The 118,547-nt window shown below is 46.1% G+C and overlaps 1 protein-coding gene across 1 annotated transcript; it reads left to right on the top strand.

Moving 5' to 3' along the window:
• Positions 1–21,272: 21,272 nt before the first annotated feature.
• SCML4 (Scm polycomb group protein like 4) lies at positions 21,273–110,930 on the top strand (the record flags this gene model as incomplete). Its single annotated transcript, XM_080938297.1, is given in 10 exon segments — positions 21,273–21,319; positions 21,321–21,421; positions 21,424–21,450; positions 70,529–70,743; positions 80,788–80,917; positions 84,305–84,505; positions 88,285–88,479; positions 100,429–100,719; positions 109,297–109,442; positions 110,805–110,930. Coding segments are annotated over 10 exon segments (1,479 nt in total).
• Between the last annotated feature and the right edge of the window lie 7,617 nt (positions 110,931–118,547).

The raw sequence follows: 118,547 nt of genomic DNA, 5'->3' as shown, positions 1-118,547 counted from the left end.
GTTAGGGGAGACTGTAGCATCAAGTTCCACTGGAATTGGTTTCAGGAATGCCGACAGAATCGCCCATCTCGTCTCTTCTCTGGCTCTCTGGTTCCACCGCGTCAGGAGCAGGGCTGTCATCAGGAGTCTCTGCCGTTTTTCGCGTGAGCCTCTCGGGAACCCAGAAAGGATTATTTTCATCCTGAGGAAAAACACAAACAGCTCCCCTGGATCTTATCAACACAAGATCCGGTCCTTTCCATTCATTAGTTATGACATCTTTCCATTTTACCATCTCTTTTGGTTTATCCATGGGTAGGCAATGCCTTTCAGCTGCCGTATGGCCATGGTCATCAAGATTTAAAAAGTTTAAGGTGAACAGTGCCATGGATACTGCTGTCCTAGGCACAGGGGGCAAAGCCTGCATAATCCCACCTTTCTGTTTTATTAGATATGATTTAAGAGTGCGGTGAGCACGTTCCACAATACCTTGTCCTTGTGGATTATACGGCAAACCTGTAAGATGAGTCACAGCCATCTGGCTACAAAATTGTTGAAATTTTTGTGAGGTAAAAGCCGGTCCGTTGTCTGTCTTTAAGAACTTTGGCTTACCCCAGGCACTCCAAGCCTCCAAGCAATGTTGGATGGCATGTGAGGCCTTTTCTCCAGATAAGGGAGTGGCTACAATTATTCCTGAACAGGTATCAATGGATACATGTACATATTGCAGCTTACCAAAGGCGGGGACATGGGTAACGTCCATTTGCCATATTTGAAGAGGCTGGATGCCCCGAGGATTAACCCCCGAGTGGGGCGCAGGCAGAAACTGACTGCAATTTTGGCAATTGACAACAATATCGCGAGCCTGTTTTCTGGAAATGGAAAAGCGGCGCCGCAAAGTTTCGGAAGTTACATGAAAGTTTTTGTGAAAACTTTTAGCAGCCTCTAGCGGCGAAGACATGGCTATAGCAATTATTTTTGTAGCCCTGTCTGCCAAATCATTGCCTTGAGCCATAGGTCCTGGCAATCCAGAATGAGCTCTAATGTGAGTAATATAAAAGGGCGATCTTCTGGCTAGAAGGCAATTTTGAATTTGCGCAAAAATTGAGGCAACTCTGCTAGACGGTTTAATAATGCCAGCCGCCTCAAGCAAATTGACAGCATTAACAACATAAGATGAATCAGACACTATATTTATAGGCTCTGAAAAACGTTGTAAAACCTCAAGAACCACTAAACATTCTACCACCTGTGGGGAGGTTTCTGCATATTGCCTCGAGTAGACCTGACCGTTAACTACAAAAGCCCCCAGCCCAGTTTTGGAACCGTCAGTATAAATAACTAACCCTTCTTTTAGGGGACTACAGGACGTTACTTTGGGAAAAACAACAGGTTGAGTTAAAGCAAACTGTAAAATTGGATGTTTTGGGTAATGATTATCTATTTTTCCTGAAAAGGAAGTGACTAAGATAGCCCAATCATTTGAAGTGGCAGCAAGAGTGGAAACCTGCATGGCATTATAGGGAACAATTAACAGCTGTGGCTCACTGCCAAAATGCGTGATGGCAGATTTTAGCCCCCTCAGCGCTAATTGTGCCACAGCATCTGGATACCAGTCAATTATTTTAGCTGGCGAGGCATTAGGATGTACCCACAGTAAGGGTCCTTGTTGCCAAAGCACTGCAGTAGGGAGCCGGTTTGTTTTAAAAACACATAATGAAAAAGGTTTATCATAATCTATGCGAACCAATTGTGCATCCTGTATAGCTTCTTCTACCAACTGTAACGCTCTTTCTGCTTGCGGGGTCAAACTTTTAGGTGAGGAGACATGCGGATCTCTTTTTAGAATATCAAATAAGGGTTTAAGTTCAGCAGAAGGAATCTTAAGAAAAGGTCTAAGCCAATTAATGTCTCCCAGTAATTTTTGAAAATCATTAAGAGTGTGGAGGTGATCCCTTCTTATCTCGAGCTTTTGAGGGACAATCTTATCAGTGAATAAATACCACAGACCCTAGGAATTGACCAGTATCAAAAATCTGGAGCTTTTCTGTGGCAATATATAGGCCCTTACTTTTTAGGGCCTGTAACAATATAGGAAATGCCTCTTTTAAAATCATCAAATTTTTGTGGCATAATGCAAGACGCACCTGTTTCTTTACTCTCTCTGGGAGGAATGAGAAGGCTTTTAAAGGTGCGCGTGTCTCATAAGGAGGGGCTGCTGGTAAAGGAGGCGCTGTTGGGACAACTGGGGACAAGCGCGTGGGCCTATACTGCTCGTCAGGATAATATCCTTTTTCCTCATAACTAGCTGCTCCTTCATCTACCCCTGCCTCCTCTTCTGGGTCTAAGCCTTCTCGCTCATAATCATCATCTGAAGTCTCGGGGCTATCAATGTCTAGAGCCTCAAAGTCTTCTACAGGGTACAAGCTGACTCCCCTTTTCTTAACATTAGAGGGCATAAAAGAATGAAAATCTGAAGGTTTGTGGGTAACAACTCTCCCGCTGTACAGCGTTCCTGGAGGTCCTTTTTCCTTAGGGGGATAATACCTTTTCCTGCGCGCGCCCATTCTCTCACTCTGTTCGGCTTCTGATAGCCTATCCTGCGCTTCACTCAATACCTCTTGCCCCGCAGCGACGGCGGGCCTACAACTCTCATCTCTTAAACAATTTTGTACCATCGTCCAAATGGCCATGGTTCCGGGCCCGAGGTTTCCAGCATTCTGTGCACAGTTTAATTCTCTACCCAATCTGTTCCATGAGGCTGGTGAGAGAGACCCAGAAACTGCAAACCAAGGGGCAGTACGCTCAACCTCTCTTACAAAACGCTGCAAGATGCGGGTGGGCAATTCTAAATCTCTCTGCTTAAGGATTGACTGCAGGGCTGTAATGGTAGAGTGTGAAGAGCCCATCACAGCGATGTAATGCCCGCGGCTTATTCGCGTGGCGGCCCAAGGCGAAACTGAAAGGCAAGTCTCAGCGTGTTCTCGCTTTTTTTTTTTTATCTACAAAGACTTATGGAACGCAGGGGTGCCTCTGCTTATCTACGTCCGACTTAAGCACAAAATTAACACCAGCCCCGTTGGACACAGAGGAAATTAAGAGGAAGAGAATAAAAACTGCACTGACGAAGACCGGAGCCTCTACAGACCCTTCACACGGCCGTGGAGGATTTAAACCAAATTAAAGAAAGATCCAGGATCAGACATACCTTGCCGAACTAATCTCCCCGCAGTTCTGAATTCTGTGGTGCAGACGATGGAGTGGTCGAATTTCCCGGGTTTGAGGCACCAGATGTCCCGCGCAACCGTCTCGCCTGCAAGAACGACGCGGCACACAAAATAGAATCCTTCTGCGGTAAACTTTATTAATCTGGAAAAACCGGTACTTGCTTCACGTAACGAAAAAGACGGAGAAAACCAAGAGATCCAAGGAGACGAACAGGACGAACAAGCTCCACGAGACGGCCGAAAACCAACGGGAGAAAGAGAGGAAGAAGAGAGGAAGAGAGAGAGGAAGAGAGAGGAAGAGAGAGAGGAGCTATCCAGCCCGTCCCCTATAAAGGGATCAGTCCTTGCCTTGGACGCGGAGCCCCCTGATTGGTTGAAACTCACCAGGCCCTATGACGCCACGGGAGAGGCGGAACTCATGAAGCGGAAGTTACCCAGCCTGTGTGCACATGGCTTGTTTACTGCTAACTCCAGCCAGATATCAGCGCCATCTTGTAATGACGGAAGCGTGGGAATGTGTGGGCGGCGCCCCACAGGACTGCAGTAATGGTGGGCCACTTTAAGGACTGGGTTGGTTCTATGTGACACCACAGCTCCCATCTTGGGAACATGCTCTCTCACTTGCGACACTTGTCTCTTGGTTCATTAGCACTGTGGAATTTTGTCATGACAATCCTGTGCTGAGGTTCTCTTAAGGAAGCAAAGTCTTCTCTGAGCAGCCATGGGAGCTAGTTCTGAAGTGGCTCCTTCAGCCCCAGGTAAATCCTTAGAGAGCATAGCCCAGGACATAGGTTGGTGGCCACAGAGGGACCGCAGCCATAGCCTGGCTAAGCCACTCTCAGATTCTTGACTGAAACAGATGTGGCGAAATAAATCCTAGTCTTGGCAGTTTCCATGGGTGATGTTACTTAGTAACGGATTAGTAGCCATGCAGTGGGGTCTATAAGATGGAGTTACAACTGTCAACAGGAGTAAATGTTACCAATACAACACTGATCTAGGCGGTACTGCGTCTAACACAGGATGCTTGGTGAGATAGCAAACCAAGATAAGACCTGGAAGTGATGGTTTCTGATTCCACTGGTGGAATTGTCAGAGTATTTTGGAGAAACCTCATTATACCATGTATTTCTTTTAACTCCCTTTCATATGGGAAAGGAAAAAGAGATGTCTGAATGACAGGACAGGGTCAGGGTCAAGAGAGGAGAGGGAAGGGGAGGGGGCTCAGTCTTTTATGGGGGTAGGAGCTGTCCTAATGCCAACAATATGTATGCTAAAACACACACACACACACACACATGAGACAAAACTTATTGGCTATAAACAGATGAGTTTCATTTAAAAAATTAACCAATTAATTCATTAAAAAGCCACAACGTTCGTGTAGTTCAGGAGAAGAGAAACAGGATCAAGGTGTGCTCTCTTCTCCCTTCCCTTTTCCTTTTTTAAGGGAAGCGGCAGTATGTTCTCCAAAGGAAGAAATCATTCAAGACCATAGACAGGTCAGATGGCTAGACGGCTCTGGAACTGTTTGAAGAGGTGACTCTGGGCTAAGCCAAACACCGCAGACCTTACGTTAGGGTTACTCAGCAGCAGAACCAATGGCGGGTACAACTAAGTGTGTTTACTCATATATACACACATAATAGAACGTGCATGCATATATGACACACATCCATACATATGTGTATATATACAAGGGTGTTTTACACACATATGAGTTCATGTGTCTGTTATATTACTTTCATGGTGACCTGAGCAGGATGCCTGTTTGTCCCTATGGGGCAACAACAGACCAAAAAAAAAAAAAAAAAAAAAAAAAAAATCCATGTAAGTCTGGCTTTGCGAACACTAAGTTGCTGGGGGCGACTCACAGGATGCAGGATGACCTACAGGGGTGAGGGGGATGTGGATGGTTGCATGTCCCCACAAGCCCACCAGGTACAGGCGAGAACCAGTGAAAGCTGTATTCTGGGAGTGTCCTACTCAACTTTTAAGCAGCTGTCCCCCCAAAAAATCCCCATTATCTACTGCTTATGTAGCCTCAGGGTACCCTGTGAGCCCCATGCATTTCTTGAGTATCCCGAGCCTCCCCCCTCTTCCTACAGGCAGGGGGATGTTTCAATCTGCACCACAACAATCCTCCCTCTCTTCCCCCTCGTATACATCTGTGCTCAGAGGCGGTCTAAGGCACTGGCTCACAGCACTCTGGACACCAGTTACTCTAGGCTGTCCTGGTAGCCTGGCAGTTTGGAGTCCCAGGAAAGTGACTTTTTAGTCTGGAGTCAAAAGGCATCTAATGGCAGATCCCTTCCTCAGGGAAGAACAAACCTCTTCTTAGGGTTTCACCTTTTTGGCTTTTTAATGAATGAATTGTTTTTTTTTTTAAAATGAAACTCATCTGTACAACTGTTTATAGCCAATAAGTTTTGTCTCGTGTGTGTGTGTGTGTGTGTGTGTGTGTGTGTGTGTGTGTGTTAGCATACATAGGGAAGGGGTTAAAAGAAATACATAGCATAGTGAGATTTCTCCAAAATACGCTGGCAAAATTGGATGAGGCTGGAAGAGAGGACCTCCTTTACTTAATCTGGTGGTTTAAATGTCCCCTTTAAAACAAACACACACACACACATACACACGCGCACACACACACACACACAACAACACAACCACACACCAACAACCACACAAACACACATGCAAACACACAAATACACACACACACAAACACACAAACAACCCCACCTCATAGCAACATCCCAGAAGCATTTGGATAAAATGTGGATATTTAATCATAGCAAAATTGAGGAAGAAAATGAGTCCCATGAATACAGTGCTGGCTGTCTCTGCCCTTTACTAGCCTTGGGCAGAGGTGGAAGAGGGCACAGGAGAAGCCAAGACAACCCTGGCTTTGCACTCAGAACCCTTCTACTGGATGCTTGGTGTAGAGAACATCCCCAGGACTTCTGGAAGGGCCCCGAGGCTGATGTCCACTGAGAGCAGAGGTTTGGGTCCTTTGTTTTGAGTCAGCAAGCTGGGCTGGAAAGCCGTGCTCAGAGGCAGAGGCATGAGGGACACTTTGTCATTATACAGTCTTCCCTTGCGCCCTAATTTTTTTCATTTTATGTGTATATTTTGCCTGTGAGTCATTGAACCACATGGTTTAGTGCCCATGTAGGCCAGAAGAGGGTGTTCTGGCCTGATCTGCCTGGATCTGCAGTTAGACAGTTGTGAGCTGCCTGTGGGTGCTGGGAACAGAACCCTGATTCTCCACAAGAGGCAGTAAGTGCTCTTAACTGCTGAACTGTCTCTCCCTGTAGATTGTCCTGAAGCTGTTTGTATTTTAATGTTAATTCCACTTCTCCTAGAAGGGCTGCCTAGTTATGTGATTCCAACAGAACCTTCCCATTTTAAATAGTAAAATAAAGGAAAGCCAGTGACTGGGCGGGGCGAGGGAGGCAGAGAGGGCTGAGAGGTTCGGAGGAGGTCAGAGGACGGAGGGGGAAGGTAGTAGCAACCTGAAGCTTCCCAAGGACCAGTTAGACCAAGGTGATATTGATTGGCATTAAATAGCTACGAACATTAAGGATTTTACAGGTCTAGTATCTCATCTAGAAGGGCAGTTTGTATCTTTGTCTATTCGATGTAATCTTGTTGTGTAGAGGGTTTGTGAATTGAGAGCTGAATATATAAACTGTATGAAAAGCTATCGGGCTGTAGACTTGTGCTTGTGGGATTTTGGGGTACAGAAACACCCTGGAACGGAGGCAGAGAACAGGCAGTAGAAAACAGCCAGAGAAGGGAGTTGTGCGGACAAGTTGGGCCGTGGTTTCGGCTCAGACCGGGTGCCAGAGGTGCGTGCGGCACCTCAGGGTTGGGCCTGAGGAGTGAGACCTCAGAGCAGTAAAGAGACAAACCGTTTTTTATCTCTTTGTATTTGAGATGTCAGTGACACCTCATGATGCTGAATATGCTTTACCGCTGGCTGCCTCCTCACCACGGGACCATCCTGTTCTGCCCAGGGAGTCGTGTGTTTTGAGCTCACTAGAGCGACTTCATTTGGCAAAGATGCCCTTAGACAAGGTCGTGATCTCTCCTGGGACATCCTAACCAGAGGCTCCATTTTGCAGATGGAACTGATGACATGGCAGATTCTGTGAGCAACGTGCCGTGGTAGTCATTGCAAAGGGACACTGAAGGTGATGCTTTCAGATAAGTAGCCACCAAGGAAGCACTGCTCCCTAGGGGACTCCCTCTCCCTTGGCTGGGTTTTGGGATCCAGTTAGCAGAGCCAGGAACGAGTACGTGCTTGACTGGCTGTGGCCACCAGGGGGCGCGAGGTAGCTGAGGAAGGTTGCTGGACGCTCAAGGGTACCTGGCCCATGTCCTGAGTCCCACTCCTGCCTCAGCACCTCCCAAGTTCAGGGTGGCCTGGCTCATCCTCTGTTCTTACAGGGCTGGTTCTGACTATCGCCCACCCTTGATCCCAGCTGCTTCTCTAGCTCTTTAGGTGCTGATCATAGTCGCTGTTCCTTCTCTTTTCGACTTAGGTGGATAGCGCCAGGGTTGGCCTCCTAAGGGCAAAGTGACAGCTACCTTCATGATTTTTGGAGAGCAGAGCCTCATGGCCCTGGAGAGGAGCTCAAAGGCCACCCGTCCAAGTCGCAAATTCCATCCTTACAGGCACTCCATCGCACTTTTCTACAGCTTTGTCTAGGACTTATTTTGGGACCAGATTTATAAAAGGATACTCAATTAAATGTGACTTTCAGATAGCAAGTTTTTGTTTGTTTGTTTGTTTTTGGTTTGTTTTGGTTTTTTTTTTTTGTCATCTAAGTATGTCCCATAAAGTATCTGAGTTATATAATAATACAGAAAGAAATTCCTTATTTTTCTGATAGGCAAATTCAACTTTGAATCCCCTGGTTTTTTATTTTGTTTGTTTGTTTGTTTTTCTGGAATTCTAGGCAGGAATAAGTTTAGGTGAAGGCAGGCAGGGAAGGGTTGGGGCTGAGGCAAAGAAGGCATAGAACCTTGTAAGTTTTCTTAAAAGCCATTTCTGTTACAGGAAGCTGCGCGACAGTCCCAACCACGACACTGGCTCCTCGCACAGCACCAATTCTTCCACAGAGTAAAAGGAGAAGAAACCATCTTAATCATTTCCTCCAGCCAAAAACCTGTGGTTCTTGATGCCCATGTCCTTCTGAGGACCTTAATAATGTTTATAATAGCGTTTTTACTGTACAAATCTGTATTTATTTTGCTATTTTACTGCATTAGCTTCTGCACTGGCCTCTAAGCCACACAGGAATTGTCCCACTGGGCAGAAACATGATGTCTTCATTCCGCCTCTACCCACCCTGAGCCAAGAGCCTTCTGGGAACTTCCCATCTGGACACTGAGCTCATACCCAGTGAGTGGCATACAAAAGTCTGTTTCCTTTACAGACTCAGCCCAGTGTAATGGGTCAGATCTCTTCAAATGTTCCCAGGTACACTGGTTGTCTCGTGTGGAACACACATGTCTCGTGCCCCACTGTAGGATCCCTTCTGAGATGAGACTCGCTCTGCTGTAGATGCTTCCGTGGTCATGACCTCTGGGCAGGCTAGTTTCATGCCAACTTCACATAGGATAAACTGGAATTTGGGGAGAGAAAACCTCGGTTGAAAAAGTACACCTACCAGATCCAGACTGGCCTGTGCGGAAGCCTGGCCCCCCACTTTTGATAAATGATTGAAGTGTGAGTGCCCGGCTCATTGTGGGTGGTACCACCCTTGGGCTGGCGGTCCTGGATTATACAGGAAAACAGGCTGACAAGCCATAGGGGAAAAGGCAGTCAGCAGGACCCTTCCATAACCTTTGCATCAGCTCCTGCCTCCAGGTTCCTGCCCTGACTTCCCTCAGTGATGAGCTGAGATCAACGCCCTCCTCCTCCAGGCGTTTGGAGTGATGGGGTTTCATCAGAGCAGCGGCAACCCTAACCAAAACACCCTGCCTGGGCCTTGGCAACCCAGAAACTAGGTTTGCTAGAATGTGAGGCTGCTGTAACAGTCTCTCAAACCGCAGTGCTTAAACGGTGATTTACAGTCTCTGGAAGCCGTGGGTCTTAAGGGGAAGCTCTGGGAAGACAGGCTCATTCCAGGCAAGATCCATGTCAGGTGGCCCTCCTTGGACAGTCACCTTTTGCCTCTTCATGTCATCTTCGGTGTGCGCCTGTCCCGGTGTCCAAATTTTTCCTTTCGTGGGGATACCTGTCCTATGGGATTAGAGACCACACCAACGACACCATTTTAACTCACCTAGGCCTTTATGGGGTACATCCTGAGATTTTAGGAACTAGGATCCTAGCACAGCTTGTTTGAGGCTGCACCCAAGTCCATCCATAGCACCAAGGGAAGCCTCATGTGTGACCAATTCAGTGGTGCTGAGATGCCTCTGGGGTCCCCTCTGTGCCACAGTACACAGAGTCTCTACTCGGGTGTCCGGACGTCTGGTCAGGAAATGCTCACAATTGTGGCAGCACTGGAATTATAGAGAAGTAGAAAGAATGTCTTGTGTGTTGTATGGATGCATCACTTGTCAATAAAAAAACCTGTGGCCAATAGGAAAGGGTGGAATAAGAGGTGGGACATCTGGGAGGCAGAAAGGATTCTGGGATAGAGTGAGGCTCGGGAGGGTTTGGCCCCGGGAATACTTAGGAGTAGATGGGTGGAACCTGAGTGGAGGTAACCTGCCATGTGGCAGAACTGAACTTATGAGCTAGTTAGAGAACGAGCCAAAATATGGCCTCAGTATTTATAAATATATTTGAGTCTCAGAGTCGTTACTCCAGGAGCAGGGGCTGGGAGGGAAAGCATGAGCACGCAGAAGCCACACATCCACCGAGTAGAATTACCGTCGGGTTCCTCTAATGGTTCGTCTTTGTTGTCCGCTTGACTACCTGCAAAATCAACCAAAGCCCAAGCTGACGGCATGTCTGGATGTAATGGTCCATTCTTCACTGAAGAATGGTACCCAGGACTCCGATAGTATGCAAAAGCAAAGAGTGTTTTATTCTACAGAGAAGAAGCATGCTGGGGTCTACCATCTACCAAGACAGAGGTGCCCAAGTGAGCTCCCAGGCTTGATTTAAAGCACATTAGGGGAATTTCGGGAAGGGGGTAGGTGACTGTTTTCTTAATCTGTTGGCTCTATCTCTAGGGACATTCCAGAACCAATGCTGGGGCCAAGGGGTTGGAAACTGGCTGGGAATCTGGAGATTGTGGCTGGGGAAGTCTGGCTGCTGACCCATTGCACTTGCCAGGCGGTGGGGCAGCTTCTAATGGCAAAGCAGGTTCTGACTGGCTGCCCGAGGCCTGGGTTGTTTTTTTTTTTTTTTTTTTTTCAAATAACTGACTTGCCTGGTTCAACTTATAGAGAAGGGAGGTTTTATTTTCTGTGTTTACAGTTCCTGAGGGTTAAAGTCCGTAATGGTGGATAAAGTGCGGATATGGTGGCAGACAGCCGTGGAGCAGGACGGAATAGGGGGCTGAGGGGCTGTGGGGGTGGGGTACTTGAATCTCTAACCACCAACAGGAAGCAGAGAGAGAACTGGGCATGGAGGTACCCATTTGAGACCTCAGACAGCTGATTTTAACACCTAGTCATCATGCCCCAATCTTCAGGCCCCCTTGCCTCCACTGCTTCAACAGCATGTGGGAGAGTTCAAGCCAATCAGCACGAGCTGGTGGCAAGCATTGGTTGAGGGGGGAGGCGTGGCCCAATTCCAGCCAATGAGATGATAGGGGTGTGGTTTAGGCTAGCAGCTACCTTGCTCCTCTACAGAAGCTACTCCTAGAGGGTTTTTTAGGAGTATTATCTACACATTCCTTGAGATGATTGGGACTGAGGAAGCATGAGACCTGGCAGCAGCTGGCAGCCATGTTGTGAACTCGAGTGAAGATAGGAACAGGATGATTCACACCAGATATTTGGTGAGCAGCCTCAGCCGAAACTCTGAAATCCCACTGCCAAGGAATGCTTTGACTTCCTTCCTTCCTTCCTTCCTTCCTTCCTTCCTTCCTTCCTTCCTTCCTTCCTTCCTTCCTTCCTTTCTTTCCTTTCCTTCCTTCCTTTCCTTCCTTCCTTCCTTCCTTTCCTTTCCTTCCTTCCTTTCCTTCCTTCCTTCCTTCCTTCCTTTCCTTCCTTCCTTCCTTTCCTTCCTTCCTTCCTTCCTTTCCTTCCTTCCTTCCTTTCCTTCCTTCCTTCCTCCATCCCTCCCCTTCTTCTTCCTCCTCTCCTTCCTTTATTTCCATTCTCCCTCCTTCCTTTTTTTCTTCCTCCCTTTTCATCCTCCCTCTCTTCCCACTCTCACTCCTTCTCTCCCCCCCCCCTTCTTCTCAAGACCCAGTCTCTAGGCTCAGCATTTACATACAGCATGTCCACTCACTGAAGACATACCACACTTGTTTGCCTATAAGAGGAATTCATCAACCAGTTTGCATTTATTCACCAAACAGCTGCTTTTTATTAAAGAATATAAAAATTGCCAGACTAAATTATTCAAGTTCAGATTTAAGATGTTTCAAAAGTAAGAGGGCTTGCTCGACTTTGGCATCTAAGGGGCCCGTACTTGAAGATCGTTCCTTGAATAAACGGAAATGGAATGTCAGCTTCCGTCGGTGACTTTATTGACTTTCTGGTTCTCTTGCCTCCATTTCTTGAGTGCTAGGTTGTAAGTGAGCACTCCGGTGTGTCCACTTTTATATGAGGCTGGAGACGAAGCCCAGGGCTTCATGCATGTTAGGTAAGCCCTCTCCCAACTGAGTAACACCCCAGCCTCTGAGCACTGTTCTCTTTAGAGACAGGGTCTCACGTGCTGCAGACAATCTTTGAACTCCTATTTGTTAGAAGATGACCTCGAACTCCTGCTCTGTCTCCCTCCACCTCCCAAGTGCTGGGATTATAGACATTCACTATTACACCAGGCACCAAAAGACCGTCTTCCATATTTCTAAATTAAATAAAAAAGATGTCTTTGATATCATAACAGACCCCAGACTTTAACACAACAGACTCCATGATGGAACAGCATTCAGGCTGTAAAACTCAGCTCACAGACAGCACCACCAACCAAAATGAAAACAAGGTCTGACCCATCGACGCCCACAGTTCTGGGAAGGTCTCCAAATGCGCTCACTTTGCTTTTTGTCCTCTATAGTTCCACTTCTGGCTACGTGTTCTTGTTAACTGAAGAATGTCAGCCCAGGAAATGAGTGTTGTGCTTAAAAGCTCACATGAGAAGGGCTCAGGGATTCACTGGGAATCTGAACACCCAGTATAGTCTCTGAGCGGCCAATAGAAAAGACTTCCTATTGCTTAGACCCATGTCTGAGCAGTGTTCTCTTGTGGATACCCACAATAGTATATCCTGCTCTTTTCTTTACTGATCTCTTCCCAACACCACACAAACACACATACACATAGTCATACATACACCACATACCCCCACACCTCATACCACACCACACACACACACACACACACACACAATTACACATAGCCCTGACACACACACACACACACACACACACAACATACTCACACATACTTACCTCACACTCATACACAAAGACACCACATACACACTCACATACACTGTCAGCCAGCATCTGCCCTATCCCAGGGCATGGCCATTGGGGAGGCAGAACAGGGGGAGTTTGACTGTGCCTACTCCACGCCAGCGCTGGACCTGGTGCTAGGCTGTGGGAAAGTGAATCTGGTGGGGGGAGGGAGTCCCCGGGCCTGCAACAAGGCCTGGGCTGTGGGGTTCTCAGACTCTTGGACATCCAGGTACCGCTGGGAGTCTCGGGAGAGCAAAGAATGGAGTTAGGGGCCTGAGGGCTGCTTTGGCTAGCAGGCTTGGTGGCAGCTGTGGCTGGGTGTGCAGAGAGGCCTTCTACAGATTAGGCTCTGGCTCTGTAGGCAAAGGCCTTCTTCATGGCTCCTCATGGTGGATCCTGATGAAAAGAGACAGTCCATGGTTCTAAATAGTTTATTGTTGTGGCAGAAAATGGATGTGTAAAATCATACCCCACTTCTCAGGGTGGGACTGAGGTTAAATACCTTTTGCAGGGAGGAGTGTCTGGGAAGGGAAGCTTATTGGCCTAAGCTCTTCAGGCCTCTAAGTACCTCATTAGCATGGAGAACTCTGTTTTGAGCTTACTGGACCACAGGACATGTTTCTTTTATGTGGAAGCATGTGACATGTTCCAAGTCAGAAGTCAGGCAGGGAGCTGGGAGTCACCAAAGCCTCAGGGTCTTGATCTGCTTTACCTTACCAAACTTCCTCATATGGTGTTACCTCCCACAATAACACACACACACACACACACACACCTGCAGCAACTGACTGCACACCTGCCTCCTTTATTTGAAATCTCTTTTGGCAACACAGACAGACGTTAGGCTGGCTCTCCACTTCCGCCATCTTCTCATCAACTCAAAGTGTTTCTTACACTGAACACGTGCAAAAGGGAAACCTAGGTAATTGTCAAAAATGCTTCGAGATCACCTGTAGAAATCATATGTATGTATGTATGTATGTATATGTGTGTGTATGTATGTATGGTATATGTGTATATATATATATACACACACACACACACAAAGTATAACTCAAAGCAGAAGGGCTCACAAGGTCATAGCATTTGTAGATAAGAAGGTTTTGATTTCTACAAAAATAGTTTTGTTTTTTTCTGAAGGCAGATGTAGTGACTAGTTATATGTCAATTTGATACAAGCTAGAGTCATCCGAGAGGAGGGAGCCTCAAATGAGAAACTGTCTTCTAGGCAAGCCTGTAGGATATTTTTTTAGATTAATGATAAATGTGAGAGGACCCAGCCTATCTTAGGTGCTACTATCCCTGGGCTGGTGGTCCTGGGTTCTATAAGAATGCAGGCTGAGGGACTGGAGAGATGGCTCAGTGGTCAAGAATACCAGCTGCTCTTCCAAAGGCCCCGAGTTTAATTCCCAGCAACTAAATGGTGGCTCACAACCATCAGTTAATGGGATCTGACGCCCTCTTCTGGTGTGTTTGAAGACAATGACAGTGTACTCATATTAAATAAATAAATAAATCTTAAACAAAACAAAACAGGTCGAGCAAGCCATGGGGAACAGGTCCGTAAGCAGCACCCCTCCGTGGCCGCTACATCAGCTTCTGCCTCCAGGTTCCTGCTCTGCACTGGTTACTGTCCTCACTGCTTTTGATGATGGAACTGTTTTTGAAATGAACACTTTCCTCCCCGAGTTGCTTTTGCTTATAGTGTTTCATCACGGCAGTAGTTCAACTGACTAAGCTAGCAGATCTCTAAAATTAATGGTTTCGAGATGAGGAAGACCCATGTCTGAAAGTCTGATGCTTGCTGAGATTTACTTAAACCTCTTGAAACCCTGGTGGTGTTACTCATTCCGAGATAATGACTTGTTGATTTCTATGTACGTACCAGGAGCTGCATTACATGCTGGGGAACAGCTGTGTCTTAGGTCCGGTCCATTATCGTTATAGTGGGAAGCATGGTAGCATGCAGGCAAGCATGGTGCTGGAGAGGTAGGTGAGAGTTCTGCATCTAGATCAGCAGGCAGCAGGAAGAGAGAGACACTGGGCCTGGCTTGAGTTTCTGGAATCTGCCCCAAGCGACACGCTTCCTCCAACAAAGCCACATCTCCTATACTACCGCTCTCATGAGTCTGTGGGGGCCACTTTCATTCAGATTACCGTAAGCTTAGAGTAGGACCTGTTCTTCAACACTTCAGAATGTATAGACTCCTGACCGAAGGACAGTCCTGAAGTCGGTGTCCCTTACTTTACAACCCTTCACAGGCCAGGTTCTGCCTCAAAAGGAGCGAGTCTGGTCTGTGAGTCCACCCAGATGTCAATCCTCAAGGTCAATGTTTCTGCTAAGATGTTCGCTAATATCAGCCAAGGTCTCAGGCTCAGAGCCACAGAGAAGAGGCCTGTCTGAAGGGACCATGTTTTGGGTCTAGCAGCATGTGATGAACAATCCTTTTCTTAGATGGAACTTGTTTTCTCTTCACCCAGTCATAACTTTCTTTAGTACTTAACATGAAGTTTTAGCATTCTAGAGTGACCCCCTCTGTATGTTTCCTGTGCTCAGTGCTCTGAGTCCTTCCAGGGATCCAGGGTATGCCTGAAGGGAATCTAAGAGCCCGGGACAACAGAGCAGTCCTCATGTTAGCTTAGGCTGGTGTCTGATGTGCTCCACCTTGCAGGGAAAAAAAAAAACCATATTTTTTATTTCAAGAGTAATTTATAAGAAGATCTGGGGGTGTGGTGGTGCAAATCTTTAATTCCAACACTTGGGAGGCAGAGGCAGACAGATCTCTGTGAGTTCCAAGCCAGCCTGGTCTAAATCAATAGTTCCAGGTCAGCCAGAGATACACAGTTAGACCCTGTTTCAAACAAAGCAAAACAAGGCTTATGAGAGGTGTAAGTGCATTCCCTAACATGACAAGGAGAGATCTCTTTCCTAAGAGTGGATGACTCCACTCAAATCCCTGTTAGCACAAAGCAAGTGGGGCTGCTTTGCAGAAAATATAAAAGAATAAAAGCATGAAAATTACTCACAATTTTACCACCAATAAATCACTACTAACATTTCTTTGATTTATAAATCATTCTTTTTTTTTTTCAGAATAAAATTCTACTCTACATTTTCCTTTCTCACCTGCAATTTTCTCAGCACATGTGAATTGTGAGTCTCTTTTCCTATTGTTCCATGCTCTGTGACATCCGTGTTTTAAAAATAGGATGATATATTTTATTTATTATCTGACAGTTTTCTACATGTAAGCAATGCATCTTGAGCATCAGGGACTCACCCTCCCAGATCTCCCAGAACCCCCCATGGCTCAGCATTCTCAGGGAATTCCCTGACGTGTCATGTCCTCTGTCCCTGTCACTAGCCCACAGGGCCCACTGCCTGTTTGGATGCTGGCTGATCTTGTGCAGGTTACCATAGTGGCAGTGCCTGTGACAGGTCCCTGTGTCACAGTGCTCTTTGCCCAGTATCTCCTAGCATTCTTTCAGCCCCTCTTCTGTAGCTGGCCTTTTCTATTTTGTGGGTTTTTCTTTTCCCCACCTCTGTTTCACCTCCTTACACTAGGTAGGAGAAAAACAGGGTAGAGGGGAGAGAGGAATTAGGAAAATCCTTGAATCTAATTTCTTTTGTTTCTTCTTTGACAAGGCTACTAACAAAACACAACCAACCTTCCTAATGAACATGTTTGCCCCCCACCCACCCACTCTTCCCCGCCCCACTGGGACCCTAGCATTTATAAACCCTCTGAAAAGTTTCCAGAATTCCAAACATAACACAGTCGAGGAAATCAATCTGCAAGTGACCAAAGCACAATTCTACTGGAGCATGAGGAAAATCACTGTCAGGTGCTGTGGAGTCCAAAGCAACCCCACATCCCCACACCACTCCTCACCCCCTCCTTCCTTGTGAGCTGTCATCTTTACATTTTCCTCCTTGGGCATAGAAGTGTATGCCTTTAATCCCAACACCTAGAAGGCAGAAGCAGGTGGCTTTCTGAGTTCAAGGTCAGCCTGGTCTATGAAGTGAGTTCCAGGACAGCCAGGGTTACATAGGACGATTCTGTCTCAAAAAGGCAAAACTAAATTTTCTCAAGCTGTGAGATGGGTATTTCTATTCATTAGGTTTTATGCTATTGGAATAAATGTTCCTTTCCTTTTGCAGTACTGGGAATCAATCTCTGGGCCTGGCACATGCTCAGTACATGCTACCACTGAGCCATACCTCCAGCCTGAAAGAGTGCCTTTTGTCTCTTGTTAACCACAACCACAGCCACAGTAAGCCACAAGTCCTTCAACTTAAAGTTTGGACCTATCAAGCCTGTGGAGAGAGCGATTAGGGTTGTAGACTGTTAGGCCCATATTAGCTCACAAAGACACCATAGTGCCCAGTCTCATCTCCAGTCGAAAACAAGGCAGTGATTTGACCAAGGTCATTGGTTTCCTGGAGGGCTGGAAGGAGAGGCAGTGCCAGGAAGTTGTGTGATACACCAATTAACTACTGTGTCTTGGAAGCAAATGCCTGGCCGAAGCTGTCCATCACGTTTGAGCCTTTGGGCAATTTGCCTAAACTCCTTGAGGCTCGTTTTCTTTTTCTGGTCTGTAGATGGGACAAGTACCTATTTTCCAAGATTGCTGGGTGTCTTAGGGTTTTACTGCTGCCAACAGACACCATGACCAAGACAAGTCTTACAAAGGACAACAGTTAATTGGGGCTGGCTTCCAGGTTCAGAGGTTCAGTCCAGTATCATCAATGTAACATGGCAGCATCCAGGCAGGCACAGGGCTGGAGGAGCTGAGAGTTCCATCTCTTGTTCCAAAGGCAGCTAGGAGAAGACTCTGGTTTGCAGGCAGCTAAGAGGACTGTCTTAAAGCCCATGCCCACAGTGATAAACTTCCTCCAACAAAGCCACTTCCCAGGCCAAGCACATGCAGACCACCACACTGTGGTCGGACGATATGGAGCAGAAGTCCTCAGTAAGTTTTACTCGTGACCTTAGAACGGCCGTGTGTAGACCATGAAGACAACGCCTTGCCTGCAGCAGAATCCTCTCAGCCTGTAGCTTGAGTTGGGAAACCCCACCTCTCCAGGCAAAGGTTGCTCTTGATATAGGTGATGTCTTCATCAGCAACTAACTGAATGACAGGGGTGACCTCAGAAAGGGAACCCTGTTCTCTTCATTGCCTCTTGCTACCTACCAACCAAGTGATGTTTGTGTGCAGTATACTGCCTACGCTGAGAGAGAAATGTGACCATAGCTCAGAAAAGGAGAAGGGGTGGGGTCTGGAGAGATGGCTCAGTGGTTAAGAGTACACGCACTGCTTTTCTGAAGGTCTAAAGTTCGATTCCCAGCACCCATGTGGCCTCTCACAACTGTTTGATGCTGTCTTCTTGTGTGCAGATTGATGTACATGCAAGCAAAGTACTTATATGCATAAAATTCATACATAAACAAATCTTTTTTTTTTAAAAAAAAGAGCAAGGTGGAATGCTCTAAGCAACATGTGTGTGTGTGTGTCTGTCTCTCAGCACATATGTGTGCACATACGTGTGAAGGCCAGAGCAGAGGTTGACGCCAGGCATCTTCTTTGATCCCTCTATTTTATTGACAAGGGCAGAGTCTCACAACGAGCCTGGAACTCCCGGACACACCTAATCCAGCGAGCCAGCTTGCACCAGGCTCCTGTCTCTGCTTCCTGGTCGTGATGCAGGCAGACCTCATCACACCTGCCTGGTATTTCTGTGAGGGTCTGGGAGCTGAACTCTGATATTTATGCAGCATGCATGCATTTTATCCACAGAGCCATCTCCCAGCCCAGCCCGAGTATTTTAATGGTCATCCAGAGATACACAAGGTCAAAGCTATGGTGGTGGAGGAGGACACTTTGCGTTTAAAAACTTTTTTGGCTGAAATTTGCCATCCACACTTTTTTTTTTCTCTTATATGCTTAATTGAATTTTTTCTTGGGATTAAAAAAATTCATTATTTTTGTAAAATATTGGTAATTTTAGGCCTGTGGTGATGGTTAAGAAGAAAGGTTTTTGAGTAACATGCTTGCGTGCACATATAGTTAATCTCGGAAATATATATTTAAATATTTCAGGTGAGCTTTAGTTAATTTCAAGTGTGACTGCCAAGTTGACCCATTGAGTAGTGAAGTAGCAGCCCAGGATCAAGGACAAGCCAGGCAGACAGGGTCTGCATGACACGCAGCATACAGAGCCGTAGATCAGAGTCAGCTTATCAGAGTCTTCCTGGGAAGAAAACACCAAAACAAAGGCCTTTACGGTAAGAATCTACCAAAGCCTTTTCTCTTATAGAGGCTTTGATTCTTTAAGAAATGTTGATTTTATCTGTCGAAAGAGCCATGTTAAATTGAACACCAGTTACCCAAGTTCTTCAGAGGTGTCCTTCAGCGGAACCCTGTGTGAGACTATATGACCCCGGCTGTGGCTAGAACTTGGTGCAGGCCACATTTAAGCCACCAGTCAGGCCCTAATATTCTCCCCCTCCCCCAGGGCCTTGCTCTATAGCTGAGGTTGCCCCAGACTCATCATGTAGCCCAGGCTAGCCTATTTCCTTCTGCCTCAGGCTCCCGAATGCTGATGTCTCTTCCTTGTCTTCTTCCTTAGGCCTCTTTCTTCTGTAAATGACGTCAGTTATATGAAATTACAAATACCCCCCCTCCAAAACGAAACTTCCAAGACTGTACTTTCCTGAATAAAGCAAAACATTAAAATTCAACAGGTAAATGAAGTAAGGATGTGAAAATATATTTATCTTCAAAGGACAAAACCCTTGTCAAGTCCAAAAGAGTTGTTGTAGGTCAGTGGTGAACCCACCATGCTTCTTCCCATGAGGAGAGGGCTCTGACCATTCCCACCCATCCTCCTAAACCACACAAACCTGCACTTGTCTACATGTCTACATCATGAATTTCAGCCCAAAGTTTGTCTCCTGTGACCCTACTAACTTCTACTTGGGCCAAACTGTCCATATCTTTCATAAAATGGAAATTTGTTGAGAGCTTTTCTGGGCCCATCTTGTTTTGCTAACTCAGACTTTGAATCCCATGGATGTCAAAGGGGACAATTGCTACATTGTTGGTACAAATGTGTGACTCTTTATGGCCCTTGGTAGGAGTGGAGGCTGCCATCCAAGCTGGGCCAGGGCCAGCCTGAGAACCGTCGTGGGGTAGAGGAGCAAGGGCGTGGCCGGCAGTTAGCATAGGCACAAAGGACACATGCCACCCAATGATTTCTTCTTCCTTAGCAAGGTTAGTGCTCTGACTTCAAAAGCATCAATTTCCTGTGTCTGTTTAATTTGATGGGACAAGTTTACTTCAGGCTGCACGTGAGTTCAGACAAACTTCAAATTGTAGCTCCTTTTAAATTTTTCATATTCTCAGTAGTTTGCTAAGCGATGTCCCAGACCTTCCAGATTAGCTTAGCTAATGCTCAGTCCTGGCTGTCCCCACAAGTAAGCCTGGTAGACAGCCTGTATTTGTAGACCAGGCATTTCATGTTGTAGGAGACGCCCCAGACACATCCCGTTCCCCCAGATGGATGAAGTCAGCACCAGACAACCTTGACTCGATTTAGAAGAGAGGAGAAAAGGAGCCTTCTCCGGCATACGCTGCTTTAGTGGACAGGCAGTGGTTATGGAAGAGAGACAGCAAACCTTCCCCAGGCAGGTCTCAAATGCGTTTGGGCATGGAGAAACACTTCCATATGTGTGTACACAGATGTGGAACCATGTGGCGCTAAATGTGGTACAACCACAGTGTCACCAGTATAGGCACACTCCTCTGTTGGAACAGCATTGTCCTTCCTTCCTTCCTTCCTTCCTTCCTTCCTTCCTTCCTTCCTTTCTTCCCTCCCTCCCCCCTCCCTCCCTTCCTCCCTCCCTCCCTTCATTCTTCCCTCCCTCCTTCCTGTCTGCTTGTGTTTCTTTCTTTTCCCCCAAAGCCAAACATTAGCCTTGTGCAGATCACAACGGTCTTACAAGCCTGGTGTGGCCCTCACTGCTGCAGGACTGGGACAAAGAGATGATGTTACAGTCTGGTTTCTATGGCAACGGAGGAGGGGTAATGAAAACTGAAATGCAGGAAACACCCATTCTGACTATTGTGACATAATTCAGTTTATTACAAGGAAGTAACTATCAGGAAGCAGAAGTGTCATCACGGGGCAGCTCCTGTCCACTAAAAGCTGCACTGTGTATTTCTCTTAGCTGGTCTGTACAGGGGAAAGAAACACATCTCACACACACACACACACACACACACACACACACACACACACACACAGTCCTCGCTTTCTGCATGTAAAATGTGTGTTTCTTTAGAAGCCAGTGGTTGGCTGGTTTTCCGGACATGATGTGGTTGAAGCTGTCATCGTAATGGAAATTCACTGCTGTAGCTATGGTAAATCGAGTGTTCTGCCTGTGCTGAATGCATTAGTCTAATGAGATGTTTGCAGCGGCGAGCAGGGCTGCTGGAGACTGGCTGTGAGCGGGAGCACACACGGGTGGAGGCTAGCTTGTGCCATACCCGCAGTACGTGTGCAGGAAGTCACCTGTCTCCTAAGCCAACACTCCCGACCTCATCAACACCCTGATCAGGGCTGTGTGACCAAACTGTAGGTAAGGGAGATGCATGCCGAGGGCGTGCCGCGACACACTGTACGGCTCTTTCTCTTTGGGCTGTCAGCACAACAGGTTACCTGCGTCAGTTTATCTTGGGAGGGTTTGCATGCCTGCCTTGTGGCAATGCATGAGCGTCTGGTGCTAAGACTACTGAGCCCAGCGGGTGAACTTCAGATCCTAACATGCAAAACACAATGTTTGATTTCTTAACTATATCTCAAAGGAAGACGGAAGACAGAAACATACAGTTTATAACCATTTTTGATATGTACACACTTACCGATCTTTAAGTCTGCATGTAAATATGGGCAAAGTTTTTATTTTTTTAAACAGGAACTCAGATAACTGCTTCTTTTTTTTTTCCTAATAATAATTTTGCCTCATTTTGTTTTGTTAATTTAAAGATTATAGTATGGTTTAGGTTACAAATATTTACTTAAAATTTATTATTAATATTGGCGTGATATAAGCACTCACCAAAGCATTTGTTTTTAAGTTGGATTTTATTTACTTATGTTAAATGTTGCCGATGAGATATTTCATGTGTTTCTGTTGGTTGCTAATTTACCAGTCATAGATAAAGATAGTATTAATTGCTTACAAGTTACTGTTAGTTTTTTAGAAGGAAAAAAAAAAAAAAAAAACTCAGGTTAGTATGGAATATTTGGAGTTTTCCCAAGTCCAAAGACAAAGTCGCCTTCTTCCCCCACACAGCACTATATGACCCAAACCAATTTCCAGTGGTTCTGCCTGTGGCCCTGGGTGTCTTGTCCTGGTTGCTCTGTGGATGAACAGGACCAGTGGGTTCGGTGCTGAACGGACTGCTGAGTAAGCAATCTTTACTCATCACCGATGCCTTTGACTCTAAGTTCTTGCTGTTACCTGTGACAAAAAACCAGAGGTGGCTTGCTGTGGTGTCATAGGGCTAAGACCATAAGCAGCTGAGAGCAACAGGACTTTGTAGCTGGGATACTTGAAAAGTGATCCAGATGTGGCTGTTGTGTGTTGTGTCTTTAATTCCTTTCTCAATTAGGAAACAATTTATTTTTCTCTTTTGAAGGGCAAGAGACAGTTCCTTTCCCTCCTCAAGACTTTCTCTCTTCTCATTAAAAACAAAACAAAACGGCTGTCTGGAGAACTTGTGGAAGGATGGAGGTGCACGACACAGACCGTGCTTTATGGGACATTTCGTGTGTTTGTTGCTTGGCAGAAATGGCTCTGTCTATCTGAGTAACAGCTACTGGGTAGAAGTTGCCTAGAAAACTCAGCAGTGAGTGGTCAGAATGCAGCTAAAATGTAAACATAGCTCCCCCCTTGCAGAGAGGCTGCTTGGTAGCTTTATGATCTGCCTTTAAAATATAGCCGTCAAATATTTTAAAAACTGCATGTTTTCTATCACTCTTAGCATTTCATGTGTGTGGGAACCTTCTCCAAGTATCCGCCTGTCTGACCTGTGTCCACGAAAATCCCAAATTTTAGTTGTTGTATCCCATTTAGATTTCTCACCCGTGGTGGGGTGGCGAGCAGGCGAGTGCGGCTTCCTTCTGCACTGTCTTTCTGCAATCCATCTACCAGCAGTGGTTTCACTTTCTGGTTCTGGTTGTGGGGCTGAGGGTTGGAGGTCACAGGTGATCAGCTTCTGGGAAACAAGCCAAACTCAAATGTTGTCACCTCAACTCATCCGCTTTGATCTTGCCAATCAAAACACCAAGGACTTTTAATGTATTCCGTACTGTTTGCGTGTGATAAAAATTCGAACAATACCCCCAAGGACAAAGACAGAAGTTTTAAATTTTTTTTTTTTTTTGGCTAAATGGTTGGAAAAAATCATGACCAGATTACCTTAAACCTTTCATAACATGGTGGTTTTTATTTGTTTCTTTTTAATCTTAATGTTGGATCTCAAATGCGTTAACTGTGTAAGTTTAAGGAAATATGACAAGGAATGTCCACTGAAGAACAGCGTTCATATTGGAAAGCTGGGGCGTTGAACACAAAATTTAGGGTGCTTCTTAGGTCTGTCTACAGTCTTGCCAGACCAAGGGCATCTCTCTCTCTCTCTCTCTCTCTCTCTCTCTCTCCTCGGCACACGCTTTAGAACAAGCAGCTACCTCTGAGAACTTGAACAAACCAAGACCGTGTACTCCTTGGGGATTAGAATTCTAACTTCCTCTTGCTGAATCTTAGATTTAGTTGGAGAACGGATTTGGGATGAAGATGAAGACAGACCCCTTTCCCATGAGGGACTGTAAAATTGTTTTCCTGTTCCAGGAGTGATGTTTATATTAACAGGCTCCTGTCAGGTGTGAGCATATATAGGCTTCTTTCTATTGATGGGCAAATTCAGTATTTTTGAGAAAGCTGTTTTAAAAAAAAGATTCTTTGGATATTTTATGTCTTAATCCAGAAGTCTCCCAAGAGACTTTGAAATGTACACGTTTCCCCTTCTTTTAAGATGTTTTTGTTGCTTTCAGAGACAGGTGAGGAGAGACGGGAAAGGGGGGATTCAAATCTTTCCTAGAAGGAAGAATCATCAGATGGTTTGGTACAAATATAAAGTTACAGAAGCCGCAAGGGTGTCTAGTAAATTACTCTAAATTTTAATTAATGAGACACAAAAGCCATACTACAAGCTTTAAAAATTACCCTTTTATCAATAAGGTGATAATTAACTTTCTCTAGAATTAGCGATTCTCTGAGCCCCGGGCAGTATGCCGCCTGCTAAGTTCTTTGGAATGCTGCCAATTTCTAACAATTGGTCTCTTGGCAAAGCCAGTGATTTTTAATTCAAATATCTATTGTGGCATTTTCAGTTGTGGCTCAAAGACCATTAAGATCACTCAAATCCCGGCGGAATTCGGAGACCCGGAGTAGCTCGGAATATTTGGGTTGCACTAGAATTAGTTATTTTCTGGTTCTTCATTTTCCCAGTTCTACATTTTCCTCGGCAAACCCAGTCTTCTGGCTGGAAGCCGAGGTGCTGTAATAAGGTTTGCGGGCACACGCACCCCACCCCCACCCCCCACCCCCCACCCGGCTTCATTCACGTTGGCTTTATCTCGGTTTCAGTTCTGGAGAGTAGGTGTGTTCCCTTACATTCCTGCAAGCTTTGCCCCGGGTGGGTCACCAGATGCAAAGACTTATGTGGAGACTAAAAGGAGACCTTTTTTGGTTGTGCCCAGGGGGTTACTATTTGGTCGATTTACCCATAGATGGCTGCTGGGTGTAGGAGCCAGCCCTCATATCTCAGAGGAGCCCCCGGCACGTGCGCGCGCACACACAAACACGCGCGCGCGCACGGGCACACACACCTTTTTGGTCAGGCTGGGATGCTAGGTCTAGGCAGTCAGTTCCCACTGAGACAAAGCGCCCCGCCTTCACTCAGTGTGCCCTTTGGAATAAAGCGGCTCCCTGCAACCAGGAGGAGCCTTTTAGCTACAGCTAAAGACAAGACACTCCTCACGTTGTGGGGTGGTTACAGTTTGGGTTATTCTTTCAGAGTAGAAAGGATTTATCACCCAGGGGCAGTCCTGAGTTTGTACTAAACTAAAAAAGTCATTCCACGGACTCCTGGTGTTGCCCTGAAGCCACGGGAGTGTGCCCTTGGCTCTCCGGCGGGCCTCTGTGGTGTAGCCTCTCTTCCCTCAGGCTGCTGCAGTATCCCGGCATCTGTGCTGCAAACCTCTGTCCACCTCTCTTCACCTCCACAGTCCCTCAGCCACCCTCTTTCAGAAAGGTTCACTTACGGAGGCCGCGCGCTAAGGCGATGGTTTGGCCGCCGCGTTTATTATAGATCAGGTAGCCGACCGGACTCAGTTGCGCTGTTGTGTGTGGTAATTGGCAATGGGTGCTGGAATAGATCCCCAGAGAAGAGCTTTAGAAAATGTTCAGCTGACAGTGCATATGTAGAAGGAAGGCTTTTCTTTCGTCTTCCTCTTTTACATACATGCCAGCCCAGGACATCATGTCTATAATGAGAAAGCCAGGATTAAACGCAAGATGTGTGTTTCCCTAATATCCAGAGCCGTGCCCTGGGTCTATTCCCCAGAGTGGCTGTATCTGAGGCTCTCCCATGGCACTAGCCCCTAAGCCAGCCTGGGGTGGCCTCAGGATTTGAATCCTGTTTTGACTGGCAGCCTATGCCTCTGTGGGCAAGAAAAGGAAGAAATGGAGAGAAAACACATGGTGGAAGTCAGCTGTGGGAATTCATGCTTTTGATTTCTGGAAGTGAGATTAGAAGTTTATGTAACCGAAACATCCCTTTAGACCTAACTATTTCTGGGCTACTACATATCTGATGCAAAACTTATTCTTTGTGTGTTTATGTATGTGCACGTGCATGTATGCATGTGTGTATTTGTGTTTATGGAAACCAGAGGTTAATATCAAGTATCTTTCTCAATAGCTCTCCTGCTGTGTGAGGCTCTCATGAACCTGGATCTTACTGATTGTCTAGACTGGCTGGGCCAGTGGCCCCAGAAGTCTCTTGTCTCTGCTTCCTAGTGCTGGGATTCCGTGCTGACATCATCATGGCTGGCTTGTTATGTAGGTGCAGGGAATCCAAACTTGGTCTTCACGCTTGCTCAGTCAGTTCGCCGGCCGGACTGAGACATCTCCAGCCCCGGCTCATCCTCCTCATTGGCTTTCCTGAGGAGAGGCTGCCTTCTTAACCTCACTGTTCCTTAGGCTCTGCTCTCTTCCTTGTCGAGAACTCATGTGTGCTGGTTTAATGAGAGCAAATGAGGATAATTTCTCTTCAGAAAGGAGAGTGAGGAATTGAGTGTCGTCTGGGATGTGTAGATGGGAGGTTGCTGGTGACAGTGGTGGCACACATGGAAGGTCCTTTCTTTTCCTGCCCCCTCCCCCCTTAGGTGGAAGTCGTTTGGCACAAGTCCAGGAAAGGGTAAAACAACTGGAGGAAAAGGCACATTCATAAAGGTCTGCTCTGAGTGTGTGTGTGTGCATGTGAGAGTGTTTGTGTGTGACTGTGCATGCACCTGTGTGTATGTGAGTATGTGTATGTTCATGTGTTCATGTGTGTATGTGCTTGTGAGAGTGTTTATGTGTGACTGTGCGTGCACCTGTGTGTATGTGAGTATATGTATGTTCATGTGTGTGTGTGCATGTGAGAGTGTTTGTGGGTGATTGTGTGTGTGTAGAGGGTATGTATTGTGCTGTATGTTCCACATGTTATTGTTAGTGTGAGTGTTGGACTGTGTGCATACAGGTACACATGTTCTTGAGTGTGTGTGTGTGTCCCCAGCAGGAGTCCAAATCTCTGTTCAGATCACATGTTAGGAACTTGAATTCTTACTAACTTGTTTGAGACCAGGATAGTGAGAAATAAATTAGAACTCTGATCATTTGAAATACATATAACTATTTCTGTTCATAGGTCAGATCATTTTTATAACTACATGTGCCATTTTCAAGGCTGTAAAGAAGTATTTCCATCAGATCAGAGCCTGGCTGTTCCTGGTTGATTTTAACAGAAGGCATTGCAAGTTAGTTATGTGGCTCCCTAAACCCAGTTAAGCAAACCCAGGACCGATGTAGGCTGAAGTTTCCTTCTTCTGATCCCTGCTTTATGCAGCCAACCCCAGGGTTCAGGGTTCCTTTCCTCTTCCCTGAACACTGATAATGTATACTGTAAGAAGCATTTGGATGGGGACCACGGGCCCAAGTAGGCCCCCGTTTTCCAGCCAGCTCACTCTGGTTTAGGAATCAGAAGGCTAAAAAATAGCAATCAAAACTAGACACTTGAGGGAAAAACACTGGATATCCGAAGAAAGAGTAAAAAGCAAGAATTTATAATCTGAGCCATTGTCCCCAGGCAAACCCCAGACACCCCCATGGTGTGTGACTGAAGGCCTGCCTCTGAGAGCAGCAGGCTTGGCCTCTGTGCAGCATCTCTGTGGGTCCAGACAGCTCGGCCTCTGTCTTCCCTCTCTAGTTGTAAACAAAGGCATCTTCCCTCCAGCACTTCCCCACCTTCCCTTTCCAGCAACGTCTCTATCTTCCTAGGGCTCACATCTGCCCTCAGAACAGCTCAGGGTAGATCTGTGGAGCTGCAGAGATTTTACTTTCAAAAGCCAGCTGACTGTCTCCCAGCGTGACCTGGGCCTGTACTGGGGTGTTCTTGAAACTTCTAGAACTTCTCTTCCTTCCTAGAGATGGTTTTCTTAGTCACCCCTCACTGCCCAGGCAGTTTGGATGAAGCAGAACACTAAAACAGGCTGAGCAACTGCTAAGTTATTAGGAACTAGTAAATCTCTACAGTAATTTGTTGAGACAGCCTAACACCACAAATACCTTGTCCAGTCCACTTAGGACGCCAACCCAATAAGGAGTTGTTCTTATCTATCGTTCAGAAGGGGACACTGAGTCTTCATTAAATAGCTTGCTGAAGACTGTGGCTGTGTATAATCTGCCTTCTCCACTTTGAACAGTGGACCTGGGCATTTCGCTCACAAAGGATGAGAAGAAAGCTCTCTCACGACCAGCACTAGCTGTTCCTGCTCAGCCAGGCTGGGTTGTTCCAGATCCTGCCTACCTCCAAGAGGAAACCACTTGCTATTGCTTCTCGGCCTTTTGGGCTAAGATCAAGTGTAGGAAACCACTTGCTGCCTTCCTACTTGGAAAGGCGGCATGCGGCACAGAAATCCTTGTTGTTCAAGCAGGGAGCCCTCCCTGCTGCCTTTGGATCAGAAATACTTTTAATACCCTGGATGCAAACCTGAAGTGAAGGTCCTGGGTGACATAACCAGCCACGCCCACAGTCTTCTGTAAGCGGCCTATCTCCAAAGATAGTCACATTGCCCGTTAGGGTGTCAGCACATGCAACACAAACCAGCCAGTGGCAGTGCTTACCTAAGTCTGGCTTGTTTTCATCCACATTCCTGTAAATACCATGGAAACTGTGCCTTCTAATGGCCTCTCCACTGAGCAGATGCCTACATTTCATGGCCTCTCTTGCTCCTGCTATACTCACTCCAGATATGCACGGATCCACAGAGGTTCCAGCTCTACCCCGCAGCAGAAAACGTGGCCTTCACATCCCCAAACCCCTTTAAACAAGAATCCCGTTTCCTCTTTCCCCTTTACTATTCCCACCTCCTCCATGGTACACAGTTCACAAAGTCCATAAGACAGATGAGACCTCCCAAAAGAGGGATACACTGGCTGTGCTAGGTTCACACTTGCTGCCACGGTGTCCGACCTGTTAGTGGAACACAAAGACCCTTTCCCAGAGGTCAGGATCCACCCTAAGACGCTTCAAATGCCAACTGATGCTGAGAGTTCCGGATACACGGAAATGATGAGTCAAACTTTCAGGCCAGGTTTTCTCTGCTCCAGTTCTGTTCTGCTCTGTTGGCTAGACTCCAGGTGAGACGTTCCACTGCCTAAGTCTGAGATCCTTTGAACTGAACATCTAGATGTGGTACCAGTGCCTGTGGCAGGGTCAGGACTGAAGTCCTGCTCTCCTGAATCCTCTGCCAAAGCCAACGGTGGCCAGTCATTCTGAGGACATCTTAATTTGATGGTGAACAAGGTGGTGTCAGGCATGAACAGCTTCCAAAAAGCATTACCGGTAACACCGACTCCAGCTCACATGGGGTGGGTGCTGTGGGTGGTTGGATGACGACTACTCAATTACATGGGGCTGCTAAGCCTGAGAGGAAGGCTCACTAGTGCAGTTTGCCTGGGCATTAGAGATAGTCCTGGAGATTTTGATTTTCTTTGTCCACATTTCATAGCATCCACCTCAACTGGAGATTTCTTAGGTATCCTGATCCCTTGCCTGGTGTGGCAGGCAGTGTGCAGACAGCCATGGGAAGAAATGGAGTGTGGGTAACCTTGATTTGGGGTTCTTACTGACAGGGGCCTTGTACTGGCTGGTTTTGTGTCAACTTGACACAAGCTGGAATTATCACAGAGAAAGGAGCCTCAGTTGAGGAAATGCCTCCATGAGATCCAGCTGTAAGGCATTTTCTCAACTAGTGATCAAGGGGGGAGGGCCCAGCCCATTGTGGGTGGTGCCATCCCTGGGCTGGTAGACCTGGGTTCTATAAGAAAGCAGGCTGAGCAAGGCAGGGGAGCAAGCCAGTAAGCAACATCCCTCCATGGCCTCTGCTTCAGCTCCTGCTTCCTGACCTGCTTGGGTTCCAGTCCTGACTTCCTCTGGTGATGAACAGCAATGTGGAAGTGTAAGCTGAATAAACCCTTTCCTCCCCAACTTGCTTCTTGGTCATGATGATTATGCAGGAATAGAAACCCTGACTAAGACAGGCCTCCAGGATAGAAGCAGATGCCAGGCAGATAGATGTCTGTCCCTGACCTGAAGAGAAACCCTGGCTAGCGACCCCTTTCATGCCAAGCCTGCAAGCATTAGAGGGGGACACTATATTTTCTGGATGCATCAGTAGATCTTTGAACATGGGAGGAAGGAGTCACTGGAAGCAGTTATGAGCCTGAGGCTCTCTGTGGCTGGCCCCATCGTTGAGCTGGAATATCAACTGTTCTAAAGGACATCCTTGGTTATTTGTGGTATAGAAAACCTAACCTTAGCATTCCAACCCCCTTCCCCACACCTCTTCCTCCTTTGTTCTGTCCTCATTAAAAGTATCATGGCCTCCCTCCTCAACTACCTGAGTAACAGTTGTGAAGACCCAACTTTCCGCACACCATGACTTCAAGTCTGAAATCAAGACTTTATGGATGCGACTTTTAAGAGAGCTTCCTGCTTCCTATGCCCCACCGACTCCCTGTTGCCACTCAGGCTTCATGGCACCGTCAGGAGACCACAGCACGGCACCTTCACATCTGGTTCCTTCTTCTTTTAGCCAGTTTTGCACATTGCAGTAATGATACCATCCCAAGACCCATGATTTGATTATCTCAGCCTGTTGTATGATAAAAAGCCTTGGATTGGATAACATAGATAACAGAAGTCTGTTTCTCATAGACCTGGAGTTAGACAGTCTAAGGTCAGAGTGGGAGTGATGTCAGCTTCCAAGATGGCGTCATGTTTCTGGGTCCTTCAGACAAGACACAGTATCATCTGTAAGAAGGGAGGGAAGAGGCAGGGAGTGGTTCATAAGACTTGAGTCCTTTTATGGGAGGAGAGCCTTCATGGCTTAATTACTCCCCAAAGGTGACACACTTCAATCCAGTGGCAATTGAGAGCTAACTTCAGCATGAATTTTGTAAATCACAGTGTCTTGGTCACTCAACATGTTTTCCCCTACACATTTGTGTGTGTGTGTGTGTGTGTGTGTGTGTGTGTGTGTGTGTGTGTCTGTGTTTGGGTATGTATATGGAATAGTGTGTGTGTATGTGTGTTTAGGTATGTATATAGCATGGTGTGTATGTGTGTGTTAGGTGTGTATATAGCATGGTGTGTATGTGTGTGTTAGGTGTGTATATAGCATGGTGTGTATGTGTGTGTTAGGTGTGTATATAGCATGGTGTGTATGTGTGTGTTAGGTGTGTATATAGCATGGTGTGTGTGTGTTGGGTATGTATATAGAATGGTGTGTGTGTGTTGGGTGTGTATATAGCATGGCGTGTGTAGGTCGGAGGACAACCTCTGGAGTCAGTTCGTTCTTTCCATCATGTGGGTCTCAGGAAGTGAATCAGGTCAGCAGGCTCAGGGAGAGCTTCTCCAGCTGCTAAGCCATGCCACCGCCAGCTCGACACTTACAACCCCAGATCCCGTTACTTACACTTGGTTGCCCAACACTTTATTTCCTGTGTCCTCAACCACATCATCGCAGTATATGTCTACTGCTTCTAATTACCTAGTCATGGGTGAGCCCTGGGAACACATGTCCAGTGCATGTGCGGTGGTGGACTGCGGTACTCCACGATGCTAATGCTGCGCAGTCACTCGGCGTGGGTATTATAAGGAAAGGGACATATGAAAATACTTGCTGAGCCTTTCCTGCCCCTCCCCCCCCAAGACCGCACCCGTCCTGTCTTTCTGTGCCCTGGCATTCTCTTCTGTCACTTCTTCATGTGATGACATTCTGTGTGAGGACGAAGGCAGACAGGAGGAGGAAGAGGATTGGGGAGTAATAAGACTCAATCCCGAATATCATGCAATTATTAGGTTAATGCAATTTGGAACATGATGGGTGAGTAAAGTTGTTTACTTCCCCTCGGGCTGTAATTACTTCTCAGAGGTGCGTAGGTTGTTGAATTTTAGTCAACAGAAAATAGCACGGCTCTCTGAGTTGGAGCAGTTGCAAGAGCCTAGTCATCTTACAGGAGCAGGATGGAAGATAATCTCAGCTGAGTGGAGCTAGTCCTATCCGGGGCAGCACTGCCAGGACCTGTGCCCAGGAGCTGTGCGCACAGGCTGCAAACCAAGTCTGGGAGCCACAAAGACATGGCCAAGCTTTTCTCCTTGCCCAGCCCGGGGGAGAGAGCAAGTGACACTCACTTTTTAAATATCCCCACCAGTGTGTGAACTGGGTCAGTAAATATGACAATAAGAACAAAATGGGACAAGAAAGACTGAGGCAGCATTTCGTTAACCTGCGTGGAGTATTAGCCAAGGCTTTCCGAGTCCTCAGCAATGGAGCTGCTGCTGCAGGCATTTTAATTAGAGGCCCTGGGAATATCGGGGGGGGGGGGGGGCTCTGGTAGTGGAGGAGGGCCTAGCCCTTCTAAGTGGACCCAAGGCAAGCCTTCATCTAGAGCCTGTGTGGCTATTAGGGAGTCTTGCTAGGGGTGGGGGTTAGGGAGGAGAGCCAAGAGTTTCTGAGAGGAGAGGGTGGGGCTCCGTGGGCTTGTGTCCAACAGCAATTAGCTTTTCAGCTGTCAGCGCCCTGGCCCTTGTCTGAACAAAATGGTAACAAAGATTGACAGGAAGGCTTCAGCCCATGATGGACACCAAAACATTTTTTTTAAAGGTTCTTTTTTTTCTTTTATCTTTCACCCTGTGACTTAAACATCACAGAAAGAATAAAGACATCACAAATGGAAAGCAGCTAGCACACTTGGTCCCTGACATTTGTGGGTATTAAGCAGAGAATGCTTAGGCACATTTCACCAAAGAACTCTCCAGCTCCTGAAGACTCATTTCAGATTCCTCCTCATCACCCCCAGTGCTGCTACAACAAAGGGGGATCTGAACCCAAGGTGAGGGGGACGGCACCTCTGTCCCACAGGCTCAAGGGGAGGGCCCTGTGCTCTGCCAGCTACAGACACCAATTGCACAAAGAGCCAAGAACCAAGAGGAACAGATGGCAGCTTCCTAGAGTCATGGGGTCTGTCACCAGCACTGGGTGTCCTTCTAGCTTGCAGCTGGGACACAGTGCATGACACAGGGGGGTTAAATGGGGATGAAAGGTTTGTGCCAAGCCAGGATGAGAGTTTGGTACTCAATGCCAGCACTTTGGTGACAGCTCAGGGACACAGGTGCTAGCATTGGACACCGAGTCCTGAAGACTCAATGACAGTGGGTCCACCCTCTGGGAACACGAGGGGGGGATGGGCCAGCATGTGGGGGTTGAGGGAGTGGGGAAGGGCATCTCAGGAGGTCAGTGGAGAGAGAGGTCAACCTGTAGAGTGGCTTTGATTTATTCATTAGCATGAAAGTCATTATCAGGTGCTTGTAATAGGTAAGACCCAGACTAGCTAGCTCTGGACACTTTAAGAACAGGTGTCTGCTAGAACAAGAGATGGGTCTTCTAACCCTTACAGACCCACAAAGTACTGCTTCCTGCCAATCGTGTGTGGTCCCATGGGCAGGTTCAGGCCCATCGCCAGTTCCCTGTTTCTGTAGATTGGGGTTTAACTATCATGTGTGAGATTTTCTCAATGAAAATACTCTGAGGGCAGCTACTTCCTTTTCTCCTATTGCCCATGAAGTCTAGGGTAAGCTGTTGGTGGTATTTTTAAAAGATCTATCATATCTGTCTATCTATCTATCATCTATTTATCATATCTGTCTGTCTGTCTGTCTGTATATATGTGCATGTGTGCACCTGTATAAGTTTCTGTGCTTCATGTGTGTTTAGTGCCTAGTGAGGCCAAAACAGTGTCGGATCTACTGGGGCTGGAGTTACAGATGGTCGTGGGTTGCTATGTGGGTTCTGGGAACTGAACCTGGGTGTGAGCACTCTTTACTACCGAACTATCTCTCTAGCCCCAGCTACTAGTGACAGCCCAGGATGGGAATTATAGCCCTGCCAATGTCCAGGTAGACAAGTCGCCCTCCTTGTCGCTGAATCTTGGCATGGTTGTGATTAGAGCGGGGATGACAATGCCAGATTAGCTGTCTATTGCGGCACCTGAAGTGGGAAGTTTGGGGTGCATTGGCAGGCTGAGCCCGTGCTCAGAGCCTGGGTTCCCTGGTTGACTGTCCTGAATTGAGAAGAGAATCTCTAACTTGTCTAAACATGTCTTACACACACACACACACACACACACACACACACAGGGAAGACTGTAGCTACAGGACACTCTTGAGTGTCACCTTCATGATACTTCCTGTTTTATTTCATGAGGAAAAAGGGGCATCTCCCTAGACAGTCCTCAGAGGCTTATGTTCAAACACAGTTGTAGAGCTCATAGCCAGTCTTCTCTCCGTGAGAACTGTGGACCCCGTTCTCTCTGATCATCCCTGTCCCAGTTTTGCCCTGCAGAGGATGATAAATGCTCTGGTCCCCGTGGTCACTGGAAAGACACTGCTTCAGTACCAAGCTGGTTTCTCATCAGCTCAGGTTGCCAGGGTTATAGCTGCCCTGTGCTCCTCAATCTGAGGGCCCGTAAAACAGTTCTGCACATGCGTGAGACTTGACATCACCCTCTGCTGAGCACAACTTACAACAGAGTCCAGCTGACAGTGCAGTTTTGGCTGGGCCTGAGCATAGCCAGTTTTCAGCTTTCCTTGATGCCTTTCATCTAACAGAAATATCAGGGCCCACGCCATCAGCCAGGATTAGAGTTCCAGGGTGCTGCATTAGCTGGTCCCAAAGTGTTTCCCCCTCTTCTATCAAAAAGTGAAGGAGCATGTTTTCTTCAGCTCCATCTTTCTCAGAGTTCATCACAGCAAGCATGGGGCCCTTACACCATGCACTCCATTTGTCACCCTCCACACTGCTCCCTCTGGCCCAGTTCCCCTCTGTTCCTGTCCTCAGAGACATGCTACAACACGGAAAAGGGCGACCTCATGGTGAGGAACACGTGCCCACGTTATCACGGGGTCGTGGGTCCTAGTGGACTCACACAGGGCCGAGGGAGTTACAAGCTCCAGCAAGGTGGCCAGTGCCCATGCCAGGGCCTGGCATGAGAGAAGCACCATTCAACAGTCTTCCGACTTTCTCTTCTGCAATCTGCTTAGTGCTGCGACTCTGTCTTTGGTGGATCGGGCTGTTGTTTATTGTTGTTGCTGGCTTTTTTTTTTTTATTTGTTTGTTACTCCCTTCCTCCTGTCTCTTCTTTGTTAAGGCCTGGTAACAATGGATGTGACACCCCGGGCCTGTAAAACTGGAACACTCACTCACCCACCCATTCAATATAAGCCCCTTCTGCTTTGGCTCCGTGCTTATCCTTACGGATACAAAGGTGGGAAGGGCATGACCTCACCCACGAGACACTCTTGGTCTAATTATGGTACAGAGCAGGAAGGCTGTCACGTCACAGGTGAGTCCCATGCATGGTGAGGCAGGCTATGCGGGGCACCATGCAAGAGGGACACAAGAGATCATGCCGAGGAAGTGCCCCCTGAACCTTTGGAGGGATCCCCTTGCATGTGCCTGGGCAGAGAAGAGATGGGAAAGGGATATGAGGGGAAGCAGCCTGTGCAGGGGAGTTCTGGAGGGAGGGGAGGTGCTGGAGCCGGCTTTGGGTGTGTCTCAGCTGCATCTTCTTCTATAGGCAGGAGTTGTCTCTACCAAAGGGGAAGTGAGTCTCTGCAAATCTACAAAACAGAGCTAGGCCAGAGGAGAGTAGTTTCTGGGAAGCAAGGGCCAGCAGAGGATCGGGAAGCTGGATCCAGCAATGGAGAAGGCCCTGCCTCCTAAGAGGAGCTCTTGAGGGTCTTTTACCACTACAGAAGGAAACCAGAAAGGAGAGGAGAGGGAAGGAGAAACTTAACTCTCCTGCCACCCCCAACCCCCACACTCAGATCACTCACCCCAACCCCACACTCAGACCACTCACCCCAACCCCCACACTCAGACCACTCACCCCAACCCCCACACTCAGATCACTCACCCCAACCCCCACACTCAGACCACTCACCCCAACCCCCACACTCAGACCACTCACCCCAACCCCCACACTCAGATCACTCACCCCAACCCCACACTCAGATCACTCACCCCAACCCCCACACTCAGACCACTCACCCCAACCCCACACTCAGATCACTCACCCAAACCCCACACTCAGATCACTCACCCCAACCCCACACTCAGATCACTCACCCCAACCCCCACACTCAGACCACTCACCCCAACCCCCACACTCAGACCACTCACCCCAACCCCCACACTCAGATCACTCACCCCAACCCCACACTCAGATCACTCACCCCAACCCCCACACTCAGACCACTCACCCCAACCCCACACTCAGATCACTCACCCAAACCCCACACTCAGATCACTCACTCCAACCCCACACTCAGATCACTCACCCCAACCTCCACACTCAGATTACTCACCCCAACCCCACACTCAGATCACTCACCCCAACCCCCACACTCAGATCACTCACCCCAACCTCCACACTCAGATCACTCACCCCAACCCCCACACTCAGACCACTCACCCCAACCCCCACACTCAGATCACTCACCCCAACCCCCACACTCAGACCACTCACCCCAACCCCCACACTCAGACCACTCACCCCAACCCCCACACTCAGATGGCCCCACCCCAACCCCCACACTCAGATCACTCTCACCTTAACCCCCACACTCAGATGGCCCCACCCCAACCCCCACACTCAGACCACTCACCCCAACCCCCACACTCAGATCACTCACCCCAACCCCCACACTCAGATGGCCCTACCCCAACCCCCACACTCAGATCACTCACCCAAACCCCACACTCAGATCACTCACTCCAACCCCACACTCAGATCACTCACCCCAACCCCCACACTCAGATCACTCACCCCAACCCCCACACTCAGATTACTCACCCCAACCCCACACTCAGATCACTCACCCAAACCCCACACTCAGATCACTCACTCCAACCCCCACACTCAGATCACTCACCCCAACCCCCACACTCAGATTACTCACCCCAACCCCACACTCAGATCACTCACCCAAACCCCACACTCAGATCACTCACCCCAACCCCCACACTCAGATCACTCACCCCAACCCCACACTCAGATCACCCCACTTGGCTGTGCTGCCCAGCTCCACGGTCATCTTTTGCTCTAAGCCTCACACCAGAGAGGTGCAGGTCTTCAACTCAGATAGAGACTGTATTCCATTGGCTCTAATCTGTCTTGGGGGCCCTAGTTTTGAAATACTTAAGAGACAAAAAAAAAAAAAAGAACCAAACAAACCCAAAAAACCAAAAAACAAGAAAAGGGGGGTATGGCCAGGTAATATCTTCTGTTAGAAGGAACTGCAAGAGTCAGTTTGGGAGATTAATAAAGGTGTGCATGGTGCTCATTTATGTGTATACTTAACTTTAGATAACTTAGAATAAGCACACAGTTTTACTGGGATTTTTACATACTGTGGTTTTAATCTGCACTTTTCCTCTATACTCCCCTTTGGACACTGCATTAGACAAGCCAGAATTCAAACTGAAGAGCAGAGCTCTGGAGCTTGTCTTGCCCTGGGATCTAGCCTCAGGCAATTGTGACCGTTAACACTAGGATTGTATCACCATGCCTCCTCTGAATTGGGTTACATTGTAGTTTTTAGTTATCCAAATTGAACACCATAGCTTTGTTTATCTTCAAATGAAATGAGTGTATCAGTACAGGCTGTAGTTAACCCCAAAGATGAGAGGAGAAAGCCCATCCACCCAAACCTTCATGGCTAAATTAATTGAAACAAACAATTAATTAAAGCAAGCTTTAAATTCATGTCATGAACTGTCTCCCCCTAAGGTGGGTTTAGAGAGGTCAGCACTGGATGTGAGGAAGATGAGGTTTTTATAAAGTTCAGAGGCAGGGGGTTTCCAAATGGGAGAAAAAGGGCGAGGCTACAGATACAGAAAATAATCATAACAACTTAGTTATAATGACCTCCTGGAACAAAGACATAGTTGCAAAGTGGGCATAACAAGGTAGTCATAACAACGGGTAGTCATAGTAACCTTTTCAAACAAAGGTAGTGTTGTAATGATTATAAACAGCTTCTTCTCAACAAAGGCAGTACAGAACCATTTGTACTTAAGATTACATGTGGAACACAGCCCAGTCCTTGAGAAACAGAGGTATAATTAAAAAACAAAAACAAAAACAAACTTTCTGTACAGTCAGGGTGAACCTTTTAAAATATGGTAAGGGCTGTAGTGGGGCTGTATGTTCTAACACTTAGAACACACACACACATACACACACACACACACACACACAGAGAGAGAGAGAGAGAGAGAGAGAGAGAGAGAGAGAGAGAGAGAGAGAGAGAGAGAGAGATTCCAGTTGTATCTCTACTCTGCTCAAAAATGCCCAGTGGCTCTATATCCAGCTTTTAAAAAATACGTTTTCAGGGCTGGAGAGATGGCTCAGTGGTTAAGAGCACTGTCTGCTCATCCAGAGGTCCTGAGTTCAATTCCCAATAACCACATGGTGGCTCACAACCATTATAACAAGAGTTGGTGTTCTCTTCTGGCCGGCAGGCGTAAGTGCAGGTGAAACTCTGCTGTATTATTATTATTATTATTATTATTATTATTATTATTATTATTATCATCATCATCATCATCATTATTAATAATATGTTCTCAGTGACCCAAGAATAGCAATACTGAGGTCCTCATTGTCTCTTCTACTTCATTCCCAACCTCGCTCCCTCATTTTGTCCCTGGCTTGTTTGTTTTGACACACCAAGTCCACACCTGCCTCAGGGATTTTACTTGTTTTGCTTCTCTCCTTCTTCATCACACGTCCTTAGGACTATAAGTGTCTTGGAGTTTGCTTGATTATCCTTTAATTAGAGACCCTCCCAGACCCTCCCTGCATTAGGTTTTAAGGCCATTTCTAAGTTTACCTTTGTGGCATTTCTCAGCATGTCTGGCTCCATGTCTGTCTTTAATGTTTGCTTCTTCCCACTGAAAGATAAGTTCCACAAGACCAGTAACAATGGTTGTCATTCAAACTGTATCCTTGGTGCCAGAATACTGCCAGGGAGTGGGTACTGGACAAACATTTGCTGAAGAAAGGATTGATGGCTGAGAGAATGGATGGACGCTGCAGAAAGACTCTGGACCTGCACTCCCATGCGCTTATCTCAACTAAGGGTTTACTGCTGTGCACAGACACCATGACCAAGCAACTCTTATAAGGATCAGAGTGTTACCCGTATCCTGGACCGCCCGCTGGCCAACCCTACTTGCCCTTGGGGAGAGGAGGTGAGGTGGCTCAGAATCATTAGAAAAGACTCTGGGAATAGGTGAGAAACACAGCAAGCTCCTCTGAACAGTCCTGTAAGCTCTTTTAATACCCTCCACCACACCCCATTGATCCCCAAAAAGCATTTCTTTTAAACTTTGGTTCCCAATTGGCTGGCATTGGCAGCATCAGCAATCCTTGGTTTCTCAGGCAGTCTTCAATTAGGTCTTCCTGCAGGAGATACCTCTGTGGCTGCGTCCCTCCTACCTCTGCCCCAGCATTTGTGCAGAGACGGCATGCAGTTTCTCCTACATCAGAGGTTCAGTCCATTATCATCAAGGCAGGAGTATGGCAGTGTCCAGGCAGGCATGGTGCAGGAGGAGCTGAGAGTTCTACACCTGGTTCTGAAGGCAAACAGAAGACTGGCTTCTGGGCAGCTAGAATGAGGGGCTTAAAACTCATGCCCCCAGTGATGCACTTCCTCCAACGAGGCCACACCTCCAAATAGTGCCACTCCCTGGGCCAAGCATATTCAAACCACCATAGCCATCCATCCCAATGTCACTCCCAGCTCTACAGACAGTAGGCTCTTTCAGAAATGTTCTCTTGTGAGCAAGTATACCAATAAGCCTCTGCCTCCAGGTAGATGTAGAAGCAGAGGGGTGATTGCTGGTCCTGGGAAGCCACAGGAAACATCTGGAACATTGTACACCATATTTGTCAATGGGGAAAGTGATGGAAACCTTAACAGACCATATTCCAGAAAGAAAGAAAGAAAAAAAAAAACCCCAGCTCTTTTACTATGTAATGGAGAGTTACATGAGAGTAGGTTTGCATCCTGGGACTCAGATAAGTATGGGGGGCAGGGATAGAGGAGGCTTCAGCTGGCCGGAGAGACACATGCTGAACCTCTGGAAGGACAGCCTGAGTGTGCTCAGATGGCAATCTGAGATGAGGAAGCCACCATGGGAGTTGGGGCTAGGGTGTCAGAGAGTGTCTGGAGACCAGGCAAGGAATGAGAGATGGTCCTTCCCTAGATTGAAGACTCCAAATGGAGATTGGTCTGGTTCTCATAGGAGGTTGCAGGGAGGGGCTGGAGTCTGGAAGACCCTGGGGTGCTGCCAGAAGACTAACCACAACAGCAATTTGGATAAGTTTAATATAAAACTCTCTAAGGCAGCGACTGCAGGGCAAGGTGGTTTTCCTGAGAGTAGAAATGGTAAGCAGCGATAAACTCAGAAACTCAGGCAAACCAGAAACACAGAGCCTGCAAACCAGCCTCTGCAAACCAGCCTCTGCAAACCAGCCTCTGCAAACCAGAAATCCAGAATTCTTTGTCTGGGGAGAGCGCTGTGAATGGGTACTAAGATCTGATGGTGAACCACCCCCTCTGCAGAACCCACTTGCCACCTTGTGGGAGAACAGTCCAGCGAGGAAGGTTCCTTCCTCCTCTCCCAGATGGGCAGTCCTCCCCAGGACCCTCTGACACTGGACAGACATCAAGGCAGGGCAAAGGGTGTGGAGTGGCAGATACCTTTAATTCCAGAGCTCGGGAGGGCGGGCTGGATGCCAGTCTGAGCTACAAGGTGAGACTAAATACCAGATGTTTCCACAGCAATCAGGAGGACCAAAGTTCAGACCCTGTTCCTGCGAGATAGAGGCAGAGCGGCCAGGTATCTAAGTTATTTGATGATGTTACAGACCAATGAGAGACCCCGTCTCAAACAAAAGATAGCTCCTGAGGAGCCACACCTGAGGTTCTCCTCTAACCTTTACACACATGTGTGCACATATGCATACAGGTACTGTTCCATCATGTAACACACACACACACACACACACACGCACTAATAAGAGTAAAACATTAAATAAAACTAATCAGAGAGAAAAAATAGTTTTTTTTTCCCCTTTGAGAAGCAATCAATATTAAGAATGTGCAAAACAATTGTATATTCAAAAAGCCTCAAGTTACAGGGTAAAGCTTGTAGCCCGGTTGTGAAGCACTGGTCTAACCCTCTCAGGAACCCCAGGTTTGGGCTGGAGAGATGGCTCAGTGGTTAAGAGCACTGACTGCCCTTCCAGAGGTCCTGAGTTCAAATCCCAGCAACCACATGGTGGCTCATAACCATCCGTAATGAAATCTGATACCCTCTTCTGGTGTGTCTGAAGACAGCTACAGTGTACCATACATTAAATAAATAAATCTTTAAAAAAAAGAAAAGCCCTGGGTTTGACTCTAGCATTGTAAAATAAATAAATAAAAACCCCAGCCTCCGACCGTTCTCCTTCCGTTTCTGAATTTTGTGATAAAGCATCACTGAAAAGGGACCAAATAGTTAAGACAAATTATACAGTACAGACAACGTCCCAATTTTTGGGCTGTGGAATTCTGAGTGAATTGAGCTCAAAGATAAATTTTTAAAAAAACAAAGCTGGTTGAGAGTTAATCAAATGACAGCACATGAAATCTAAATAAAGTTACAGCCCAGTCTGGCTCAGCTCAGTTTGTGTAGGGAGCCTCTGTGCTTCCACTGGAAGAAGGGGGTGGAGGCAGGAGAATTACCTGACACTTGCAGGCCAGCAAGGCTGCTGTAAGCAGCAGAAAAGTAACAGAACGTCTAAAGGATGAGAGAAAGGACTGTCACTCCAAGTTCTCCTCTGACATTTGTGTATGTCAGGGCATGTGGGTACACACACACACACACACACACACATACACACACACACCACATACACACACATCCCACATACACACCACATAAAAATACAAACACATCACATACACACATACACAAACACACAACACATACACACACAATACCACATACACATACACATACCACATACACAAACTCATCACATACATATGCACACATACCACATACATACATATACTACATACACACACACACATACACACATACACACATACACACACATACACACAAACACACATACCACATACACACCACATAAAAATACACACACACATCAAATACACACATACACAAACACACAACACACACAATATCACATATACACACACCACATACACACACACCACATACACATGCACACACACCACATACATACACATACTACATACACACATATACACACACATACACACAAACACACATACCACATACACACACATCCCACATACACACCACATAAAAACATACACAGACATCACATACACAAACACACAACACATACACACAATACACACACATACCACATACACACAATACACACACATACCACATACACACAATACACACACATACCACACACACACACACACACACACTACATACACACACCAATAATTAAAGATTTTAAGGCACCTGTGTAACCATTACTCAAGAGAGATGGGATGATTATTCAATGTTTCACAAAGTGGACTCAAGGTCACATAGACAAGATCTTACGCATCACTGAATTAGGTGCAAGATTCGTGCATCAAAAGGCAGCACAACCAAGGGACAAGAAGCAAACCTACAATTTTAATTGCAGGTTTTGACACTGTGCTGTGTGTAGTTGCTAGACCAGGCCTGAAAAAATATGCCAGGAGATTGATGGCTGAGCAGCCTGTGGACCTACGTAAACGAGCACTTGCTCTGTATCTGCAGAACAGACATCTGTTTATTTATTTATCTGACGCATCGACTCACTGTTATTTTAGACAAATCCTTGCCACGCAGCCTCGCCCGCCTCTTGCTCATGATTCCCCTGCCCAGGCTCCTGACACTTGGGCTTGTAGGCATGTCTCCCAACTCCAATGTGTTCCTTTTAAATACATGAAGTACTCATCCAGACCAGCCCCAAATGACTACAAAACAAATTTTAATACAGTTCAATAAACCCCAACACATCTCAAAGGCCTGAATTGTATGGAATATGGACGAGTCAATAAATAGCAGGTCAAGAATTAAAATGTAAATGAATAAAATATAAATAAAATAAAACATAATTATAAGTGACTTTAAAATTCACACATCTCAAATATATGTATCTTTGGGCTAAAGAAGAAATCACCAACAAAATTAGAAAATATTCGGCAATTAACGGATCATGAGAACAAACCCCCCAAAATCTAACATTTTATGTGTTCAGCATAGTGTGTATGGGTAAGCTTGTAAACAAGCTTGTAAACAAGCTTGTAAACACTTGTATCAGAAAATAAGTTATTGTGTGTAGTGGCACATACCTTAATCCCAGCGTTTCACAGGCGGAAGCAAGAGACCCAGGGTTTAACTTACTTAATAAGTTTGAGATCAGCCTCGGCTACATGAGACTGTCAAAAACAGACAAACAGAAATAAAGGACGCATGGAAGAAAAAAAAAAAGGAAAGGCAGAGCAGTGGATCCGAACCTGGAGGTCTGAGACAAAGGAATCGCACATAAATTCAAGGCCAGGCTGGTCTCCAGAGCCACACCCTCTTTAAAAACCCGGAAGAAAAAAAAAAAAAAAAGACCTAGAATGGCTATTTAGGCTTCCCCTGTTCAAAACTAGAAAAATTAGATCGAATGAAATTCATTCTAATTGGAAGAAAGCAATCCATCAAGTCAACAAAAATCTGTGGAGTAAAATCCCAGCAAGAGAGGCAAAACGCTGACGTTGTTTGGATGGATAAATAAAAGTACACTCTCCAAATTGATCAAGCAAAGCAACGAAAAGCATCTATCGAGCAAGGGGGAGGGGCCTGTGAACCAGAATGGAGGCCGTGTTATGAGGGGAGTCCTACAGAGAGCCCACACAGACACTTTTTTTTTTTAATTTAAAAATATTTTTGTATTCATTTTACATCCTGATCACAGCTTCCTCTCTCTCCTGGTTCCACTCTGACAAATCTCCATTGCTCCCTCCCCTTCTCCTCAGAGAGGAGGAGCCCATTTTGGGTACACCCCGCCCTGGGGCATCAGTCCCAGCAAGACAAGGCACATCCTGTCCCACTGAGGTCCAACCGGGCAGTCCAGATAGTGGAAGGGATCCAATGGCAGGGAACAGAGACCAAGCCGGTTCTCACCAAACCGGGAGCCACACGGAGACCAAGCCCCACATTTGCTACAAATGTGTAGGGGATCTAGGTCCAAATTCTGTAAGCTTGGTGTGACCCAGGCTTTGTGAGCGCCCATGGTTCCGTGTTAGTTGATAGGTCTTCTTGTGGTGTCCTTGACCGCTCTGGCTTGCTCAATTCTACCCTCCCCCCAACACCACTCTTCCACAAGTCTCCTGGGCTCTGCTGTTTGTGGGTCTCTGCATCTGCCTCTATCCATGGCTGGGTGAAGCCTCTCAGGAGACAGTTATGTAAGGCTCCTGCTTGTGAGCTTAGGAGAATCATTAGCAGAGGCAGGCTGGCTCTCATATGGGCTGGGTCTCACACCGGGGCAGCCTTTGGTTGGCCATTCGTTCCCTCAGCCTCTGCCCCATCTTTATCCCTGCACACCTTCTGGCAGAACAAATTTTGGGTTGAAAGTTTTGTGGGTGGATTCATGTCCCCCTCTGTCATCTGGAAAGCCTCCCTGGCTGCAGGTGGCCACTTTAGTCTCTAGATGCCCCTCTGGTAGGAATCTCAGCCAGGGTCACCCCAGAGACTCCTTTTGTCCTCTTTCCCAGGACTCCAGCTCGTTCCAGAGATATCTCCCACTGATTTCCATTCTCCCTTCTGCCCTCTCCTGCCTCCCCCCCCACCTGATCACCACCTCGTTCCCCTCTTCCCTTTCTCTCCTGCTCAGTTCCCTCTTTCTATCTACCTCTGACAACTAGTTAGTTTCCCCTTCTGAGTGAGATTTGTACTTGTGACTTCGTTGTTACCCAGTTTCTTCGGGTCTCACATAGATCTTCTTAAAACCAAAAAGGAAGTCTTTGTAGCTGGTTGGAGGAGGCTCAGCCCAAATCACTCAGCTCCGGTCTTCAGAGTTCTGTATCTTGTGCGCCCAAAAACCGTGTCCGGCCGGTGTCGGCACATTCTGATGACCAAAAAGTTAGCAAGAAACTACAGAAGCCAAAAAGCAAGGTCAGTTAATTTTGCCCTGCCCTCTGTCCTTGCAACCTCCCTCCACGAAATAAGTAAACAAACACAATTTAAAAAATCGTCTGTGGCCACGGTGAAATCCTAGACCACGTTGCCCCTGAGGACCATGTCTGGATCTGTAGCCATAAAGCATCAGGGATCTGGGTTGATGGCTGTAGCTCATATTATCACTAAAGACCATACAGATGCCCTTGGGAAGAGGAGGAGGAAGAAGAGAAAGAAAAGAGGGAGGGGGATGGAAAGAGGAGGAGGGAGAGGAGGTGAAAGACTGAAAGAGGAGGGAGAGGAGGAGGGAGAGGAGGAGGAAGACTGAGAGAAGGAGGAGGGAGTGGAGGAGGGAGAGGAGGAAGAAGAAGAGGAGGAGGAGGAGGGAGAGAAGGAGGTAGAGGAGGAGGAGTAGGAGGAGGAGCAAATGGTTGTCTTATAATGTGTGTTGCTAAGAACTCAAGTGCAGCTCAACATTAGCTTAGGTATAAAAAGTATACAGAGTTTTGCATAGCTGATGAGACTCTTTGTAGAGGAAAAAAATGGTTTAAATGCAGTTTGGAGTTGTTGGGCTACAGCATACAGTTAGATTTAAAGCTTTTGATGTTGAGTGTTCTTAAATATATGCTGACTAAATTTCAAGGGAATTCGTATCCTTTGAATTCTTATTCATAAAAATTATTTAAGGTTTATTAAGATACCAATAAAATAATGTATTTTGAAAAATAACAATTGCATGTCTGTGCAAAAAAAAAAAAAAAAAAAAACAGTTTTTGGGAGTAAAAGCACCACAGACAGTAGCATTGAAACCAGAACATACCTGCTGAGGCATGCTCACTGAAAACTGTAGACAAACTACAGAGCCCTAAGTAAGCAGAGACTAGCAGTACATGTAAGAATTGTAAACTACGTATTGTGAAATTTTCTATCTTAAATTACTCATAGATTCAAAGCACCCCCAATAAAAATTCAGTAGTTTATTTTCTTTAATTCAGATGAGAATTACAAAATAATTTTGTGGTGCCAGGCCGTGAGCATACTAATACTGTCACCAACTTAGTTGTGAAAAAAGGAAGACAAAGCTGAAAATGTAGCCTCTCTCATTTCAAGATTTACTATGGGTCGTAGTAACACACAACATAGTAAAACTAGTCGTCCGTTGTGTGTCAATACAAGGACAGAGAGATCTGTCAACAGTATAAAATCAAGAGTCTAACATCAGCCGGCATGGCGTCTCATACCTGTAACCAGCACTGCTCTGGGTTACCCAGTGAGTATCAGGACATCCGCAATTGTATAACAGGAACACATCTCAATAAAACCAAATACATAATAACCAAAGCAAATAAACAATCCAGAGTCCCGTAATAGATGCCAATTCACAGGGCTGACTTGGAGAGAGGGGCCTCAGAGCATCTACAGGAAGAGGTAGCCTTTTGAATCTGCTCTGGGTCATTCACGGCCACACAGTAACCAACTGAAGACCAGGTAAGCAGCAGCCTGCCAGGGGTGAGACTAAATGGTCGAAGAAGGCAGACTGCTCATGGTCTTTGGAGTATGACAGGTTTCTTAGAGGCAGAATAATCAGAAAACATAAGGCCGTTATAGTGGACTTCATACAACATTTAACACATGTGTTTGTTAAGAGACACTGTTTAGGGGCTGGCATGGTATGGAGCGCAGTGGGTAGAGAGCTTGCCCAGCACGCACAAGACCCCAGGTCCTCAGCACTGAGCAAAAAGCCACACGAATGAACATTAAGATGGACAAGATACTCTCTGGAAAGTGAATAGTGAGCCAAAGAAGGTAGTGATATATATATATATATATATATATACTGTATACATGTGTGTGTTTGAACAAAATACATGTTTAAACCATATAAAGAATTCTTATAGCTTAACAATAAAAAAAATAGCAAGCAGCAAGAATATGTGCAAAACTCTAGAACAGGCACTTTAAACAGAAGATATATGAGTGACCACCTATACACAAAAGCCATGCATAAAGGAAAGAGAACCACTTCCATCCAAGGGAATGGCTACCAGGAGAGCCCCGCAGCTCCCTCAGCGGAGGCTGCAGGCTGAGGAAAGGCTGCTCTGATACTTTGACTTTGCTGGGGAGGATCAAGGCTGTTCCCCCTGCTGTTCCCACACAAAGTTCAACAGGAACCTAAGCGTTGGTCCAGCAATTCACTCCTATCACCAGCCCAAAGGAGAGCAAACGGACATCTACAAAGACCCACACAGGCACGTTGCTGGCAGAATTTTAAAAGCAGCTTAAAATTGCAAACAGCCCCAATAAACAGCCAGGTGGCTGACTGGCAGGTTGGACTTCCATCCTGCCGTGGGGTACAGTACAAAGTCCATCAGCTAGTGAGCCGGATGCAAGAGTGTGAATCATTAAATCTATATATGTGTAGGTGTTGGATAACCTGAGTGATTGTTCCAATCATTTCCATGGAATCAATAGGGACCACTGAGGAAAGGGGCAATAACTCTTTCTAAGGAGACAATATAGTTATTTATTTAATGTTTTGAGGAACTGGAGATCAAACCCAAGGTCCTGGTGCATGCCAGGAAAATGCTCTACCACTGTGCTATATTCTCAGTCCAACAACAAATATTTTGAGTGGAGAATGGGTTACATTGGTATGTGCTTTCGCTGAAACTCAAATGTGTCTTTAAAACCCGTGAGCTTTAATGTATGAAAATCAACCCTTAATAATCCAAATATCTGGGTTTGAAAAAAAAAAAACCATGGAACAGCAGTGAGCCAGCGGTGAGCCAGCGATGAGCCGGTGTGCGGTCCTCCGGTTCCCCCTCCCCACCCCAGCTTGCTCCAGGGAACCAGTAACCCTGCATCGGTTATTCCCAGCCGGACAACATGGAGTGAGGAACGCGCACTCAGACCACCCACCACCAGGAACAGCAGTGAGCCAGCGGTGAGCCAGCAGTGAGCCAGTGGTAAGCCAGCAGTGAACTAGCAGTGAGCAAGAGGTGAGTCAGCGGTGATCCAACAGTGATCCAGGGACACAAGACTGACAACAAGATGGCAAGAGGAAAGGAAAAGAACGTAACCCAGGGAAACCAAGACAACCTGGCAACACCAGCTCTCCCATCACAGCAAACAGTGGAATGCCAAACACACCAGAAAAAGAAGACGCAGACCTAAAATCATACTTCAAGACGATGATAGAGATCCTTAAACAAGAACAGGAGGAAAAGCATAAAAAATTAGAAGCTTTTAAAGAGGAAACAAGAAAAACACCCAAAGAACTCAAAGAACTAGAGGAAAACAGAACCAAAGAGATGAAGGAATGAAAGAAAGAATTTAAAATGGAAATTGACACAATAAAGAAAACACTAAAAGAGATAACCCTAGAGGTAGAACACCTAAAAAAAGAAATCAGGAGTCACAGAGGCAAGCATTTCCAATAGACTACAAGAGATGGAAGAGAGAATCTCGGGGGCTGAAGACAACATTGAAAACATAGACAAAACAGTCAGAGAAGATGCAAAAATCAAAAAGCTCCTAACCCAAAATGTCCAGGAGATCCAGGACACAATGAGAAGACCAAACCTAAGGATAATAGGAATAGAAGAGGGCGAAGAATATCAACTTAGAGGGACAGTAAATATCTTCAACAAAATCATAGAAGAAAACTTCCCTACCCTTAAGAATGAGATGACCATGAGCATTAAACAAGCCTACCGAACTCCAAATAGATTGGATCAGAAAAGAAATTCCTCCTGACACATAATAGTCAAAATGCCAAGTGCCCAAAGTAAAGAAAAAATATTAAAAGCAGTAAGGGAAAACGGCCATGTAACATATAAAGGCAGACGAATCAGAATCACACCCGATTTCTCAACAGAGACTATGAAAGCTAGAAGAGCCTGGACAGACATCATGCAGACCCTAAGAGAGCACAGGTGCCAGCCAAAGCTGCTATACCCAGCAAAACTATCAATCACCATAGATGGAGAAATTAAGATCTTCCAAGATAAAACTAAATTTACCCAGTATCTGACAACAAACCCAAAACTACAAGGAATTATAGGTGGAAAACCAATTACAATGAGGGGAACTACATCCTAATAAAAACAAGAAAACTCCTAAGCAAGAAAACCAAAAGAAGAAAGACATACAGGCACAATTCAACCTCCAAAAGCAAAAATAGCAGGGAACAGCAACCACTATTCCTTGATATCTATTAACACAAATGGACTCAATTCTTCAATAAAAAGACATAGGCTATCAGACTGGATACATAAACAAAACCCAGCAATTGGTTGCATACAAGAAACTCATCTCAGAGACAAAGACAGAGTAAAAGGGTGGGACAAAACCTTCCAAGCAAATGGCCCCAAGAAGCAAGCTGGAGTGGCCATTCTAATATCGAATAAAGTAGATTTTCAACCAAAAGTTAACAAAATAGATAAGGAAGGACACTTTTTACTCATTACAGGGGAAATTTGTCAGGAGGAACTCTCAATCCTTAACATATATGCTTCAAATACAAAAGCAGCAATATTCATAAAAGAAACCCTACTAAAGCTCAAAAAATACACTGCGCCCCACACAATAATAGTGGGAGACCTCAATACCCCACTCTCACCAATGGACAGATCAGGGAAACAAAAACTGAACAAGGATACTGTAAAACTAGCAGAGGTTATAAACCAACTGGAATTAATAGATATCTACAGAACATATCATCCTAAAAAAAAATACACCTTCTTCTCAGCACCTCATGGCACCTTCTCAAAAATTGACCACATAATTGGTCACAAAACGAGCCTCAATAGATATAAGAAGATTGAAATACTCTCATGCATCCTCTCAGATCACCATGGTCTAAGGCTGGTCTTTAACAACAACAAAGACAACAAAAAGCCCACATTCACATGGAAACTAAACAACGCTTTATTAAACGATAGCAGGGTCAAAGAAGAAATAAAGAAAGAAATTAAGGATTTTCTAGAATTCAATGAAAATGAAAACACAACATACCCAAACCTATGGGATGCAATGAAAGCAGTACTGAGAGAAAAACTCATAACTCTGAGTGCTTCCAAAAAGAAACTAGAGAGAGCATACATCAGCAACTTGACAGCACAGCTGAAAGCTTTAGAACAAAAGGAAGCAGATACACCCAAGAGGAGTAGACGGCAAGAAATAATCAAACTTAGGGCAGAAATCGACCAAATAGAAACAAAAAGAACCATTGAAAGAATCAATAAAACCAAGAGCTGGTTCTTTGAGAAAAATCAACAAGATTGATAAACCCTTAGCCAGACTAACTAGAGGACAAAGAGAGAGTATCCAAATTAACAAAATCAGAAAGGAAAATGGAGAAATGACAACTGAAACAGAGAAAATTCAAGAAATCATCAGATAATACTACAAAAGCCTATACTCAACAAAGCTGGAAAATCTGGAGGAAATGGATGAATTCCTAGACAGATACAAGGTACTAAAGTTAAATCAGGACCAGGTAAACCATCTAAATAATCCCATAACACCTAAAGAAATAGAGGCAGTCATCAAAAGCCTCCCAACCAAAAAAAGCCCAGGTCCAGATGGGTTTAGTGCAGAATTTTATCAGACATTTATTGATGACATAATACCAATACTCTCCAAACTATTCCACAAGATAGAATCAGATGGAAAACTACCTAACTCATTTTTTGAGGTTACAATAACTCTCATTCCTAAACCACACAGAGACCCTACAAGGAAAGAGAACCTCAGACCAATCTAAACTTGGTTCTTAAGATGAAAATCTGCACAAGAATACTACTGTTGTGTCTAAAAAAAGTTATATTTTATCTGAGCCCTTTTTTTTTTATCTCTAATGCTATTTTCAGATAAGACTTCAATCAATTTAATTTCTCCAAACTAATGAAATGTTTTAAAGCAAGGGACTCATTCTATTTTTTTCCCCAGAGAGGAACACACTGTAACTTTATTTTCTATTTTATCTAGCCCTACATTAAGTGCTAAAACACACTTAATGTTTGGAGTTGTGTAGTGAATGAATTCAGTAAACAGATAAGCAGTAACATACCAAAGGCAGGCATTGTAAAGATGTTTTTAAAGTAAATGTCTTTTTAGAACAAAATGTTAACAAAAGCCAAAAGAAGAAGAAGAAGAAGAAGAAGAAGAAGAAGAAGAAGAAGAAGAAGAAGAAGAAGAAGAAGAAGAAGAAGAAGAAGAAGAAGAAGAAGAAGAAGAAGAAAATGTGCCTTACAGGGTTCTACAGAATGTTGTGTAGAAATAGCACCTAGCGTGGTGGCTACACCTTTGTAATCCCGAATGCTGGTGAAGAGCAGTCAGGAGGATCCGGGGTTCCAGGCCAGCCTTGGTTAAGCAAGGTCTGTCTGGAAAAGAAGATGAAATAAGACAGAACTGCACATTGAGTTAATTAGTGGCCTTGAGTGGGATGGTTGATACAGACTGTTTGTGTAAGGTTGTTCAGTGCCCCTATCAAAAATCATATCCACACAGACCTTCAGACTTGGAACTTACTAGAAATACAGTTTTTGCCAATGTAATTAGCTAGCTAAGATGAGATGACACCAAGATTGGTGGCCATAAATCCAATGGTCAGTGTCCTCTGTGACCCCGTGGAGAAGGAGGAAGAGGCCTTGGAGCAATGGAGGAGGAAACTGGACTGATGTGGCTACACATCAAACGATACCAAGGACTGGTGGCAACCATGAGAGGCCAGGAAGGGGCAGAGTGGATGTCAGACCCCTGCCAAGACTAAACCAGCACAGCTGCCGCCTTGACCTCACACTTTGTTCTCTGGTGTGAGGACCCACTTCGGCTATTGCAAGCTATCAAGTGTGGGGTAATTGATGAGGTCTGTTAGGACACTAGTTCACTGATCAATCTGGCTATCAGAGAATACTTAAGAATTCAAGCATCTGTCTGACACTTGCAGCCAGACTTGAATCAATACATTAATGGGTTACTCTAAAATTAGACATTATATTTAGATCTCTCTCTCTTCATGTATATTTATATCTATATCTATATCTATATCTATATCTATATCTATCTATCTATCTCTATCTCTATCTCTATCTCTATCTATCTATATCTATATCTATATCTATATCTATCTATATCTATATCTATATCTATAATCTATATCTATATCTATATCTATAATCTATATCTATATCTATATCTATATCTATAATCTATATCTATATCTATATCTATATCTATCTATCTATATATATATCCTTCTTTTACGTAGTTTGAGTAACATGCAAATGAGGTATCAGCACCCAACCGTTGGCTACCTGTATTGTTGTTTTCTAATGGATTTATAAATCCTAGAGACACTGCCCTGTTAGCTTCTGGGGAAGCCGGAATGAGTCCCTGTGGACTGCTTTGGGACAGGGAGATTATTGTCTCAGGAAATCACTGTGTCCCAGAATATTGATTTATGGTCATTTATCTTGCCAGTCTGGTTCAATTAGACTAAGGTTTATTAAATGCCTCATCCTGAGCATCCCCATTGAAATCTATTCTGTCCAGTCCTGTCAAACCGAGGCCATCGGCGTCTATGGGGTCTTCTTTAAAAGTCACTGCACAGTCCTCTCTTAGCTCCAGTCACAAGCACTGCCTCTGCTCCATGGGTCTCGGTACAAAGGTAGTTTTAGAAAATCTATTATGAGATGTAGCAAGTGACCAGTAATGAGACCTCAGTAAGAGAGATTGACGGCTGGGCTGGGCCAGTTGGGTTTGCTTGTTTGTTTGTTTGTTTGTTTGTTTTCCTACATGGCTCTTCTTATTTCACAGGCTTAAATAGCCTTGTGAAATTGAGCTTCTTGGAGTTAGAGACTTGCCGCCAGGTGTCCTTTCTCTCCTGCCAAGAAGTAACAGAACAGTACATTTACTTTTTGCTCGCCCTTGAAATACAAGTACATTAATTCCCTCTTACCCACTTTTGAATGGCTGGACCATAGATAATGAGAATCCAGAGTTATTGTCTGTTGAATTAATGCTTTTATTTTAAGTATGTTTTGAAAAATTTTACTCTGTAGCCCAGGTTAGCTTTAAACTCTGATCATTCTGCCTCAGCGTCTGGAGTGCTGAGGTTATCCGTAGGGGGCACAATGCCCAGCTTTGATTTAAACTTGTGTGCATGTTTTGAAATGTCATTGTATTTCTCAGGCCAGAGATGTGGTAGCGGTTGTCTCTCAGGTTGGACGTTACCAGCACCCCATAACAGGCGGTGCCTGCCTGTAATCCAGTTCTTGGGCTGTGGAGGCAGGGGGATCAGAAGTTCAAGGTCATATTCTTCCATATACCAAGTCTGAGACCAGCCTAGGTTGCATGAGACCTGCCTCCAATAGTTTTTCTTTGTTGTTTTGATTCAAGAGTGAACATTTATTTGCAAAAGAAATACCTAATTTTTGGACTGCATGCTTAAATAATTTTAAAAATTAAAACCATCAATATCAATATCCTTTCTTCTCTGTCTGTCTGCCTCTCCATCTCTGTCTTTGTGTCTCTGTCTCTGTGTCTCTGTATCTCTGTCTGTCTGTCTGCCTCTCTCTCCCCTTTCCCTTCAGCAGACTAGATTCGTTCTAATTTTGTTTCCTTCTCTTTCTCACGCAGTGTGATGAGGCTGGGCCACTGGACTGTTGTGATACTCTGTGGGCAGTATTGTGGATCCATCCCATATTACCACACAGAATCATTTCTTTCCTGGCTAGGTGTCCTTCCTTTTGACCGTTACACAAAGGAAAGTTTCATATGCCTTGCCCTTCCCTCCTGTTTGAGTCAATATTTATTTTAAATTCTGCCTGGGACACAGGTGGAGACTCCGGCTGTTTCAGCGGACAATGGCACTATTGTCCCTTTTAGCTGGACTCTGGTCTTAGTCCCAGAGGCTCCTTCATCAAAGGTCTGTGTCATAATCAGAACCAGCCTTTTTCAACTAAAATTCCTAAGCCCTTTCTTCAAGATTTATTTATTTACGCTTTATGTATCTGGGTACATTGGCTGCGTGTATGTCTGTGTATCACACGCATGCCTGTTATCCACAGAGGCCCGGAGAGGGTATCAGCTGTGCTGGGGCTGAAGCTATGATTGTGAACCACCATGGGGGTACTGGGGATTGACTGAACCTGTCTTGTCTCTGCCCTACGTCTTGGAACAATAAGGCACCTTTTAGTTCCCTTCAGTTGACATTTTGCCTCCCAGCTCTTAATCTGCAGCACTGGACACCTCTCCCAAGCTGGTTATTTGGCATGTCGGTCTTCCGAACCTTCATGCACGTTCCCAGAAGAGGATGACTAAACTGGGAACTGGAAACCCTACTGAATCTTTCTCAGGCTCAGATGCTACTTAATATCCGCCTCGGAAACTTCCGGGGCAGTTTGTCTCATGCTGGGCAGCTGTCAACCGTCTGGGGTTAGTTGATGCTTCTGACCTCCATGTAACTACCCTGTTCTTCCGCTCAAGTAAGCCTTAGCAGGTTAACCCTTAAATTGGAAGAAGATTAGTCCTTCTGCAACCAATGAGAATTTATAAACAAAGGTGCCACCTTCTAGAGGTATTGCTTATGGGTCTATTGGTGGTTCTGCACACGCAGGGTCCAGTTTGCTTTGAACTTGGGATAAAATGTGCCCCACCCCATTCTCCAGAATACTCCACAGACCTATTCACAGACTCTTGCTGCACCCCAGAGCTTATTGTATCCAAGGCTATTGAGATGAATCTGACTTCACAGGACCCTGAGCTGTGATGATGAATGGCTCCACCTGGACCTAGGACCCTTCACACTGTCCCACCTCGGCCCGTCTCTGTCTGCTCACCTCTTGTTCCCTCAGGTCTGGTCCCCACTTCTATCCCCTCTGTCCGGTCCCCATTCTTGGTTCCCATCTCATCCTGTGTCCTGCTGATTCTTGTTTGAGATTCCTTCCTGTTTCTTACTAGACAGAAACAAAACAGGTCCTGAGTAGCTCCAGTGAGCGCCGTCTGGTTTACTAATTTTCCAGGCTACTGAAGAAGCAGGCTAAAGTCTGTCTTTGTTTCTGGCTTCTGGCACCTTTTGCTCCTCCAGGCTCCTTACAATGAGCCTCTTCCTAAACCACCATGCCGGTGTATCTTTCTGTCTTCAGGAGTACTTGTCCCATTGTCCTCACGCAGATGCCTAGTCAATGCCTAAGCACCCACTGAATATTCATGTAGATAGATACAGGTTTTCAGAAGGTAAACTGAGCACTCGTTCAGAACTGACTTAGCCAAGGCTTCCTGGACGTGAGAGACCTCCAGGAAAGATCTGTACTTCTCCCAAGCCCTGCTTGCCGACTACACCATCCCGGGGAGCAAGCTAGACAAAGGGGTCATTGTATTGTCCTTTACGGACCTTCCACCCCTCGTCTGTGTTAGCTAAGGACCTGCTCACAGCCAGACCTGGAAGGTCACATCATTTTTATCCAGCCCGGACACAGCACGTTAGGTGGTGGCTTGTTTTAAGCTGAGTTCGAGGGTCCCCAGAACAGGAGCCTTCTCAGCTCTGTACGTTTGACAGGCTTGCTCTGTATATGGCTTCTCAGACTACTGGCCTCAGAGGCTCACCGAGAGACCTGAATGGAGAAAGACTAGCATGTGTATGTGTCGATCTTCCATTTGTTCATCCTCTCTCTGTTGCCTTGTTGGTGCTGTGGTCCTGTGTGTGACTGTACACCAGGACAGTCCCCACGCTGTGAAGTCACAGGCTGGGGAGTAGGTTGTCTTCCAACAGCACGGTGCTCTGAGAGAAGGAGCACTTCCAGAGTCTTTGTGGCAGATATCTTTGTGGCAGGCATGGTACGCACTCGAACACACACACACACACACACACACACACACACACACACACTGTCATTTTGGCTACTGGCCACTATCCAGTGTGCCCTGAGGGTGTGCAGGGTCTGCTTCTCTTCCAGTGACCTGTGGGTGTGATCCAGACTCAGCACATTGGGAAAAATTATGTGTTAGTGATGGGGTCAAGCAGTGAATTGTGCTGGGTTTGCACACCCCAACATGTCAGTAGGACTCACTGGACATGTAGGGGTGTCCGCCGTCCTCTGGGGACCCCTGAGGGTGTTCGGGTACATCTTCATCTCCTCAGTGTTCTGCACAGTGGGTGACACACAGATGCTTGGGAATATGAAAGGGTGGTTCAAAGGTTATGGAGGCAAAGAGGATATTGTGTCTGGCCGGCACTTCCCCTTTGAGGGCTAAGAGTTTGCCCTTGGCCTTGCCTGGTCTTGTAATACCTGTCAGGCTGGTGTTGAGAGACAGTAGTTTGTGTGAGGTTATGGGCACACTGAACAAGGAGGGAGTGACTTTCCCAGCCTGGGTCCCTGGTGGGGAGAAGGCAATTGCCCCCTGGTCAGGACAGCCCAGAGACCTTCGTGACCTTCGGTGATCAGAAGTGAATTCAGTGCATTTTGCTCTCTGTCCTATAAGATGGGAACTCTGTGGTATGAGTCACTCCAGTCCCCTCACTTCACATATTCCCTTCTCAGCCCCCACAATCCTGCTGTTTGAAGAGTCTGAGTTCCTGGTGAGGTACCAGGGGATGGTAAAACAGACAAGGCTTACGCCTGCCTGGCTCTCAGCACCTGCCTTTCTTCCCAGCTCACAGCTTTCTAGACTGCTGAGCCCCTTCCCATGCAAGGGTTTCAGCACCTCTTCACTGGCATCCGCAGGTGCCGTGCAGACAGGGGACCCGTGCCAGGCTGCGGGCAGAGCTGAGAATCACAACACTGTCTGTCTGGGTGTGTTCGTCTTCTTGGAAGATAAATGAAACACTCTTGTCTGCTAGCTGTCTTTGAGGGTGCTACAAAGTGATCAGAAAATAAACTTCCTTCTACTCCGTTCTTTACAAAAAGAGAAGAAAATAGTGTTGGGAGAAGAACAGCAATTAGTATCTCACAGGGCCTACTTATTATGCAGGGCTCCCACGGGATCCTAGTGGTATCCTGGCAGCTCGAACCTGGCAAATTCTGGTGCCGTTGATTGCCAGCTCAGGACAATGCCCACCAGCTTCTCTGCCACTCCACTTACCAGCCATCACAGGCAGCGTACGTGATTGTCGCATGTTCCCATCTGCCGGGAAAGATGGATCCAACTAGGAAACGTTGAGAGTCAACATCATCTTCAAAACCACTGCACACTTGCTGTTGCTTTTGCTGCTGATGCTGCTGTTGTTTTCGCTGCGAAGGTTGGCTTTCCTGGTTGCTGGAGGGGCAGCGGCTGTGATGCCACACTGTTCTCGCCACTTACTGCTGACCACGTGCTATTTGCTGCTTTTGCGAGCTCCGAGGTGGTGGGTCTTCCAGAGTAAACGCTGAGTTGCTACATCTCATCCTATAGTTCTAAAGAAGTGCCTGAGACATCTTGGTGTTTTCCGAAGAATATCTCATGAAGACGTCAGAGTTGCATATCTCTGGACTTCAGAGTGAACAATTGTGTGCCCCAAATTCTACAAAATGTGGGCATTGGGAAGGTGACTATTTCCTAGAGATTTGTCCATAACCTCGCTGGCTCTGCTGTTGCTGTGATAAACACCAGGACCGTCCATATCACAGTCCACCCCTGAGGGCAACCAGGGCAGGGACAGAAGGCAGGAATCTAGAGGCAGGAACTGAACCAGAGGTGATGGAGAGAATGCTGCTTACAGGTTTGCTTCTCCTGGCTTGCTCAGCCTGTTCTCTTATACAACCCAGGATCATCTGCCTAGGGATGGCACCACCCACAGTGGGCTAGGCCCTCCTTCCTCAATTAGTAATCAAGAAAATGGTCTAGAGAGATGGCCACAGGCCAGTGCCTCTATTGGAGGCAATTCCATAATGAATGAGGGTGTGAGGGTCCCTCTTCCTAGGTGTGTCAAGTTGACAACCAATATTAGCTATGACTGTTCTTGAGAAATGCACATACTCTGTTGAACAGGTCCCAGATCTGGGGAGTTAAGACTGGTACGATTTGAATTTTGTCATTTTATCAGGGAAATCTTTACTATTCTTCCCACCAAAGTATTTGAAAAGAACCTTGAGCTGTAGTCTCTGTCTCTCCCCCACCCCCCACACACACAGAGGGGAGAGGAGGGGAGGGGGAGGGAGAGAGGGGGAAGGGGAGAGAGAGAAAGAGAGAGAGAGAGAGAGAGAGAGAGAGAGAGAGAGAGAGAAGCATTAAAGTGCACAACCCAAAGCAACCAAACCACAAGCACTTTCTCTAAAGACAAACAGAACAAAACAGGAAGCCGTGGCTTGCTGAAAACAAGAAATACCGCAGCTGCCGGGGAAGTGCTGTTCACTGCCGTACAGAATACAGGTTCAGAGAGGTCCTGAGCAAACAGTCTCCTGGCAGCTGTGCCCTTAGAAGACAAGTGTCTTCTATTGGCACTGCAACAATAGCTTTGAGTCACCAACAATATCTGCATCAGTTCCAGCTACCATTGGGGCTGGTCACAGGAGTGTCCTTTGGAGGTAGAAGAATGCGGCCAGAGGGGTCAGGATTCCTTCTTGTGCCCCACCTATAATGTTACCAGTCTGAGTTCCATCCAGGGCTGCCCCAGAGGAGGGCTGACAGGACTTGTACAGAGCTCTAGGGTTAGATCTGAGCTCTGCCTACTGATGGTGGTGATGTCATGGTATCTCTCTGGGCATCAGATCCTCACCTCTAAGTCTGAGGCAGTAATGCTTGTCCTAGAACTGTGGGAACTAGCCAAGATGAAGCAGGTGAACTGGGGCAAGCCTCCTTTGGAAACAGATGACCGCCATGTCTTGCTGGGGTAGTGTGCTTGTTTGGAAATGGCTATTTTAAAAAATTAGTGTATATGCACATGGGTGTGTGTGCATGCCATTGCGAATGTGTGTGGAGGTCAGAGGACAGCTTTGTGAAGTTGGTTCTCTCCTTCCACCTTTGTATAGGTTCTGGGGGTAGAACTCAGGCTGTCAGGATTGTGTTGTGCTTTTACATATTAAGTCACATGTAGCTGGCCCAAGAACATGGTTAGAGTCGGCCAGTGGAGGAGTCCTGAGTGAGGGGGCAGCTCACCAGACCACGCATTCAATCATTTGGCAACATTTGTTAAATTCCTGAGATGTATAAATAATCAATTCTCTGGAGTTGGAGCCAGATGTGCACACCTGTAATCCCAGCACCGAGAAGGCAGAGGCAGAAGGATCATAGCAGATTCAAAACCAGCCTGGTCTAGACAGCAATTGGTAGGCTAGTCGGGGATACATAGCAAGACACTGTCTCAAAAGTCCAAATCAATCAAACAAGGACACAGAGCTGGAATCATGGGCTTTTCCACCTGCGCCCCAGTTCCTGTAAAATGACTCTGAAACTTAATTACAAGTAAATAAATGCCTAGGCCATAGCTTGGGTTTGTTTCCAGTACCTTGTAACCCAGTTATCCTGTTTAAATTAGTCTAAGACTGCCATAAAACTAGTTATCTCTCCTAAGTTTGACTGGTCTTCTTAGAGTTCAGGGCGAATCTCTTCCTGTGCCCGACTCTATCCCAGAATTCCACTCTCCCTACCAGAACTCCCACCTCCTATTTCTTGCCTCAGCTCATTGGCCAATCAGCTTTTTACTGACAGGTGATGCTTCCATACAGTGCACAGAGATTGTCTCTACACAGGGCTCAGGTGTATCAAGAGAGATGGATGCACACTGGTGTTATGAGAAAAAGAATTCAGTTACAGCATAAAGAAGGCCTTGGGAACAGAATATTTCTGTTGGACTAGCAACTTCCAGTCAGAGGTTTGGGACAAGATGTAAACCCCGTACCACCACGACCCGGCCTCCTGAACGCTCCGAGGTGGCTTCTTTTCATTCAGCCAAGCGTAAAGACTCCTGTGTCAGGGGAACACTTGTGGTAGTAATTAATTAGGGATTCTACTGGACCTTTGATTGTTTAGTTTTTAGATAAAAGACACGAAACCTTCATTTTTCCATACAGCATCAGCGCCGGGCAGATATCAACCATCTGTGCTATTTTGCCTACTTCCCTGTCAGTAACCCCGAGATATGACTCGCCGTGTTCTGCCTGGGCCACTCTTACTCCAACAGGCAGGCCCTCACGGCCAGTTCTCAAGATCCCTTACCTCACATCATTTTCCTCTCTCTTCACTCTCCCTCCCCTGTCTATTCTTCAGACCCCACCCCCAGCCCTGGAACTGAAGCCCCACCTACCTCTCTTCCATGCACCCACGGGCTATTGACATCTTTATTGACCAATCAGGGCTAACTTGTGGGTGGGACTTAGTATCACTTGATGTATGTATGGATCTCCTTGTCCCTGGGGGCAACCAGATCTTGGGGTTTTTAACATTACAATACATAGCAACAGATCAAACCTCTGAAGACATTGATTCCTGTTGGAGAGTGGGGGAAGACCCAAGTGACAGGCTCTGAGGCCTGCTGTGGCTCAGTTCTCACCTTGGGTCCTTATTCTGCCTTTGGTTCAGTGGTGAACAGGTCATGAAAGCCTCTGAATGAGGTAAGAGTAGGGCATGTGGGGAGTCCAGGGATTCAATTTCCACATGCTTCAGGGTTAGGGGTGTAAGGACCAGCCAGGAAGGACAAGGTGGAGAGGAGCAGGTGGGCCAAGAGTACTGAAGGCGGTGGCTGTCCTGGCCTCTTTGGTCTCATCTTTGAGGTCCACTAGTCTCAGAGATGTTCTGCTATGTGGCACATGAGTTTATCTTCTCGCTTTTGAGTGGCTACCGTCTGAAGGCAGAGGCAAAGGCTCCAAGATACTCCCGTGGCCTCGAATGTCTCCACTAGAGACCATGTAGATAAGGCTTAGCTGTGGCTAACCCATCATGAGAAAGCCTTATGATATTTCCCAACCTTCCTCCCCTCAGCGTAAGGCTGGAGGCTGTGAGGAACTGCTCCAATATCCTTTGTCACTCCCTTCCTAAGTTCCTCTGGGACTGTCCCTAGACATCTGCTAGATGCAGAGGCCTTCTGCCCTGGCCTGTTTTAGGCCACAGCTAAGGCTGCAGAGTAGTTCAGTTGCATCGTGCAAACCACTCCTACTAAGTCATTGTTGCCCCTTTGTTTCATTAACTCCGAGAGTTGCCAGAAAAGTCAACTCCACTATTCAAGGCCAAATTTGAAGCAAGCTCTACTAACTTTGGTCAGAATCATTCCCATAAATTTCCCAGCTGAGAATGGCCTTGAGCCACATGTAGGGACTTAATAAGGACAAACCCAGAGGCCACTGTACTTTCTTTCCCATGAGGCTTTGATATTTTCCAAGAACTACAACTCCCAGCATCCCAGGAAATTACCCAGTTCCTTGGTAGGTGGGGCTTACAGGTTAATTTTGGGCATTCTAGTTTCTGTGTTGTGACTGTGAGTCAAAGGACCTGGGGAGCTTGAGGAGTCTTGTTTTGAATGTGTGAATCTACATTGCTCACTTGACTATGCTTGAGCCCGGGCTTTGCTCAATGAGGAGTTCAGAAACCTGAAACTGTACCAACAGGGGACTAAACTCAGAAGGGCTGAGCAACATGTCTGTCTATCAACTAGTCAACAGCAGAGTCTACGTGGACCTAGTCTAGGCTCATTTCCACCAGTTCCTAGCACTAGGTCTGATGTGCCAGCAATGTCCATGGACATAGGCATGGCCTGGTCATCTGACTCACCAGGATCAGCAGGCGCCCTGGTTAGTGTGAGTGCACACACACTGTAAGTGTGGGGGCTCAGTAACACTTGAAGTTGTCCTGTGATTTGCAGTCTAACAGTTGAGCTCTCCTTACCTCACCCACGTCACCGGGCCAGTGGCCCTGGTGATCACTCTCTGCTTTGGATCACACTTGATGTTTACTCTTTGAATAAACAGCATTCGAGTTAGAAATCAACTTCCTCCAGCCCTTGGACCCCAGTTTCCCTCCTCATCCCAGCAAGAGACGGGAGCTACCATTGTAAGAACACTTGCAGAGACACTTCATGCATCTGTGAGTCTACACAGTAACCCCTCCCCTCTGCTCCATCCACAAGGGACACAATCCAAGACGCCCATCGAATGCCTGGAACTATAGTACTATTTGTACAATGTTTTTTTCTTATACACATGCCTATGATAAAGCTGAATTTAAATTCAGCTTGGTAAGATAGTAACAAACATAGCTAACCATAATACATGACATGGCATGTACTGTAATAAAGGTTATGTGACTATGATCTTTCAGTGGATCTTGGTCTCTCATTGTATTACAGTGATATTTTCAGACTAGGGTAACTGATTTCCCTCAAAGCAAAATCATAGCCAAGCGGGAAGGGAGTCTGCAGGGATGCCTAGCCGTGTGCACATTTATAATACACCTTTCCTGCCCACCATCTGGGAACACAATACCATGTAACTATGCAAATTTCAACATTTACCCCTCCTTTTTCTTACCTATAAGTATGGGAAGCATGGATTACCTCCCTGTCAGGTCCCCTATCATGACCCATAGGCTTGCTCAAGGGCACATCTCCAGCTGAGGCAGGAGAGAGGCGCAGCAAGCCTTTGAAATAGCAGAGACAGAGCTTCCCAAAGGAGCCTTTCTTCTAAGGTTCCACTGGCCTCATTGTTAAGGACCTGCCTAAGGCGGGCACATGCTGTCATTTCACAGATATCTTCAGGGAAGTCCCTTTTGTATTTAAGACAATGATCATCTAATGCAGGGGGATGCCCATAGGTGATGGAGAAGTCAAAACAGAAGGCTGGTTGGGTCTTCAGCTACAGTTCATGCAGCAAACACTTCTTGGTGCAAGAGACAGAGGATCTGTCACTCAGCAAAAGTTAAGACCCTGAAGCCAGACAAGAGGAAGTTTCTGGTAGTTAGAAAGGGGGCTTCATTTCCTGGCTTCCTCATCCCACACCCGCCTTCTGGGTCAGGCCATTACCTCCCAGATAGTAAAGTCACACAGCATCCTGGTGTCACAGGAACCAGGGGATGTGGCTTAGACAGGCAGCTCCCTTTTGTAAGGAAATGCAGCTGAGAGCATCAGGCCCAGGCTGGTACCCAAGATCTCCAGCGTGTTGTCTTTTGTGGGGATGTCACTTGAAAGTGTGACACACTGTGGTATTAACATTAAGAGAAGTGAGCACCAGATACTAGGAGGATGCAAGGTTAGCCACTCACGGCCTCACACCAGCTTCTCTTACCTGGACTCGGCTTCTGAGAAGCAGGTCTAGACCAGTGGACCCTGAGGGCAAAGCTAGTTATAAGAAAGTCCCTGAACTGGCCAAGGGGACTGAAGAGTTAGGATACAGCTGGGCACTCACTGCCCATTCAGTAAATTCCTACTACCTGTATAGCAATCTGTCTCCCATGTTTCCAGCTATTCTGATGTTCAAAATCCTGCAGGGTGTAAGGCCCTACTGCAAACATTTTCCCTTCTTGCATTATGAAGTCTTCCCTCTTTTGATGGGAATCACCTTTGGCTCTCTATCCCTCTGGTGGCTCTACCACTCATTGCTGAGGTTTGGGAATTCGTCAGAAAGGGAGTAGGTGCAGTCAAAGAAACAGGATTACTGTAATGTTTTGAAATGCTAGTGAGAAAGACCATTACACTGGGGTCAGGAACCCATTCCCTGTAGTTAACAGAAGAGTCCAGGAAAGACTTGAGATCCTGTACCTGCTGTCTTTGGTACTTTTAGAAAAAACAGAAAGCCATGGACCTTCCTCCTTGTCTAATTTATCCACCTTTCCTTCATACAACTCTCAAATATCCCTGCCAACCCACCAGCCTGGGTACTTCTCCTAGATCTGAGGTCACGTTCTGATTCTCCTTGTTTCCGCCCCTCCCAGTTCTGCTAGCAGAACTGATTTCTTCCATCTCTGATCTAGGGTTTCATTTTATTATTTTGTTACACACACACACACACACACACACACACACACACATATTTACTGATAAATATTATATATAATCTTATATTGTTTTATTACTATTATACTGTTTTTACTGTCTGCTTTTCTATAGGTGGCAATTATTATAGAATCTTTCTGTCACTCTTCTAGAATGTTCTCCCAGGTCTTGAAGGGACTGAATACTCAATAGTCTCTAATTCTCAGAGTCTCATTTATGAGACTCTGTATCATCCATTACCCACTGCAAAAAAATAAAATAAAATAAATAAATAAATAAATAAACAAAAAAGCTTCTTTGACCAAAGCTAAGGGTGAAAAGCCATTAACAATCTGTGGAGTTCCAGCTCTGGATCCTGTTAACAACAATTTAGCCTTCTAGTTAAGATATGCCTGATGCAATCGTGGTGTGACTGTTGAATAGCAACCAATTGTTTTCTGATTGACTCCGAGGCCTGTTCTGCAGGGGGACTATGTGTCTGATACTATAAAACTGGCTGAAGCGTATGGCTTAGTTGATCACAGGCCCTATGTGGAAACCCACTATTAGTGTCTTGCTGAGTGGACATATATAGTCAAATTGTCTCCTGAGTAATGTTTACATCGAATGGACTAGTGATTCTCTCAGCCTTGTTCAAAGCAACTCCCTGTTACTGCCTTTGTCTGAAATATTAGAGCAATGATCAGTGGTGTTCAGTAACATTGTCAGAAAACAAAGAAAATGAAAGGCTATTTTAAAAGAGTAAAGATATACAAAAGAGCTCCCAGAGAATGAGACTCATTCATAAATTGTTTTTCTCTTTGTATAGTTGTCTCTGATTTAAAATTTCAAACCATGCAAAATGGCACACAAACAAAGTAAAAACCACATCTCAGTTTCTTTGCTCAGGGATACGAGTTTATAAAGCTCTGAAGGTTCTTACATGAAGCCATGAAAACACTGTAAGAAGTACCATACATGTTGTTAGGAGAAGGATGGAGAGAGTAGAGGGGATATGGCCCATGGAGGTGAGGCAAGACCTGGGGCAAGGGAGATGCCTCTGGGGGGCCCATGTTGGGAATCCCTTCCCCCTGAGGGACCAGCCACACCACAGTATAGTATAGAATAGAGTTTGTTCAGGTCATGGGAGAGTTAAGAGGGTGGTAGAGGCAGAGAGAGAGGAGAGGAGTAGAGGAGTAGAGGCTGGCCATGAGCACGTGGAGAAAGAGGGTGGAAGGGAAGGGGATGAGGAGGGGTAGGGGTGGGAGAGCAAGAGAGGCAAGAGAGCCAAGAGGCAAGAGACAAGGGAGAGAGAGGAGGGGACAAGCAGCCCCTTTTATAGTGTCAGGTCACAGGGGCGGAGCATACCTGACTACTGCCAGGTAATTGAGGGGTGGGGTTTACAGAATCCCAACACATGTACCCTCTTGTACACACACACACACACACACACACACACACACACACACACACTCGTGCATGCTTAAAATTAATAAGTATTCCATCTTATGAGTTTGGAATAATACATTAAATCAAGGTTGTTTTGAGGGATGTTTAGTAGTAAACCATTATAAATAATTTTGCATAGAATGACCTTGGCCATTTATTTTTGGGTTTTCTCTAGATTTTTTTCTTAATAAAATTTAAGTAAATTATTTTCATTAAAATTTGTTCATTCGAATTATTTTATGTTTTTGGTTTGTTTGCTTGAGATAGGACCTCACTGTGTTGCTCTGGCTATCCTGGAACTCACTGTGTAGACCAGGCCAGTCCTGAATTTATAGAGATTTGCCTGCCTTTGTTTCCCAAATGCTGGGACTAGAGGTGTCTATCACTACATCTGACTATCATTTTTTGGTAAGAAACTCTTTCTTCTGGTTTACAGTCTTTTATTGTGTATTTCAATATTTGCCTTTTCTATTACCATTGAACCATATTTAAGTACGATAAAATTTCATGGTATTTTACATAATTCTACTTTCCCTAACAAAATCTCTTATGTTTTGTTCTCAGGTCTCCAAAGCCAAGACACTTCCTTATCTTTATTATTATTATTTTTTAATTCTTCTTCTCTTTTCTATCCATACCATAGTTTTGGGAAAGGAGATTTTGGGGACCTGCATCACCCCCCCCACACACACACACACATACACACATTCTGAATTGTCTGGACCTGTTATTAAATGTGAGTTACTTTACTGGTGATTCTCCAAACTCTAAAATTATCCTGCGGAGACATTTTGAGGATCCCTTATGGTTCTGGTAAATTCATTTATTATCCAACTAAGTGTCCTTGTTACTTGGTGTTAGGTTTGTCTGTGATGAGTGCTGGTGAACCCATCAAAGTGGAACTTTCTGGTTTCTTTGGAGACTTAGTTGTGTCTTGTGGTGTTTCCCTGGGAACTGTCCTGTGAGAGGATGTTTTGGCTGAAGCAGACATGGGAGGATGTTAAGAACAGACACATGGTGTTTTTCTAGAAACAGCCAGGGAAAAGGGCGTGTGATGTTTTGCTAGGGTAGGTGTTTGGAAAGGGTATAAACATAACCATTAGACAGCGGATGAAGCTGTGTGGTATTGCTTTGCCTTGCCACTCTTCGCTGGTCATATTTTGTCATGGTTTCAGAGAGAGATGCCACCACAGAACTTCTGGCGGTGTTCTGGCAAGTTTTTGCCACTTCCTCAGACTTGGGCCAATTGGCAGAGCCTCACAGTTTCTTCGGGATTGATCTGTTCTTGCTGATTCATGAATGGTGCTTTTGAGTGGATCGAGCTGCCACTGTTGTTTTGGTGTGAGCTGAGCTGCTGATATCCTGACAATGCAGATTGGATTCACTCCAAAGAACTATTTCTAAACAGGTCCACATCCTCCTTTTCCCTATTAACACTTTCTTTCCACTACCTCTGGTGGGTGGTGAGCTAGAAGGGCAGGTAAAGCATTTAAGAACCCTTATTAAAAGTGGGTTCTGAAAAATATAAGCCTACAACCAGTCTTGATTAGAAGGTTAAAAACAAAACAAAACAAAAACAAAAACAAATAGCAGTCACTAGGGTATGGTAGGATGAGAATCTTGGCTACTTTCTGCCTCTGGCTCTGGCTCCCATTGACAATGGCGCCTTGCTGGTCAATTAGCATAAAATTTTGTATCAGACTGGCTGCCCAGCAGGGCTCTCACACTGCCTAAGGCTGGTGCTTCTGTGGAAGGCAGGAAGTGGGAGGCAGCATGAGGCATGGTCTTTTCTCAATGAGAAGGAAGTGAAATGCCTTCTTCTTTTTCTCCTTCTTTCTTCTTCTTCTTCTTCTTCTTCTTCTTCTTCTTCTTCTTCTTCTTCTTCTTCTTCTTCTTCTTCTTTTTCTTCTTCTTCTTCTTCTTCTTCTTCTTCTTCTTCTTCTTCTTCTTCTTCTTCTTCTTCTTCTTCTTCTTCTTCTTCTTCTTCTTCTTCTTCCTCCTCCACCTCCTCCTCCTCCTCCTTCTTCTTCTTCCCCTTCCTCCTCCCCTTCCCTTCTCCTTCTCCTCCTCCTCCTCCTTCTTCTCCTCCTCCTCCTCCTCGTCCTCCTCGTCCTCCTCCTCCTGCTCCTCCACCTCCTCCTCCATTTTTCAGAAAAGGATTTTGTTAAATGGAACAATCTAAGAAAACTTTAGTTGTTGGATGTCAAAGACTCTTTTTAGGTTACTTCTATTTGAAACTTTGTTGCTAATTCATATTTTCTAAACTTGATTTTTCTTAAAAATTATTGCATTTTATTTATTTATTATGTGTATGTGTGTGCACACAGGGACAGATATGCATGTGCATAGTTGAATGTAAAGGGTAGCAATTACTTCCCACGTTGGTTCTTGGATGCTGTCCACCTTAGTTTTGAGACACCGACTGTCCATTGGACCTGGGGCTCACTAGTTAGCTTAGGCTGGCAGGCCAGTACGCCAACCCAATAAACGTACCTGTTTCTACCTCCCCAGCCCTAGGATCACAAGTGCAGTTGCTGTGCCTGCCTTTTTATTTTGTGCTGAGGATGGAACCAGATCCTCACCTTGCAATAGGAGCAGTGCATCAGCTGGACTTTCTGCTCAGCCCCTAACCCTAAGCTTTCTCTTGCTCTCCTTTTAACACTAACATACATTGTTAATCTCCAGGCCCAGACAGGCATGTCTAAACACCTGTTCCCAGCACTTTAGAGACTGAAGCAGAAGGAACCTAACTTAGAGAATAGCTTGGACTGCATAGCAAGACCCCCTGAAACCAAAAAATAAACAAAGCAAAATAACGGGTGCAGAAACACACCCTACAGTAAGAAATCCTCCTGTTTCTAAAACCTTAAACTCATAATGAAGAAGCAGAAATTCCATCATGATAGGTCAAAATGAGACTGACTGTCACCCAACAAGATCTTATTTTTTGTTGGTCCCTTTGTGCTTTTGACTTCTTTTGCACCAGTGAATGTTTGAGAGGCTTGTTGCTGTCGAGGTCCAGAAATAGATTTTTATGTTATGAATTCCTTTACAGTGATCATAACTTATCGACTCTAAGATGTATTCAATTATAAAATCTGTCATTATCTTCTGCTTTACTAAGAATTCTGATCTGCTTGAAGTGATATAGGGACACCTGTATTTCAATAAGGTTAATATGATTTTTTTTAAAGTATCATAGAATTAGTGAGATGAGAAGTTTTTTTTTTTAACACACAGAAAAATAGAAAATTGGTACTTTTGGCAGGCTGAGTTTTAAAAGTAGATTGTCTTATTTTTATTTTATTTGTAACTATGTGTACATGTATGTGCCTGTATGACAATTTATGTTTGTGAGTACAGTGCCTGTGGAAACCAGATGAGGCCTAGGGAGCTACAGGCATCTGTGAACCGCCTGAGGTGGGTTTGGGGTCCCCTGGAGGAGCACTGGCTCCCCTAGACTACTGAGCCAACCCTCCAAACCAGCTTTTTTCTTTATCTGAAATATTCAACAGTGCATAAAATACAAACACTTCTACCTTGAAATTCTATTTATAGAGTTGTGAAATAAAAATATTCCTCCTTTATAAAATAAAAATATTCCTTCTTTAAAATTGCGTTTATGGAGTTGGAAATGTGGCTCCCTAGTGAAGCCACACAAGGCTTCGCACACTTAGCACTGCTTAGCACACACAAGGCCATAAGCTCAATCCCCCACCCATTTATTAAAAAAAAAGAAAAGAAAGAAAGAAAGATAGAAAGAAAAAGAAACCTATTCACCAAATATGGTATTTCCAAAACTCAATCTTCCCCTATTGTGTTTTAAAAGGATTTCTAGTGTTTTATTTTGTCTTCCCCGAGTCAATGAGTATAGTCTCTGCTTCCCTGCCCTCACCAAGGTACCCCAGACTCCCTGCTAACACCTGCTGCTGCCCCTGCCAAGGTACCCCGAGATTCCCTACTGCAGGCCTCTCAGAAGAAGCCTCTCATTTCTACCGGAAGGTTCTGGAAGATTCCTCTACTCTGTGGAAGTGGTTTGCATCACCTAACGCTGTCCCTAAGTTAAAGCTCTACCCCACTCAACACATTCCCAATAGATATTCGACCTCTGAGCACTGACCTCCCTGTCTCTGAATCATGGCTTTGTTAGTGGCCTCTTGCTTCCAGATTTATGAAATTCTACCCGGGCAGCTTATGATTAACATTGTTGGAGGTTTGCTAAGGGGGGGCTGTGTACAAAGGACTGTGTGCTGTGAACATTGCCCACAGCCTGGCCATCTTTAGCGACCTTTTAGCAAGCCTCCTTCCATTTATTATACCATATAAAAATTTGCAGAATTGGAATCATTTCTATGCATCATCTGTGTGTGAGATGCTTCCTTTGCCCAACATCATGTTATGCGAAATGCGTTGCTAAAGGATTTAACTTCTGTGCCGGTTTTAATTTGTCGGTGTATTAGCTGTTTCCTTATGCAGTATTTGGGCTGTGTTGATTTTCTTTCTGCAATTCTAAATAATGGTGAAGTGAACAATTTCTGTATGCAAACTCCTGTCCACATTTTGATTGAAGGAAGTCATGGCTGTAATGAAATTGACTCGGATTGTTAAAAAGGGTGATGACAATTTGTAATTCAACCAAAGAAACAAGAGTAAATATGGAAGAATGGATAAGTTTGTATAATGCAATGGTATTAAATATAATGTAATTATATTACATTATTAATATATTCATGTTAATTAACAATATAATTATAATTGTATTATATAATTACATGTTAGTCATTAATATATTATATTATTTAATATGATTAAAATGATATTATATTTCTATATTATTAACATCATGTAGTTTATTTATCATTAAACATTATAAATATAGAGGATCATGCATAGTATTTAGATACTATTGTGATACTTTTTTATTAGTTCAGAATTGAACTGAGACATGAAAGTATCCAGTCAGTGGTGACAATCTCAGGTATGTCTAGATCCAGGAATTGACTGTCTTCCCCACTTAGTAGAACTGCAGCCTAGTGAGCCTGGCTCGCTCACACGTACATGTCCTTCTCCTGTAAGCGGTAGGTGTGTGCAAATCCCTATCAGATCGATGTGCTTTGAAAACCAAGCAGACATTTTCAATTTTGTCTTTCTTTCTATCTGGACTACTTCCCAGGACCTCTCTCGCCCGAGTGCGGTTTGCCTCCTCAATCACTAAGACTGGCACCAGCCGAGATGCAGACTCAGAGGGTCCCAGGGAGGAAGCGTGGCCGGCCTCCACTTCACTCCACACGGGTGCAGATGGCAGTCCACAACCTTTACCCTGCTTCTCCTGCCTCTGTGCCACCAGTGACAATCCCAAAGAAGAGAGGCCGGAAGCCCAGGTACAAGGTATGCCTCCACCATCTCCTCATCCCATCATGTTGTGCTGGGGCGCCCGGCACTCCGCTGCCATGGAAACCGGGGCCTGGGTAAACACAGGCTGAGAAATAAGTCTGTCAAAAGAGCTTGTGATGGGCTCATTGGGACAGCGTGGAATATACAGCACACGATTGTGTGTGTGTGTGTGTGTGTGTGTGTGTGTGTGTGTGTGTGATTAACAAGGGGAGAAAGCGAATTACAGCAGATGGGGAAGCTTTAAGTTGAGCAGATTTTAGGGCCATTGCTAAACACATATTATTAAGCCTGTAGCTAAATGAGTGTCAGGAGATGAGCTGTCTCCTGACGTATTCTCAGCAAGGTGGCTCTTGAAGTCACTTCTAGAACTTATTCCTCATCTGTGGTGGTCTTTTTTTTTTTTTTTTTTTTTTTTTTTTTTTTTTTTTGTGGAAGCCGTTGATATTCCTGAGACATTAGTTATATAGTCCTCATGAAATAGAACTGCTATTTTCATCTGGAGACCTGAATTCTGCAACCAAAATGCAAATTGGCAATTAACTCTCAAGTATTAGGAAAATGTATGGAAATTATTTCGAGTCAGCAGAAAGAGCTTGTGGAAGACCAGGTAATGAATTCAACCTTTATCTTCTCCTGCTTCGAAACCCTTTCAAATGCAAAAAACCAGTCATGAGGAAAAAGTTGTTGGTTATTCAAAATTACTTTCGTTTTCTTAACTTTTTTTTGAGCTGTCATTTATTTTTATTTTATCGTATGAGTGTTTGCTAGAATGTGTACAGGATATATGTGCAGTGCCTGAAAAGACCAGAAGAGGGCGTTGGATCCCCTAGGAGAGAAGTTACAGATGGTTGTGAGAATTGATTTTGGGTCCTCTGCAAGAGCAGCCAGTGCTCTTAATGGCTCAACCATCTTCCCAGTTTGTGTGTGTGTGTGTGTGTGTGTGTGTGTGTGTGTGTGTCTACCCACACTCGCGCGCATGCAGTCTCACAAGTGCCCACAGAGATCAGAGGCATTGGCGTCTCCTGAATTTGAGTTACAGCTGGTTGTGAGTCACCTTATGTAAGAGCTAGAAACAGAATTTGGGTCCTATGGGAAAGCAGTATGAGCTATGAACTGCTGAGCCGTGTCTCCAGCACAGGATATTTTTTAAAAAGCTCTTCTTCACCAATTCTTCTATCGGGTTATTTTTCTGATGTAAATCTCTGTCAGCAAAGCTCATGGCAGTTTGGCTTTAGGATTGTGTATCTAGTCTCAGAAGCCAGCCTGGTACTTGTGCCTGCTCAGGCACCTACTACCGGCACCATCACTGGACTCTGGGAATTGAGTTGGGGTGGGGTGTTAGGAGTGGAAAGGGTGGAGCAGGACAGGCTTTCTGTTTCTTAGAACCAGGGAGCAAGTCCAAGTTCTGAGAAAACACAGTAAAACTTCTCTGGCCTTCTTCCTGGTTCTCTGGGGGCTATGACCCAAGAATAAAAATTACCAAGACAGACACAGTATTTCTTGGGCCAAGAAAAATGGCAGTTCACCCACACGAAACAAACCTGATTTACTTTGCAAGGTTTCTCCCTCCTAAAAGGGATTTTTTCAGTGTCCCTGGCACCCAGGGACACCTCTTAATGTCCCTGATAAACAGGGACCTTAGAGCAGTACAGAGCTTAAGTTCACTGTCTGACACACACACCCTGCACGAAGCAAACAGGCCTGTTTCCACTTCATGGTGAATTTCTTTTGTGGGAACAAGAGGCCACCAATGTTTTGTGAGCCTACTTCCCGAAAAATTAGGAAGATGCATGGGACATTATCTCTGACCATGCCCTCCCCCCACCCACCCCTAGACAACTCCTTAGGCCTTAAGCTTAATGTTCTATAAGAATAGTTCCAAACCAGGTGCCCATCTGCATGACTCTGTCACCCATCAAGGATGACACGGGAAAAATAAGAAGCACATGAAAGTCTTCATAAAGCTAAAATGACTTCCTCCAAAGGTTACCTTTTGTTCTAAAACACATGTTGGTGAGAGTGTTTTCGAAGCTCCAGTAATGTAAAATGTTCTCAGTTGGCAAAACCAAGTTGCTAACCTAGCCTCCTCAGGCTTACTTTGGCGACACATTTTACCATTAATGACGGGACTCTCATTGTAGGAGAGCCAGAAAGTCAATTGTACAGTCTCATTCTGTTTACCAAATGGCCACTAATTTGGTAATTTTAACTGTCTGGGAAATGGTCGGGGAGCCAGAAGTTGGTTTTGTTTTTGTTTTTTAACTGACTAATTACATCTTACTTGGTCTGGCCTTAATGATCTTGTATTTTATTACTAAGAAAATACTTCTTGGGCTTGGATACAGTGGTGCAGGTTTGTATTTCTAGCTGTCTGGAGGTGGAAAAAAGATTCTTGTAATCTGTGCGTTTGAGACCAGTTTGGGTCAACAGTAGATAGATCTGTCTCCGATAGATAGGATGGATGGATGAACGGATGGATGGACTGATAGACAGACAGATAAAGTTGAGCGGGCGTGTTGGAAAGGGCAAAGGGCGTCATGGGGAGGATAAGAGAAGAGAAGGTAATGGGGTGACTAGGATCCAAATGCATTAGACATGTATAAATTGCTTATGAATAAATAAAAATTATTTTTAAAAGAAAGGAAGCTCTTCCATGCCTTTCATCAGAGCCCCTTTACATTTATGTAAACACTCCTTGCAAGTCCAGTTCTAGTAGATTCTACCCTTAGATACCAAGAGTGGTCAGGGGAAGACACTAAAAGGGTAGCAATAACTTGATACAATCTGATATATAGTAACACAACGAACACTGCTAACAATATCACACAACAGCAATGTTGCTAATGACATTGTAACAGTGATCAGCTGGTGATAGAGAACAGTAGGCTTTTGAGTCTTTGTTGAGCTTTTTTTCTTAGAGATTCTGAGGCTGTCTCTTCTGTGTCCTGGGCCTGTGGCAGCTGATGTCTCCCCCAGTGTGTCTGTCCGTCTGTCCATTCTCTCTCCCCAGAGGTAGCAGCTCTCTGAGAACCTCACGGGCATCTCTTCAGGACTCGAGCCTAGTTGACATTAGGACACCTGAGTTCTCCTGAGACTGTAGAAAAGGAAGGACCAAGCTGGAGAGCAATGTCAGTCCCTGCAGTTCACAGCCCCTGCCTCATCCTGGGCCATCGGGCTGAGTCCCTTGTGTATTGAGCCTGATGCTATATTACTGGGGTCTGCTCACCAAGCCTTGCTGTCCGCTGTAACCTCTGAACATCATAGTTTGTAGAAAGAGCCCATACTCTGTCATGCTGACAGAATTCTTTGTTTCAAAGGGAATATTTACTTAGCTTCTCAGTCAGGCCTTCATCTCAGAAACTCTACCAAGAGCAGCAGACAGATGTCCCTTATATACCATGACTAGAAAATACCTTGATCTTTGTAAAAATCCAGGAGGGGCTACATGAAGCAAACTCTTCTCTCCTGTAGGCGCGCTGATTTCACTATTTTCAAGTAGGGGGGCAGCCACCCTGTTTGTCAGGGCTGTGAACTCAAAGCCAATTTGAAAACAGACAAGAGGATCATATTCTTTTGTGTGTGTGTCATTCACCACACAGCAACCATATATGCCACACGCTTGGAAGCTGAATTGGCATTTTGAAGTCTTTTTTCTTCACGCCCTTAAGTCTGTAAACCGATACAAGAAACCTGGTCAGAACCTGTAGCATTTTCGAAGGTACAGGTGGCACTGTCCCTATACCTTCTGCTCTGAGCCACAAACAAATGAACCGGAGCGTGGGGCTGGCAAAGTAAACCTATCTGAGAGCGATGGGTTTTGAGGATCTGTTACTTTTTAAGCACCCCGTAAGTGTGTGTGTGTGTGTGTGTGTGTGTGTGTGTGTGTTGTGTGTGTGTTTTACAATCCCCTGTCTGTAGAAGTGGATAATTTTCCCTAATCTTTTTTTATGATGGGCAGTTTTGAGGTGTTTCGTAGTATGTTATACAACTGTAATCTGTCCAGTTCCTGCTCCACAGATTATATTGGGTGTGGGAGGGGATCACAGCGGTAAAGTGTCATCCCTGTTGAACTACGTCAGAAGTGCCTACTGTCGGTACCTCCGCTGATGCTGATTTTGATCCTGTGGCTGAGGTGGCTTTTGTCGGGTGTCCCACTATAAAAGTCACTGCCCCATTTCTACACTGCAGTATTTAGAAGGAATTAAGTATGCACACTCTTAAAGACCAGGTGTTGAGCTCACCTACTAGAGAAGAAGTGGGTGTTTTGTTCATGAAAGATTTATTTGTTCCCCTTACTTATGTCAGGCATTTACTTATAGCAGATGGACTTGTGGACATTTATTCCGTACGTACCTGATGCTCTAATATCACCTCACTACCTCTCAGTCGCTGTTGTTTTTGTTAATATCCTGTTATCTCTTGGAATACTGAGATGCTTCTGGGTTATTCCGCACTCCCCTATCTTAGTCTTGGCACCACCTACTTCTGGCAGAAGTCCCTGCTCCTCTTATTGAAGAATGACATTAGAAACCAATATACGAGCATTTTATTTTTTGTCCATGAAAACAACCATTTTAACACAACAGTTTTTAAAGGACGCAAATCAGGACTAGGGAAGACAAGTGTCCTGCAAGAGAACAGCATGTGTTGGCTGAAATGGAAGCCTAGATCTGTCTTATCACGGACCGTGTGCTGTAGATCTGGGTCCCGCTGTTTCCAGACTTTTCTAAACTCAGGGTGACTCTCTCCTGAATGTTAGATGTGCACGCAGTCGAGCTGTTGAACTCAGCCCTGATCCTGCAAAGCAAACGCTTTGCTCTCTGAGCTTTCTCCAGTAGGTTATTTTTAGTTCTTTATATTAGACAGTGAAACTTACATTTCTAGACACTAAGTAAATTTTGATTGTATTTCATTTTCCTAAAAAACCCCAAATCCCCAATTTAAAAGGGTGTAGACTCCCTATACTAGTCCAGTTTTGATTGCTGTAATAAAAAGCGGCAGCTGCATAATTCATAAAGGAATGGGCTTTGGGTCTGGGGATATAGCTCAGTTGTAGAATGTTTGTCTAGTGGACACGATGCCCTGATTTCCATTCCGACTGTGTATATGTGCATTCACACAAACACACACACACACATACACACACTCACAACCCACACTCACACATGCATACTCACACACCCACACTCACACATGCACATTCACACACGCACACTCACACACCCATACTCATGCTCATACACACACACACACACACACAGAGAGAGAGAGAGAGAGAGAGAGAGAGAGAGAGAGAGAGAGAGAGAGAGAGAGAGAGAGAAAGTCCTAGAAACACAAGAACATGGGTGGCTCTGGCTTCCTATGAGGCCTCCTGGCACAAGATAACCCAGTAGTCTGTGCAGAGGTGATAAGGAGCCGTGAGTCACCCAGAGAAAGAGAAATAGAAGGTGGCGTGGAGGCAGCCATACTTTCTTTGGTTTTGTTTGTCATTGTTTTGAAACAGGGTCTCTCTATGTAGCCCTACCTGGTTCTGGATTAAAAGCACATGCTTCCTTAACTGGTCAGCTATGCCAAACTACCTTTTAAAATAACCCGCCTCACAGAGATGGACTTACTTCATAAGCCAAAATCAATTCTTCCTCCAGGTAATGTCCCCAAAGGCTTAACACCCTCTTAAAGGTTCTTGTTTCTCTTCACATATTGAGGAGCCAGATCGTAGCCCCTGGGAACATACCCAGACCACAGCGCTGCTCAGTTTTTCTAAATGTCCTGGCAGCTGTAGAAGTCAGTGTCTCAGACAGTGTGGACCGTGCGCTATCACTGTAAAGAGACACCACAACCACAGCAACTCCTATGAAGAAAAGCACTTAGTTGCTCACAGTTTCCGAGGGTCAGTCTATTATCAACATAGTGGGAAGCGTGGCAGCACGCGGGCAGATGTGGTGACAAAGAAGTCACTGGAAGTTCTATATTCCAACCCACAGGCTGTAGGAAGAGAGAGACTCTGAACTTGGAATTGGCCTTTCAAAACCTCAAAGTCCACCCTCAATGACACATTTCCTCCAATAAGGCCACATCTCCTAATGCTTTCCAATAGCACCACTCTCTGGTGATTAAGTATTCAAATCTATGAGCCTATGGGAGACATTCTCATTCCAACCACCATACATTGTAAGAAAGGAAGCCTTCCCTCCTTCCTTCCTTTGGCTTTGGCTTTTTGAGACAGTGTCTCTCTGTCTAGCCCTCCATGGCCATCTTGAAACTCACTCTCTACTCCAGGCTGGCCTTGAACTCATAGATCTGCCTGCCTCTGCCTCCCAAGTGCTGGAATTCACGGTGTGCACCACCACTGCCTGGCATAGGAAGCTTTTTCTTGTAACCAATGGACTCATTTGATCTCTGTGGTTGCTTCACTTAGGCAGAAATGGAGTGTAAAAATGGCAGCTAATTATGATACTATGACATCTGTCGCTACCGTCTCCGACCAGCAGAAAAGGAGCGATGACACAGCATTCTTCTCAAAGCGTTTTATTCAGGAAACTTACAGCATGCAAGTGAAAATCTTTCTGTCTCCTTTCTGTCTCTCTTTTTCTCTTTCTTTCTTCCCCACCCCCATGTGCAGTCCCTTTTATCCTCTCTCAACTCCACCTCCTCAGTCCATGTTGCATGGCTGCAGTTCATAGGTTCGCGTCATCTGGCCTGATCTCAAGTCATGGGTGCGCCTGCGCAGCTCGCATGGTGGGAGTGGCTAATCTCGGGGGCAGGAGGAAGTCAGGTACTAGTCACAAGACTAGGCCGGAGTCCCAAGTGCCATCTTTGGACTGTCACCACACCCGCTCTACACATCTCCCCCTTCTTTATAATTTTTGCTGAGAGAACATCTGCCTTAGGGTGCCCCCTGTAGCAGTGCCCCTTACCTGTCATTGGGAGACGAACAGCATTGGTTCAAACCCTGTCTTAGGTTGGTGACATGCCCAGGGAGTCTTACCCATCACTGACTATTTCTCTAGCATGCCAAGCCACACCCCCGTCTCCACTGCTTCAAAAGCCTGTATCATTAAGGATTGAGTTCTGCACTGTTGAAATTGTATACAGCACATGCACCAGAACACCAGGACACTTATGAGGACCAAGCAAAGGGCTAATCCAGATAGTCCAGCCCATACTTTCACCCTTGAGGCGGCAGTGATGATCCAAAATCCCTTTTAGGCCTAAATAAGGTAATAGCTGAGGGGGCCTGTACAGGCCAGGGACCAAACTGAGAAACAGAGGTCTCAAATCCCACAGACCCATTTCAATGAAAGCTTGCATTACCCCAAGCCCCTCTCAAATAGCATACTTAAAGCAGATAAATCTGTGAAACTACCATTAACACCACACAGCAACCATACATTAAAGGGATTGCTGGCAATTGCCTGAGCAGGACTTTGGTATGTCTAATTATATCCTGAAAATGATAATCATCGGAAAACATAATAATCCTGGAAACACTGATAGGAGCCCCCATCGCAGATCTTCAGTCTTCACCACCAGGAGCATCAGCAGCATCAGGCTCATCCACAGGGTTGTTGCTCTGTTCATCCTGGACCACTCTGGTCAACCTCTCTGGAACCCACAGTGGTTGTTGATGTTCCTGAGGAAACACACAAACAGACCCTCTCGCCCAAACCAACACCAGACTGGTACCCTGCCATTTGCCAGTCAGGACATTTTTCCACATAACCAGGCCTTTGGGAGAAATATCAGGATTGGTGTGATACTCAGCAGTGACCCGCCCATGCTTGTCTTCATTTAAGAAATTTAAGGTAAAAAGAGCAATAACCAGTCTCTCCCTAGGGGAAGAACCTGCGGAGGCAATTCCCCCCTTTTGTTTAACTAGACACTCCTTGAGGGTGTGGTGAGCATGCTCAATGATTCCTTGTCCTTGAGGGTTATAGGGCAATCCGTGAGTTACTGGAATGCCCATCATTTTGCAGAAGGACACAACAGAAGCAGAAGTATAGGCAGGCCCATTATCTGTTTTCAATTCTTTGGGTTGCCCCCAGGCGCTCCATGCTTCAAAGCAATTACATGACGTGCCTTTTTCCCTGTAAGTAGAGATGCAAAAATGATCCCAGAGGCTGTATCAACAAAAACATGGAGATATTTAAAATTTCCAAATTCAGGGAAATGAGTGACATCCATTTGCCAGAGGTGTAGAGGGCACAACCCATGTGGGTTAACCCCAAACCCAATTTGGGGTAGCATAGGGGCACAGTTCTGACACCCTTTTATAATATCCCGTGCCTCATCACATGTGATCTTAAAGCGTGAGGACAGGGTCTTGGAATTAACATGGAACCGTGAATGAAATTCTTGAGCCAATGAAATAGGTGATGTATCAAAAAAAAAAAAAAAAAAAAAAAAAAAAAACCAAGCAAGCCCTGGTGGCTTTATCTGCAATATCATTTCCCTCTAATAGGGGACCAGGTAAGTTAGTATGGGCACAGATATGCTGTACAAAAAAGGGCGACGTTCTTTTCAAAATCAAGTCACGCAAGATGACAACAACAAGATGTCCAATGGTAGATTTTGAATTGATTTTACCCACTACTTCTAAGCATAACAACATGTTAACAACATACTGACCATCAGAAATCAAATTAAAAGGACCTGGAAACAACTCAAATACCTTAATCACAATTTGCAATTCAATAACTTGGGGTAATGCAGGGGGAAATTGTATGGTAACCGGAGAGGACCCTGCTTCCATGTGTGCTCCTTGTCCTGTCTTGGAACCATCTGTAAAGATAAGTGGGGTGTCTGGCAAAACATCCTTTGAAGTGATGTGAGGGAAAACTACAGGATGAGTGGTAATCAACTGTAGGACAGGATCCTTAGGGAAATGATTGTCAAAGTTACCTTGAAAACTGCAGAATAGCCAGTCATCTATAGTAGATGACAATACTTCTAGTTGTCTCACATTATAAGGGATTATAAAATCCTTAGGTGGGATGCCAAAATACTGTATACATTGCTGAATGCCTAGTAAAGCCAATTGTGCCACTGAAGTGGGATAATGCACAAGTGTCTTGGCAGGGGAAATCTTTGAATGCATCCATAGCAAGGGGGCTCCCTGCCATAAGACTCCCATGGGTTGGGCTTCTGTTGGTAAGATGCACAGCACAATAGGCTGCGACTCATCTCGGAGCCTTAAGGCCGCTACTTGAATTCTTTATTCCACCAGCTGTAAGGCTGCTCGGGCAGCATCAGTGAGTTGCCTGGGAGAATTTAAATCAGAATCGCCTGGCAGAATATGATACAGTGGCTGCAAATGCTTATTTGTTAAAGATAAATAGGGTGGAACTCACTGAATATCTTCCAGGAGTTTTTGAAAATCATTTAATGTAATCAATTTATCAGTACGAATATGAATTTTTTGTGGGATCTTAGTCGGATTTCCACTTACTTCCCCTCTATTTGGGAGGGATTTCCAAGCTCTAGTGCCTATGATATTGATCTGATTGTATACCTGAGGTAGGTAATTAGTCTGAGCTGCTGCAAACCTTCCTTGTCCCATCAGCATGTCCTGGTCCCAGGCAGGCTGACCATTGTGAGCATTAAAAATGGCCTGCTCCATGGCAAATTCAATATATATGCCTTCCAATCTAAATATTGACCAGAGGTCAGGCAAGCACGAGCCAAATTTTGCCAGTCACTGGGGGCCATGCAATACTGGTATAGATGTTCTAATTGCGCCACAACTTACGCAGCACTAACTCCATAGGTGCACACTCCCTCGGCTAGCCTCTGAACGATTTTCCAGTCTAGCAGCTCATGATAACGATTACCCTGCGCATCCTGAAATACAGGAAAGCACTGGGCTCATAGCTCTCTCCAAGTTTCAGGATGCAAACTACACCCTTCCGCTCTGCCTGGGGCATAAGCAGGAAGGTGCATGAGGGTGTAAGTCTAGAGAGGGTTATCAGACATCTAGATGGTCCGGGTGGTAAAGAGAGCATTCCTAGCCGTCCGCTGATCAAACACACTCTCTCACAGATCAAGTCTCCGGTGCTCATGCCTCCCTTGGCCCTGTCACCTCCACGGAGTACCCCGGAACCTGACCTCAGCTCCATCCCTCAGGATGCAGCCACCGTCCCCAGCTTGGTGGTCCCACAGGCTCTCACAGGTACGTGCATAGAACAGACCCCTAGGTGTCCTTTCATCTAATTGGTACTTTATAATCTTAGGGTTTCTCCAAGACATCATTTCACAGGGTGTGATGGCACACACCTTTAATCCTGAGAGGCAAAGGCAGGGTAATCTCTGAGTTTGGGGCCAGCCTGGTCTGCAGAATGAGTTTCAGGACAGCCAGGGCTACTCAGAGAAACCCTGTTTCTGAGAAGAAAAGAAACAAAAAAGAAGGAGGAGGAGGTGGTGGAGGAGGAGGAGGAGGAGAAGGAGGAGAAGGAGAAGGAGAAGGAGAAGAGAAAAGGAAAGATTCCCCGAGATGGCTCAAATAAAGATTTATGTGGTAACAGCAGATAGGATAGCCCCTGCTCTCTGAAAGCACACATTTCCTTGTCTTGCAGTTTGGTTATTAAAAACTTTGTTTTCGGGCTGGAGAGATGGCTCAGCAGGTAAGAACAAAGGCTGTTCTTCCAGAGGTTCTGAGTTCAATTTCCAGCACCCTCATGGTGCCTCATCACGATCTCTAAAGGGATCTGGTGTCCTCTTCTGGCACGCAGGAGTATATGCAGACAGCACACTCCTACATCAAAATCAAAGCAAAAAAAAAAAAAATGTTGTGAATGCTGGGCTCAGCAGGTTACTGTGGTGAGTGCACGAGAGAGCAATGGCTGGATCTGAGTGTGCTCACTTGAGTGTGCACACAGAATGTGTCCATTCTGCGTGTATAATTCCAGAGGCAACCATATGCTCCAACCTAGTCAGTGTAACACACATCCCAACCTCTCATGCTGATGGATCAGCCAACCAACAACTTCATCTTGCAACAGTAGTTAGATGGCGCACGCGCGCACACACACACACACACACACACACACACACACACACACACTGTCCCTCATCACTTCAGTCCCTCTGCTCCCACCCACTGTGGCCTTTAGCCTTTTGGCCCCTCCCACTGTAGTATAGCCCCTCCCACTGTAGTGTAGCCCCTCCCACTGTAGTATAGCCCCTCCCACTGTAGTATAAAGACTAAACCCATGAACATAACCGAGGAAGCACTTGCGGGTTCCCACCCCCACCCCGTGATTCCACTCATCAGGCATCTTAGCGTATTCTCTTCCTCTGTCTGGAACGAGCCTCCTGTCCAGTCACCCCGTTGCTGCCTCACGCTCAGCTCAGACATACCCTTCAGAAAGCCTGTCTCAGTCAGCCACCCCTGCAGGAGCAAACCTGCCTTTTCTCTTGGATCGTCACCACGGGGAGTCTGACCTAGGCATCTTAGAACTGAACATCGGAGGTGAGGGGAAGAGCCTTGGAGACTGAAATGAATTCTTGTGTTCAGAGACAATTGTCTTCAAGATCCACGAGGTAGCCCTGACAGGCAGCCCTGAGCCATTCTCCGAGCATGTCAGCCTCCGCTACTTCATGAGAGAAGCCATAGTAACTCCTAGCTCAGACTGGCTTGCTAGCATGGGACCCCTGCCTGCTGTCACTGTCCCAAAGCCCTGCTAGTCAACTCACCCCTAAAGTCCTTAGTACTCCCCTGAATCAGTGACCTCTGATCAAAAATGCTCACATCGAGGAGGAACAAACACTTTAAGGCCACTGATTCATGGAAGATAAGGAAGATAACATGGCCCCTGTTGTTAACATCCCGTTTTACTTTACTTTCGTAAAACTTTTATGTCTCAAAACTATTCTACACTATCAACAATACTCATGAGGCAGAGCCTTGCTATGCCACTGGAGGGGAGAAGATAACATTTCCACATTACTTTGCAGATAATTTTTCTCAGGAGGCAAGCTAGGAAAATCTACGTTTGCTGAGGAGCAAAGAAATCGGTCTTTCTAAGTAGGTCACGATAACATTGTTACTTTAAATCTTCAAGCAGTGGACAGTAGAGGACAGGACACATTATGTCAGAACAGTCTGAAGTCAGGCTGACCTGTTGGGCAATTATTGCCAAATTACAGGTGGAATAGTTGTGAGTGAGCACATATGCCGTGTCCTAAGAACAGAAGTAAGTCGAATCCGCTGACATCCTCTATCAGAGCCCTCAGCCAACTGACTGTTATATTAATATTATTCATTATATTCATATAAATATAATTATTATTTCTATAATAACAACAATCCATTGGACAATCTTGTCAGTAGAAATATAGTCTCTAGAAATGAATTTATATTGATCCCTGAGATGGCTTAGTAGGTAAAGGTGTTTGCTGACAAACTAACTTGGCGATCTAAGTTCAATACCTGGGACACAGAGTGGAAGGAGAAAACATATTCCCTCAAGTTGTCCTCTGATGTCCACATGTATGGACAGCATGCCTGATACAAACGCATACATGTGCATGTGTGAGTTTGTACACACACACACACACACCAATATAAAAATGACGTGTGAGGTTTTTATTTCCTCTTTTAATTGTAAATTTTATTAAATGCCCCCTGAAAATTTATTGAACATGGAAAATCAGTTAGAGACATTCTGATGTTTTTCTATAGATTTATGCTGTATAAATATGATACTCACCTATAAAATATACACAATACATTAACAGTTAAAATGTAAATGAACACAATTTGTGTTCAAAATTTCATAGTGAGATATATTATTTTATTAAATAGTTAAAAGTGTGAGGAATTTGAGGCTTGAGAAATGGCTCAGTGGCTGAAGCTTGATGTTTGCAGAGGAGCTGGGTTCGGATCCCGCAGAGGAGCTGGGCTCACTTCCCCGCACCCACACGGTGGCTCACAACAGTCTGTAATTTTATTTCCAGAGGATCTGACACCAGATTCCAGGACACTGCATGCACATGGTACAAAGACACACATATAGGCGAACACACGTATGCACATACAGTAAAAATAAATAAGTCTTTTAAGCGTAGAATTACTGATGGCTCTTTGACCATTATTTTCTGGAATTATAAATAGCAATCCCACTGGAACCTCATACCGCTTCTAGAATGATCAGTGTCACAACGAGCCTTTCATTGGCTTATGTTCACAGAGAAAGAGTCAACTTTTCTTGGAAGAGGAGACAGATTTTCGTCGCGTACCTACCTAGATGAAAATACCTTTTTATAACTGTCCACATGGGCCGGAGTCGTCGTCAGCTTCTGTTCCGTTTCACAGTTAGAGGAGAGCAGCTATCCCTCCGCCCGCTGCCAGGAGGTCGCCTCTAGAGCCAGCTCGGGCCATTAGAACGTGCAGCTTTTTAGCCTTTTTAGACCGTACACTGGGGAGGATGAGCACACGTCTGCCCTTTGCTGCTTTGCTAAGGCCGGGGCCTGAAGAGCCCCCAGCCTATGTAGCCCGCAGACCTGATGCGCTCTGCCGTGTTAGACATCTCACCTCTGGCATTCTCTGTGCCCACAGTGTGCCTCTACATTAACAAACAGGCCGACGCAGGGCCATACCTGGAGAGGAGGAAGCTGCAGCAGCTACCGGAGCGCCTGGGGCCCGAGCGGCCTGCGGCTGTCCTGCAGCAGGCGGTGCAAGCGTGCATTGACTGTGCGCACCAGCCGAGGCTAGTCTTCTCTCTTGTCAAGCAGGGATACCGCGGTGAGCTGGTGTCAGGTAAGGTCTGGGGGTGTGGGAGGGATGCTAGTGGTCTCTCTGCAGCCATCCCTGGTTGGGGACAGTGGGTGTGTCCAGGGTTTGTCTTTTACCTGTCGGGCTCCAGGTCTTCTTGTGAGCATCTCTTGGGACGACTTGGGAGACAGCTACCAGACCTAGACAGCAGGACTGACTTCCTGGGTCCTTACCCTTGTCTTGTTTTCCTATCCTGATTTCCAACACTGTTTCTCTGCCTTCAGACATATCCACGACACAGCCGAACCACAGAAAATTCTGGAATAAAATCATACTTGTTCTTTGCCCTAAATCCTCCACTCTTGTCGCTGCCTGGATCACCAGGCTTTGCACTATTGAAGGTCAAGTGGAGAGTTAGCCCCATGTTTTCCCTGGCTCAGCATTGTGGTTATGACTTCCCTTAGCAACAGGAAAGGGAGATTTCCTGGCAGTCGGCTGTAGGGCTAGCAAGGGGAAGCAGCTGTGGGGATGCAGGCCTGGAGTCCCAGAACTACAGAGGCACAGGCAGGGATATCCTGAGTTCAAGGCCAGTGTGTGCTACACAGAGAGTTCTAAGACACCTGTGCTACAGAGTGAGACATTGACTCAAAAACGAAAGGAAAGAGATAAAAAGAGGAGGGGAGGGGGAAGGGAAGCAAATGGAGTTGGGGGAAGAACCTTGGCCAGGTCTAAGAGCATGTGTCTGGCTCAGGGGATATCTAAGGGCTTCAGCAGATAGGACAGGACTTGTGAACAAGGGAGGGGAGGAGAAGCTAGTCCAGGAGTTCCTTCTGAAATTCCTCCTTGGGCTGGAGAGATGGCTCAGCAGTTAAGAGCAGTGACTGCTTTTCCAGAGTTCCTGAGTTCAATTCCCAGCAACCACATGGTGGCTCACAACCATCTGTAATGGGATCAGATGCCCTCTTCTGGTGTGTCTGAAGACAGTGACAGTGTACTCATATACGTGAAATAAGTCTTTAAAAAATGAAAAAAAGAAAAGAAATTCCTCCTGGAGTTCCTTCTCTGCTGCACCTCTGCCTTCCACTTGAACCACCTTCTTACCCTGTCCTCTTTCCTTGCTGCATAGCAGAGCTCAAGACAGATCAGGGGCTGAGGAAGGGTCTCTTGTCTCTGTGTTCACTCTCCATTCCCCAACCCTGAGCTGGAAGAACTGGTCCTGAGCCTAGCTTTCCTGCTCTTTCCTCTCTGTGGCCTCAGGGCCTTGGCACTGGAGAGATGTAAGACCAGAATGGGCATCTTTTGGAGTTCCAGGTGTCAGAGGTAGTTCCCAGAAAGCTGGAGTGGACCATTGTTCCTGATGTCTTAGAGAATGTTCTAGCATTGATCCAATGCTTCTTGCCTCTACCCTGAGGCCATGGAATGTGGGGTGGCTTCTCATGTTATAGTTGAAAATGGATGTTCAACAAAGCTACAGGACAGCATCAATCCCAGAGAGGGGAGGCGGGATTCAGGAGAAATAGGTGACCACTCTGCACTTAGAAGCTGATCTTCAGGGTACTGCTCCCGGAACACTCTACAACACAGCACCCAGAATCTGGCTGTATGGGTACTGGCAGAATCACTGAGGAATCTAAAGGCTAGAAGAGGGTGCATGCATCCTGATACTCTTAAGAATTGAAGGGAGCAACACCATAGAACCCCACCATCCTTCCCAAACACCCAGGATGCTCTGCCTTAGCTGCAACTTCCAAGAGGGAGAATTTATGAACTCAGTAGTTCTATAACCTCTTAGAAGAAATGGGATTTCCACCATGTGTGCAATCCCATGAATATTCATAGAACACGTGATCCAAGTCCCCCCAACCCCCCCTCCGAGTGAGACCCTTCTACCTTGCAGCAAGTTTCTATATCACTAAGCCTTTTAAAGACTGTCTATACTGAGAGGGGACCTGTGATGTTCTGGGAAAGCAGGATGACAGACAGGCTGTGTCATCTGTGGCTGGCCCCTGGATTAGAGCCATATGGGGTTTGAAATAAAAGGGGAGCACCACATGGAAGCCACATGAACTGAAAAACCCAGCCTAGGGCTCTCCCCAGCCTCTGTCCTGTCCTCACGGGCTGGTCAGGGGGCCTGTGAGAAAATGAATGCCAAAGGCCTTGCTAAAGTGAACTGTTCTCCATGTAAGAGTGGACTCTCCTGCCGTCTGGTTTTAATAAAAACTAGCCGTGGGAGCCCCTGCCATCTGCTAGCCTGTGGGGAATACGAGTCAGGAGGCTGCCTGCTTGCAGTTGCTGTGCGCGGGTCCTCTCTGAGGTGTCTTTGTCCCTCACACTGGAGCTGGAGTGCATCTCTGAGGGGACTGTGAGACGAGACAGGACGAGCTTTTCTCAGAGCTTCGGGAAAGAGTACCACTTTCTGTCAGCCTAGATGTGGAGAGGTGGGTTAAAGACTTGGTGCTAGCCTTTGCTACTGTGTGGGTTTTACTCCCTAACCCTAGAGAGGAGAGAGACAAGGAGAGAGGGAAGAGAGGAATTAAGAAAAATCTCTGAATCTAATTTCTTCCCTTTTGTTTCCTCTTTGACCATGGGTACTCACAGACTCCCTAAATGACCACCAACCACCAACCCTGCCTCTCATAGCCGTTGAATTTATGTACCCTCTGAAAAGTTCTCAGAATTCCAAACGTCACGCAATCACAGAAACTATCTGCAGTTTTATCCCCACATCCCTGCACCCTGGATTAAAATGTAAGCACGTTCTTATATTTCCACACTTTCAAAAGAACCCAAAACTCCAGAATTCTCACAAATGTCATTCTAGACCTTTTTAAAGACCTCTCTTCAGGACTCCTTGTGACACCCCCCCCCCCACCCTAGGTCCTCTGGTAACATATGCAGAGCTGGAGACTTCAAGTATCTGTTTCTGTCTCCTCCTTCAGACATGGATAAAGAAAGACCCAGCATTGCTAAATCCGCTCTCCACTCTTGGGTATGGGATTCCTAGGTAGAAATATCAACAGGTAAGTAATTCCAACAGTGGAGCACACATGCACACCTCTAACTCTCTGCCCACTTGCAAAGTTCATGCAGAAGCAGTGAAGCTCCTCCCACTCTGATGGAGTCTCTCTGCAGCACTTATTAATAAAAAGAGGCTGGACGGTTGGAGAATGGCTCATTCTAAGACTGAACAGGGATAAACCTGGAACAATCAGAAGGTGTTAAATGGAAGGGACACAGGAGACAACCCCAGCAGAGCTCTCGGAAAATAAAAGCTGGGACCATCTGAGGAACAAAAGAAGTCACATAGTGTTTGACAACCCAGGACAAAGAGTGTGTGTCCGGGGATCACAGTGAGCATGGGCAGACTTAGCGACTGGGCCCAGGGACCAGAATATGGAGGCCAGGCTGAAAGGATGCGGAGCTCATTGGCTCCACCAAGCATGGAAGCTTCACACCCCAGAAGAACCTGTGGGTACGCCATGGCTCCTGCCTGCTGTGCAGAGAAGTCTCCGTAGTCTTTCTCCCCTGTCCCCGGTCCTGTGACTCCTGCCATGAGGACAAATATCAGACAAAAGCAAATGGAGGAGCAACAGGCCTCGCGCCACCTGGGCAGAACTAGCCCAAGCTGCCATGGTCGTGAAAAGCAAGGGAAGGCTGACTCGTTGTCCCAGACCAAGGAGACAGGGGATATGACAACTAAGGCAGCCTGCAGTTAGCGAGACTTCCCGTATAACTCAGTGTGTCCTGCTTACAAATGCAAGAGAGCGGACTGGCCTTGCCGCCTGCTAGTGTCCAGCTCTAAGCTGCTCTTTCTGGTTTTCCAGTCTCGGCTTCCTTTGACGGTGAGCAGCACCTGAGGAGCCTGCCTGTGGTGAACACTCTGGGCTATGTCCTCCGCTTCCTGACCAAACTGTGCCGCAGCCTCCTGTGTGACAACCTCTTCAGCCACCTGCCTTTTCCTGGGAGCATCGGTGCCTCTGAGAACGCCCAGGAGAAAGAGGATGGGAGGGCTGAGTCAGGTAAGACAGAGGTGTTTTGTCCTGCTGCAGTTGCCGTCTCTCAAGGTGGGCAGGTGAGAGAGCTGCTGGGCAGTCCTAGAGAGGCCCAGGCCTGTCTCTCTGGGCTGCTGGGAGGACTCCCAACTGACTGGAACTTTGGAGTCTAGACTATTTCCATCCTATGCTGCAGAGCAATGCAGTATCTCCAGCTCTTGAAAAATGAGAGTCTATCTTTGTGGCATGTGTGCGTACTGTAAGACCACATCACATCTTCTCCACCCTGGGGTGGGAATGATTTTCTTCCCCCTACTGTAAGGAAACTCTGGGTAATTGTTCATCATTGCAAAGTTGTTGAAGGACTCTGAAATTGTTGAACTAAGCAAGCAATACCAAAGAATCTCAGCTGAGGGGCTGTGATCAGCTTACAAGAACGACTGAAGGGAGAAAGTGTTGGGTTTGGCTCATGGTTCCAGGGTGGAGTTCATCATGGTGGGGAAGTGAAGAGGTTACAGCAGAAGTCAGGGATCAGAGAGCAGCAGACCCTGTTAAGGCTCTGCTACCCTTCACGTTGTACTGACCTCGAACTTCCTCCCAGAGAATGCTGCCACCTACAGCTGAGACGGGCCTTCTCCCATCAACGAATGTAAGACTATTGGGGTCTGACCCCTCCCCACCCCCAGCATAGCTGTAGCGTTTTGTTCCAGGCTGGCCAACACATTTCATAGTGTTGCTGTAACATGCCTGCCAGTCACTGACAGAAAAACAACTTGACTCAGAACAAGGTCATGCTGACCGCCTATCGCGTTCTGTTCTGTTCTGTTCCGTTCTGTTCTGTATGTCCTGTGGTTTGTTACAGTTAAGGAATCCTACAAAGCTTTACATAGAGTTAAAGGTCAATATGAACTGTTAGGCTTGAGCCAGAGATGACCACTGGGCAGAACCTCCTGAGCCTGTGTATGAGCTCACTGTGGGTTTTGTTTGGTTTTTGGTTTTTTGTTTTGTTTTTCTTTCTTTCTTTCTTCCTTTCTTCCTTTCTTTCTTTCTTTTTTTTTTTTTTTTTTTTTTTTTTTTTTTTTGTGGCTGACACTGAAGAATGCTACTAATAAGCCAAAAGGTCATGACTATAATTCACCTGCTCTCAATGTTTTCAAATCCCCCTGTTCAGCACCCATCCACCACCCCGTTACTTTACTCAGGACCAATTAGCTTAAAGCTTCGCTGAGAATTACTTTTGTCTTGAGAATTTACCTCTCCTTGCCTTTTAAGCTTTTGAACCTGTTTGTGAACCTGAAAACAATCGGGTACCACAATTAGGCTCTTGACTCTTTTTGTGGTCCTGCTCTGGTAAGTATTAGGGTGTGCATTCAATAGACCATCCGTGTCTGACTGAGAGGGACGCTCATGTGGTTTGTGGAGTGACTCCTAGAACACAACAAAGAGCCACATACCTCTCTGCATTTCTTCATGTCTCTGTGTGAGCTACAGAAGATCTTCTCCATTCTCTGGACCTGTACTTCCTACATTAGACAAGAAATCGGAGATGCAGATAGAGTATCCTTTCTGTTGCCTCCTAACCAGAGTGTACCGAGAAATACATTGAGTTAACTTTCTACAAGGTCTTGGCATGAGACTAGCAGAGATATAAGGTTTCATTTTCCAAACCCTTGTTGCATTGATCAGAGAGACTCACGGGACTTGACCAGGAGCACACAATTCATGTTTCCCACTGGACGTCTGTCCTCTGGAACCAAAGGACAGTTTCTAAAGTCACTTGCCCACAGTGGTGAAGGTGGGCGTGACCAGGAGCACACAATTCATGTTTCCCACTGCTCTGGACGTCTGTCCTCTGGAACCAGCTCTTCCCCAACCATGGATGACATTTAGGACAAATCTTGGGATGTTTCCAGTTCCTTTCATGTCACAAAACATTCTTATTCAACAACTAAAGTGTTCAGATTGGTGTGATATCTAACTCAGTTTTCCTACTATGTTGCTAGTTTCCAAAGTCACTTGCCCACAATGGTGAAAGTGGGCGTGGCTGGCTTCTTTCATCGACCCTGGGCCCCTCCCACTCCTAGCAAATCCTGGTTGATTTCAGATCACTTCATAGCAGCTTAGGGGATGAGGAAGGAACAGAGGCCACTGGTTTTAACTTGAGAGATTCTGCTATGTACAGGGTGACATTGTGTTCTCTGTTTCTGGTAAGCATTTGAAGCAGATTGTCATCTGTCACTCATGAGCTCCTTGGCAGAGACAAACATTTGCTGCTTTTTTCTAGATAGTTGTGTACATTGCCTTTGGAGATCAACTCTAGTCTTTGTCTCTTTCTCTCTCTTTCTTTGGTTCCGGGGCATCATAGCCTTGACTTGAACATGCAGGTAAATATTAAGTTATCAAGTGCCCTCATCTTAGGATTTTTGAGGTAAGGTCTAGAACTGGTGGTCCTCCTGACTCCTGTGTGGTGAGATTTCAGGAGAGTGCCATGCTGGCCCCTATCCTGTGGCACAGACCTGTTCCTTGAGAAACACAGTCTTTGCCCCAACCATCTCATCACACTAGCAATCATTTCCTAGATTAAACCTGGGTTCACTCCCTGCCCCCTTCTGTGTGGGAGTAGGAAGCAATATTTATTCATGAACAAGATTAACCGAGGGGCTGATGAGAACCCTCCAGAGCACAGGGTCTGCCACTCATCTAAAGGATCCATGATTGGGGACATATTTGTCCCCCATAGCCACCACGAACAAGTTGCTGGCAGAGCCCAGGTCTTTGAGAGTTGGCTCCTGGGCATCCAGGGAACCTGAAGTTGGTCTTTCGCAGGACCACAGTGACATGTTCTTGTCCTGCCACTTGGTGCAGATGGACATAAGGATTCGGCCACTGTGAGCTGTGCCTAATGGCTCTGGGGCTTCCCAAAGGCTGTCAGAAGCCTGCCAGCTCCAACACCAGACAGCAAATGACACTAATGCTTTTTTACATGAAAGCTACCTAGGCAAGCCGGTAGAGCATCTTCTTAGTAGTAATTGATGGGAGAGGGACTACCCCTGGGCTGCTGGTCCTGGCTTCTATAAGAAAGCAAGTTGAGCAAGCCATGAGGAGTAAGCCAGTAAGCAGTATTCCTCCATGGCCTCTGCATCAGCTCCTGCCTTCAGGTTCCTGCCTTAATCTGGGTTTCTTCAATGATGGACCATAATGTGGAGGTGTAAAGCCAAATAAACACCTTATTCCCCAACTTGGTTTCTTTTCTTTTTTTTTTTTTTCCAAGACAGGATTTCTCTGAGTAGTTCTGGTTGTCCTGGAACTCACTCTGTAGACCACACTGGCCTTGAGCTCAAAGATCCACCTGCCTGCCTTCCAAACTCCTTTTGCTCAGGATATTTCATTGCAGCAATAGAAAGTCTAACTAAGCCAGGGGGTGTATGTGTGTGCATGGGGGTGCACATATGTGCACATTTATGAAGGTCAACCCTACACACAGAGAGTCTTTCTCAGCTCCTCGCCACCTTTTGTAAACTTTCTATTGATTCCCCGTGAACTACACCACATGTGCTCCAATGCTACCCGTCTCCCAGCCCCTCCACATCTGCTCAACCCCAGCTACCTCCCCCATCCTAAAAGATAACAAAAATTAAAAACAAAACAAAATCTGTCGTGAGAGCTAGAATGTGTCCCGTGGCACACCCTTTTGCCCACACTTCTTTACTTGCAAATGTTCATTGGCATGGTCTGGCTACTGCTACATTATCACTACTGGGGCCTCAAATAGCCTGACGTTGCCCTGTTGTCATGGAGACCCTGCAGCTTTGGATCTGCAGGACCAGCCCCTTCACACCCTCCAGCAGTTCATAGATGGGTGGATGTTGGCATAGGCCAGCTCAAAGCCCTGGATCTGGGCCTGTGTGGTAGCTGAGTTGGTCAGCCTGCCAGCTCTCCCATGCCCACACCACTAGGGTGAGCTCTCTAGCACTGTCCCAGGCAAGCTCACCCGGTGCCACAGCTGACAAGGGGCAGGGCCAGCTCTCCTGCCCTTGATGCCAGCTCATCCAAGTGCTACAGGTAAGGGGCAGGCGCTCTCCTGCCTGCCACAGGCAGCAAGGGTCAAATGGGAAAGGGCATTTCTCCCTCAACCACAACAAGGGCAGACAAGAGGCAGGGTCGGCTCTCACACTCTCCACCCTGGGGCAGCTCACCTCCAGCCCCCCAGACTCCCACCTCTCCAACCAGGCGAGTCTCAGTGTGTCTTCTGCCTTCCCTCACCTCCAAGGGAGGGCCTCTCCTCTCTACCTTTTTATTAAAAGATTTGTTTTCTGTTTAATTATATGCATATGTGTGTGAGTTCAGGGCCCCTAGGAGTTCAGAGAGGGCATCAGATTTCCTGGAATTGGTCACAGGGCTTGTGAACGGCTTGATATGGGTGCAAAGAACATAACTGGCTCTTTGGAAAATCAGCTGCACTTGGCTGCTGAGGTATTCTCTAGCAGAGTCACCTTATTTTCTCAGAGACAAGTGTGAAAGAGAGTGTGTGTGTTTGTGTGTAAGTGTCTATGTGTGAGTGTGGGTGTTTGTAAGTGTGTGTTTGTGTGAGACAGTGTGTGTTAGTGTGCATATTTGTGTACGAGTGTGTGTCTGTGTGTGAGAGAGAGTATTGCACATGCGTGTGTGTTTATGTGTGTGAATGAGTATGTGTGTGCACTCGTGTGTATTTGTGTAAGTGTGTGTGAGAGTGAGTGTGTTTGTGTGCATAAGTATGTGTGCATGTGTTTGTGTGTAAATGTGTGTGTGTGTAACTGTATGTGTGAGCATGTTTATGTGTGTGTGTCTGTGTGTGTGTGTGATGTGTGTGTCTCTATGTGTTGAGAGTTGTGAGTGTGAATATAGGAGCTCTAGGATTCTGACTCGTTCTCACACTTGTTCAGCAAAGCACTTTTCTCACTAAATCCAACTCTCCAGCCCCCAAATTTATAAAAGGGCAACAAACCCACTGCCCCGCCCCCCACAGCCCCCACCTCCTCCCACATCCCCCCCTCCGCCCCCCACTGCCTCCTCTGCTCACTTGAGTTTCCCACAAGCTCTGGGATAGATATTTGGCAGAACTGTCAAGATCCCAGGGAAGGTGGTCACGGAGCCCGCGGTCCTCTGGAGGCCCAAAGGGAATTCTTTATTCTAAACAGCTGACTTCAGTCAGAACCGTCTTTGGTCCAAGTTTCCAGGGGAGGAAAATCAACCCATAGCTTAGAACAAATCTCAGACAAACCAGAAACATACTGGAGAAAGAAAGAGATGCAGGTGTCCGGCATTTCCTCTCGTTAGCGACGGGAAAATGTAAATGCACTTCACTAAAATGGACCAGAGAGGAGCCAGGGTTGGTCCTCGGGCTGGGTGATGGAGCTGGGAGCAAGCTAAAGGAAGAAAAATCTATACTGGCTAGAGACTAAGTTAATGGAAAATGTAATTGAGCGAATGAAATGCTCCACCCATAGGTGGTGTGGCCGGGTGCCCTTTGAACCACGAAGGCAAGGCTTGGGCCACTGAGGCCCTAAGGGAAAATGAGAATTGCTTATCTGTATGAACAAGGGCGGGACTGAGCCTGGGAACAGAAAAGCTGCGACCAGAGCCTCCTCAAAAGCTGCAGAGGAAGGGTGTCTATTTGTGACCTCTGAGTCCCTTAGAGGACGCGGGGTCCCACAGCATCTGGCACGTGTTCGGAGCTGCAACCCCCAGGAGTGTGGGCTAAGCTGTCAGGAGCAAGGACTCCGCACCCAGGTAGGATGCGTGGCACTTGTGTCTGGGGGAGATCAGAGAAAGCCCCCAACCCAGCCCTTCCAGCCTCTAGCTTCTCCACAGAGATCTGCTGTTTCTCCCGGGCTAGGCCTCCCTGGTAAGTACTTCACAGCGCTTGGAAGCTGTGTCTGGCAGGCCTCAGTCCAGTTTTTTCTTCTCTGGGCTCTGAGACTGAAGTGCCGCCAGCTCTTGGTGTAGCCAGACCGAGCTGTTCTCGCTGTACCCTTTGAACCCCGCCCAAGAACTAGGCAGAGCTGCACAGGACCGGACAGTCCCCGAGAAAGGTGGGCCGTGACTTTCAGCCTGGGGCAAGGGAGCGTTAATGACTCTACCAAGGGCTCATTCTGTACATCTGCTCCCTCAACTGGGAAGTTCTGACCGATGTGGAAGAAATAAGATGAGAAAGCAAGCCAGCGAGCGAGAGCTTGACGCGTGATGTGGCATATGTGCATGGTGTGGTACACTGCGGAGTGGAAATGGTGGACTCGCCTGTTAGCTTGGAGTCTAGGCATCACTGGGTAAAGAGATACTGTGTGAGGGGGCTTTTGCAGGTGGTTAACTTGCTGCAGCTCAAGCCTTCGATCCACTGACTAAAACCAATGGTCCAAGCTCTCTTGGCTGTTTGCAGCCGAGTCTGTCCCTTCGGCACAGAGGGCTAAGGCTTGCTCGGCTTGTCTGTGTTTGGCACACAGGTCTCCCTTGCTTAGGGACTCTCTTCCTCTGTCTCTTGGGTTTCTCCTCCTCCCCTTTTCTTCTACGGCGTCCCTCTTTGGCGTTCTCCAGGACTCTTGGGTGAGTGACCTGCCCACAGGGATCCTGAAAGAACCCCACATTCCTACTGTAACCCCAGACCAGGGGCAGGCCATGCATGGGCTTTTATACCCAGCAGCTGAGGAAACCATGGGCCCCAAACAGATCCACAGTGGTGAAAAAGTTCCCGAGACACCCAAATCCCAAAGCTCCCTGCCATTTGTATGCATGCGCTGCGCATGCGCTTGCCTCTAAGCCTGAGCAAGCTCTTACCCGGTGCACAGAAAGCAGGGTATTGTTCTCTCTGAAGGAGACACAGAACGATTTACAAGTGGTTTCTCTGGGCTCTGGCCTGGACACACACGAGGGACTCACCCAGGCTGGATTCTCTCGCTGGGGACAGACAGCTTATTTCAGATGAGTAGGGACTTTGTGAGGATCCAGGAGAGAAGAGACACGGGCCATGTTTCCTGCCAGGCCTGAGGTTTTCCAGGTCTGTGTGGAAGGAAGATGAAGTCTCTGTGGAGACTTGTTCTGGATGATTTCAGGCCCGCTGGCCCCATCTGCTGTTCACAGTATGGTCTGCCACAAAACTGAAAGTAATTCTTCCTGCTGGTAAAATGGTCTTCCTTTGTATGTTACGGTGCCGTTAGGTTCCTAGGAGTTCTGCACACCAGCAACACATCTACCTGTCTGTTTAATGACTTCATGGTTCTTAATAGAATAAAGAGTATCCACTATGTAAGCAGCAGTCATCTTCTAAAACAAGAAGATGTAAGAGGGAAATTTCAATCAATAGATTGTAGCACAGTGGCTTTGCTTTGGGGGAGACTGTAAGATTCCTTGGTGACGTTTTTACTCTCTTTCCTTTTTATTTATGTACATGAGTGTGGCTTTACGCATGTGGGTGCAGTACCAACAGCAGCCAGAAGAAAGCGTAAGATTTCCCCCTGGAGTTAATATTGTAGACGGTTGTGCAAGGGCTCCATTCTAAACCCATCCAGTGTGGGTGCTGGGAACTGAACTCGGGTCTCCTGCAAGAGCAGTACAGACTCTGAAACCACTGAGCCATCTCTCTGGGCTCCTGGGAATGGTTTATCCATAACGCCATAAGAGGGCTCCATTGCTACAGAAGGTAAAGATTGACTGTAGCTCAGCGTGTTTCCCATGCTAGCATACCGCCTTCCCAGTTTTCACAATGTCTGAATAATACCTATAGAACTGTTGACTCGAGATGTCCCTTTCAACTGACTCACTCCTTTCTAGCAAGACTTTCATCAAGGATATAATTTGCTACTTATAATTTATGGATATATATTAAAATAAATGACGAATAAAAATTAACAGCCCCGTGTGGTCACTTTACCTGTAATCTCAACACTTATCAGAATGGCTGTAAGTTCAGTGCCAACCTGGGCTACATTGTTAGCTCCAGGCTCCTGGGCTACTGAGTGAGATTCTGTCTTAAGTATGCCACCAACAAAAGACATTTACTTGTCCTCCCCGACACTGTATGTTTAAGTCCTAGCCCTAGGTCCTGTGAATGGGTCCTTATTTAAAAATGGGGTCTTTGCTGAACTCATTTCCTAGTGGCTGATAAGATTCCATTGGATTGGGGACTGTCTCAAAGAAGAAGGAGACAGGTACATAAACACTCCTGCACAAGTTTTGTATAGACAAGTGTTTTATTTCCTTTGTCCCCACCCCCAGGAGTACAGTTTCTGAGTCATGTGGCGATTCTACCTTATGCGTCTGTTTTCTGAAGTGGCTGAGCCATCAGCAGTATGAGAGCCCTGATTTCTCTGCAGCACTCGTGAGCATCTGTTGGGGGAGCTGTCTTTTCACGGCTGAGTTGTTCGATGCAGTCTGGATTCAGGTTCCTGGATTCAGGTTCCTTATTAGAAGAGTATTCTCTCCTGACTTGTGGCTTTGGTTTTGTTTGTTTATTTGTTTTTTGATAATGTTTTAAAGAGAACAAGTCTTAAATTTTGCTGAAGTCCAGAATTTTGTTGTGGCTTTTGTGGTGAGGACATCAAATCTACTTGTTGATTTACTTATTTGTTTATTTGTTTATTTATTTAGCAAGGTTCTCACTGTGCAATGCTGGCTGGCCTAGAACCTATAGTAACCCACCTGCCTGTGTCTCCTGAGGTCCAGGATTAGAGGCATGTGCCACGTGGGTCGTGCCAAATCTTAAGAACACTTTTCCAAATCCAGATTGCATTGTTTCTTATGTGGTTGGTTTTCTAAGCCCCATCTGTTGAAAGACTTCTTTCCTTCCTCACTAAAGGGTCTTAGCTGACAGACCACTGCATGTAGATACATGGCTTTCTCTCCAGGCTCATCCGTCCCACTCTCCATCCTTCGCAGAACTGTGCTGTGATCACTATTCATTGGTTGTTGTTATGCTTGATGTTGTGACCTGTAACGTCTCTACTTTTTATTGTTATTTTTATTCCTCTGGTCTTCTATAATTCCATGAGTTTTAGAACCATCTTGTTAATTACAATAAAAAAAAAAAAAACTAGCCTAGATTCTAGCAGGGATTGTGCTGATTTTGTTGAACAATTTTAGTGTGTTGCCACCTCAATGATTACACAAAAAAACCCTATAAAATGGCATTTTTACTATTCATTTGTGTCTTCTTTTAATGGTGTTGCATATTTTCCCGAATATAAATTGAGATTTTCTTCTGGTCAACTTGTTTTTAGGTGCTTCCCTGGTTTTAGTCTTACTGTATGGTGTATTACATAATCGTATTGTATTTCTTGATTTCATCTTGGGTTGTTTGGTGTAAGTTTAGAGAGCTACAGTGGAAATGTTCCTGTGTGGATTTCACAACTAACAGTCTAGCTGAGAGTTTATTGGTTTCCGTCATTTAAGACTTTCTATGTACAGGGGTAATTTTGCTTCCTTTTCCAATCTGAAAGACTGCCCTGGCCTTTTCTTATCAATTTGCCAAGGCTGAGACCTCCCCCACACATGTGGCCGCAGTGGTGCTGGTCCTGGGAAGCAGCATCCAGTCTTTCCCCATAAACTGTGATGTCACAGGATCCTTCGTTGAAGAGGTCCCCTTCTGCTTAGGCTTTATTGATTGATCTATGTCGTGAAGTTATAAGGTTTTGTCACATGCTCTTCTGAATCTATTGATATGGACATGTAGTCTTCAGGCCAGGTATTCTATCAATATGGTATAGTAACTTATTTTGGGATGTTAAATCACCTCTCGATTGGTTGGGTTAACTCTTCCTGAATCATATCAGGTTCAATCTCATCACTGGGCACATTTCTGCCTCTGTATGAACAGGAGACCATTACCTCTAATTCTCCCCTTCCTCACGGTGTCTATCTGGATTTGGTATCAAAGTGATACTGGCTCCACAGAATAAGTTAGAAAGCATTCTCTCCTCATATTTTATTTTTTTTGAAAGAATTTGTGAAAATCTTCCAAATTTTTTCTGTGTATTTTTTTCTTAAAGTTTTTGGTAGAGTTTGTCTACAAATCATTTATGTCTTGTCTTTCTTTTCTTTCTTTCCTTTTTTTTAAAAAAAGATTTTATTTATTTATTTATTATATATAAGTACACTGTAGTTGTCTTCAGACACATCAGAAGAGGGCATCAGCTCTTACTACAGATGGTTGTGAGGCACCATGTTGTTGCTGGGATTTGAACTCAGGACCTCTGGAAGAGCAGTCAGTGCTCTTAACCACTGAGCCATGTCTCCAGCCCCATGTCTTGTCTTTCTTTGTGGATATTTTTTAAGTTGCCATTCAATCTCTTGTTGCAGGTCTATACTACACAGACTGTCATTGAGTCATGCCCATTTCATTCAAAGTACCTAATTTACAGTCATTTGTAGCATACTGTAGAATTATTTATTCTAGCTAGCCCATATAAGAAACACAAAGTTCTGGTATTTTATTGACAAGCTGTAAACCTAGATTTGTGCACGTGTGGATCTCTTCTAACTTACATCCCAGCCATATGTCCCTTGTTCTTGATGTTTCTCCTGGCCACTTGTTCATGGTCCCCCTTTACTCAAACCTCAAGTCCTGCTTTTCTCTACCTACTGCCTAATTGAAGGCTCTGCAACTGTAAATAAGGGGGCAGGGTTTACATACCATCTCTCAGTGTAGTGAACATCTCTTTGTTGGCATCCTGACCAGTAGTCAGCATTTGAATGCATGCTTTAATTTTCCTTATTTCTGTAAGGCAGAGAGAAGTATCGTTTGATTTGTGAATCTGGTGATCTGAATTGACTATATTTTTGTCAAGACATTTAAAGATTTGTCAACTTTGTTAGTGTGGCCAGAACCAACTTTTGTTATCTTTTCTTTTTTTTTTCTAGTGTTTTTCTATTGAATTAACTTCTGCTTAAATATTTATATGTTTGCTGTAAATTTAATTTGCTCAGTTTTTAATGTCTTGAGGTGAGTGGTTATTGACATGAAAATTTTCATCTTTTACAGTATAAAGTTTTTTTATATATACGTATTATTTGCCTGTGTCTTTGTTCTATGCACCACATGCATGCCCAGTGCCTGCAGAGGTCAGAGAGGGTGTTAGATCCCTTGGAACTGGAGCTACAGACAGGTGTGAGCTAACATATGTGTGCTAGGAATTGAACCGAGATTCACTGAAGAGCAGCTGGTGCTCTTAACTGCTGGACCATCTCTCCAGCCCTAAAATAGAAATTGTTACCTCTAAGTGTCTGCCTTAGTTTTACATCTTAGTGGCTTTGTTTCCAGGCAGTCTCCATGAAGTCCTCAAGAGTGGGACTTGCCACTTACCCTAATAATATCGAACCTTCTCTTTTCAGTGCCCCCTGCAGGGGAACTGAGACATGGTGACAGTGTTGGGGTCTAGCCATCCTAAATATGTTTCTTCATTACCAATCCTGAAACGCCTTTTTTATATAAAGTGATTGTGTTTCTTTTGGGATATCAGAATCTGTTCTGATGATGGTACTTAGTATTCAATTATTGGTGGTTTTGAATGGGTGGGGAGGGAAGCAAGAAGAATATCCTCTTTATTTTTATCTCTATGATGTATTTGAACCTTCACACACACACACACACACACACACACACACACACACACACACACACACATTTGGTCACATATACTGCTCACATACAGAATTCTGGGTTGGTTGGTTGAGTTTGGTTTGGCTTAATTTATTTTCAAGTGATTAGGGACCAAGATAGCCACTGGGCTTTCTAAACATGGAAGACCCTACCCTTTGGTTTCTCCCTGGTGAGGCAGGATCCCAATTTGCTACCGGTGCTGTTCAGAACTATCCGGAGTGTTCACCCCCTCTCTTTGCCCGTGCTTACTGGTAACAGTGACCATGTCAGAGCAGGGTTTGTCAAGACAGAGGCTTGGGGAGCTCCCCGGACTTTTCTCATGTCTGTTCTCTGCATCCCTTATTTTTTAGCCAAGGTAGTCACTGCTGAAGAGTGTCTGGTAAACGCAGTGGGCATGAACCGCTACGCCGCGGATACCTCCTCCACTGCCTTTATCCACAGGGGCTCTGTGACACACTCTGCCTCACTGTACTACAAGAGGCTGAACTCTGGAGACAGTCACCTTTTGGGAGGCCCCAACACTACCACCAGTGGTTCTCGTACCAACCCTGTGCCCTCTGGAAGTTCATCAACACCTGGACTGAGGCTCCCAGCCTCCAGCCCCAAGAGGAATGGAACAGCCATTGAAGGAAACAGATGTGGTAATGTAATGCACACCCTGGTCTCCTGGTGCCTTAGCGGCCTCTGTGTTTGCCCAGGGGAGAGGTTGTAGTGATTTGAATGCAACACCTCTGGGAAACTCAAACTTTCCCCAAACCCCTTGAGTTTTTATTATCTTATAGGCAGCCAATCTCAACTTCTGATCATCAATAAAGAAGAGGACACATTAAGTTAGGATTAACCAGCAGACTCCAAAATGTCCACTGGCTCAAATGCCAAAGATAAATTAGTTCAAGAGTCCAAAGTGTGTGTTCCACCTCAACTTAGGGACCCTTGCTCTGTCTCTCATGTGTCTCTGCTGTGCCTGTCTGTCTTTATGCCACACATCTAGTGGACAGAAGTAGGGATGGCACTATGGTGCTCAGGAAGAGATGGGCATGAGTATTGATGACAATCCATTGGCAAGGTTGGATCATTTGGTTCCACTTAACGAGGAAAGAGCCCAGCTCTGTGCCCAGAAGAAAACAGCAGCTGACTTGGGAGGAAGATTGTCTTTTGCAGGGTGGATGATTCCTTCATCCATGACTCGAGTTCCTTGGAGACAGCAGAAAAGACACGAAGTGCTTCCATCGCTGGTTAGGTCCACTTGTCTCCCTCACAAGGGAAACACAATACACAAAAGTGTTCAGAGGGACATAGGATTCTAGGAATAGTGCGGAAGCCATTCTGATAAATGCTTTACAAAAGGCGTGTCTAATCTGCAGCTAGTGCACCATCTGTCACCCAGAGTGGCATGAAGTTAGTAGAACACATGTCATATGTCATCATATCGCCATGTCAAAGGGTCAGACGCCCCTGCTTTACGATGTCACTGGCAAGCTTTTCATTGACAGATTAGCAGCCATAGAACTGATAATGTTGTGGATGCCGCACCTGGAATTCTGGATTAGCTGGGTTTTCAGGTCCTGGTTTCTCTGTGATTCTCTCCTTCCCTGAGAAACTGAAATTGTAGAACCAGCAACCTCTTCCTCATAGAATCTTGGGGAAGGTTAAGTGAGTTTATATGTATATTTAGTAGGAAACCTATGGCATAGTGAGAGGTTAATAAATGCTAATACCATAGATTCCAGGAATACATCCCTTAGCAGAACATAACTTATCTCTTCCCCAGGTGTAGATCTTTTCCAGTGGCTGCCACAGACCACTCTTGTGAGCTGTGTAGTATAATCCAACACCCTTCACACACATCCCTCAAACAGCTTCACCCATCCCAGTAGGGTCTCCACTTGCCAAGGGTGGAAAGATCAGCAGAGACCTGCCCCCCTGAAGGATACATGGCTCCAAAAAATCCACAACTGCAACCATTCATTCTTTATAGCTGCAGGAACCCTTTGGTGTAAGTATTTCATTGACAGTGTCTCTGTAGGGTGCTAAAAGGAAAAAATGCAGATACATATACCTGAGCAAGACGCTCAGACAGAGAGGGTCCCTAGGTTATGAGAGACCGTCTCACTTCTGCTACACATCTTTTTTCTAGCATTTAGTCACATGGCCACAAACTGCAAGGAAAACTAGAAAATGTGGCTTTAATTCCAAGTGGAAATCAGGACCCTGTTATAAAGAAATGGGACAGAGATGTTCTGATGGTCTGAGCAACCTTCCCTTGTTAGGAATGTTTGTATTCTCCACCCACCAGCCCCACCCCAGCGCTTCATTCCCTAAGTATTACTCTGTCCTGCTATGCTAGGGGGACCATGGCTTCAATTTTGTGAGAGTCTCATTTACGTTGGCATCCCTGACAGTCAAGCAAAAAGGACTTGTGTTAGTTAGACTGTCATTTTAGCGAGCATCAACGATGGACCACTTTCTACTGTTACTGTTTATCATAAGTTATAATATCTTGCTTAAAAGACGTGTTACCATATACATTTCTAGATGGTAGTGGGTCAAGAGGCCTGTCAGTGGTCAAAGGAAACTGACTTGGCTGACTCCAAAGTTTGGTCTGTCCAAACCACTCCAGGATCTCTGGTCTGTGCTTGCAGGGTTTCTTGTCCTCCTTTCTAACGGGACAGTGACAGAGAAGAGAGTGCGTGGAGAGTGATTCTCTTTAGTGTGTTTGACCCAATTCATAAATCCTGGAAGAAACCTACAGATGGATTTTCTCCCTATGTACTGATCACAATGGTTTAAAACCACAGCGTCTGGAGAGCTACACCAGGCTGCAGGCAGGAGAGGAGGGGGTGAGGGTGTGCAGTGTTCTCAGCTGCCTCAGGTGTGAATCCTTACTCCACCTTCCTGTTGTCCTGACAACAGGAGCCGGTGCCCAGGCTGCCTGCTCTCTGGGCTGCAGCATAGGATGTGGTTCCCTGGGGTTTGCTGATGTTCAGGTGAATTTTTGGGAGCATCTGTTTCTCATCTGAGATACACTCAGCCAGAGCTATAAAAGGCTGCGAAAAGGTTTCTAAGAGCAGAGCATCCTGCACGTGCTATAGAGTTCCCAACCACAGGCATCTCCAAGATGCAAAAGCGAAGTAAATCTGACATTGTTGTCACAGCTCAAAAGCCTCCTGTGGGCTGAGGTTGGCTTCGTGGGCTGCAGTATCAGTAAGGGGACAATTCTGCTAGAGAAAACAAGAGGATTGGGGACTCATGAGGGCTGGGATCTGCAGAGGCAAGAAGGGCTTCCTCATTATGGAGAGAAGGGGGAGGGGGCTGGGATGATGTAGGAAATCACAGCGAATGGTTTTGGGGTCCATGTCAGGCAGCTGGAGCTTTGGTTATAGAGACTGTAAACCACACATTTCTGAGCAAGGGAATGAGCCACCGGTGGTGAGATTTAGGGAGCTAAAACTACAGGATATGTATTGGACATCATAGAAAAAGAATAGCACCTAGCTTTGGAATAACTCCGACCTTTACAACCTGATCCTGATTGATCCTTGATGCCTCAAATGGCAGATGATTTTACTAGTAGACAACTAAGAGACCGGTAGCGTTCTGGTCCGAAGAAGTCCAGTGGCCACCTAGGCAGGGGCTCTTCCTAGACAGCGGTGTTTCTCAGGTCTGAGGATGGTGCTGTGAACAGAACAGAAGGATCCCATTCCTGAAAGACCTCAGCACGTTATTGTGATTACGGTTGGATGTGGAAACACATGGCCAGCGTGACAGTGTTGAAGGGGTGGGGCTGAGGGACAGTGTGAAAGGGAGGGGCTGAGGGACAGTGTGGGAGGGGGAGGGGCTGAGGGACAGTGTAGGAAGGGAGGGGCTGAGGGACAGTGTTGGATGGAGGGGCTGAGGGACAGTGTAGGATGGAGAGGCTGAGGGACAGTGTAGGATGGAGGGGCTGAGGGACAGTGTTGGAGGGAGGGGCTGAGGGACAGTGTAGGAGGGAGAGGCTGAGGGACAATGTAGGATGGAGGGGCTGAGAGACAGTGTAGGAGGGAGAGGCTGAGGGACAGTGTAGGATGGAGGGGCTGAGGGACAGTGTTGGAGGGGAGGGGCTGAGGGACAGTGTAGGAGGGAGAGGCTGAGGGACAGTGTAGGAGGGAGGGGCTGAGGGACAATGTAGGATGGAGGGGCTGAGGGACAGTGTAGGAGGGAGGGGCTGAGGGACAGTGTAGGAGGGGAGGGGCTGAGGGACAGTGTTGGAGGGAGGGGCTGAAGGGCAGTGTAGGAAGGGAAGGGCTGCAGAACCACCTCATCTTGGGTGTCAGGAAAGGCTCCCATGTGACAGTCCTACTAAAATAAGACTTGACACTTGAGCTTTTAGAAGGACGGGTGTCTGAGGCTCCTGGTGGAGATCACATTGCTTCATGGGAGGTGGGTGGGGCTGACAGTTTCAGTTTCTGGCTGAGAAGGAATGCTGCCCAATCTGGCCTGCTGGTCCCTAGGGACATCTTCTGTCCTCTTGGTAGGTCAGCTTATCTTGAAGAATTAATAAAACAAAACAAACAGACGAGAAAAATTCTGATTAAAATCTATGAAGGATCAGGGTTTTTCTTGTCTAGTCTCTGTCGCCTTGCAGTATTTTAAAAGCTGGAACTGAAAAAAAAAGTAAAACAACACGTTTTCAAACCACCTGATTTCTGCCTAGATTGTGGGCTAGCCTGGGTACCTCACACTCTACATAGCCTTGGACACACACCTGAGGCCTTCAGAAGTATCACTTACTGTCAGCAGCCTGCTGTGCACTGGGTCTCGTGGCACCTGAGGTTGTGGGGAACACAGAAGCACACAGACACACACACAGACAGACACACACACACACAGACACACACACAAACACACACACACAGACACACACGGAAACACACACACAGACACACACACACAGATACACACACACACAGACACACAGACACACACACAGACACACTCACACACAGATACACACACACACAGACACACACACACACACAGATACACACACACACAGATACACACACACACAGACACACAGACACACACACAGATACACACACACACAGACACACACACAGACACACACACACACAGACACACACACAGACACACACAGACACACACACACAGACACACACAGACACACACACACACATACACACACACACACACACACACACACACACACACGCTGCACGCTGGAGAAGTGCAGAGCCCTGCACAGCTGTGGGACGTAGGGATTTCTGGTTCCTGGCTCATTCTGGCTCACCCTCCCCTGCTCCACTCTCCCACTCTATTAGCTAAAGTTTCTCCTGAATTATGAATGAGCAAAAGGCAATTATGTGTGTGCTCGTGGGGATGCGTGAGACAGAAAGAGATCTGCAGATGTGGTACAAGCATCGGGCTTCAGAAGGTACCGGCGGGATTGCCTTTCCGCACCGAGTCTGTCGGTGGTCTAGTTTTCTGCTAAAGGTGAATTCAGCTTTAGGAGCAACACAATTTAATTATGTATCCATTCACCACCGGGTCTCACTTTTCACGGCTTTACAGCACACGCACAGGGAGCGGCATGGCCAAGAATAGCTTTCCCAGTGCTAGAGACGGCCGTGGACTGCGAATGCTTTGCACGCCCTGTCTGCACAGGAGCAACATTTGTTCAATCCATCCAATCCTGTTACCTGTCATATCTGCCTTCAGCCCCTTCCTCTGTCCAACTGAACCGATCTGTCTTCCTGACACATCCCCCAGAGCAGGAAGGCAGTGGTGTGTTGATTTTTTTTTCTTTTTTCCTGTGAGCACAGACCTTCACCAGCTTTGCAAGCCCAGTGCCGAATGTTCCGTTTTCCCTTCTCCGGAGTGAGTTTATGTGAGTTATGTGGGTGAGGAGCAACTGCAGAGGTGTGACTTAACCTACCTGCTGCCCTGCCTTGTGTGACCGAAAGGCCCCTCAGAAACACCCCTGAGGCAGCCTGAAAAAGGAAAAATACCCATAGCTGGTACCAAGTACCAATCGTGGAGAGCATTTGCCCCAGTGTCTCAAGAGTCTCTTATTACAGCCATCACTAGAGACACTCTCCTCCAAGACGACCAGAAGCCCTCTGTTCCGCTGTAGACAGCGGCTGCTGTTTCTGACCTCCCTCAAAGGACAGCAGGACCCTGGGCAGGATCTTATCGGTGGGCCGGACTTCCCCTCCTTCCTGCCAAGTATAGGAAATTAGATGTGACCTCTGCTCTCATCACTGAAGAATCATTCCTGGACTAAAGACTTCCTGCCTTTGTAGCCCGGACATCTATTACCACCCTGATTAACAGCCATGCTCCCGTGGGCGGGCCCTGAAGACAGATGTGATTTCTGTGCTTCTTCAGCCCCACGCTGGGTGCAGATGTGTTTAAATGGAGTAAAAAATCACCTTTCGCTAGCGGGCATCAATGTTTCAAAGGCTCTAGGGAGCATTTTCTCAGCGAGATGCCTGGTGCTGCACCACCTCATGGGATCGTTCCATGTCCATCAAGGAAAAGTCAGGGGAAAACAAAAAAAAACTCAAACAAGATCTAGTTCTCAACCAGGACCAAATTCAGAGATGAATCTTGCTCTCAGCACAAGAGCACTGTGAGCTTCTCAAGTCTATCAAATGTGGGAAGGAGAGCACAGAAGAAAACTGTTTTGTCTTAAGACTTAGGGAAGGTTGACAGGCTTCTTAGCTCCTGGGATTACCCTGTAGGGCAGTTGGTTTTTGCTCAGAATCTTGGTCTTTTTTCTAGCCTGGCAAGGATCACTCACACAAAACTAGCCTCTTCCTACGAAGCACATCTCACAGTCGCCAAATCCGTGCATCAAGTATATTTATTCTCTGCTCAGCTGTGGAGGGGTCAATATAATATATGACCCTTGTAGAGCCGGGACTTGGGCTGCATTGTTCACCAAACACGTCTCCTAAGACTAAGCCAGGGAAGGGACTTGCTACATGATTGTGAAACGAACATAAGAGGGTTCTTGGGGAGTTCGAATCTAAAGCACAGAAACATGTGCAAGTGATTGTACTGCACAGAAGGCTGTGGGAAGCACTGTAGGAGAAGGGTAAGTGGAGGTCACATGGAGGGGCAGGTGGTAGCAAGAAGGATGGCCGAGATGTTCACAGAAGGGTCTCATGGCCCCTGGGCTGGCATACACTGTGTTCATGTTCTCTCAAAATAGAAATCACAGGTGTGCCCTTCATTCCTGGATTGGAGTTCATTCCACATACAGTCAAGCTGACAAGTGAGAATAGCCATCACAAGCAGTATGCCCAGATGGATGTACAGGGAGCCTCTTTTACTCTGTAGAGTGCCTGTGGTAGGTTGACCAGAAGGCCCAGTGCTTGCCCACTTCAGTTCCTATAGCAGCCTCTCGGGCTAGAGAATGTTACCATGATCTAAGATGTGTTGCAGTCAAATGACAAGCAGGAGAAGCTCTGGGATTTGTCTCTAGGACAAATTCAGCTCAAAGTCCTTTTCTTCCATCTAAGAAGGATAGGTATGGAACAATACAGCTGTTGAGGTACAGGCAAGGGGGACTCAGAGGGACCTTGGGTGTCAGAAATATAGAGACAGGGACAGCCAGAGGCAGTGGCAGTCATATGCTAAATAAAAAAGAGCCGAAGCAAGAAGATCCACAGGGAAATCATCGCAGGGTACATTTCTTTTCCCATTTTTATGAACAAATACTTGGCAACAAGCAACTAAAGGGGGAAGGGACCCATATCAGCCTTCAGTTTGGGGGTGACTGCCCCTCATGACAAGGCAGTTATGGAAGCAGAAGTCGCCTGAGTTTGGGCAGTGGAGCTCAATCAGTGCGAGGTGTGCCAGAAAGCAGTGTACTTACCTGGTTGTCTTGGTTACGGATTCTTTGAGTGAGAAAACACCATGACCACAAACAGCACAGGAAGGAAAGGGCTAAATTCATCTCACAGTGTGCATTCCACCATGGAAGAACTCAAGGCAGGATCCTGGAGGCAGGGACTGGTCCAGAGGCCATGGAGAACTGCTGATGTACCGCATGGCTTGCTCTGCTTGCTCGATTTCTTCCTTCCTTTCTTCTTGCCTGGTTTCCTTCCATTTTATTTCCTTTCTTCCTTTCTTTCTTTTTCTTTCCTTCCTTCCCTCTTTCTTCTTTTCTTCTTTCATCCTTCCTTCTTTCTTCTTTCTCTCGTTCTTTTCCTATTTATTCTCTCACATGATACATCCTGAGAGCAGTTTCCCTCCCTCCTCTCCTCCCAGGCCCTCTTCTCTCCAGATCCAGTGTTCCTCTGTTTCCCTTCAGAAAAGTGCAGGCCTCCCAGGGACACCCACTGAACAAGGCATGACAAGTTAATTAAGACTAGGCACATATTGGGGCTAGAAGAGGCAGCCCGGTAGGCAGAAAGGGGTCCCCAAAACAGGCACAGAGTCAGAGACAGCCTTGACTCCCACAAAAACACCAAGCAACCATAAGACATATGCAGAGAGCCTAGCCCAGACCCATACAGGCTTCCTAATTGTTGCTTCAGTCTCTGTGAGCCCCTATGAGCTCTGCTTAGTTGGTTCCGTGAGCTGTGTTCTTGTTCCTTGGCCCCTCTGGCTCCTACAATACTTCCTTCCCTTCTTCTGAGGAATTCCCTGAGTTCCGCTAGTGTTTCAGCCTGCGTTCTTTGAGCACCCATGACCACCAGCCCATGGATTGCAGTGCCCACAGTACTGCAGGAGGTATAAAGGTTAGATCAGCTATTGTGTGATGTCTAAAAGTGAAGACCCACCTCTGTTCTGACACACTGCCATCTCCAGAGGACACAGGAAAGGCCCTTTGTTGCTTGGTCCCATAGGCTACAGAGGCCCATTTTGCTTCCCGTTCAGCTCACCAGCCCCAGGTACCAATAGCTGTCTATGGCAGACCCTGGGCCACAAACACAGAACTGAGTAGAAAGTCTGGGGAATGTTAGCTAGGATTTTGAACCAGAGTTTCAGTTTGTCAAAGAGGAGAGCTCTCCCAAGCCTTCCTTTGAGCACAGCACAGCCCTTTGCTCCTCAGTGACCAGCCAATCACAGCTACCTGTCATAGAGACACTGGTCCTACCATGCACTTCAGAGCACTAAGGACTCCTCTGGGCAAGCCAGGGGTGCGTAAACCCAGTAGGCAGCACCACTGGCTCATGGTCCCCCTCTCTTCTGCTCACCCCCTCCAGCCTCGAGCCCCTCTCCAGAGGTGCAGGATTCCAGGCGACCAAGCAGCAGAAACCCTTCTACCTGGACAGTGGAGGACGTGGTCCGGTTTGTGAAAGATGCTGACCCTCAGGCTCTGGGGCCTCATGTGGAGCTCTTCAGAAAGCATGTATGAAATAATGGGTCTGAAGGGAGGGCCAGGGGAGGAGATGCATGGAAGGAGAGAGGAGTTCAGGATCCTCCACACTAAGCTGGAGCAGTGTCCTTAAGTGAGCCAGAGATGAGAGAGGCAGAGGCAGCCATAGGCCTATCAGAGCAGAGCAACCACCAGATGTCGTGTTTTTAAGGGATATGCTTTTCTTATGTTCTCTCTTGGACCTTGCCTGCTTTTCTGCCATTCCACCCACCCCTACATCCATCCATCCATCCATCCATTCATCTATCCATCAATCATTCATTCATTCATCTGTTCACTCATCCACCCATTCATCATCCATTCACCCTCCTGTCTGTCCATCCATCCACACATCCAACCATCCATCTATCCATCCACCTGTTCATTGATCATCCATCTGTCCATCCATCCACCCACCCACCACCCTGTGCATTCAACAGTCATCTATAGCACCCCTGCAATATGCCAGGCAAACTGGGGTCCAGTGTTCTTACTTCTTGGACCAGTGATTTTCAGCTTCCTAATGCTGCAACCACTTAGTAACCTCCAACCATAAGATTATTTTTGTTGCTACTTTATAAATTTATAATTTTGCTACTGTTATAAATCATAATGTAAATATCTGTGTTTTCTGGTGGTGATCCCTGAGAGAGGATCATTCGACCCCACAAAGGGGTCTCGACCCACAATTTGAGAACTATTGGTTTAGAGGGTTAAATGAGAAGATACACATAAACATGTTACACGAGGCTTCGCTCATACACACAGCCGTCATATAAATGTTATAATCATTTAGGCAATTCTGAAACATACAAAGATGGTATGTGGGGCGGAAGGTAAGAATTACTATGTTATTAATTCTGGATTGGCAGTGTATCACATTGCTACAAATCCTGTAGACAGTGGACACTGCCTATCTGTATTCCTGTGGGTCTGGAGCCTAACTGGCTCTCAGTGGGCTAAGACCCAGGTGTTGGCAGGGACACAGTCTTGTCTAGGAGCAATCTGCTTGCCTACCTTTTCCAGCTTCATGACCCATTTTAGAGCCAGGAGCATCGATCCTGGTCCTCCTCAGGCTGACCTGTCTGTGGCTGTCTCTTTAATTGGATGACACTTCCATGAGACAGTAGGGATGTAGATGAAGCTTTGTCTGCTCCAATCAGAAGAGGGCAGGGATCCTAAAGGTAGCAGATGAGTTCCGGGAGGGGCTCGGAAGAGGAGGGCATCATAGTTGTTTGCTTTAGTTGTTCCCAAGAGCTCTCTGGTCCACTCACCTGCTCTTAAAGTGCCCGGTGAGCATGCCTGGACCTTAGCCACCGTTTGTGTGCTTTGACTGTCCTTTGGCCTTCCCACCAGGAAATCGATGGCAATGCTTTGCTGTTGCTGAGGAGTGACATGGTGATGAAGTACCTGGGACTGAAGCTGGGACCCGCCCTGAAACTCTGCCATCACATTGACAAGCTGAAGCAAGCTAAGTTCTAACGTTCTTAAGAGTTGGAAACAAAACCCAAGATCCCAAGGTTACTTCTGCCAGACCAGCAGCCGGCCAACATCAGGAGTAGACTGTCTCTCTCAAACGTCACAGCCGCAGAGACTGTGTCCTTTTAGACAATGTGTGCATCCTTGCCTTTTCGAACATTCCAAGTGGCCCCTTTCAGAGACTCAAATAAGTGCTAGCCTTGTCAGAAAAGTCACAAAAATTGCCTATTACATTTAATGTTCCTGACATGTTGGTCACTCCTTACGATGCTATCTGTGCCATGACAGAGTGGATAACTGAACGCTGTCACCCAAGGAGAGCCCTTGGGGGGAGGGTGCAAAGTCACGAGAAGGACCCTGTTCCTGCAGGGGCCAAGGGGATGCCCCCAGTGGCGGTGACAACCTCTCCCTGTTCTGGGATCTTCAGCATGGACGTCACTGGACTCGACTCTCACAGCTGTATTCTGAGGACTGCCTCGCCTTGCACATCTGGAAAACTTGAATTTTTGTTGCTGTTTTTGTTGTTGTTGTTTGTTTGTTTTTGTTTTTCTCTCTCTCTCAAAGAGAAAGGGGAATGGATGTTTTTCCAGCCCTAGCTACTGAAGTCCTTCATTGCTCCACCAGAGGGCAGACTGCTAATGAGGTTTCAGGATGCACAGACTGCATAGCTGGGGTAGACTTTTATAAGCAAGACCGAGCCTGCATAGGGACAGGGGATGGATTCCACACTCAGCACCCCAGACTGCCACTTAGGAAGAAATCGTGCTCTGTCGGGGTCCAGCTCATTTCCATTGCGGACTGACTGAGTCATACAAATTCGGAAGCAACCATCTGTCTAAACAAAGACCTGGTGTCCCTTCCCTCCCAGAGTCTCACTGAGGCTGTGATATGATGTGATGCTGAAGAACCTTGGTGACAGTTAGCTAGGGGTATTTCTTGACAGAAAGGGGGTGGGGTGGGAACTGTCTCAGCAAAGTTTGAGATGGGATGTGCTGATTTCTAGTTACATGACTGTATTCTGTAGCTGTGTCTGTGGCTAATTTTTCTGGTCTTCAACAAATGCACAGACATATTTTTATTGGGCTTAATTCAATTTGCAAATAGGTTTCTACTCCTCACTGTGAAATAATGGGAAAAAATTGATTTTCTACCCTTTGCAGCTGTGTCCATGGTGGGGGGATGGAACAGGGGTTTCCTAGGCAGAAGGGTGACCTCTTTCCTTTTTTCTCCTTTGTTTATTCTCAATAAATAGAGAACTCCCGGACATATCCTCTTCCTTACAGGCACATCTGGGGAAGGTGAGGGTCAAGGCTAACCTAGGGTCTCTCATGACAACAGTATGAATTTTAAAAAGGTATCTTCTCTCGGGTTGCAGTGTGAGCAAGGTCTCAGCTGGCAAGTGTAGCCAGATGTCCCGGTCCATAAGAAGACAGATGGAGTCTCTCGGGTGGGTCTGCCTATTGTACCAGTCAGTTTGGATTTAGGTGAAGAACACGGGGCATATTCCACACCGTGATATAAGGGCCCACTTTGGTGTTCTCTGTTTGTGGGAGTGTGAGATGACCCTGTAAGATCTCTGTTACTTACACACCGGTGGTTGGACTTAAGTACGACAGAGAAAAAGGAAAATGCCCCAAAGCTTCCCACTGACTGGAACTTGATCAGGTTGCGGATGAGCCAGATGTCTGTTATTTTTAGCACGAGGCAGAAATGACCTTGAATTAGACCGTGGAGACACTCTTTAAGATGTTAAAGCAATGAGCAGACTCTACCTTGAAGAAGATTGTTAATGCTGTGTGCTTGACGCTGCTCTGAAGTTCGGTCCTTGTCTCAAAAAGCACCAGACAATTCCCACGTACAGAGAAATCGCTTCACCCACACATCTGCCCCTCCCTATAGACCCATGGTAACCCTTCCAGGGACACAGGCTCCTTAGTGACTGACAGTACTAAGCTTGCCAAATGTCCTGCCTAAACTTACCCATGCCTCACTGGTGCCCCAAGTTAAAATAAGGCGAAACAAGTCAGGGGAGGCCTCAAGATGCTATTTTGAAAGAGAGCTAGGACCCGGTTCAAGTCTGTGGAAGAACTGGAGAGGGTCCCGGACATGATGTCTTATTTCACACGAAGCCTTAAATTAGCTCGACTGTAGGATTGCAGACATTTAAGGTTTGGCCAAACAAAACAAAACAAAGCACCAAGAAGCAATCTCATTAGTCTTGGAATGAAGGCCTGCTGTATCACAGAAGGCCCGATGGAACCAATTCTTCTTGCCTGTTTTTTCATGGAATCTAATTAGATGACCAAATCATTGTAGCAATACTGCAAGTATAATTAATTCCCATCCCTCTCAAAAATCCTGTCAAACAGGACGGCTAAATAGCTTCTCAGATGTAAAACATGCAAGGCCATTTCCTCTAAACATACCTTCCAGGGTCAGGCTATAGGGGTTGCCCTGGCCCAAATGAGGATTTGAACTTACATCTGACATTTCGAGTGCTTGCTATTCTGGCCGCACAGCTTTGCTCCAGGTTGTAGTGGGTAATGATCACATTTGCATAATTCCAAATTAAAGAGTGTGGGTGCTCATGTTCCAAACATTTCCAATTACATTTGTCTGTTAAACACTTGGGGGGAAAATCAAGAGACAATTCTGTTGCCTAAAGCATTTTAAATGTTTTATGAAACACATTATTCCCTTTGTGAAGATTTTAGATAAAAGATGTGGTCTGTGTGTCTGTCTGTCTGTCTATGTCTGCGTGTGTCTGTGTGTGTATGGTGTGTGTGTGTTGTGTGATATCTGTGTGTCTGTCTATGAGTGTGTGTGTGTGGGGTGTGTGTGTGTGTGTGTGTGTGTGTGTGTGTGTGTGTGTATCTCTAGATACTGGAGTTAGAAAAGCTAAGAGGTTGGGAGTGTAGCAGCGACTGCATGTTCTTAAATATCTTTACAGCTTTGTAACATGGAGGCATGCTACAGTCTAATCCTCCTCTGGCTGCCTCTCGTAGGTGTCCCCTCTTATTGTAGCAGGGCTTGTCCTGTGGACAGCTAGATGACCAGAACGGTTCAGGCACCCGGGCTTGTTCCTCTGAATCGGCTGAGTGGAAATACCAGACCTGAGAACCTGGATACCTGAGAAAAGGCCACACCAGGGAGCCCCTGGCCGGAACAGCTGCCTGAGGGTTTTGGCTCTGTCTGCCAGGGAGGACATGGGCCTGCTATTCTCGTCCACAGGATTGTCAATCTTCTTCCCTTTCAGAAGAAATAAAAGAGCAGAGAATGCCTCAGACAAAAACTGTGTTCAGAATTGATAACCTGGGAAGGGATGCTGGGCTGAGAATTTGAGAAACAAACCAGAACATACAAAAGTACACATTTCGCAGGAAAACAGTCCAACGCTGTTCGTGTTCACTGCCCCTGCCCTGCCCATGACACGGCCATAACCCGATGATGTCACAGAATACTTCTTTAAATTAAAATGGTTTCGATTTTAAAAACATCTTTTGTATATTCTTTTAGAAGGGTTTTGTTGAATCTCTGAAGAAAACTGGAAATTCCCAGTGTTCTATTTGAACGCAGTCATCATCAGAAAGTCTTGAAGGACTCTGATCTCTCCCTGAGAATGATTCTGGAGACAGAATACCTGGCGAGGTATCCCAGTACACAAGTTATGGGATATACACTCAAAAAATTACCTTTCCTACTTTCCCCAGTGGAGCCAGGAGCCAGGCTTGAGTTGTTTAAACCACAGATAAAGACATGGGGCATGAGGGGGTAGGATTTAATTGGACATCTTGTTAAGAAGAGAGGAGCCAAAAGTCCAACTCTGCTTTTTTTTTTTTTTTTTTTTTTTTTTTTTTTAATATAAGCATCCTAAGAGCTGAGCCCCTGCTCGGCTTTTGTGTTGTTACAAGATTTTACTTTGTTCCATAAGAGAAACAGATTGAGAACACCCGAGGGGAATCCAGCAGATGGTCAGATGTCCAGAGGCACAAACATTCCTGCTTCCATATTGCAAGTTAGCAACAGCTGCCCAGGAGCCGGCTCTGGGTCCTGCAGCCCTAAGGATGCTGGAGCGCCGGCCCCTCGTGTCTTTCCCTCCGAGGCTTCCTTAGCCCCATCCCACATGACTCCTTCATGGACAATTGAAGCTGGGTTTTTGGAAATCTAGTATTTACTTGAAAGAGGACCACTCTTACTTACCGCCACCAGTTAAAGATTATGGCAACGTGTCTGCTAACAATTTGCTTTGTGTAATTTTGTTCTAATGCTAATAAGCAACAGCTGCAACGCTTCCTGTGGTAACTTCCTCTGTGGTTACAGTGCAGTCAGCACACAAGACCGTACCAAGTGCTGCACTTAAGAGCACACACAGGCCTGGAGACACTGTGCTGGGTGGGCAGCCAGCTGTACATTTTCCCAAGTTGTGCCCCTGACCAACATGCTAAGCTTCCTACCCTCAGACCTGGGGCTTCTTGGCACACTTAGCAAGACACCGTTTCCCAGGCCAGCTGCTATTGGGACCAGGAGCTGGTACTGTGACATGGGATGACAGAACAGGAAGATGACAAATACCAGGTTGGCGAACTGGCTTGGCGGTGACCAAATCGTGATTCTCGATGTGAGGACAGAGGCATCTTTATATCCAAACATATCCACGAACCACTCAGACCTGAGCCATGGTGCTGAGGTTGAAGAGCAGCTCACCAGCAGGTCCCACTCTGGAGAAAACCCACAACTTGCTTCTTCAAACGGCTTCCTGTGAAATGAGACTCTTGGTGTCACCTTTCAGCAGCCTCGAAGGGCTTCTTCCACCAGAAGTGAAGCAGCCTCAAATTTTGTACTGTCTCTGCTTCCCCACCCAGGGCTGCACTGCCTTCCCTACGATCCTGCAAATCATCTCTGCTTGGCTGGTTCCCATCATAGGGAGTTCCTGCCCCCGAGAAGCTGGCTTATCGCTCTGTTGGACAGCTCTGGTTGTGAAAAAAGTTACTTCTCAGGGAGACACAGATGTCTGTGAATCAGATATGAATACTCGAGGGGAAGCCAGTTCCGAAACCTTTGTTTAATAGAGTTTAACCATGCTGTAGCCAAACCTACACCACAAACAGACAATGGCTAGTTGATCTCAACAACAGGTTCCCTTTCTTTGTGATAGGAGAATGGATACCATATAAGAGTTGTACCCAGAGGCTGCAGTTAAGGTTGCCATTGATATGATCAATACCATGAAAGAAGAATGTGGTTTTAATAAGCTTGGCCCATGGGAAGTGGCACCATTAGGAGGTGTGTCCTTGTTTGAGTGGGTGCGGCCTTGTTGGAGGAAGTTCGCTGTTGGGGTGGGCTTTGTGGTCATATGCCCAAGCTCCACCCAGTGAAGAAGTGACACAAACTCTCCTCCTAGCTGCCTGTAGAAGACAGTCCTCTCCTGGCTGCCTTCAGATCAAGATGTAGAACTCTCAGCTCCTCCAGTACTATGTCTGCCCACATGCTGCCATGCTTCCCACCATGATGATAATGGACTGAACCTCTTAAACTGTAAGCCAGCTCCAATTAAATGTTTTCTTTTATAAGAGTTGCCTTGGTCATGGTATCTCTTCACAGCAATGAAACCCTAACAAAGGTAAGCTACTTGGGGAGGAAAGGGTTTGGTTTGGTTTCATTTTTCATCTTAGACTTTCACATCATAGTCCATTACCAAGGAGAATCAGGGTGGGAACTCAAACTGGACAAGAACATGGAGGCAGGAGCTGATCAAGAAGACATGCTGCTTACTGACATGCTCTGGCTGGCTTGCACAGCCTGCTTTCTCATATACACATAGGACTACCTGCCTAGGAGCACCACCACCTACAATAGATGGGCCCTCCTACAGCAATCACTGAAAAAAATGTACTACAGACTTGCCTTCTGGCCAGCATTTTGTTGTTGTTGTTGGGACAGAGTCTCACTATGTTTCCCTAGCTATCCTGAAATTCACTATGTAGACCAGGCTGGTCTGGAATTCACAGAAGTCCTGCCTCTGACTACTGACTGAGTGCTGGAATTAAAGGCATTTGCTACCATGCCCATTTGCCACCATTAATTAATTTCATTTGCATGAGTGTTTTATTTGTACATAGAAGAAGGTTTCAAATCCTGTGGGACTATAGCTACATATGTTTGTGAGCCACCATATGGGTGCTGAAAATTGAACTTAGGAGCTCCAGAAGAGCAACCCCTACTCTCAACTGCTGAGCATCTCTCTGACCTCTCTCCAGACCCATCTTATGGAAACAGTTTCCCAACTGAGAGTCCTTCCCAAACGACCATAGCCTGCATCAAGTTGACATAAAACTAGTGTTTTTTATTTGAATATGATTGCCCTTCCTCTGTAGGCTTAAAGATTTGGATACTTGGTCATCAGAGCATGGCACTGTTTGAAAGGATTAGGAGGTGTGGCCTTTTTTAAAGTAGGTGTGACCTTGTTGAATGCCCAAACTAAAGCTGAGTATAATAGCAGTCCTTTAACCCATCCCTCAGGAAGCAGAGGCAGGAGGATCTCTGTGAGTTCAAGCCCAGCCTGATCTACAAACTGAGTTCCAGCACAGCCAGGGCTACACAGAGAAACCCTGTCTCAAAACAACAACAACAACAACAACAACAAGAAGCCAAAGCCAGGCCCACTGTCTCAGTCTCTTCCTGCTGCCTGCCAATCTGGGTGTAGAACTCTTAGATCCTGTCCAGCACCATGTCTGCCTGCACGCTGCCATACTTCCTGTCATGATGATAGTAGACTTAACCTCTGAAACTGTAAGCCAGCCCCCAATTAAGTGCTTTTCTTTATAAAACTTGTCATGGTCATCATGTCTCTTACAACAATAGAACAGTGACTAAGACAACTAACCAGAAAGGACACCAGACATGTCATAGTCTTCAAATTCATCAGGAAATGAAAAGAATGGTGAGAACAATTTTTGGTAGTCTCACCAAAAATGCTGCATTCACACAAGCAGATAAGTTGTTCATGCTTAGGTGATCACATGCTACATTAAACTATGAAAAAGACACTCAGAGATGATGAGGCCCTGCATCTGTGATACCAGGAACTAAGGATGCTTTATTTTGATTAAAAACAAATAAATAAGTCTATAGTTTATAATAGGAGAGGAAACAGTCCGCTGTAGATTTTCGAAGAAGCAATACATATACCAGCAAGGCACCTTGTTGATGCAGGAGGTACCAAACTGAGGTCTAAAATTCCGTGTCTCCATTCCTTATAGTCTGAGTTTTTCTTATGTGTTTCCTTACTTGGTACAAATGGCTGAGAAATAACAGCTGTGGATTTACTCGTGGACCCAGCATCCCTTTCCTTGTGTTTTCATTTTCCAGTTGTTGGGTTGGGGTAGGAGCCAAGAAAACTCACCTCAGAGACAGAAGCTTAAAGATCAAAGTCTTTTATGTATAAGCAGAGAGGTGGCCAGTTTGGGATCTCAATAGATCTCATCTCTGAAGGAAGACTATACACCACTTTTATAGGATGGGAACATAAGGTGTGGGGATCGGGGTGGGCTGCTGCACTGACTAATCGCACTTTGACACGTGGGGTAAGCAAAGAAGTTAGCATTGTTGACTGGGCCTTAT

This window comes from Micromys minutus, assembly GCF_963924665.1.
Source record: "Micromys minutus genome assembly, chromosome: 25".
In the NCBI taxonomy this organism is placed as follows: Eukaryota; Metazoa; Chordata; class Mammalia; order Rodentia; family Muridae; genus Micromys; species Micromys minutus.
This window is presented reverse-complemented; position numbering and strand designations above follow the sequence as displayed.